At 38.5% G+C, this 141,799-nt stretch overlaps 13 protein-coding genes across 18 annotated transcripts; 6 read left to right on the top strand and 7 right to left on the bottom strand.

Annotated features, from left to right (window-relative positions):
* Positions 1-13,758: 13,758 nt before the first annotated feature.
* Positions 13,759-19,545, bottom strand: f2 (coagulation factor II (thrombin)). The gene is made up of 14 exons (XM_062989469.1): positions 19,442-19,545; positions 19,198-19,355; positions 18,964-18,988; positions 17,877-17,948; positions 17,571-17,676; positions 17,261-17,391; positions 16,442-16,753; positions 16,229-16,333; positions 15,576-15,699; positions 15,286-15,453; positions 14,985-15,158; positions 14,691-14,869; positions 14,088-14,158; positions 13,759-14,001 (listed from the first exon to the last, which is right to left on the bottom strand). The coding sequence occupies exons 1-14, from the start codon at positions 19,515-19,517 to the stop codon at positions 13,846-13,848; spliced, it is 1,857 nt and encodes a 618-aa protein (XP_062845539.1). The 5' UTR covers positions 19,518-19,545; the 3' UTR covers positions 13,759-13,845.
* A 2,578-nt stretch (positions 19,546-22,123) lies between these two features.
* Positions 22,124-30,749, bottom strand: syt13 (synaptotagmin XIII). The gene is made up of 8 exons (XM_062989481.1): positions 30,670-30,749; positions 27,758-27,940; positions 25,737-25,944; positions 25,524-25,652; positions 25,103-25,422; positions 23,789-23,915; positions 22,870-23,184; positions 22,124-22,639 (listed from the first exon to the last, which is right to left on the bottom strand). The coding sequence occupies exons 2-7, from the start codon at positions 27,929-27,931 to the stop codon at positions 22,880-22,882; spliced, it is 1,263 nt and encodes a 420-aa protein (XP_062845551.1). The 5' UTR covers positions 27,932-27,940; positions 30,670-30,749; the 3' UTR covers positions 22,124-22,639; positions 22,870-22,879.
* fbxo3 (F-box protein 3) lies at positions 30,633-37,459 on the top strand. Its single transcript, XM_062989480.1, has 11 exons — positions 30,633-30,724; positions 32,390-32,479; positions 32,577-32,740; positions 32,880-32,994; positions 33,091-33,295; positions 33,631-33,676; positions 33,795-33,879; positions 34,092-34,214; positions 34,636-34,751; positions 34,859-35,049; positions 35,643-37,459. The coding sequence occupies exons 1-11, from the start codon at positions 30,633-30,635 to the stop codon at positions 35,772-35,774; spliced, it is 1,359 nt and encodes a 452-aa protein (XP_062845550.1). The 3' UTR covers positions 35,775-37,459.
* Positions 37,460-38,355: 896 nt separating this feature from the next.
* LOC134303973 (CD59 glycoprotein-like) lies at positions 38,356-43,044 on the top strand. The gene is made up of 4 exons (XM_062989482.1): positions 38,356-38,455; positions 39,907-39,968; positions 40,767-40,868; positions 41,649-43,044. The coding sequence occupies exons 2-4, from the start codon at positions 39,914-39,916 to the stop codon at positions 41,840-41,842; spliced, it is 351 nt and encodes a 116-aa protein (XP_062845552.1). The 5' UTR covers positions 38,356-38,455; positions 39,907-39,913; the 3' UTR covers positions 41,843-43,044.
* Positions 43,045-44,024: 980 nt separating this feature from the next.
* Positions 44,025-47,076, top strand: LOC134304060 (CD59 glycoprotein-like). Of its 2 annotated transcripts, none has more exons than XM_062989605.1 (4): positions 44,025-44,125; positions 45,653-45,728; positions 46,083-46,181; positions 46,843-47,076. In XM_062989605.1, exons 2-4 carry the CDS (start codon positions 45,674-45,676, stop codon positions 47,040-47,042), a joined length of 354 nt encoding a protein of 117 aa, XP_062845675.1. In that variant the 5' UTR covers positions 44,025-44,125; positions 45,653-45,673; the 3' UTR covers positions 47,043-47,076. The 2 variants fall into 2 exon arrangements, with proteins under 2 accessions (XP_062845675.1, XP_062845676.1); XM_062989606.1 differs by having other exon boundaries at positions 44,104-44,125; positions 45,656-45,728.
* Positions 47,077-50,145: 3,069 nt separating this feature from the next.
* aplnr2 (apelin receptor 2) lies at positions 50,146-51,370 on the top strand. Its single transcript, XM_062989812.1, has one exon. It carries the CDS (start codon positions 50,149-50,151, stop codon positions 51,346-51,348), a length of 1,200 nt encoding a protein of 399 aa, XP_062845882.1. The 5' UTR covers positions 50,146-50,148; the 3' UTR covers positions 51,349-51,370.
* Positions 51,371-67,884: 16,514 nt separating this feature from the next.
* psmc3 (proteasome 26S subunit, ATPase 3) lies at positions 67,885-73,109 on the bottom strand. Its single transcript, XM_062989462.1, has 11 exons — positions 73,011-73,109; positions 71,273-71,353; positions 70,868-70,993; positions 70,617-70,721; positions 70,370-70,432; positions 70,070-70,207; positions 69,651-69,794; positions 69,194-69,439; positions 68,882-69,027; positions 68,388-68,469; positions 67,885-68,237 (listed from the first exon to the last, which is right to left on the bottom strand). The coding sequence occupies exons 1-11, from the start codon at positions 73,050-73,052 to the stop codon at positions 68,127-68,129; spliced, it is 1,284 nt and encodes a 427-aa protein (XP_062845532.1). The 5' UTR covers positions 73,053-73,109; the 3' UTR covers positions 67,885-68,126.
* A 1,037-nt stretch (positions 73,110-74,146) lies between these two features.
* mtch2 (mitochondrial carrier homolog 2) lies at positions 74,147-79,470 on the bottom strand. The gene is made up of 13 exons (XM_062989463.1): positions 79,348-79,470; positions 78,222-78,306; positions 77,627-77,733; positions 77,190-77,213; positions 77,026-77,082; positions 76,790-76,847; positions 76,638-76,689; positions 76,490-76,549; positions 76,085-76,178; positions 75,532-75,579; positions 75,367-75,434; positions 74,998-75,073; positions 74,147-74,888 (listed from the first exon to the last, which is right to left on the bottom strand). Exons 1-13 carry the CDS (start codon positions 79,432-79,434, stop codon positions 74,802-74,804), a joined length of 903 nt encoding a protein of 300 aa, XP_062845533.1. The 5' UTR covers positions 79,435-79,470; the 3' UTR covers positions 74,147-74,801.
* A 760-nt stretch (positions 79,471-80,230) lies between these two features.
* On the bottom strand, positions 80,231-82,338 carry s100b (S100 calcium binding protein, beta (neural)). Its single transcript, XM_062989508.1, has 3 exons — positions 82,275-82,338; positions 81,663-81,826; positions 80,231-81,127 (listed from the first exon to the last, which is right to left on the bottom strand). Exons 2-3 carry the CDS (start codon positions 81,798-81,800, stop codon positions 80,978-80,980), a joined length of 288 nt encoding a protein of 95 aa, XP_062845578.1. The 5' UTR covers positions 81,801-81,826; positions 82,275-82,338; the 3' UTR covers positions 80,231-80,977.
* A 4,051-nt stretch (positions 82,339-86,389) lies between these two features.
* arhgap1 (Rho GTPase activating protein 1) lies at positions 86,390-95,567 on the top strand. Of its 2 annotated transcripts, XM_062989323.1 has the most exons (14): positions 86,394-86,453; positions 86,944-87,010; positions 87,898-88,064; positions 89,038-89,130; positions 89,252-89,339; positions 89,652-89,783; positions 89,890-89,976; positions 90,315-90,413; positions 90,518-90,628; positions 92,575-92,651; positions 93,035-93,112; positions 93,194-93,322; positions 93,447-93,550; positions 93,869-95,567. In XM_062989323.1, the coding sequence occupies exons 3-14, from the start codon at positions 87,929-87,931 to the stop codon at positions 94,037-94,039; spliced, it is 1,305 nt and encodes a 434-aa protein (XP_062845393.1). In that variant the 5' UTR covers positions 86,394-86,453; positions 86,944-87,010; positions 87,898-87,928; the 3' UTR covers positions 94,040-95,567. The 2 variants fall into 2 exon arrangements, with proteins under 2 accessions (XP_062845391.1, XP_062845393.1); XM_062989321.1 differs by lacking the exon at positions 86,944-87,010 and having other exon boundaries at positions 86,390-86,453.
* A 470-nt stretch (positions 95,568-96,037) lies between these two features.
* atg13 (ATG13 autophagy related 13 homolog (S. cerevisiae)) lies at positions 96,038-103,386 on the bottom strand. 3 transcript variants are annotated; one of them, XM_062989320.1, is made up of 18 exons: positions 103,215-103,386; positions 101,917-101,997; positions 101,740-101,820; positions 101,524-101,643; positions 101,138-101,184; positions 100,924-101,064; positions 100,805-100,845; positions 100,584-100,680; positions 100,262-100,360; positions 100,056-100,143; positions 99,506-99,604; positions 98,886-98,984; positions 98,527-98,651; positions 98,315-98,432; positions 98,152-98,229; positions 97,111-97,224; positions 96,706-96,834; positions 96,038-96,579 (listed from the first exon to the last, which is right to left on the bottom strand). In XM_062989320.1, the coding sequence occupies exons 2-18, from the start codon at positions 101,983-101,985 to the stop codon at positions 96,502-96,504; spliced, it is 1,623 nt and encodes a 540-aa protein (XP_062845390.1). In that variant the 5' UTR covers positions 101,986-101,997; positions 103,215-103,386; the 3' UTR covers positions 96,038-96,501. The 3 variants fall into 3 exon arrangements, with proteins under 3 accessions (XP_062845390.1, XP_062845388.1, XP_062845389.1); XM_062989318.1 differs by lacking the exon at positions 99,506-99,604 and having other exon boundaries at positions 100,253-100,360; XM_062989319.1 differs by lacking the exon at positions 99,506-99,604.
* A 326-nt stretch (positions 103,387-103,712) lies between these two features.
* harbi1 (harbinger transposase derived 1) lies at positions 103,713-106,338 on the top strand. The gene is made up of 3 exons (XM_062989842.1): positions 103,713-103,780; positions 104,839-105,552; positions 105,767-106,338. The coding sequence occupies exons 2-3, from the start codon at positions 104,883-104,885 to the stop codon at positions 106,147-106,149; spliced, it is 1,053 nt and encodes a 350-aa protein (XP_062845912.1). The 5' UTR covers positions 103,713-103,780; positions 104,839-104,882; the 3' UTR covers positions 106,150-106,338.
* A 1,758-nt stretch (positions 106,339-108,096) lies between these two features.
* On the bottom strand, positions 108,097-133,748 carry phf21aa (PHD finger protein 21Aa). 2 transcript variants are annotated; one of them, XM_062989820.1, is made up of 17 exons: positions 133,576-133,748; positions 130,219-130,276; positions 129,860-129,952; positions 128,609-128,641; positions 128,445-128,510; positions 120,454-120,624; positions 120,037-120,282; positions 119,205-119,639; positions 118,594-118,773; positions 114,002-114,053; positions 113,800-113,879; positions 113,659-113,716; positions 112,778-112,947; positions 112,308-112,463; positions 111,974-112,049; positions 111,268-111,371; positions 108,097-111,171 (listed from the first exon to the last, which is right to left on the bottom strand). In XM_062989820.1, the coding sequence occupies exons 2-17, from the start codon at positions 130,246-130,248 to the stop codon at positions 110,608-110,610; spliced, it is 2,514 nt and encodes an 837-aa protein (XP_062845890.1). In that variant the 5' UTR covers positions 130,249-130,276; positions 133,576-133,748; the 3' UTR covers positions 108,097-110,607. The 2 variants fall into 2 exon arrangements, with proteins under 2 accessions (XP_062845890.1, XP_062845889.1); XM_062989819.1 differs by lacking the exon at positions 133,576-133,748 and adding an exon at positions 131,305-131,333.
* Between the last annotated feature and the right edge of the window lie 8,051 nt (positions 133,749-141,799).

Below are 141,799 nucleotides of genomic sequence, written 5' to 3'. Positions count from 1 at the left end.
TCCGAGTGCTCAGGTTTCCTCCTACAAATCAAGACATGCAGTCAGGCCAATTGGATCTACTAAACTACCCATAGCATGGAGTGTCTGTGATGGACTGGCGACCTGTCCCGGGTGTTTCCTGCCTTTTGCCCAATGTATCGGACCCACAACAACCCTGACCAGGAATCAGTGATGGTAAAACATGAACACAAAATGGAAAAAATTGTACTCCTACTTTACAGAACCACTTATAAACGGTACCTGGAACCAGCTGCATTTTAAATGTTACTTTTGATACTGCAGTGAGTGCCCTCAATGAGTAGTCAAAAGAAATAGGGCATTGACGTAATCACTATAGAAAGCACCTCAGCACAAAATGTTATTTTATACAAAAGCTAAAAGCAAAAGTAACATCTGCTATGTATACCAAAGAGCTGTGTGTGAAATAAATTTTTTTTTGTGTATTAACAGTTAGTGTAGCTACCAGTCATTAACAGATTTGAATGTATTTGCAGTAGTGTTCAAAGTAATTAGCATTTTGTGATCATTAAATGTGTTCCACCAAGTGGAATGAAGTAAACAAGTGGCCACAGCTGTCAAACTCACCATCTCTTGTAAACAAAGAACATTAAATACCAAGGGAAATGTTAAAAATAAAAAAATACAGGCAAAGTAAAGTTTTAGATATATACATACAGTCACGCAGATTATTCATATGTTGGTTTAAAACATATTAATATATTCTATGTTGGTCAACTGTAAATTCCTGGTAAACTGCCACACACAACTCCAGCCAGTACAACAATAAGCTGGCATTAAAACCACACACATTTGACATTTATGAACTGAATCCCTTTGCCAACAGACCGTTGTTGTATCCCACACCTATAAGGATTTACCTTATTGATCTTTGTTGAAACAGATTCTATCATTCAAGCATTCTTTAAATACTTAAAATCATCGCTGCATTATTGAATCCTAGCATTTGGATCAGAACTTTGGTCTCATATGAGTGTGACACGATTTATCTTTCCTCTCTGTAGTTTTCTCTCTCTGAAATGCTTTGAAAATGCAAGATGGAAGCATAGAAGATCACTTCAGAAATGTACACACACACACACACACACACACACACACACAAGCACACACTTAACAAGCAGATCAAGAGGACGCCTGGTAGGGTTGACATGGCAACAGTCATGTCCAAGTCACCATGTAATGTCCTGCACATCTCCATCTCTTCACGGTTTTAGCCATTAATTTACTTCTTTTCTTCTGTTATTTCGGCCTATTTGCCAAATGTAATTATTTTACATATTTATATTTATATTTGCTTTAGGGCGCTCAGGTGGCGCAGTGTTAAAATAGGCTAATCCACTCCTTTTGAGATCTGGGGTGTGAATGCTCTGCCAGTCGGATGGTAGCTTTAGCCATTGGAATGTGCAATTGTAAGTATGCTCTCAGTGCCCGTCCCAAGCCCTGATTAAAATTAAGGAAAGTTGGGCATCAGGTGTAAAAACTGAACCAAATTAGGTATGCGGACTAATTACGGGAGCAGTTTTAGACCTGTTTTAGGAAATGTAATAAAAGACAAAAGCAACTGGAATAAACACAAAATGTAGATGGCATGCTATCAGGTTGTGCCACCTCAGCCCATTGGTTTGAAATGCCTGAGGCTAACTGTGTTAGCTTAGTAAGTAAAAAACTGCGGTGACATAATCACTAATTAGTGCCTAGGTAGGCAGTAGGCAGCATGACAGCTCACTAGGTTTTCGAACAGACCCAGTGTGTTGTGCTGCCTCAGCCCATTGGTTTGACTGGCCTGAGGCTAACTTTGTTAGCTTATTAAGCTAAAGCTGCGGCAATGGGCGGGGACATTCGTAGACATGACGCAATCGCTGTCTAACTGGAGCGTCTTAATGATCAGCCTTCTAAAGTTCGTTGGAAGTTAGAACCCTCTCTACTTAGGCAGCTGACTCAGTAGGCAGTGGGCAGCAAAGGCAGCTCACTTGGTTTTGAGACTCCCACATGAAGGTCTTCTTATTCGCCTCAGATAAGGTCATGATGGTTTATGATTCCACCATTAGAAAGGTCATAGAACAAAGGCAGAAGTAGCATCCAACGATGATGGTAGTATGATGATTTGGGGTGCTTAGTCATTTCAAGGACTTAGCAATTAGCCATAATTAAAGAAACTGTGAATTCTGCTCACTAGCAGAAATGCGCTTAGCCCAGTTATATTCATGAGTCAAGTGACACCCAGAAAATGCTAAGGGAGTCAGCGAAAATGAATAAATGAGCTTTTCATGATGGTGCTTCTCATTACAGGGATAAAAGGTCTAGTAAATGTTAGGATTAATCTGAAGAGCAGATAATAAAGGCTTATTAAGAATGTGGCCTTTACTCTTGTAATGTCAACGCAAACCAGCTCTGAGTTTGCCTCTCGGATTCTTTAATTAGCGCCGCTCTCCGCGGAGGCTCTCAGAATCGGGGCCGGACAGGCGCGGCTTTGTTCGAACTTTTTTGGCAGATAAAATCACTCGCACTCGCTTTCGCTGGACTTCGGTGGGAAGTGAATCCATACAGCTTTTGGGTGATTCATTAGCCTTTAAAATTCATCTCACGCACTCTCGAGGTCACATCACGCCGGTTTCTATTGGGAACCGGGCGCAAAGAACGGCGCTCATTAGCCAGAGACGGCGACGCTGCTGCTTAATCAGCTCTTGACCTTTTGCTGTGTCAGTCTGAGACGTCGGATTTGCAAGGGGAGCGTTTCTGTACGGCTGGTTCTGCGTCCTAAAGTAAGTGTGTGTTATTTCTGCGCACAAGTAATTCCTAATCGGTTCCAGTAGCACCGTGATGTGTTTTTTAGTTTGCTGAATTAAATTGCTTCCCACACACACACACACACACACAGTCACTCACATACCTGCTTCATTGTGACTGACAGGCACGAAATATCTTCCTAACTGGGATTAACGGGCATTGAGGTCATACCTTGTTGATTATGACCTTCTTCACTATGAATGACTGATAAAAGCTCACATTTAATGAAACTTTCTCCCCCGCCTGAGGCTGAGGGCTTCAGGTTTGAGGTTGCCATGTCAAAACCGCCACTCCTGCTGGACAGCTGGACGTGACGGGAATCCCCCGTGACTGCACTCACTGAACTGAAGGATTATAAACTCTAATTAAATTCTTCTCAGGATAAAAGTCCCGGTTGAGTCTGGTTCCTCTATAGGTTTCATCCCTGTAATACATGTATTTGGGGAGTTTTTCCTCACCACTGTTGCCCTCGGCTTGCTCAGCAGGGTGTTCCTGGTCCTAGAATCTGTAAAGTTGCATTGAGTCAATGTCTAATGTAATAAAAACACCATGCAGACTTGACCTGACATGCCTTCTCTGCTGTGGCTTACAGACCAAGTGTCAGTGCCTCAGAGGCCACATCTGTGGTCCTTCCTTCTTACAGAACAGCACAAAGAAGACCTTTATATGAACAGTCAGGTACAGACAGGCTATATCCACAGGGACTGACAGGAAGATAACCCAGGCCTTATCCGCATGAACTTACATCTTTATATGTACACACCAGACCTGACAGTCTTAGGAACCATGCTTCATTTACCATGACTGATAGACAAGGCATTCCTACATTACATACAGTGACCATGCATTTTTGGCCCTACTTTTCTGAACGTTGTTCGCTCTGAATGTTGTTTGTCTCTGCTGTCTTTTTCTCCACCCGTGTCGCTTCCTGTCTCTCTGTGCAAGGCTCCATGGTGTCCAGCGTAGTAAATTCCTCTCCTATGATGTCTGCCCGGCTTCAAAGTGCAGGATAATTGAAGCAGTATGTCGCTATTATGTTGTTCGAGTGTGAATTTTTTTGTTTGAGCGTAGATCTAGAGGGGGGTTAATACAGAGGCAAGTTATTTAAGGACGTTCAATTGACTAATTTTACAAAAGCAGCTACATTGCACTTGCTTTACAAGTGACTAATTGGAAATTAAAAATGGAGATTACTGTTCCTTGTTATTTTAAATGAGGATGACTTAGTGGCATGGTGTTTTTGGCTTACCAAACCTCTAAATAGCTATCTAGCAAACGTTGTATTGAATTATCTAGGCTGAGACCATAGAACATATAAAGCAACACATCAAAAACACTGTATGGTATCAGTAGATCTGTCCAAAATAATGGAAACAACAGAAGAAAATGGCATTAAGGTGCAAAAGGTGACCCATATTAGTACAGGCAGCATCTGATTATATATCAACCCACAAATCTCTTGTTTAGAGAACAAGTGTAGCCTATTGTGCAACCCCTCTTTTCTAAAAAGTCAGGATCATAATGCCTTCAAAGATGCTGGCCCACTACTGCTGAGATCCGGGGTTACATCTCAGCAGTGCTATCGGCATGATCGGCTATGTCTAAATAGACTGGGGAATTAGCCTAAGCATTCAGTGCTGGTCCCAAGCCCGGAAAAAATAACAAGGGTTGCATCAGGAAAGGAATCCGGCGTAAAACTGCGCCAAAATGTATGTGAACCAGACTGATCTGTGGTGATCCCAAATACGGGAGCAGCCGAAATAATAATAAAAAAAGAACTTCAAAGGCAAGAGGCTGGAACTACTCTTCATTCATTTACTTTCACTTTAACTAACCACTATGGCAAAGCTGGACATGGTGCCAATCCATCACAGGACACACTGACACTTTTATCCACTTAATTACACATTTGTGTAACAAAGTGTTCCAGTTAAACCATCACTCCAATTATTCTACTTATCGTTATGAGCAAACCACGATGCATTAAATAGCTGGATGTTTTGACTTAACACTTTATTTAATTTAAACATTTTCAAGTCTATGAAGGTATTAAAAAAAGAGATTTGAAACCAAGGCTACTGAAAAATACAAGCAATCTTTCCTTTCAGCTCCATAGCTGCAGAAACAACAAAAGCTCAGCATCTGGCCTTTTCATCCTGATCATCAACAACTGACGAGCAGCGGCCGGCCTGCGGAGCAAATTTGCCCCGTGATGAAAGCCTGTGCTGCCATTTCCGTCACATTTCCAACACGTCAAAGACGTTTGTCTTGTTCACGACGATCAGCGTAAACAGATTTTTCATTTTGACTCAGAACCACAGATATATATATACACACACCTAGGGACAATCTACTGTAGAGCAGCCAATCAACCTTCTGCATGTTTTTAGGAGATAAAAGGAAATCCATGTGGACACCAAGAAGACAAACGCAATTTCTCACAAACAGTGACTAGATTGGGCAGAAAAATACAAAATTAGAATTACAAATAAGTACACTGTTGGCTATTTTTGATCAAAATAACTTGGTTTGTTCAGGCTTCTTAGAACCGTGGTGCTATTTAGAGAACCAGCCCACGCTTGCATTGTTTTTTATTGGAACCAAGGATGCATCATCAAAAAAAGATGTTGCACAACAGAAGTAAACAGTAGTAACAACCTGACAGAGCACTTAGATTACTTGAAAGCATTTGTGCTGTTGTTCCAGATGTTTCTTTTTTATCAAAAAGCAAGTATTGACCAATTATTGGTGGTTAGAAGACTTTCTTTTTCCTCTACAACTTGACAAGCCCACAGATGTCATCAAGGTTCATGCTAAAAATCCACTATGCTTTGGTTCCACTGGGGAACAAACATTCCCGTTTTGGAACCTAATAATTTTTGGTCAAAAGTAGGTGCTCAGACTGGAACGGAACCTGGTCCACATTGGTCGAAAAGGGCTATGTATAATATATCTGTTCACCAGACATCAAGCTTTTTGGACATCCTGTTCTAAACAGGCATTAATATAGAGTTGCCTTTCTTTGAGGGTGTAACATTCTGCACTGTTCTGTTAGACTTTGTGCCCAAAAAAGCATTTGTGAAGTCTGGTACTGACTATATTTTGCTGTTGCCACAAATTTCAAAGCATATAATTCATTTTGCATTAGGTGTCCGCTGTTCTGATAAAAAGATGTAGTTGGCTAAGCCGGTGTGACGTGAACAGCCGAGGTTCAGAATTCCACACTAATAACTAATAGACAGCCGTTATTTATCCTGACATATAAACCTTGACCAGTTCCTGTCACAGAGCCAGACACATCTCCGGTATGAGTGATTATTTCAGAGAGGTCGTTATAGCATATTGGAGTGAGCAGATTAATTACTAAGCTGAATTGCATATATGAGATTACTGGCAGAATTTCTGAGAGGCATTACAGTTTGAAACTTAAACGCTAACAAGATTTGATCCTCCCGAAACCAATATGGTTTCAGTTTGTTATGACCAGGAGGTATAGTTTTTGTAACTGAATGTGCGAGGATGGGAGGGATGTGTAACGAGAAATGCATTCTCGTTGTAACTGTCAGGTACTGAGGTGACACCTCCTTTGTAAAACTGTCAGATTTGGTGAAGGAGACTTGGCCCTTCCAGGAAAGGACGTGCAACCTTTAACTGCTGGTTCGAATTAAGAAAAAAGAAGACAACAAAGTGTTCCTATTTAACAGGAAGTAGCCTCTGTACCTGGCAGTCCAAATAAACAAGGTGTAGCTTCTGCCTACCAGTCCTATTTATCAGGCTATAGACTGTGCCTAAACTAAGTGTAAAGTATAAACTAAATCAAAGTTTATTAATTTTTTTATTGCCTTTAAAACATTAATATTATTGTTAATATTATTATTATTACTTTTATTATTATTTTAAAAATTAAATTATTATTATTACCATGACTGTTTTTATAATTTTTAAATGTCATTATTATTATCTTTAAATTTATTAATTATTATTATTACTGACATTATCTTTAAATGTAATTATTATTATTATTTTTAAGGTAATTTTTATTATTATTTTAAATGTATTTTTTATTATTATTACTGTTGTTTTTAAGTGTTATTATTATCATTATTATTATTATTACTAATAGATCTTTAAATGTAATTAATATTATTATCATTTTAATGTAATTATTATTATTTTAATACAATTATTATTATTATTACTGTTATTTTTATTTTATTATTATTATTATTATTATTATTATTATTATTATACATTTTTTTGCATGTGTTTAGCAAATGCTTTTATCCAAAGTACTGTGACAGCATATTGTCTAAGCAATTAAGGGTTAAGGGCCTTGCTCAAGGGCCCAACAGTGACAACCTGGCAGTGGTGGGGCTTGAACCAGCACCCTTTATTTACTAGCCCAGTACCTTTACCACCAGGCTACAACTGCTATGTAGCTGTACAATTACTGTTATTATTATTATTAATTGTAATTATTATTGTCATTATTATTATTTTTTAATGTATTGATGATTATTATTGTTATTACTATTGTGTTTTAAATGTTATAATTATTATTACTGTTATTTTTAAAACAGTATTATTATTATTATTATTATTATTAGTAGTAGTAGTAGTAGTAGTAGTAGTATCTTTAAATGTAATTTTTATTATTATTTTATTATCATTATTATTATTAAACAGGCAGAGTATTTTTCTAATTCCATCACTATTGCTTCTAGTAAAATAAACACGTACTGCAGCGAGACCTCCCGGGCTGATAGGACACCACCTTGCTGAGCATAAACCCCGCAGGAGGGGTGATAAAACAAAGCAGCAGGTTTGATCTCCCTGCACGCTTCTCATTAAATGCCTCGATAACCTGCCACTGTTTTTCTATCATTAACAACGAACCCCCACAGAGAAGCACAGCCATTCTCCAAATTAATAAATGCTGTTTTTATTAAAGTACGGAATGTTATAACTGCCCAGAGGGAGAGACCATAAACCATCAAGCTAGGACTTAGTACCTACTGAAATAATAGGCTGCAGAAAACTGTCAGAGGAAAACTGGTTAATGTGCAATTTTAATCCAATCTAGTGGATTTAGCAATTAATTTCTGCTAATGTGGCTGTAGTCAGATATTGCAAAAGGGAACAGAAACATTAATTGTCTGTTTTGCTACTGCTTTATCCTGGTCACGGTCACGGTGGGCCTGACTGCATATCTTGTGGGATACTTGTGAGAGGAAACCTGATTAAGAAAATGAATGAATAACTATTACACAATAATCCAACTCGGGCAGTTCTGTGCTTCTTTACCAGACTTCTCCAATAGGCCTTAAAGAAGGAGTTCAATAGGACTCGGTGAGAAAAAGGTATCCCCCCCCCCAACTGAATGATGATGTCAATTAAAAACATAATATTAAACAAAGAGACATTTGTTTTACCTTCTTTTGGGAAGAGATGGCAGCAGGGTGCATGGCAAAGGCAGTGTGGTGCTCCAGGCATTGATTGGCTGAAGAATTTGGGTCCTGGCATTCATCTAGATGAACTCAGCACATACATATGGATTGTTAAAGACCAGTAACACTTATGGTAAAAGGTATTTCATAATGGCAGTGACCTCTTTCAGTAAGATAATGCGCCCCTGCCAACTACTTTGCAAAAGTTGTTCAAGAATAGTTTGGGGAACATGGCAATGTTTAAGGTGCTGACTTGGCACCCAAGTTCTCCTAATTGGTGGGATGCAACTTATGCTGGATATCACGGACACCTTCAGCAGTCTTGTGGAGTCCATGTTTTAAAGGGTTACGGCTAGTTTGGTGTGTGTGAGTGTGTGTGTGCTCTCCAACTACTACTGTCTCATTAAATTACAGAATTTTGGTAAATGAGTTTCAGTAATGAATCTGGATTAGTGGATTATGAGGCATCATGAGCAAGTGTGTCTAATGGGGTTTGGCCCCAATTAGCACCAGTTCTCTCTCTCTCTCTCTCTCTCTCTCTCTCTCACACACACACACACACACACACACTGCGCTGGGATTACAGTAATTACAGCAACACATTCTGTGAGTATGTTTTAATGCCCTTTTCCCACTTTATGATTAGTACTACTATTATAATGATATTAGGAACAGGGAGAGCATCACACTCACACCAAGGGTGAATTTAGAGTACTTCAGAAGACCTAGAAAAACCCACAAAGACACCAAAAGAACATGCTAAACTCCACTCAGACAGACAGCAGAAGTGAGGTTTAAAATAATAAATAATAACTAATAAAGAAACGTTTGGTTTTACCTGTTGTTTACATAAATTAAGCTCTATGCTTGATTTCAAAACTGAGCTGCTAAGAACAATACAAGAGCCATTTGCACTTGATTCTTTAACGAATCAGTTATGAACCCATAAAATGTAAGTAATAATAATAATAATTAAATAAATAATAATAAATAAAAACTGCCATTTTACAAAAGATTTAGTTCCTTGTGAAACCAGGTAAATAACAGGTAAATGTCTTTTTTACCACAGCTTTATCATAATGATGGCATTATTTTAATGGAGCATTTATATTGTAACTTGTTACACTGTAGGAATATAACAAGTATAACTCTTCTCTTCCAGTAAGAGAAACACAAAACAGCTGATTGTTAAAACGTTAAAAAGTTCTTGGTGCCACCTTGTGGATAAAAGACGCAAGTACATCAGCACTCCAAATATTCTTATGACAATTAAGCGAATGAAATAACAGCAACTACAACACAATTTTATTATATAATAATATTAATATTAATAATAAATAAAAACAGCCTTTTTACTAATTATTCAGTACTTTGTGAAACCAAGTAAATAACAATACTACAGGAATATTTATTAATTTACTGTCTGTTTTACCACCGCTTTATCATAATGATGCCATTGTTTAGATTTTTGGCCTTTAATTTTAGAAACATTTATATTATAACTTGTTACACTGTAGGAATATAAGAAGTATAACTAAACGTCTTACAGTAAGAGAAACACAAAATAGCTGCATGTTGAAACGTAAGTTCTTGGTGCCACCTTGTGGATAAAACACGCAAGTACACCAGCACTCCAAATATTCTTAATTATTTAATTAATTAATTAAATAACTAATCATAAGTTAATTACAATAATTTAAAAATAATTTAATTAAATGATTACATTTAATAATGATATTTTAATATAATAAAAGTTGAAGTACCTAGTGGTTACATATAAAAAGTCCGACAGTATGTGTACAGTAATAAATATTATAATGTAAAAACATACAAATGTAAAATATATCATAATGAAGGCTGTAGTTGTTACTAGTTACTTGTATTACTTACTACAACTGAATCAAAAAAAGATGCAGTGAGTTTTTTTGTGGAACCAGGTAATTAACAATAATACAGAGTTTGTTGTTTTTAAAAAATTTCTTTTTTTTTTTTGTGTGTTTTTTTTACAATTTTCATTTTGGCCTTTAATTTTTTGAAGCACTTTAAAGGAACTAACTTAGTTTGTAATGAACTAAAAGTAAACACAGAGGAGACAAGAGGCCGAAATGTAACAGATGTAACTTTAAAACTTCCTAAAGTAAGAGAAATATAAAAACAGCTGATTGTTGAAACTTGAGTTCTTGGCTCCATCTTGTGGCTAAAAGACGAAAGTACACCAGCACTCCAAATATTCTCATGACAATGAAGCGAATCAAGTAACAGCAACTAAAACACAGATTTATTATACAATTATAATAATAATATTAATAATAATAATAAAATGTAATTTTAGGAGCATTTATATTATACCTTGTTACACTGTAGGAATATAAGAAGTATAACTAAACGTCTTACAGTAAGAGAAACACAAAATAGCTGCATGTTGAAACGTAAGTTCTTGGTGCCACCTTGTGGATAAAACACGCAAGTACACCAGCACTGCAAATATTCTTATAACAATGAGATACTGTATTAGCTACAACAAAATGTTCATTTTATGCAATAAATTAGAATAAAGTGTAAAATAAATACACGTAAATTTTAATATATTAAAGATGGTAGTAGTTACCTAGTGACTTGGACCACTTACTACATTTGTATTATACGAGTCCTACAGTAATAAATTATATAATGTTAAACTATTACATTCCCATAATTTAATTAAATAATTAATCATAAGTTAATTACAATAATTTAAAAATAATTTAATAATGATATTTTGATATAATAAAAGTTGTAGTACCTAGTGGTTACATACAAAAAGTCTGACAGTATGTGTGCAGTAATAAATGTTATAATGTAAAAATAGACAAATGTAAATTATATCATAATAAAGGCTGTAGTTGTTCCTAGTTACTAGTGACTTGTACTTCTTACTACAACTGATTTACAAAAAGACACAGTGATTTTTTTGTGGAACCAAGTAAATAACAATAATACAGAGGTAGTTGTTTTTTTAAAAATAATGTCATTATTTTAACAATTTTAGTTTTGGCCTTTAATTTTTGAATTAATTAAAGTAAATAAACACAGAGGAGACAAGTTAATTACAATAATTTAAAAATAATTTAATTAAATTTAAAAAAGACCAAAGAACTGGTGGTGGATTTCCGCAGGTGCAGACCCACGTTACCATCAGTGAACATCCAGGGAATGGACATTGAGAGAGTGGACTCTTATAAGTACCTGGGTGTTCATCTAAATAACAAACTGGACTGGTCAGTTAACACCACTGCACTTTATAAAAAAGGTCAGAGTAGACTCTACCTACTCAGGAGACTAAGGTCATTTGGAGTGCGGGGGGAACTCCTGAGGACTTTCTTTGATACAGTGGTGGCATCAGCCATCTTTTACGGAGTGGTATGCTGGGGCAGCAGCATCTCTACAGCGGACAGGAACAGACTAGATAAACTAATTAAGAGGGCCAGCTCTGTCCTGGGGAGCCCCTTAGACCCAGTGCAGGTGGTGGGAGACAGAAGGATGTTAGCCAAGCTGGCATCCATGCTGGAGAACGACTCCCACCCCATGCATGAGACTCTGGAAGCACTGGGTAGCTCCTTCAGTGACAGGCTGCTTCACCCCAAATGTGGGAAGGAGCGGTACCGCAGGTCCTTCCTTCCTGCTGCTGTAAGACTGTACAACCAGCACTGCTCCAGACAAATCACACACACACTTTAAATTACTCATAACAATGTTTGACTTTTTTTCCCCATGGGAAATTATTACACTGTGCAATATTTCTCCCAAGTGCAATCATTTGTAATTATTTGTAATTATTGTAAGTTTTTTTTTGCTGACTTATTATTATTATTATTAATACATTGTTCTTGCTATTGTCTATCTATCTATCTTTTTTTTTTGTACTGAGTGCTTTACTGTCCCTTTGCTGCTGCAACGAAGTGAATTTCCCCACTGTGGGACTAATAAAGGATTATCTTATCTTATCTTATCTTAAATGATTACATTTAATAATGATATTTTAATATAATAAAAGTTGAAGTACCTAGTGGTTACATACAAAAAGTCCTACATTATGTGTGCAGTAATAAATGTTATAATGTAAAAACAGACAAACGTAAATTATATCATAATGAAGGCTGTAGTTGTTCCTACAGTAGTTACTAGTGACTTACTACAACTGAATTACAAAAAGATGCTGTGAGTTTTTTGTGGTACCAAGTAAATAACAAATAAATAATTTGTAATAAAAAATAATGTCATTATTTTAACAATTGTAGTTTTGGCCTTTAATGTTTGAAGTACTTTAGTTTGTAAGGAACTAAAAGCAAACACAGAGGAGACAAGAAGCCGAAATGTAACAGATGTAACTTCACAACACCTTCCAGTAAGAGAAACACAAAATAGCTGCATGTTGAAACGTGAGTTCTTGGCTCCATCTTGTGGCTAAAAGACGGAAGTACACCAGCACTCCAAATATTCTCATGACAATGAAGCGAATCAAGTAACAGCAACTAAAACAAAATTTTATTACACAATTATAATAATAATATTATTAATAATAATAATAATAATAATATAATTTAATTTTAGGAGCATTTATATCATAACTTGTTACACTGTAGGAACATAAGAAGTATAACTAAACGTCTTCCAATAATAGAAACACAAAACAGCTGATTATTTAAACGTAAGTTCTTGGCTCCATCTTGTGGCTAAAAGACGAAAGTACACCAGCACTCCAAATATTCTCATGACAATAAAGCGAATCAAATAACAGCAACTAAAACACAGATTTATTATACAATTATAATAGTAATTAATAATATAAATTATAATAAAACCAAAAAAAAATTAACAAATTATAAATAAGGCCAAAGTTAGGCTAATAAAAGCTGCCCACCAATAGTAAACAAAGTAAAAGGAAACACTGCCAAAATGCATTATATATAATATAATAATATATATTATAGAAATAGAATAAATAATATAATAAAGGTTGTAGTAGTTACCTAGTGACATTAGCTACTTACCACGCATTTAACACCTGTATTACAGAATAAAGGTCCTACAGCATGAGTAGAGTGTGATAATAATCATTAAAATGAATAAATGTAAATTTTAATACAATTAAGGTTGTAGTAGTTACCTAGTGACATTAGTTACTTACCACCCTTAACACCTGTGTTACACAATAAAGGTCCTACAGTATGAGTACAGAATCATAATAATCGTAAGTACATTTAATATAATAAAGGTTTTGGTATTTACCTAGTGGGTTGTACTACATACGAAAAGTCCTACAGTATGTGTACACTAATAAATTATATAACGTAAAAATAGTCATTAGAAGGTTGTTCAAACAACCATCACTAACTTGGCACTGTTGGGCCCTTGAGCAAGCACTTAATTGCTTGCATTGTATTTGGTCACAATTGTAAGTTGCTTTGCATAGAAGTGTCTAAATGAAGTGGCTAAATACCCCAAATGCAAATACATCAACAAACACTTTAAAAATAATAATCTTTATTGGTTGTTGGATTTAACGCTAAACAGTGATTTAAACTTTATTATTATTATTTTTTTCATGAGAACATCAGTCATCATCACCACCGTCTGATTTCTCAATGATCTTCCTCATCCAGCGGCGCATGCGGAACAGATGGGTATAGAATCCGTACTTCCCATCCCGATCGCAGCCCTCGCCCCACGAGACAATGCCAATCTGATACCAGCGTTTATCGTCTGGGTTCTGCAAGGTTCAACACGGTTCACTTCAATTCACTAATTAGAGAAATTTAAGATTTTGATTTAAAAACATTTAAAAAAATAATTTACCTTCATGACAAAAGGTCCTCCACTGTCCCCTTCACATGCATCACCTCTCTTGTTATCCTCTGGGCTGTAACCTAATAAAAGCAACAAATTACGTACTGAACAATGACAGATCAGAGCTGACATCTCAAACTCATGAGTTTGAATCTCAGCTCTGCTACCGACAGGCTGGGCGCCTGCTGGACAATGACTGGCTTGTCAGTTGAGTTGGATGCCGGAGGGGATTCCTCATAACTAATGCTAATATGGCTGATTGATGGCACATGCACAAAGACGGGGGATAATGGATATCGGTGCGTGAGACCGAGCCCTATATAAACCTACCTCAGCTAGCTAGCTAATTGGAATGCAATTGAACATGACATGTCATTTACTCGATCCACCAGTGTGCCAGTGTTTCTCCTTCAGGCCCTAACTTGTACATGAATGCTCCTTGTGGAGGCTTTACATTACATCTTGTAAACTACAGTGGGACCAGATTTGCCACCATTTTCATCAATTAATTAAATTTAATTTTGTTTTGATGAATCTGATGTTTTGATGAATTTGATGTGTAAAAATTAATGGACAAAATGTAAGTCTTGCTCTAATTAATGCGTTTTTTACCTGCACAGAACATGTTATCAGTAATGCGGATAGAAGTGGATTTGCGGCAGTCATCCATGTTGACGATGGGCAGGTGGATCTGCTGCAGCACAGAAGGAAGGTTTTGAGGACTCGACGTCCATGATTCCTTCAGGTTCCCCCAGCCTGTCACCCGGCCCTTGTGGCCAACTGACAACAAACTACACATATAAGAAAAATACGTGAATTTGAATCAACTTAATGGTGCTTGTTAGAAACAAAGATTCAACATATTGAATGGTGTTGTGCTAATGCTAGTGCAACAGAACATCTCACATGTTTGCGATATTCTTGGTGGGCATGCAAATAGGGTGGATCTCATTGGTGAAGGTGACGGGTTTCTTCATGTGCAGCAGAGCGATGTCTCTGTTCAGATTTTCTTTCCAGTTATATTTAGGATGGACGATGATGTCGTCAATGGCTACAATCTTCTCCGTGCCCCTCTCATACCTTAAATCACAGAGGCATTTAGGAGCTTGATCCAAACAGTAGCCATATCAACCAGACAAACACAACCAGGCAACCAAGGTTATTGGCAATTGGTCACAAACTCATTCACTTTAAATATGAAGCTTACTTGGCACGAGAATGTTTCCCCAGGCGCACGAGAATATCATTACTGGTGAAATTCTTGCCCCACGGTGGGTAAAGGATGCAGTGGGCGGCAGTGAGGATCCACTCGTCACTGATCAAACTAGCTCCACACAGCAGCTCCTGTGGACTGCGCTTATACAGCATCACCTGCCTGCCAACAACACCATACAGCATACACATCATTAACACAATACTTTACATTATTACATTACATTACTTTCTCTATACTGATAAGTCTGAACGACACTTTTAGATGATAGTAAATATATGTACCATGGTGCACTTCCTACTTCAGCATTTTCTCCGTTCACGATTCTTTTTTCGTATGATTTGATGAGCTCCTCTTCTGTTCCGTCCGCTTTGTTTATTTTTTCGAACATCGGTCGTACACCACATTCTGTCAGCACATGGTAATATATTTAAAAAACATCATAGTGGCAATTTAAAATAAGCAAACGACGTATCAAAATCAAAGCCTGTTTATTTATAAACGATAAATGACTAAATCGTTAACCAAAATCAATTTACAAATGGGTTCTTTACTAGCCACACCCAGGCATGATTTCTGCCGGATCTATTGAATCTGAACATCACCCAAATAGAACCTGTCTGGCAATGTGAAAGAGACTGGGGCTGCTGCGAACCACAGTGAGAGCAGTCCCAGTGGAGAAAACTTGGGACAGTGCTGAACCTTTGGTGAAATTTTGGTGGCCCGGCTACCAGATAAACATCTAAAGAACTGCAGGCCTCATTGGCTTTAGCTAAGGTCTTATTTACTGCATACTGGGGAAAACCCTAACCAGGATAAGCAATAGTCACAAATTATATATGCCAATGAACATTAAAGAACATTAAATATTTTATTTCTTGTAGGTAGGAGTATAAATGAAGACACTGAGCATAAACCAAGTTATTAATATTCTTACCCAGTTCGCCCTGGCCAAAGCTCCTTGGGCTAAAGAAAGTGTCCTTTTTAATAACAGTTCTCTGTCGAACAGTCTCCTCATCTAAAACCCCATCCACAGGAGCATCTGTCAGACAAAAAAAATGAAAGTTTAATTACATTTTTTGTAAATGTTTGTTAGTAATCAAAGAATTGCATAGCATAATTCAAGTCATTACTGTAGGGTTGGACTCACCACACAGCTCTAAGTCACAGTAGTCAAAGGTAATGTTTCCAGACAGGCCCCTTACGTAGCACCATGGGCCCTCCAGATCTCCATCTGGGTTCCTGCAGTAGTTCTTCAATAGGTTCACCTCTGGCTTAAAGTCTTTGCCCACACTTAGAGCTTTTACCTTGGGCAGGTTCCAGTCCAGGCAGGTGTGTCCACCCAGAGTTACAGAGAGGGTTCCTGTGTAGCTCTCCCCATCGTCGTGTAGACAGTCAGTCTTATGGTAGGTCTCTTCCACACTCTTTGCAGGGACAGTGGGAACTGATGGCATTTTTTCACCTGTGGGGAAAGAAATACGATGCAGCTTAATGTGCAAACTACTGATTGCATTTTTGCAGTATTAAAACTAAATAAAATATTGGTGCTCACTGGTATTTCACCAAATCACTATTAGACATTAAAGGCTTTGTAATCCTAAAACTAATAACTATAACTAGCAAAAAATATGAATATCCTCAGGACACTAACTAAACAGCTAATGCCACGTACAAGACTTATTTCCTTTTAGAACACTTGTAATGCTTTAAATACTTAGGTCACACACATTTAACAATGTTTTCTGGCCTTGCCCTATACTAATTGAGGTTGAGAATCTTTCCACAATATTATGTACAGTAGATGGTAAAAGACCTCAATTATTTGCATAACTGTATGTCTAACAAAAAGCCTCATGTAATGTAGACAATATACAAAATATTCATCTTTTGTTTATTGTTATTAAACAGTTTTAGACTGCGGCACAAATTAATGTCAAGTTCTGAGTACTGCATGGATTAAGGTAAGTACCGCATTTCGGCACGGCGCATTTCTCTCTCCTGACAGTGGGGTCGCTGGTAAAGCACCACGGGCCACTGGGGCTCTTATCCGGGTTCCTGCAGAAATTCTCTGGCAGTTTCAACTCTGTTGTATTGAACTCACTGAAAAGAAAAAAAACAGCATTAAATGCTTTAAACATGCTTGGCACCAGTTTGGTGCTATGATGTTCTCCTTTTTTATTAATATGGTTCATCCAGTTGAGCAAATTATGTTAAATACTTTATACTATATTGTTATATTACACCATTTACTACAGGAATAGAATTGTAGAAATACGTACACTATTTTGTGGGGAAAGTTGCTCTTCCAAAATTGGCATGACCGTCCAGACATGGTGATACTGACATTACCATTGTAGCCTTCACCAACATTAATGTAGCAGAGATCTATAAATTACAAACAAATGACCTCAGACAAAAAAACCTCTGCTCTACCGACTGATTATTAACAATTACTACGTATGTATTTTAAAAGCTAATGGTACATTCCTAGCTTACCTTTTGTCAAGATTGTTTTTGACTTAAGTGTGAAAAAGCTAAAAATCATAAAAAATAATGTTCTAGTTATCTGTTATTATGGTTCCTACCTTTGTGATCTACACAGGTTCTTATTTGGTTGATATTTGGAGGATTCCTCTGCAATGTGGGGCCAGCACACGCTGTGGGATAAAATTCATGAAACTATTTAAAACAGTTTAATTCAGTTTGCTGAGCAGGCTACAGAGGTTTAAAAATCACCAACAATTTAATCAGTAGTTTTTGATTGATGCAATAAGCATATCTTTATCTTGTACTATTTAGTGTGTTTAGACCACCTGCATTATATGCTAAAACTGCTCTTATCCCCAAAAACCACCAGTCTGCAAGAACTCTAAAGGTTCCTGTAATATGATAATGACACATACAGGATTGTTGTTTTCAGGTCTGGGTTTATAAAGTTTGCCATTATTGACATAACCTTGAATTCAAAATCCTGAGGGAGAATATCCAGTCATCAGTCCATAATCTGACGCCCAAGTGCAACAGGTTAGGTAACAGAACAACAGTCCGGAATTAAGGTTTTGAAGTGGCCTAATTATAAATTTGAATTGAACCTGAGTGAGATGCTGAGGCATGACTTTAAATGTCTATTTAATGGTTTAAAGCCAATAAAAGTGGGCCTGAATTCCTTGACAGCAATGCAAAATCGGTGCTTTGTGAGTTCCTACATTTCCATTCTAACATTTGTACGGGAAACTAAAACCATTTGTTGTGACAAATGATTTATTATGTAGAGAACCTTTAAATTATAACCCTGACCAAGCATGAATGATTTTTTACAGTTAATTTTATTTGTGAAAGTGACTGAAAATCAATTAGTTCAATTATTATTCTGCAGATTGGTTGCTAACAAACTTTTTGTCTTCGATTATTTAATTTAATTCTCCAAGAAACCGAAATGTTTTTCTTTCTAGTTTTAAATACTTTGCTATAATATTACAAAAGCTTGATCCTGTATAAATAAACCTCCTACACGCTCCTGACCGTCAGAGTTTAGGACTGATTTGGTAATCGCTTTGAAAACAAAAAGCTATGGAACGTTTGCACTTTGCTCTTGGTTCAATATCACATATTTACCCAAAATGTGATCAGTGACTCTGCAAGCTTTAGGGTAAATTTTAGCTCAGGCCTTACCTAAGTATGCATCCCAAAATAAGGTCTGAAAGAAAAAAAAATTATTAAAATAATATAAACATACACAAGTTATAATTACTGATAGTAAATAACAATTATAATTATAATGATAGATGATAAATAAAGTTCTGTACACAGAAAAGATATTAGCTTCATTTGTAATGTCTAAATAAACCTAATTTAATGTTAGTTAATGCTTTTGGCTGGTTCTGCCACAAAATGTCTTGAGCCCACCGTTTTATCAGGGCTCTCAAACACCTCTCGAGCTTCCTCATGATTACAGATCTCCTCCACACACTCCCTTTCCAGATTTCCTTGCTTCAGCTCCTCGAAGGGCGAGTTTGCTCTCTTTGCTCTGATAACTTGAGACGCCGACTTATCATCGATAAAAACTGCCAAATGAAAAGATCACAATGAACAACCTGCTAACCTTAATCAACAGAATCCTAAATACAAAAAGCTCCAAAATGTACCTTACCATCATAACAGAGTATAAGGTGAAGGACCTGACTGAGGAGAAGCGTGACGAGAAGACGCTCTGGCGTTGCTCCCATTTCTCACCGTGTTGAAAGCTACGATCCTGAGAAGCCCTAAAACATCGTACAGAACGAAAGATCTGCTAACAAGCGCTGTCGGGTTAATATTGAACTACTGGAGGTTGAAAAGGACAGGCAGTGTCTGTGTGTGTGGGTGTGTGTAATTTTACATGTACACATTTTTTAATCAGTCCATGTACTGATTCAGCTGTAATGTTCAGTAACAGTCCTACGACACTTTGGACGTTTTTAATAAGATGTGAATCACATTTAGATACATAGTAGTTTTTGGGTGCTAATTTATTATTTGCACCAAACATTGAGGTCTGTGGAGTCTTACTGTTGGTGGTGCATTCCAAATAGTAATTTTATCTCTTTTAACATGAGCCCTACAAATGATTTATTCTTTAGTTCCACTGTTCATGTAACACAGTCAAGTACGGTACAGGTTGAAACCATCACTCCAGATGTTTCCAGTTCTACAGACGTTGTATGTCATTTCTTTGCCATGTTCCATGAGTAGATAAATTCTTGATAATATTTGGACCTCTTGATGCTGGGATGCCAAGGTCTTTGGAGATAATTTTGTATCCTTTGGACTGCTTGTGCTTAGTGATAATAGCCGTTCTGCTCTGCTAAGCTCTCTTGTCTTTGCTATAGTGAAAAATGGCTAGAAAATTAAACTAGACATTTAGGGATTAAAGCCACCATTTATAGGCTAATTAACGTCATGTGAGCATAACCACATGTAAAGTGGTACCTTTACCTCTAGAACACTCTGAAATTAATTCTGCTAATGATTAAAACATGACACGCACTCAAAAACTCTGCTGTCTGATGAGATACTTATGAGATATGAAATGTTTCATTCAGCTGTGGGTTAGCACTGAGCTCATTTCTCAGCAGAGGTTTGTTTTGTGCAGACTGTGCAGATCTGGTACAAACAATAAAGAGTCAGGGTTCAATGTACAGATGAGTCAATATTTACAAATGTTTTTTTTTTTCCCAACTCAAATGCAGCTGTTCCAGAATCTTCTAATCAAATAAGAAAACATGTCTGTAAACTTTGGGCTATGTTGATCAGGATACATTTAACATATACATGATTATTATTGCTATTACTATTATTAATACCATTTATTGTTATTATTGCTATTACTATCATTCATTTCATTATTACTTTTTATTATTGCTATTAATATTAATACCATTAATATTATTATTACTATTATTATAATTGCTATCACTGCTATTAGTATTATTATTTTTACTATTATTATTATTTTAATCTAGCGTTGAATCTTTGATTTATCATTAATAATTTATCATTCCCAGAACTGTTTTTTGTCTCATCCACAATCTGGTGTACACAATAAAAAATAAAAAAATGTACTATGATATACAGTACTTACCTGTTTATGTGATTCTTCTCTAGCTGGAGGTTTGCATATCTAAGCAAATCCATTAGCATTTGATGACATAATTATATCTGATTACACAAAACAGTACAGATTTCATAAATAAACATTTATTTCACATTAAATATTCTTTACGTGTAAAGCACAAACAAAGCATTAATAAAATAGATGTTCATGTTGTTGGGCTCTGTAGCATTCCATGTAAGTGAGGAGCTGATGCAGCAAATGGGAGTGATTGTGGGAGGACCTTGATGTCTGGTTATATATATTCAGCATAAATGCAGTGGACTGAGCTCAGGTCCTGTTTTTTTGCTAATATCAAATCTCCTATAAACACATAGGTCATGATTATTGTTCAAACAAGGTATATTTGGGAAAACTGGTCATTATTAATACATTATTGCATGTTGAAGCACAACCCAGTAGTGTATTTAATATATAACAATGCTGGTTATGCTAGTATTTTAATTAGAAATTTGAGCTCTAGACATTACTGACAGTAGCAGTATGATGGGGTCAACACTGGTACAACATTTAGGTCACGAAATAATGAAAGAGAATAAAGCATTTAGTTATATGTTAGTATTGATGTCGTAGTATGTGTATTATTACTCCCGCTAACTATGTGTTAGTTTGTTTTGAATGGTTGCTTCATCTCAGAATACTGGGTGGAAAAACGCCCTTCATGGAACACCATACTCATTTACACCCAGAGCCAATTATGAGTAGTTAGTCTATCTAGAGTCATGTTTTATTTGTTTGCCAAGACCCAGTCGAACAATTCAAAACATCTATTATTTTGAGGATGAGAACAAAAGAAGCTGCATTTTCTAATCAAATGTATTAATGTATTGATACTGCCTGTGTTAATTTAATACGTTAATATTTGTTGTCACATGAATCCTTTAGCCAATCAGAGATTCCAGCTTGATAAGTCAAACTACTTTTATAACTTAATGTATGTTTTTAGGAAGCAACTGAATCAAGGACACCCAAAAACCATTAAAATAAATGGGATCTATTGTGACCCACCGACCAGTTGTTGTAATACCTTTCCTTTGGTAATAATAATAATAATAGTAAATTACATTTAACACTGATTAAGATGGGTTCTACTGTACAATTGGCATGACATTGTTCTACACTATATTTTAATGTAATAACAGAACACAGTGGTAGAAATTTGGATAGATTACAGCACATTAATTCACATTCACGTCAGCACAGTGTTTTATTTTGTTTACCATTTTTTAAATTGACCTGATTTCTATTGTTGTTATTGCACTAGGTTAGTAGATTACGTAAATAAACCAGCTACAGCCACCCAGGTCTTTGCATATGGGCCATTCCGACGAATTGGTGCAATTTCTGTCCCCAGGACATTATATGTATAAATGTATATGAAAATGAACTTTAAAATGCATTTTTCATTGAGTAAAGTGTCCTGCACATTGATCTAACTGCAAATTTAGGATATATAATTTAAAACATTCATAAAAATAGTATTTTTTCAAGTCCCCACTCTCTAACACGACACTTTACAATGAAATATAACGAAAATAAATCAGTCAGGAAGTTTACTACACGGAAATGGCATCCATTCGCTGGAATGGCCCTTATCTACATCAGATCAGGTCTACCTCAGGTCTGTTGGTGATGTCTAATCTCTTGGCAGGAAATGAAGAAGGATGATGATGATCCATTCAGAGTGCATTCAGAGTTCTAGTGAGACATTTACCAGAGTTATATATGGTAGTGTACATCACAGTCATTTCATCACTATGTGATAATCTGTGCTATCATTAATCATTGGTTTATCATATGTTGCACAATAATAGCACGAATAAGCAAATAATATTTGAATGATTTGTAGTGGCACAGATTATCACAAAGGAATAAAAGCAGTGTTTAAAATCACGACCAAACAACACATAACTTTATATAATTCATACTAGCTATCATTCAGGCATGCAGAGGATGCCACATGGCGATCTGCTTGCGTGGATTATCCAGCATCTGTTGCCAGTGCTGAAGGCCGGTGCCGGAGACGTTGAGGCTGAGCTGGCATTGCCCGAGCGTGAGCAACGCGCCAGGATTGGCTTGGTTTAGCACCTCAAGGTATAAGCTGGACTTGGTCAGTAGCTCCCTTGGGAGCTCCAGCATCATCATCTCGTTCCACACCGGGTTGATCTTGTGTTTGACGCGCCGAGTCTGCTTTTTCTTCAGCTTGGTGTTCTGGTGCTTCAGCGTCAACTTTACAGACAGGTCTGAGAAACAAGAAATCTCTGTCAGTTCTGGAGTAGTGCACATAGGCTGTGATTTATTAATACAAAATTAAATGCAATAAGGATAACAATAAACCAATAAACCAATTTGCTTAGTCATTGTAACAGGTTGTGTGTTTTAGTATTGAGTGTTTTGTATAATTTAGTATAGTTTTGTATAATCCTGGCATTAGTGTGGATGTTACGTTGACGTGTACCGCATCCTATATATTGTGGCAAACTGTGTACATCTCTTGATGTGAGGCAGCGGTTTCAACATAATGGTTTGAGGAACATGGCAAAGAGTTCAAGGTTTCGACCTGTGGGATGTGCCAGACAAACAAATCCGATCCACAGAGGCCACACCTAATATCTAACCAGACCTAAAGATCTGCTGCTTACATCTTACTGTCTAAGGTCCAGTGTAGCCCATGCCTCGAAAGATGAGCTACTTACACAATATCAGGTTGGTAGCTATGATGTTATAGCCAATCAGTGTAAACCTTGTCTACAGACTTCACAAACCTGTTTTGAAGCTTTTATATTACATAACAACTTAAAGCACAAGATTGCAGTTCCTTCACTGAGCTGTAGTAACCAGTGTTACCTATGGTCTCTTTGAGTTTGTCTGATTGCAGTCCTCGAGCCTTCATTACCACCACTCCCAGTCTGTTTGCTGCCGGCAGATAGCTTAGTGACAGCAACAGTTCGCCTGTCGATGATGCCACTTCCACCTAGAATGTTAGAAATACAAACAAAAATGTTAATAAAAATACGTGTGTAGAATTATTGTCTATTATAAACTGACTACCTAATGAAATAACTAAAAAAATAACCTTACATGTACACAGTATTTGAATTACCTATAAGAAACAAGCCTTTATGTATCTCTAGATTTTTGTCTTGCATCTACCCAATAAATGCCATTTTTTATTTATAATGGTTGTTAATTGCTGACACTGTATAAATAAATGATGACAACATAAACTATTCACTTCAACCTCCAACAAACTAGTATATTTTTACCTATTGTAATTATTGATCAATTTATTTGTGTACAATTTGAGCTCATGATGAGATTGTTGTCAGTAAGCCGTTAAAAATGATCCAGCTCACTATTACTGTGTGTGTGAAAGTCTATGATTATTGCTGAGTGTATGAGACTGTGAATCTCTTGCGTCCAGTTTGCCATCTGTTGTGTCTGACTATGTGTGTGAGCCTTTTATAGTATGAATGAATTATCTGATAGTGCTAATACAGCCCGGTCCTAGCTGCGTCATATGTGGTGTCACACACCCAAACACGTTCTTTATTTATTTTTTTTATTTTTTGTGGTTTAAGTGGTTGCACCATATTTGTTTATTACATTAGTCTTTCGATGCTTATTTAAGGTCTTGTCTGAACATTTAGTGGATTATCTTATAGCTTTAAAAGGGATTGGCACTCTGGGTCCAGGGTGATGTTAAGTTAACCTTTATGGGGTTTTTTTCAATTATGTGTCATTCAGTGTGACAAATTAGCAACCGAATGCAATCACAAAGGGGGCAAATACTTTTTGACATCACTACGTTAAATTAAATTTAGGCATTAATCTAATAATCAGTAAATATTTCATGCACACTTGGGTTTGTTAGTGTTTATGCCTGCATGGCTGGAGCTCCTTTGAGATAAAGAGTGACGCAAATAGAGGTCTGTCCTGCCCAGCACCAGCCTATCAGACAGCAGCATTCGTGTGTGTGCGTGTGTGAGTGAGTGGGAATAAAAAACACAGCGTATACAGAGACCTACTCATTTAAAGGAAAATGTCCACAAAAAAGCTGAAGCCTTAAAACCCTCAGTTCCAAAATGATTAAAAAGAGGAATTAATAGGACAGGGGATGGAACACAGTGGTAAGCATGCCTCTGTCCCAAGATCTCTTACCTGCTTGGGTGGCTGCAGGTTGACCCAGCAGTCGGCGTCTGACATCATGCTCACGTCAGCTAGTTTGAACCTCACGGTTCCCAGGGTGACGTTCCTGGAGAATCGGTCGCAGACGTGTAAGGTCAGCGCCACCTCTCCCTCCGTGGTCTCTGTACTCTCTGTGTTACACCCGCTGGGCAGGGCGAACACAAGCTCCTCTCCCCACTGAACTCTCGATGCCAGCTTGCGTGCTGCGGTCTGGGCATGCTTTTGCTCCTCGGATACGCTCACACACCCTGAGACGTAGCCTTCGCAGCCAGCTTCTGTGCTCACATGTTCCGCTATGGAGAAATAAAATACGGGAGAATAAGAAGGGATTGGTGGACTGCGCACACGTCTGTGGATGCTGATGATGTTGGTTGTGTGTATGTGTGTGTATTACCTTCTATGATGGTGATGTGAAGCTCTCTGCTTTCTCTGTGCAGGTAGAGAGAGAAGTGCAGTTTTGGCTGTATACTAGAGCGGCTTTTTTTAAACTGCTCAGTCGTGCAGGGTGTCTCAGCTGCAGAATCTAAAACAAATAAGCACTCATTTCTGCACTGTTTTAAATAACTGACAAGACAAACATATAGACTAGCAACATACTAGTTTTTACCTTGCTGCGTGAGTGCATCGACCTCCTTGTTTTCCTCCTTCGCTTGATTACAGACTTGAGGTTCGGCGGGAGTCCGTTCGGTGGTCGGGCTCTGCTTACTGTAGTTTATAACCTCAGGTGATGTGATGGACGATTTAGGGTTGCAGATTTTGGGGAAGTTCTGCAGTGCCTGTGGTTGGATCGGCTCTGTGGATTTATGCACGCTGAACTGGATTATAAGACAAAAAGGATTATAAGAAAAAAACATTATTAAAAGCTGAAAAATACTCTGACTCTGCTGTTCCTTCTCGCTTTGTCAGCGAACACGAATCCATATTCAAAGACCGTCATTGAGAATATTCATTACAGCACACTGACAAACCTCAAGTGACTAAATAACATGATGTTCATGTCCAGATGTAGCACGTATGTGCCTGTGAGCATATGAGTCACGACTGCCGGTCTCAGAACTAAGCACGGGCACAGAAATAGCACCGAGCTACTCTTTATTGATGTGTGCTTAGGTGGCAAGGTGTATGATTACATTATTTATGATGTATGAGTAAGTGCTGAGCCAGAATGAATGTGGAGGACGGGTTATGGAATGGAGAGGTGTTAGAAATGGGATGGTTGCATTGATTGACTAATTCGAGGCCAACATCCTCCATAGCAGGTGGTCTAATCATAGACTGCTGTATTCTTTGATTCACCCACATATGTGCCAGATGCAATGGCTATGCTGTACTTGCAAATATTTGCAACAGAACTGCTTGTTTACAGGACTAATGACATGTTGGCTTAATAATTGGTTCTTAATGTTTCTCCAAAGTAGGCATTTACTTATGTAGACTGGGGACGTATACACAACACCAACTAACCCGGAGTGAAAAGTCACCACCTTGGTTACTTAATCAACCGTTAACCAAATGTCATTGACAAATGGGTTTAGTCTGGATAAACCCAGGCTTTAATAAAACTACAACAAAAGTACAGCAGGAATACATTATCTGTGTAACGACAGCCTTGGAGAATCAATATTGACTTAAATAATCAGAAATATTTAGCAGAGTGCTTAAAGAAAAGCATAGCCTCCTTATATTACTGATACATGATCTGTGTGATCTAATAAAACAGCCTGTTCCGTCTGCTGCCTTTATTGTGTAAAATTAATTTGCAAAAGGCACAGCTCTTTAATAAAGACGACGTCTGAATTTTATTACTGCAGGATGACGAGTAAATTACCACGGACGACCTTTCATTTTGACTGGCTGGTCTAAAATTTGTGCTGTCCTTTCCCGGGTCCGGCAGTAGAGAAAGCAGTTAATGCGTACTGAGTCACATAATGGTTCTACGAGAGCAAACCTAGATGGAATCAGTCAGTCTAATGTCTCATTATGTTCTATGTACAAGTGTATCAGATGGATTTAAACTGGTTAGGCAAAGCAGCATGGCGGCATGATAAAGTCTTGGTTCAAGGTTTAATTCCAAGCAGGCTGGCAGAGTTTGGCATGTTTTTTGTATGTGTATGAGGGAGTGTGTGATGCCCCGTAATACAGCTGTTTTTGTCAGGATAGGCTTAAGACTTTTGGTGAACTTAACCAGATTAAAGTGGCTGCTAAAAATAAATGAATTCGTTAATTAATTAATAATGAGGTGGAACCTTTATGTTTGTCCTGCATCCAGCTTACCAGGATTGGCTCAGGCCAAACTGTGACCTTGACTAGACTGAATCCTAAGGAATATATATGTAAATATATAAATGTATATTTCTATTGGTGTCTGTATAGTGTGGTTGTGTTGCTTTCCCTCTATGCTGATATATTTGCATCATTTAAAGATAGAATTTTTAAAATTTACCAAAAAATATATAAAAATAAGGTTTGAATGGCATGAAAATGTTGGATGGTAGAATCAAATAAACAAAAACAAAGTGAAAGAAATAATATTTGCATTGCTAAGCAGTGGTTTGCTTGATTTCTTAGTTAATATAAGCAACAATTTGAAATGTATACAAATTGTGTGTGTGTGTGTGTGCTCCTTACCTGTGTGATGGTGTGTAAGATGCTGGCTTTTGCTTTATCCGCCTCATCGCTGTCGGCTCTCTCAAGTTTGCCCTTTTGACAGTTTCTGCAGAGCAGCGAGAGCCCACAGAGCGTGAGCGCCCCAGACACCGTTCCCAGAGTCGCTCCCAGAACCGCCGCCACTGAAACGAACATCCTTCTGCCCTGATTCACCAAACCAAAAAAAATGTAGAAACAAAAGATACAGCACAGAGAGACCGACTGTGTTTAATCCAGTGCTTTCATAGTACAATACAGACACCGATGGAGAGAAGAAAGAGAGGGAAGGGGGACGGGATAAAGGAACACAGTGTACGTCTGGGCGTGTGATGCGCTGTCTGCTGGATGCTATGAGCTCAGTCAAGCAGATGGTACGAAAGAGCGGAGAGGAGAGAGAAAAGCTCAATGGAGGGAATGGGGGAGGTGGTAAAGAGGGAGGATGCGATGGGTAATACTCAATGAAAATGAGTCGGTTACTGACACCCCCCACCCTCCTGACATATGACCGTGTGCATGTGTGAGTGTGTGCGTGCACACTGACGTCAGAGCTGTGTGAATTCACCTTCACGAAGTTCCATCCCCACAACCTTTGGGACCACACATTGCATGATGATTTTCCAGCAATTGAATTAAGTACGATACAGTATTTATCAAATTTTGATTTCACTCATATAAATTTATATATATATACAGTATAAGGATAAGGTTCTCTTCACTAGGTTCTATGTATTATGCAGACACAACACGTTGCCATGGAAACCACCCCTTGCCCCATGCAGTTTCTACACGTTTTGTTTGATTCCAGACGAGAAACTCTAAGGTCAAGAAAAATCGAGACTCAGATCTGATCGGATAAAGGAATTGAATATGACAGAGATCAGACAGCAGCATTGAATATGACATTCAAATATGATGTAGGTTTAAAACAATTAACACAGTATTTAAGCCAGAGATCAAACAAATGCCATGAATTTCCAATCAAACGGCAGGACCATCTACGAAATCGGAGATCACAATCTGAGATAACAGAGCAGCAAGTGAGATAATGTGAGATAGAAGGAAGCAATCAATACAGCACTTAAAGCAGACAGATGCACTTTAATTAAAGACACTCAGACATGAGACCAGACAGCAGCGATACACTTGATTCCCAGATCTGACAGTAGAAATAAATGACCCAGATCTGATATCAGAATTCTCATATTTAAAATTAGAACTTAAATCAGATGGCATAACTGAATATGACATCTAAATATGAAATCAGACAGCAGCACTGAATATGACATTTAAATCTGAAAATTGAGTGCAGCATCTACAACAACCCTATAAAACAACAACGAATAAGCTGCACATCTTGAATCATGTAGCAGCACTAAATTCTGGCCAAAATAATAACATGAACCCGCCAACCTGTCCAATGGCACTGTGTCAAGCCCTGTGACAAAGTGATTATGTAAAATACTAAGTTTCATTTTCTTTATTGCTGTGTTTTTAAGCCTAATGAAATGCACCCCGACTCCATGCTTCATCTCATTCAACAGCAGCACTCACATCCATTTATATTATGAACCAGTGATGAATAGCATCCAACAGCCCAGTCATTAAAATAAAGACGATCACGACGGTAAATCAGAACGCCGTTTTTCCGCCCCCTTGTGGTCAATGTGATGAACTGTTTCTTTTGTGTTATCTCAGGGCATCATTCAGTTTTTATGAACTCATTGACACTCACATCCAGTCCACTGTCTAGAGATGTAGGTGTTATTATACCACAGGGAGAACATAGAAACACAGAAAGGACCCAGATCGCTCCACTTTGTTCAGAATGTTTACTGTGCACTTGGTGTGACCGTATCTGTCCTGTCTTCTCTTAAAAATCTTTACACTACTTGCTGCATAAACAGAGCAGCCAACATTTTGAAAGATGCTTCCCACCCTGGACATTAGCTCTTCGAACCAATTCAGGTAGGCAGGCGATTCAGGTCCATCACATTACGGACTAATAGATTGAGAAACAGCTTCTACCCCTGTGCCATAGGTGAGCTGAACAATGCCAGACTGATCTGGACTGAATGAACAGATACTTGTCAGGACCAACCTGTGCTCGACTCTTTCCCTTATAGTGTTAAAAAAAGTTCTTTCTTTAATTAAATGAAATGGAACACCACTCTAAGCCCCTGATTGGGAACCACTGTTCTGCTGCACCTTATACCAAATTTGTTATGTATAACTACAATATGTCCTCATTCTACTGCACCTTATTGTAACTCATGATGTACAATTGTGCTCTACCTGCACACTTGTCAACATCCTACCTACTGCCCTAATTGTACATCATAGTGCTTCACGAATCCAAAACAGGGTGGCACGGCGACTCTGTGTTTAACACTGTCTCCTTGCAGCAAGAAGGTCCTGGGCTCGGCTCCAAGATAAAGTGGTCTGAGACTTTCCTGTGTGGAGTTTGCATGTTCTCCCTGTGTGTGCGTGGGTTTCCTCTGGGAGCTCCGGTTTCCTCCCACAGTCCAAAGACATGCAGTCAGTTTAATTGGAGAAACTGAAAGTCTACCTAGGTATGAGAGTTTGTATGTTTGCACTGTGATGGACTGGCGACCAGTGAATCTGACCCTGAGTAGGATAAAGCGGTGGTAAACACAGATCGATCGGTAAACGATATCGGTTTGCCTGCCAGGCTGCGGACTGAACATGTGCGGACTATTTGATAACAAAATCGCGTCACGTAATCTGCGCTCTGATTGGCTAAAAGTTCGCACTGACAAACGATGCACCAATTGCATTGTAGAAGGCGGGACTTATCGCAATACGGAGCCGCTTCGCAGTTTCACTATTAGGTGGCAAGATGGCGACAGCCACGGTGCTCAGCTTGGATTGTTTACCTTCCGACCCGCTGTTACTGATCCTGTCGTTTCTCGATTTGAGAGATCTGGTCAGGTGAGCGGTTCCGGCAGAGCCGATGTTGTGCGTTTGTGCACGGAAACACATGCACGCCCATCACCCTGCAAAATACGTAGAGAAGTTTTCGGTTAGCTGGTTGTTCTAGCCACAGAGGCTACAAGTTAGCTTATTATATTGTTAATGCACTAAAGCTAATGCATTATTGTTTTTAATTAGTGTTTATTATTTTAAGTGTATTAATTTAAATACACTGTTGATGTTGTCAGGTGCATCAGATCGTGTATTATAAGTATTATATTAATCTAACGCACTGTCGCTTAGATCGTCAACTGTTTACTAAGTGGCCATTTAATCAAAACATGTTGATCCGGTGTGTGTTTATGTTCACTCACATATTATAACTGATGACACTGCATTAAACTCAAATTAATAAAATAACTTATTTATTACAGCGCATTAATAGGTTCAGTTGATTAACAAATCTTTCTAATAGATTATGTGAAAACACTTGCATAATAGTTCATGTTTTGTCCACATTACCATTTTCTTATTACAAATCCTCATTGCACACTTTGCCTGATGTTGCACTGTTCATGCTGCTGCTATATTGTTTATTGTTTATTATACATTTAGATATAGTGTCCCTTTTTATTATTTAACTTGTTGTACATCTGGTACTTGGCGAATAATAAAGATTCTGATTCTGATTTAAACATTCATAATGATAATGTTATTAATTTCATTCCATGATATTTCAATAGTACAAATAACATAAATTAAGTAAAAGCTAAATTGTATTAGATATGTCCATTATTCAGAAAATAAAAAAGGCCCAGGTGGAGCGGTTTGGGTCCTTTCTATGTGGAGTTTGCATGTTCTCCCCGTGTCTGCGTGGGTTTCCCCCAGGGACTCCGGTTTCCGCCCACTGTCCAAAGACATGCAGTCAGATTAATGTGAATGATGTGTGTATGTGTGTTGCCCTGTGATGGACTGGCGACCTGTCCGGGGTGTTTCCTGCCTTTCGCCCAGTGATTCAGACCCACCGTGACCCTAAATCTACATTTCCATTTTCATTTTCAGCATTTAGCAGACGCTTTTTTCAATGTGACAGTACATTGTTTAAGCAACTGAGGGTTGCTCAAGGGCCCAACAATGGCAACCTGGCAGTTGTGGGGCTTAAACCAGCAATCTTTCGATTACTAGTCCAGTACCTTAATCACTAGGCTACAATTGCCCTTAATAGGATAAAGCAGTGGTAAAACAGACAATGGGTGAATTAATGAGTGCCCAGTCTATTTAAAGGCCTTGTTTTTAACTTTGACTAAAAATACATCGTATTGGGCATTCAGTTTTGCTACTTCCAGGCTGCATGCCTGTACCGACAGCGATTGGCTTGTCCCGAGGGTAGGAATGTTCCTCATGACTTTTGCAATTACGACCTCTGCTGGCTGATCAATGGTGGCCGCACAATGAGATCAGGGATAATTAAAATTGGTGCGCGATACACATCTTTATACGAATCTGCCTTGTGCAGGTGAAAAGAAGCGGTCGGGTGCTGCACACGAGTCAGAGTCATAGCTCTTATCGGTCAGGAGTGGTGGTCTGCCGCAGTAGAGGAGGTGAAATGCGATTGGGTAATTGGACACACCTAGCTGAAAGTCTTAAAAACTGACAGTGTAATTTTGCTCTTTTCATTTTCAGCTGTAGCTATGTAAGTAGGCGTCTGAATGAGTTGACAGGTCATAATCCTTTATGGAAGAGGCATTGCCAAAAGCACTGGCTTCTCACAGAGTAAGTCTTAATTTTTTCCTTCCTGATAAACTGTTAGTTTTGTCATTTTTCAGCTGTGCTTTGTTGTTAATGGTTCTGTTCTGGTTTCCCTCGGTAGGTCAGATAAGGCTCAGAAAGGGCAGAGCTGGAAGGAATTGTTCTGTGAGTTTTACGCTGATCTGGGTCGCTACATACATCACTACAGCACACTGAAGAAGGCCTGGGACGATCTTAAGGGCTACCTGGGTCAGAAATGCCCGCGTATGATTGCCTCCCTCAAAGGTGGGTTTGGTCGTCCTATGCTAATAGTTTGAAGTGTGAAATGACCGCATTTATGAAACGGCTGCAAACGTCGATTGAGCGCCTGCTTGCTAGTTATAAAAATGAACAGTAACGTGTACATACCGTTTTCTTTCGTTAGAGGGTGCAAAGGAGGAGGAACTGGATGCCATCGAGGCTCAGATCGGCTGCAAGCTCCCCGACGACTACCGCTGCTCCTACAGGATACATAACGGCCAGAAGCTGGTGGTTCCTGGGTGAGAAATAATTAACAGTATTATTTATCATCTCATTTCTTCTTATGACCAACATATTTATTAACTTGCGTTATTGTTTCCATGTTGTTCTCTCAGGTTGATGGGCAGCATGGCCTTGTCCAATCACTATCGCTCTGAGGACCTGCTGGACATCGAGACAGCAGCAGGGGGCTTCCAGCAGAGGAAGGGCATGAAGCAGTGTCTCCCCCTCACCTTCTGCTTCCACACGGGTCTAAGCCAGTACATGGCCCTAGAAAGCATAGAGGGACGCGTGCGCGGTGAAATTTTCTACCACTGTCCGGTTAGACTTCGCTATTTCTCTCTCAGATTCACACACGGTAAAATATGCTGGCAGGGTCACATTCAAACACACTAACCGAATGCTCTAGATATACACAAACCCCAAATCTGCTGAAAATGCCAAGGACTATACAAGATACCTCTAAACATAAACATATCTAGAAAGTTCTGAACCAAACAGGACTGAACACACACATTTAATGATCCACACTATAGATTGACTAATACATTGACTAACCTTGAAATCTGATGAACTACCTTCCTGCCATGAACGTTACAAGTATGTAAACATGGCGTTAAACCTACAACCAATTATTTTGTCTGTATCTTTTACAGGACCAACTGGCACAAGATCCGTCGGCTATTGATATGTTCATTACAGGTAGGGAATCTGGAAGGAACAGGGAGACATCTGAAAATCTATTAACTTGTAATGTCTATATAGAAATCTATGTAGAAGCCTTACATTGTTATTAATGATGATTATCTTCCTCCTACAGGGTCCAGCTTTACTGAATGGTTTACCTCGTACGTCCAAAATGTAGTTACGGGAGAATATCCCATCATTCGGGACCAGATCTTCAGGTATCTGTGTGCATGTCTGCAAATATATATTAGTCATTGGCTGATATAGGTATGTTTTAAAAGTGCAGATGCCAATACCCATGTTTAGAAAGCCATGAGTGTAATAAACAGTGTAATGAAAGTTTTAGGGAAATAAGAATAAGGTGTCTAAATCTTGAATTACACTAACATATACTTAATTCAACATATACCTAACCAGTATTTTTTTTTAGGTACGTCCATGATAAAAAGTGTGTGGCCACTACTGGGGACATAACTGTCTCTGTCTCCACATCTTTTCTACCAGAGCTCAGTTCGGTCCATCCACCACACTTCTTCTTTACCTACAGAATCAGGTAATGCACAGAACACTAGCCATCCACCAAAGGGCATTACAACCATTGGTTTTTGCATGGTTGTAGTGAAATAATTGTTTTGTTTTTTTGTTGAATTGTTGAATCAATATATTTGAACTACAAACTATAAACTGCAGGGGGCAGCATATCACTTTTCATCTACACTACCATTCGTTCACTAAAAAAAGGCCATCAGATATTATTTGGCTAATGCGCCTGATAGTGACCTGCTGGTGTGTATGGGTACAAGTTTATTTATATTTAACCTAGTGTGCAAGGTGTTTAGCAAGGTAAGTGAGTTAAAAGTACAAAGAACTGTAAAAACCCAGCAGGACAGACTACATTTAAGTCTAGTTATGTAAAATTTTTTAAATCTGACTTTTATCTTTGTCTCTGTGGCCTTACTGGTCTAATACTTTAGGATTGAAATGGCCAAGTCCGCTTTGCCCGAGAGCGCATGTCAGTTGGACACCCGTTACTGGAAGATAACCAACGCCAACGGGAATGTAGAAGAGGTCAGAGGTCCAGGTGTTGTGGGTGAGTAAGACAATGCTAGTGTAACGGATACAGGCATGCAGTGAAAGGAAGTTTAGACCTGCACGTGGATGACTGATGGGTGTGTGTGTCTGTGTGTGTGTATGTAGGAGAGTTCCCGGTGATGACCCCGGGAAAAATTCACGAGTATGCCAGCTGCACCACGTTCTCCACTACGTCCGAGTACATGGAGGGCCACTACACCTTCCACAGGCTTAAAAACAAAGAGGAGGTGTTTGACGTTGCAATCCCACGGTTCCACATGGTGTGCCCACCCTTCCGTGAGTCCATGGTGCGCTCGGTACGTCTGGGACTGAACTTTTGATTGTCGTTTGCCTTCTAACTGTTAATCAAAACAATGTAAAATGAACGATCTGTGTGTGTTGTAACTGTTCTACTGCTGAACTGTCAGTTATATTGTTGCTAATATATCAACTGTGGGTGTTGCCTTGGCCTTTTAGATTGTAGTTAAGTGAATTGTTTTTGATTAAGTTTTAAAAGCAATTTAATACCAATCAGGGTGGCACGGTGGCTCAGTGGATAGCACTGTCGCCTCAAAGCAAGAAGGTCCTGGGTTCAATCACTGTGGTTTACAAGATGTAATGTAAAGCCTCCACAAGGGGGCGCTTGTGTACAGGTTAATTTCTTTTTTATGTGCCTGTTAAAATTTGATTATTTAATTATTATTATTATTGTGTGCGACCTATTTTTTGGCTCTGCCCAGGGTTTGAAAAACCCTGCTCTAAAGCATAATTTACACCACACTCAGATGACCAGGATGCTTTCTGGCAAGGCCAGTTCAATGATCCAAAATCCGAATACAACTAGTATTAAAAATGTCTAATAATGGTATTACTGCTGTGGATGTAAGCATGCTTTTGTTCATATTTACAGAACTCCGTGAGCGAGGTGCCTGGTTCTCTTTTCGACAACGACAACGCCTCGGACCCAGACGACTACGAGGAGGGAGATCTTCGGGGTATGAACATGGCCGACCTCGGGGGGCGCTGTCCTCGCCACGTCTGATGCGTGCACAAATTCTGTTGAAAACTCAAAACTGGCATGTGGCAGTGCGAGGGCAAATGAGAATAATGGATTTAGACTCCTATTGTTTTGTATACAAAGGCTGTGTGTCTGTCCTCTGGTGAACCTCCCGCCCACTTTCGGCCCCATTTTCTGTGGTTGAATTCTCGCATCCGCAGTAATAGTGTGAGAAGAGACGTGTGCATTCGCTCAGATCGTGCTTTCTGTAGGTTGTAATAGGGCTGGCTCTTTCTTAATACAATGTCCTGTTTGCTAAACGTTTGGAAACTTTTGTTTAGAGGAATATATTAGTGTTGGTGCATTTGTAATATTATTTGTTTAATCAGAGCATTTAAGAGGACAGGCACAGCTCGAGTGTTTATGTGATTATATTTTGAATAGACAGTACAAAAGAGCACACCAATCCAAACAATGAGCCAAAAAATGATGACTATTCACTATTATGAGTTTAATACACAGTTGTGACCTAGACTCTAACTTGCTGGTGTACACCACACATTTTGAAGCTCAATTTTGAGCCAAAGCCTCCCCTCGTCTGTTCTTAATCAGTCATTGAGGCTGCAGAATGTTTAGTCCAGTAATAATCAACAGCCAATCCAGTCCAGTAATAATCAACAGCCAATAAAATCATAATACTGGTATATTGTATACTTTCGGCCCATGTGAGACGACTGTGTTTTCAGAACCTCAAGTAATAGCAGGGAAACTCAGTGTAGTCTTTTGTTTTAGCTCAACAGCCATACATGTACAGTAGTATGGTGGGACATGTCCAGCTTATCATGTTTTGGCCATTCTCTGCTTTCCATGCATGTTAAGTATTAATTTTTGCCCACATTCAGTCACGCTATATTTTTTGGCCTAATTTGATGTTGCGCATGTTTATGATTTCATGCACAACATGCCACATATTTAATACCTGTATTATTGTAATATATTACTTTTTCATGCTCAGTGTTGAGGAATTATAAAGCACGTATTGCAAGACCCCTTATTCCTAATTGCGAGCAATTAATTACACCTAATGAGGTGCAAATGATTGAGTTTTGAAAAAGTATGAAGTGTACACCAGGCTTGACCAGCCAAATTGTGTTATAGGTGTGTCGTAGTTCATTGTATTCTATTGTATAATTTGAATAATGACATACAAAATATTAGCATTGTCATTTACGTTTTCAGATAATAATAGTTGGACTTTTTGTTCCAATCGAGATGTTTTGTAGGTCTATAAACAGCCGAATAACGACGTGTGATAACGACTCGGTTTAGAGGTCAACCTGCCATGCCAAAGCAGGCAGTGGTGTTCGATATTGCAGCGTAAAGCAGTACCACAAGCAGACGCACACAAAAATGGTAAAACTGGACTTAGATGCATTACTTTGCTTTACTACTTTTCTTTCATTTCTATTGGTTTGCACACGGTAAGTATCTGTGAAGCATCTCTGGGGGAAACAGTATAAGTAAATACTTTGCCTAAATGAATTTAAATCTATCTTTGTTAGTAATTACTAGCTCATTTACTCATTTGATTTTGGTGGTAAAATGATTGCAGTGCAATAGGTTTTTTTTAAGAAGTCTGCTATTCTGTCAAACGTATGTATGATCCGTTTTCTTTATTTGTAAATGTATGTTTTTTATGTTTGGATAAATAAACAGGAATTATATATGTATGTATTCTGTGACTATGCTTTTTTTTAATACACCAGATCTGAACATCTGCTTTTGACTGACAAACCCAAGAATTATTTGAACGGTTTTAAAAAAGCCAGGCAGAGTGCACTGCCGTGGAAAATGAACAAGTTTATTGTTCTCGAGGCCAGATTCAGTGCCGCGATCCGTCACCCGTCTTTCTCCTCTCTGTCTGTTTGTGCCAGTGTGTATGCTGTAATAGTAGCCGGATGAAGAGTGCTTTGTTAGCTGTTTGTCTGATGTTGCTTTGTGTTTGTTTTTTTGGGTTGAAGCCTGTCCCGTTATCATTCCTGAAGTCGCTTTTCGTAAGATATGTTACGGCCTGTCAGGCTGCACTTACATGGACCAGACACGTGCACAAAGTTTATTTCTATGTTTACATTCAGCATTTAGCAGAAAGCGACTTACAGTACTGTGACAGTGTTTTGTCTATGCAATTGAAGGTTAAGGGCCTTGCTCAAGGGCCAAACAGTGGCAACCTGGCAGTGGTGGGGCTTGAACAAGTGACCTTTCGATTACTAATTCAGTACATTAACTGCTAGACTACAACTTCCCCATATGACATATATGACATTAACCCTGGGGGCCAAAAAATGGGTTGGTTTCTTTGGGGGGGGGGTTATTTTGCTCGTGTTTATCAAATGTTTTTTTTACTTTGGTTGCTTGGGTTCTATTTCAAATCAAATTTTAAAGGTTTTAAAGGTACATGCTGCAAACTGATGTGACTTAAATTGCCGGATCCATTAGTTAAAAGGTCGACTACATACTTTTGCCTGTTACAAATCTACCGGGAGCTGCGAAATCTCTGGCATGGGGATTTCGCCTTACTTAACCCTGGTACTTCACCCTTAATGGGTGGAGTCGGGAAGAACTGTTAGCGTTCACATCAGCAGAACTGTGATTCCAGCCTCCAGTGAGAGACTGAGTGACAGACACCACTGACACTTACTGGATTGTTTAGACCTCTAACAAAAGAAGTAAGTAAATAATGATTTATAATGATGACCTAATTTCAACGACTAAATAGATATTTTTCCAGGTGTTTTGACAGCCTTATCTGGATAGTGTAGAGGATTGACACATGGTACAACGTGTTGAAATAGCTACAGGACTGATTAATGTATTGTGGTAGAGAGACAGAACTGACAATGCATGTCAGTATTTGTATTAATGATTACTACAAATTATCATGATCTCTGGTTAGATCTAATATTCAGGTTTTTAATTGTTAGAAACACTATTGTATAATAATGCAATAATATAAACTTTTTTTTATCTGATTAACATGTTTTTTTTATTTATTAATAAAATAATAGGCCTACTTACGGTTGTATCACTCTTTTCAACGCTCTTCTGTCTCCTTCCTTCCTTTTCCTCTTCTTCTTCACTTTTTCTTCTACCTATTAACATAACATGATCCTGTTATTATTTTTTTATATTATTATTTTAATATTATCAATAATCTTACTAAGAACAGTTCACGGATTGTGCTGCCAGAAGCTGCATTGAAAATGTTTACTTATTTCCTTACATGATGTAATTATTAAGAGTTGTTTTCAGCCCTATCCAGATTATCTAATAATACAAAACATAAAAAAAAAAATACAAATATAAATGTAAAGCTTACACTTATCTGACCACAGCACACACTTCCATGGTCTTTCGGCCCATGTGAGATGAGCTAGGGCTCAGAGAAATTTCCAGTGCTTCTGCCTAGGATTGGTGACTGGCTTTCTTTGCATAATAATTGATGCAGCAGCAGACTGTGTTAAGTGACAACAGCTCTCAGAAGTAATCCAGAGCCCATGTGACTATACCTCTCATAGATTGATGTTTTTTCATACAGTGCCATCTGAGAACTCACAGGTTACACTGGGAAGTTTTGCCCATTCTTGCTTAAAACACTTCAGCTGCTCAGCAGTTCGTGGTCGCCATTGTCTGATTCTCCTCTTCATGAGACAGATCTGGACTGCAGGCAGGCCGGTCCACCAGACGCACTCTGTGTATACAAAGTTGTAGAGCATGCAGAATAAGGCCTGACGTTTTCTTGCTGAATAATCACAGACATAGACTATCAGGAAAAGACATCACCTTGATGGCAGTGCATGTTTTCTATTACATTTTACTACATTTCCCAACTTTTTTTGAAAAAGGTTATAACAGCAAAGCAAGGAGCCATTATTAAGTTTGGAGCAACCAAAAAGCTGAAAGAGTTTTGCTTTTGCTATGTAAAGATTTAAAAGTGTGTGTGGACATGTGTAAGCAATTCAAAAACTGCAGTTTGAGCAGGATTAGTTTAATATTAAAATAATCCAACATTATAGCTTACAGTTTGGTTTGTATATTGGAATTAGCTTGATTTCAGTAAATACTACTGTAATCTGAACACATACACATACTAAAGATGTTTTTTCTCTCTCTTCACTAGCTGAAATATGAAAGTTTTTGTGCCAGTGGGTGTGGTCTTTGTTTTGGCCCTGCTCAGTCTCGGTAAGTTCAGCACATACACAAAGTCAAAAATGCCAGTCTTGTTGTTTCAATGATCGCACAAACTCATCTTTTTGTGACCGACATTGGACATTTAAGATGCTATAGAACATTAGCAAGTGCATGTTAGTTTCCAGGTTAAGTGCTTATAAATGTAATTTCTGCAACACATTTAAAAATGGAAAACCAATGGTAGTCAGTGATAGCTCAGTGGTTAAGGTACTGGACTGGTAAACAGAAGGTTGCCGGTTCAAGCCCCGCCACCACCTAGTTGCCACTGTTGGGTCCCTGAGCAAGGCCCTTAACCCTCAATTGGATAAAAGCGTCTGCTGAAAATGTAAATGTAGTCATTTTAAAAGTTGCCATTCATTATGCACAACACATTTTCAGTAGGAAACAAGTCTGAACTGCAGGCTGGTCAGACTAGCACCTGTCCTTTGTTACTATTAAGTTACTATTAATATTGAACATCTGCAGAATGTGTCGTAGCATTGTCATGCTTTTTTTTTAAAGACATCATCGATTTGCTTCGAAATATTGCTTCAAAAGGAGGATGTACCACATTTACAAATATGTATTAAAAAATGTTGCTTTAAACTGTTAGACTGTGTGTTTTGGCAAAGTGGGAAATCTTGACCTATACCTGCCTGAGCCCTTGTTAAAGTACTTTTTATACCCAATCCTGATAACATTACCTGTGAAAAAGGACTCTCTTAACTTCAGAAACAGGGATGCATACTTATTACATTGCAATAATTATTTAGCTTTATTCACTCATGTGTTACTTACTTTAAATGACAGGCTCTGCCATCAAGTGTTTCAGTTGCCAGGACTACACGGGCAACTGCGCTGAAACCAGTGAGTGCAGCAGGGATGATGCATGTCTGACCCTGAACGAGAGAGGTACTGTTAACTCGCTGCTGGACACCTTTTCATTATTAAACTTACTCTATACTTAGCTGTCATAACCCAGCTTTTACTCAGTTTGATTAATGGAGTTGTTGAAACAGCAACTGAAATTGTAAAGTTTCAGTTTTACAGTCAGTTTATCTTTTTAAAAATACCCTAAACTATTAAAAATACCCCTGCAACCTGTATACGTAGTAGTTAGGTGCTAGAAAAACTGGTTACACTGCATTTGTCATTAGTAGACAAAAGTAATAACATTATATATACCTTAAATTCTTTGTCATTTATTTTATATGAGCCAAAATATGTTTGCATGTATTGTGCTAGCCCACCACTGTTGAGATCCCAAGCTGTCAAGTTCAAATCTCAGCTGTTCTATTGACCGGCTGGGAAACCACACAAGACATGATTGGCTGTGTCTTTAGGGTGAGATTGTCATTGCTACTGCAATTGCAGCCTCTGGTGGCTGATTAATGCAACTGCATGGCAGATGGGTAATGTCACTTTTAATAATGCATGACAGTAAGTGCCATGAATATTTACCGAAGTTTTAGACACCAATTCTGCCTATAAAAAAGTCAATTGGCTAAAGTTTCCCAAGAGTGCAGTTTTTTTGTGTTAATACTGGGTGGCTTTAAAAGTGCAATAATAGTGCAATGAAAGCATGGCTGTTTTTATTTATTTAATAACAGCTGTACTGTGCTCTGTTTTAATATTACCTATGGTATTATATAGTCAGTCATCTAACATTTTGCCTCTCTATCTCTGCTCCAGGTGGAAAGACATATCGAAAGTGTATCAAGTATTCAGACTGTGAGGTGTCAATACTCAGTCCGATGTTTCCTAAAGTATCCAGCTACTCGTTTAGGTGCTGTAACCAAGACTTGTGTAACAGCGCTCCTGTCACTGCCGCCGGGAGCTCAGTGCTTGGCTTGCTGTTCTCTCTGCTCTTGTGGTTCGTCCTCTGAGCTAACACGCCTAATGTTTGCCTTCTGCTGATACTGTGTATAATGATACTAGGCCTGAGCATCTTTAAGACATAAAAAGACATTAAAACTGCAGTTTGTATAGTGACTACAAGGTAAGCTGAGTGTTTGTTGGAAAGAAAAATCAGCTTTTTGGATTCATCGAGCAACATCTTTTGAGCTATGGCGCTGAACTGTGAGATTTCACAAGTGGAAATGTCATGCATGATCGCCGTAAGAGATTAATGTAATATTAGATTACATTAAACATGCCAATCTCATCTGAAAACTGTATTTGGTCTGGGGCCCATTGGCCATTATTCTGGCATAATGGGAAATGGGTACTAAAAACCAGTTATGGGTACTAAATAGTACTGTAAAAGTGTAAACAATATTTAGATGATGGTTGATACTCCTACAGAATCTATGATTAATCGCTGAAGTAAAATACCCATTAGTGAACTACCCATAATTCCATAACCATGATCATTGTCCAGGCTAGATGTAGTCAGTCCTTCTCATAATGTGCTGATTGTTGGTTTAATTATCACTTACGGAGCTTGGGAGCAACAAAGATATTTTTGAAAGATTGATGGAAACGTAAGAAAGTACAAAGCTTTTTTGGTCATAGGCAGTGAGATGGGTGGTTTTGAGCACTAAGCCTTAAATGGCAAAAATTTTTTAATGTTATTTTATAAGTATACACAGAGATGCAATGTGTTGCCTAATTAGATTCCTCAGAGATCACTGAACAAATGGTTTTGTTAAGAAATACAATTTATATAATAAATAAAAAATAGCTTAGCTTCATTAAACAGCTAAATTATATTATAAACCCAAAGATGATCCAAGATTTGTTTTTCTTTAAAAAAAACAAAAAACAGTAACAATAGATTTACTTAAGGTTCTAAAACCAATTTAAAAAAAATGCTTTTTACATTGTTTGATGTTGGATCAAACATGGACTTTGGCACGATAACAGTGTTTTATATGGCATGTTATAAAATCATTTTGTTAGATTAGGTATGTAATTCTAGTACCGATAAGCGTGCGCTTTTTCATTTTTAAGTTTAAGTAACTAAAGTAACTGAAGTAAAGTATGTGTAATAATGCTATTTTCATTACACAATTTGTATGCTACCTAACTCTTGTAAAATCTTATAGCACATTTGTTAATGTAATAAAAGAGGACGGTTGGAAACAAATAGCTAGTGCTGTCATTTATTGCTTCTACTTACTCGTTTGTTGTATACGGGTAACAGAATGGATAGAATTTATACACTTTAAAAGATATATGATATTTGTTTCTTATTTTGGGTAACATTAGATTGATGCATTGATGAGAAAATATATGAAACCACTTTTTCTGATATTTAATATTCTTTCATATGTCTTTTTCCACATAAACGAATGTATAAACAAGCAATTGGTAAAATAAAAAGTATTCATTGAGGAAGAATTACAGGCAGGGAAGTCATTGTGGAAATGGAAAGCACCTACAGGCCTAAACTTTAAGCCTCACATATCATGTCCTCATTTACTTTAATTCTGTTTGTTGATTTCTAACTGCTTTCTAAATATGATGTTATTTTTGTGCAATTATGCTCTCGACCTTTGGCACAAAAATAACCCCATACTCCACATTTATTTCTTCTTGGGCGCAGAGAATAGAAATGATGTTACTTCTGGATGAGTTTAAGCGGCTGTGTTGAATTTCACAATTTCACTGATATTACCAATATGATAATAGACCTTTAAGCCCTGATTTGGTCTCATCAGTTTTTAAAAATTGTTCCAGATGTGAGGGTGCTGGGGGAGAACTATTACAGTGACCCCAGATGTTGCTCAAGCAACTGCCCTTTTTGCAGCATTGTTTAATTGTATATTTTAGTATTTACATTTGAGTGTGTTGAATATAAAAAATTTGCATAACTAAGTAAGTACTGCATATGTAAGTAATAATGTCCTGCTGTATGTATTTTTTGTATTTTGTTTATTTTCAAAATTACATTTATACCCCCACCCCGTTTATTGTTCGATGCAAACGTTAACATATCTATAAGTATACTTTTTAGTATTTTTAACATGACGTAAATATAATATAATAAAAGATGAATCAGAGATTAAATGTGGTGATTAAATGTGGTGTCTGTGTGGGTGAAGGTTCAGTCCGTTAACAGGACACCGGAAATTCCTTAGAAATCCTGCGGCCATTTTTAAGGGCGTCTCATTCTTCTAAAATAAAAGATACGACATTATCAGTATCTCTCACACTTCAGCTACCGGGTAAGTAAACAGACCCTGACCTGTCTTTCATTTCGTCCTTCGATTAAACAAAGCACATTAATAATAAAGAAATCGTTCACATGTTATTAACTTATATATATATATATATATATTATGTTATATATTTATCTAAATACTGTTTGTTGGCTGATCTAAAGAAGACGAAGAAACCGACTGACAGAAGAGCTACAAGTAAAACAAATCGACTGTTTAGACTCTTACTGAAAATAATAAGTAAATATTCATTTACAAAACTGTTTATTTCTAAGTAGCCGCATTTTTAAGTCAGTATTTTTGTAAACGTTTAGCTAACTAAACAGTAACAGCGCGGTGTGTGTGTACGTGACTGGTGTCTGTCCTAGCTACGGTTTACATGTTGTACTTTTATTTCGTTACATTACATTTAGTGGAATAGTAATCTATCTTTTTTTTTATACATTTTAACAATATGAATATACAAACTCGCTTATTAAAATGTTAAAAGTAACAGAACAATAAACAGTTTTACAGCGCAAACACACCCAGTATTGTGAAACCTGACCATCAACAGCGGTTTGGTGACTTTACATTGTGTTTAGCTAACATTAACATACTAACATTAACAGTAATTTACGGTTATAAATATATAGTTTTTTAACATAACAAAACGAGGTATACCAAGTTAAAATACTGTTTTCTTGGCTTTGGTCATTCCCATTCCTGTCAATACATGTATATAATGGTCTATTTTTATTTCAAATTAAGTAAAATTTAGTTTTACATTGTCATTTACATGTATGTGTGTATTTTTATCAATAATAACCAAATTAATTTATCATTACGAATTATTATCAATACTTCAATAATATATTAATGTATTTAATATATAAATGTATTGCACAAAGTACTATATTAAATAAACCATTGCAGACACAAAAAAAATTATAAAAAAATAATAAGAGTCGTGTATTGCAAAAAATAGCGATCAGAGTCGACTCTATGAGATGGCTCAAAACGGGCTATTAATTTACATGAGTGTGAAGTACCGAGATCAGAGTCGACTCTTTGAGATGCATTATAACAGGCAATTAATTCACAGGCGTTTAAAGAACCAAGATTCGAACCGAGTCGACTCTTTAAGACGGCTCTTGTGGTTAAGTGGTTAAGGTACTGGACTAATAATCATAAGGTTGCTGGTTCAAGCCCCACCACCAAGTTGCCACTATTGGGTCCCTGAGCAAGGCCCTTAATCCTTTGGATAAAAGCGTCTGCTAAATTATGTAAATGAGTTAATTTTGCACCCACAATGGATTGTAAAGCTAGAATAGAACAGAACCTATAGAATAGAACTACACTGACATTTTTTCTGCATAAACAAGCAAGTTTGGAAGCTGGGGTCAGCGCACAGGGTCAGCCATTTGAGTTGGGACTTGTGTCCCCATCAAACACCATCGGGTGCTGTGACTGAGACATATAACCATCATCATCATCCTCATCATTGTGACTTTTTTGTCTGTCTGTCTCTGCATCTCCCTTTTTTTCTCTCAGAAGTCTCTCACCAGCTGAAAAATGAAAGTTTCTGTGCAAGTGGGTGTGGTGTTTCTTCTGGCCTTATTTGGTCTGGGTAAGTTCCGCCTGTACACATACACTATATGGCCAAAAGAATGTACACACCCCTCCTAACTAAATTCAGATTCGGCAAGATATATTGTTAAAAGGTGTATAAAAATCAAACGTTTAAAATAAATTAATGGTTTGGCAACTGTGTGGGTGAAATGCCTTTTCCTGTTCCAGCATACTTAAAACAAGGTCTACTGGCATCCATTGATTTTTTGGTTTTTGGAATGGGCTGTTCGAAAAGCTCATAGTTAGATGTCCACATCCCATTTGGCCATATATTGTAGCTAATTAGTAAGAGAACGTGCAGTGTTTGGTATCCTTTTCCTACCTTTGACCATTTTCTTTCTCAATGCCACAGGCGCAGCTATTAAGTGTTACAGCTGCTTGGGCGTCACTGGCGACTGCCCTGCGACCCAGGATTGCAAGGAGGATTCCTGCCTAAAACTGGATGATAAAGGTTATTTCGTTACAAACAATCTTTATTTCGATATTACGCTATTCGATCTTTAAAACGATATCTTCTAAAAAGACAGATTCCAAAGAGACTGATTTTTGATATTCACCAGGGTTGGCTTGACATTTTTGGGACTGGTTAGGGTGTGGTTTGGGTTGTCAGTGTAGGGGGAATAAGTCAATCAAATAAATCAATGCAATGTAAGAATAAGATGTTTAAGTACTACATGGTTATGAGTATATAATAAAATTAGAATACAGTGATACATATTCCGTGTCTAACAATAGGGAAGAGGCTAAAGGTTCTCTACAAGCAGTACATCATGTCATTATTAAAAGAAAGACTAGAATCTGGTTAGAAATCCCTGGGTAAGCAATTGTCCTCATGCAAATAAAACTTGTAACTCTTTTCTGCAGTAGCCAGCCTACCTTTTTGATAATTTTTGTCTCCATCTTTTCTCCAACAGCTTTAATGTTTTGTACTTTGGGGTCAATATATATTAAGAGTGTGCTGATACTAAGTTACCTCAAAACAGTGTTCGTTGAGCAATGAAAAGGACAGGAGTTTGCTATTCTCATGTTCTTATTTGAAATATTGTGCTATAAATACAATGTTATTAGCAACACTCATGGTCATCTGACACCCCCCTTTATGTTTTCTGTAGGTGGACAGAAATACAGAGCATGCATCAACTATTCAAAGTGTGACAATGCCAATCTTGGTCTGCTGTATCCTTCGGTGTCCTCGTTCTCGTTCAAATGCTGTCAGACAGATTTGTGTAACGGCGCCCCTGAGAGCGCTGCCAAAAGCTCATTGATCGGCCTGATGTTCTCGCTGGCTCTGTTCTTCTGGTGTATCTTCTAAGCTGATGCACCTGATTAAACCAGAGTGCTGCTTTCTGCTGTTTCAGTAATTGATTCTACTGATTCTCTCTATAAGATGTAAGACCCACAGCTTCCAAACTGACAATCACTACAGTATTATTAGTTTAGATTAAAATCTTCCTATCTGTACTATACATGACACACAAGTTAATCCTTCACACTGCTCTTGTATTTTTGGTTTCAACATTAGGTACGAGAGGTAAATGTCTGTAAACAAAACAAAAAAAAACTTTATTGCATTATTGCTGCTTATTTTGGCATAAAGGCTAAATTTGTCTGTTGTGCCAAATTTGCTGGTTGGATAATGAAATGGCGGTATGAGCCAGACAGTCTGATTTAAGGCATGAAGGCTAATGTTTAATGTTGCACTAACTAGTCAGTGAAGTAAGCTTAAATAAAGGGTTTTGTGTATGAGAATGCTATAAATGATTGTCTATACTAATATATCATAAGGCTGCTTTTTTGCTTTGGCCTCCTGATGTAAAGTTTTAATTGCTAAATAAAATTAACTAACTAAAAAAGCTCTTGTTCTTTATTCATTGTGAAAATTTACATGAATGAATGTATGCATTAGAATTGTAAATCCTTATTTTTTTCTTTGGGGCAGGGGGTGTACAGTTCCATAACTACTGTATAACAAATTTTAAGTGTTAAATTTGTTTATACATCCTTGTATTCATTTTTTTTATTTACATTTCTAGGACATAAAGTTTCACAGAATAGATTGTTAAAATGCACAGTGGGCCAAAAACTGGCATGAATAACAGAATACAAAACCACTGGGCCACATCCATGGGGTGTGGAATCCACATCCCAGGTGGGGTTAATGATGTAAACTTTGTGTTGGATTTTGTTGTCTACACTTCCTGCAGACACCTGCATGAGTTTGGTCAGGAGTAGGGAGGGATAAAAACATCTGTTTGTGTGGGTGTAGGTCTCCTAACTGTGCTTGTTTAAACATTTGCAGTCTCGTAAACAGTGGTTCTATGGTGCATTTTGTTTTTATATTACGGAGACAACAAGCTTTTCTTTACATTCCTCTTACACCCGGAGAGGGATTCATTTACAATCCTTTTGTTTGAAAAATGTCCACAACTGAATCGTGTGTTTAACCCAGACATGACCACGGAAAAGGCATACACATCCTGGAATGGTGTTAATGCATATATTCTAGTTAAACAGCAGTGTTGTTCTTAGAATAGTATTTATTTAAAAGTAAACAACACATTTCCACACTTGTTTTCTTGTAAACATGAATGATTAAAAATATTACAAGGTAATAAACCAACCAATAGTACAATGTGCAAAAAGAATAAAAGCACAGACATCAAAACTTAAACCACTAAGATCGATAGGAGAATGTATCAGAGCATTCTGTGGCAGAGATCTATGATAACAGTAGTATAGTGGTGCACAAAACCAGGCCTGTAAGTGTAAGTGGTTCGTGTCATTTAGGCAATGCAGTAACACTAGCAATGAAACAGTTAATTTATCTGGTGTCCGACCTTACCAGAATTCACCCTACTTCAACATCCTGACAAACTTCAAACAATAAAATGCCACCATTTGTATTATGTAACAAAGCAACGACCAATGCTCTTTAGCAGTAAGTCATGAATGAGCAATGCTGCTTGTTGGTTACAAGCTGCAGGAAACAACAAACATGCATACTAATTTCGAATCCGAATGCGTTTAAGCTTCGTGTTGATGTGCTTCATCAGGCTGGAGTGGTACTGGAGGATGGTGATTGTGGGACAGTATTTGTCTCCAGCAGCGTTATGTACACACATTCCCTTTCACTGCAGAGGTGTACAAAGCTTTGCTTGGTTTACCTACTCTGTAAACCACAGCTCCTGTTTGGGGATCCCACAAAACCAGTGCAGGGGTGGTCCGCCAGCAAAGAAAAAGAAGGGTTAAAGAGAAAGGAAGGAGGGGATACTTATAGCTGAGAAGAAGACAGTTTCAAGCAGATGAGCAGTTGCGATAAACAGATGATGAGGAGGGTCAAGGGAGTATGGGAAAAAGTGAAGCCCTGTAGAAGAAGCCAATATTACTGCTTACAGAGTTGATGTTCTTAATTTGTGAGATAAAAAAGGTAGGAGCTGATACATTTTGCATCACTTCAGTATAAAGTATTTTTGAAGAACGTACAGTTAACATTTATTGGTATTTACTTTGTAAACAAACCCAATTTATGCTGTGACTACCTAAAACGCTAACAAAAACAGAAATCAGTAATTTGTCTTTAATGTGTATTTAATCAAATACAGTACCAAAAAGTACTTCTAAGTTTTATAATTTGATCCCTGCACCACATTCCAAAAAGGTTGGGACAAGAGGTCTAACGAGCACAATTGAAGTATGCGGAACTATCAAACTATTTTGGAATTTCACTGGGTAAACAGGTTTAAGGGTAGGTGATGCCATCACGACGGAGTGTAAAAGGAGCCAACAAAAGGCTCAATTGTTTACAAGTAAGGATTGGACAAATGAACTACATTCAGTTCTGTTCTTGCAATACATGATAGATGAACGTCCTTACAGAAAAAACACAACTCTGGCTATAATTTAGCTGTCATAAGGGCAACAATTTTGTATGTATGAAGTATGGTGGTGGGAGCATACTAAGCGGCTTCTCAGCCATAGTATTGGAGCATGATGTGTCATCAAAGTAAACATTAATGCAGCGCTGTATCTGAACATATTATAGGATAATTTAATCTTGTCTGACAAGTTACTAAATCTGCACATTTTAACAAGAAAACAAAACCCTAAACATAAAGTCAACACAGCAGCAGTGATTATTCTTGCATGTCCTAGAATTTATTAAAATTGCAATGTGGGTTAGTTGGTATGTGTTAATGTGTAACATTAAAAATACCACAGTAAAAAAACTCATATCTGACCCCCTGTTTTTCTCCTGCAGGAGGTTTCCGGAAATTTAACAGGAAATGGTTCACATGATAAGTATCTTGACTGTGTATCAGCAGTAAAGGACTAAGAAAGGACAAGACCATTCCCTTTATCAGACAGCTGACATTTACAGACAGAGGAAGAGGATCCAGTCTCTCAGCTCAGTTATCTCCATGTCTGAGTTGGACTGGTTTCTTCCTTCTCCTTCTCCCTCTCCCTTTCTCCAGTGCGACTATGAAGAATGGAGTGCAACTCGGGTGCTCATTCCAGCTATTTACCTCCTAGCCTTCATCATTGGCACGTTCGGTAATGCCTTTGTGCTCTGGGCCTACTTAAATTGCTGTAGGAATCTTGGGAGTCGCTCTAAATCGAAATCTTCCGTCAGTCCACCCTCCTCTTATTCGCGTTCTGTTACAGAATCTCTGATCACCAGTTTGGCTGTGGCTGACCTTGCCTTTGTTACTACTCTCCCACTGTGGGCGGCCTACACAGCCTTGGACTATCACTGGCCGTTCGGTAGACTGCTTTGCCAAGCAAGCAGCTACCTGGTGGCACTGAACATGTACGCCAGTGTGTTTTCTCTTGCTGGACTCAGTGTCGAGCGGTACTATGTCATAAGGCGGCGTAGTACCAGCAACAACCAAGCACCAGTTAGAGCCTGGTGCATAGTCGGGGCAGTATGGGGGGCAGCAATAGTCCTGGCACTTCCCGCCCTCCTTCTACGAACTGTCCGAGAAGTGGAGGCAGAGCCGAATTGGCAGGAGGACGAGGATAGCAAGAAAAGTGGCACACAGTGCTTATGCGACATGGACTACTCCGTTCTGGTCTCTCCAGACCTTGACCCTGAATCTCGAGAGCGAGCCGAGCTCATGTGGTCAGCGCTGCTTGGTTTGAAGTCCACTGTCCTGGGATTCCTTCTACCTCTTGTCGTGCTCCTGCTTTGCTACTGCTCCCTGGCACACTTCCTTTCCCACCACTTCAGTCTCGGGCCTCGTCCCGATAGACAGCGCCAGCGTAAGCTCCTGCGTATTGTCGTCGCCCTGGTGCTGGCTTTTTTTATCTGCTGGCTACCCTTCCACGCGAATAAAACCCTGTCAGCCTTGATTGAGCTTGACATTTTGCCTTATTCTTGCGCGTTCGACCGCTGGTTGGTGGCCGCACACCCTTACGTTATCTGCCTGGCCTATGTGAACAGCTGCCTGAACCCGCTGCTTTATGCCTGCTGTGACCCTACTTTCCGACGGCGCTGCAGACGTGTGGTCAGACTCGTTTGGAGAAGATGTGAAAAAGAAACAGGTGAAGAGAAGGAGAAGGACACCGGTACCAGAGATGAAATGGAAGTGGATGACGATGGTGAGGGGGCGAAGACTTGAGGAATTAAGCACAAAGATATTCTGTTACAAAATTGCGATGATTGTTTTCAATATTATATTTTATCTCATATGAAGCAGCTTCACTTTCATCTATAATGTAATAAAGCTGTTCAGGAGAAATTATATACATATATATATATATATAGTTTGTCTACATTGTTGTCATGTTTACAGCACTGTTATACTGACTTATATGATACAGCCATAGTGAACCGTGGTAAAGTTAGTTTTATATTGGACATTCGCCTGACATTCGACTTTCTTTCGGCTCGTTCTCGGCTAATAAACATCCAAAAACTAATTAATTGCACGACCTGATACCTCAGTAAACAAGGAACAAACTACAATTAATTTTGTTTAAAAAGGTTTTTCTGTTAATTTTTATTTAACGTTATTTGGTAAATGTGAGGTGCATCCGCGCTGAAATGCTAAGGAAGTGCTAAGGGAGCGTCTATAAAGTTCCGAGGTGTAGTAATTACCCAGTGGCGTGTACCATCTAATACACCTGTATTAAATCCTACAGTATGCTTACAGTAAACAGCGAGAAACGCACATTTTGAGGTTGAAATACTTAACTAGTCTCCTGTACTAGTTAATACAGCCACAATAATAATTAAAAGTCCCCCAGTTTGGGTGCATTACAAAAGTTTAAAAAAATTTTTAAACTAAATCAAGAAACACACATTTAAAAAAGACAAAGGTTGTAGTAGTTAACTAGTCACCTGTACTAGTTACTACAACCACAATATTAATTAAAAGTCCCCCAGTTTGGGTGCATTACAAAAGTTTTTAAAAAATTTAAAAAAAAATCAAGAAACACACATTTAAAAAAGACAAAGGTTGTAGTAGTTAACTAGTCACCTGTACTAGTTACTACAACCACAATATTAATTAAAAGTCCCACAGCATAATACGTAATCAAAAAATATTTTTTTTTAACAATAATCGAGAAACGCACATCTGTGAAAAGACAAAGGTTTTAGTAGTTAACTAGTCCCCTGTACTAGTTACTACAACCACAATACAAGTTAAAAGCTCCACAGTATAGGTACAGTAATGAATCAAAATATTAAAAAATGAACAAAAATTGAGGAACGCAAATTTTTATATGATGAGGATTGTAGTAGTTAACTAGTCACCTGTACTAGTTACTACAACCACATTAAAAATTATAAGTCCCACAGCATGAGTACAGTAACGAATCAAAAATGTAAAAAAAAAATTACAAAAATCGTAAAACGCAAATTTTGATAAGACAAAGGTTGTAGTAGTTAACTAGTTACCTGTGCTAGTTACTACAACCAGGTTTCAAATTAAAAGTCGCCCAGCAAAGGTACGGTAATGAATCAAAGTTTTATAAAAATTAACAAAAATCGTGAAACGCAAATTTTGATAAGACAAAGATTGTAGTAGTTAACTAGTTACCTGTGCTAGTTACTACAACCAGGTTTTAAATTAAAAGTCCCTCAGCAAGGGTACAGTAATGAATCAAAGTTTCATAAAAATTTACAAAAATCGTGAAACGCAAATTTTGATAAGACAAAGGTTGTAGTAGTTAACTAGTCACCTGTGCTAGTTACTACAACCACGTTTCAAATTAAAAGTCGCCCAGCAATGGTACAGAAATGAATCAAAGTTTTATAAAAATTAACAAAAATCGTGAAACGCAAATTTTGATAAGACAAAGGTTGTAGTAGTTAACTAGTGACCTGCACTACTTACTACAACCACGTTTCAAATTAAAAGTCGCCCAGCAAGGGTACAGAAATGAATCAAAGTTTCATAAAAATTTACAAAAATCGTGAAACGCAAATTTTGATAAGACAAAGGTTGTAGTAGTTAACTAGTCACCTGTGCTAGTTACTACAACCACGTTTCAAATTAAAAGTCGCCCAGCAATGGTACAGTAATGAATCAAAGTTTTATAAAAATTAACAAAAATCGTGAAACGCAAATTTTGATAAGACAAAGATTGTAGTAGTTAACTAGTTACCTGTGCTAGTTACTACAACCAGGTTTTAAATTAAAAGTCCCTCAGCAAGGGTACAGTAATGAATCAAAGTTTCATAAAAATTTACAAAAATCGTGAAACGCAAATTTTGATAAGACAAAGATTGTAGTAGTTAACTAGTCACCTGTGCTAGTTACTACAACCACGTTTCAAATTAAAAGTCCCTCAGCAAGGGTACAGTAATGAATCAAAGTTTTATAAAAATTAACAAAAATCGTGAAACGCAAATTTTGATAAGACAAAGGTTGTAGTAGTTAACTAGTGACCTGCACTACTTACTACAACCACGTTTCAAATTAAAAGTCCCTCAGCAAGGGTACCGTAATGAATCAAAGTTTTAAAAAAATTAACAAAAATCGTGAAACGCAAATTTTGATAAGACAAAGATTGTAGTAGTTAACTAGTCACCTGTGCTAGTTACTACAACCACGTTTCAAATTAAAAGTCCCTCAGCAAGGGTACAGTAATGAATCAAAGTTTTATAAAAATTAACAAAAATCGTGAAACGCAAATTTTGATAAGACAAAGGTTGTAGTAGTTAACTAGTTACCTGTGCTAGTTACTACAACCACAATACAAAATAAAAGTCCCCCATCAAGGGTACAGTAATGAATCAAAGTTTTATAAAAATTAACAAAAATCGTGAAACGCAAATTTTGATAAGACAAAGGTTGTAGTAGTTAACTAGTTACCTGTGCTAGTTACTACAACCACAATACAAAATAAAAGTCCCCCATCAAGGGTACAGAAATGAATCAAAGTTTTATAAAAATTAACAAAAATCGTGAAACGCAAATTTTGATAAGACAAAGGTTGTAGTAGTTAACTAGTCACCTGTACTACTAACTACAACCACAATACAAATTAAAAGTCCCACTGCATGGATACAGTAACAAATCAAAATATTTGGAAAATTAACAAAAATCGAGAAATGCAAATTTTTAAAAGACGAATATTGTAGTAAGTTGTAGTACTTAACTAGGCCAGCTGTAGCCTAGTGGTTAAAGTACTGGACCAGTGATCAGAGGGTTGCTTGTTTAAGCCCCACCACTGCCAGGTGGCTGATGTTTGACCATTGAGCAAGGCCCTTAACCTTAAATTGTTCAAACTGTGTAGTGTAACAGTTCGGTAAGTCGCTTTTGATAAAGTGTCTGCTAAAGGCTGAAAATGTAGTCACTTTTACTACTTATAATAAATGCAATAAATAAATTTTTTCATTTTATGAGTATAGTATGAGGTCATAAAATTGTTTTTCATATTATGATATATAAAATGTATTAGGTTCCACTAGTTACCTACTGGGATGAACTACATACTACTTACAATACACCTTTAAATCTCAGTGTTTTTTGCTAATAATACACTCACACAAATGCCAGAACGTTTAGTGTGTTTTAAATAGAATTTATTACATAAAAAAAAAAAAATTATCAAAAAAATTTTGTGCTTTAATTGTTTAGCAAGTTTGCAATTCTAAGAAGAATTGAAAAAAAAAATACTAATAAATTATAAGTAATAACAATAAATGTTGCACATTACAGTCATTACAAATTAACAACAGATTAAAATAACAGCATTCCAATCACAAAAAGAATAAATAAGAAAATTAAATATATACAAGGTTACAGTAACATTTCTGTACAAATGCCACACAAGTTTTTATTTTTTACAAAGGTCACAGAGCCAGGATGTGTCCTTGTCAGGAAGATCTTCGCCATGCACCCTGCATGATACCACCTCATGCATTTTTCACATTGCACCTAAGGTGTCACAAATGTAATTTTATTTAATAAAACAGATGTCACTTCTTTAAAAACAACATACTTATTCATTTATTTAAATAAGATTGTAATGGTAAATTACAGTCATAACATTTTTATGAGGTACTGCTTACCCAGACAATGTCTTTACTTCTTTGTTCCATAGTAGAAAGAGTCCATAAACCACAGAAAGAACAGTAATTGTCTTTGGAGTCTGATAAAAAAATTTTTTACAATCACTTACTAAATCTCAGCGTTTAGGCATAAATTTCTTTTTAAATAAGACTTACCAGATGAAACAATAATTTCTTGTGCCATTTCCTTTCTGAGACGTGCAATGTTGCTTCTTTTAGGGTCAATGTTGAATTGCTCTGGAATATCTGGAAATTTCTCAATCGTTTCTTTAGCCATCTGTATTAAAAAAATTAATAAATATGTATGTATATATATATATGTGTGTGTGTGTGTGTGTGTGTGTGTGTGTGTGTGTGCGTGCATAAACATATCAAAAATTACTTCTTTTACATACATACATTTATCTTGTCTTTACATACTTTTGAATTTATTTTGTGAATAATTTTAACATATGGCACACAACCAGAGTTGTGGCCTATTGAAATCTATAATTTTGTAGATACATTTTTGGCCAACTGTTTATTCTGTTTCAGTCAATGATCATACATATACAGATGATGAGTATTCACTTTTGTTAATTGACAAAAATTTACCATTAACACTTCTGTTTTGAAAGCATTCTTACTTTGCAACATTTAAAACTTCGGCTTGAACATTGCTGTGCAGTAGCCTCAAGGCCTTGATCTTGTATTTAATAGATATTTTTACCAACCAAAATGTTATGTCTCACCTGCATGACAAAAACTCCACAACTTGTGCTGTCTTTCTGAACTGTGTGGTGGATTCTGCTGGGTTTCCATTTTATGTTCAGCCAGTCTTTTTTCCCAAGCTTGTTAAAGCGAGTTCTGAAATATGTCCTGAGTGGTAAAAAAAATATATATTACTTTATTTTTATTTAACTACTTTTTAAGGTTTAACTATTTATTATACTTCTTTTTTTTCTTTTTTTTTTTTTACAAAAATGAAACTACCTGAATTTCTGTGCTGCATCCATGGAGTCCTCCATATCAGGTTGGTTGTTGGCAGGGTCAACTACAAATATCTGAGTAGTTAGGGCATGAAGATACTGCCAATCCAGATCAGCCCATGAGACAATACAAAAATAGAATACATATGTATCATAAAGTGTACACAGTCCCACACATCACAACAATAACATAAAAATCTAAAATATTTTAAGCACAGCAAATAATAATTTAATGGGTAAGGTTTTTCTAAGTTATTCTGTAATATGTATGTGAAATATACTTGTATTTTCTGTTTTCCACTGTGAAGTATTGACATATTTGCACTCTGCATGTTCTTTCATTTTCTTTAGTATCAATAAAGTATCTATCTATCTATCTATCTATCTATCTATCTATCTATCTATCTATCTATCTATCTATCTATCTATCTATCTATCTATCTATCTATCTATCTATCTATCTATCTATCTATCTATCTATCTATCTGTCTATCTATCTATCTATATTATAAGTTAATTGGTTAGCACTTTAAATACAATACTAATGTATAATTACCCACCACAAACTTCCAGTGACTGTTATTTACATTGACAAAGCCAACTGCTCCATCAAATGCATCAAAGTTGACCTGTTAAAAGAAATAATCAAAAAGCAAAACAATTAGTACATTTACACTCATACTCAAACCCCCCTTCCCTTCCCGACCCCCAAACACACACACACACACACTCAGCCCCATCCCCCCCCCCCCCAACACAAACACACTGTACTTAAATTTTTTAAACCCTGACGTGCCATTTGTTCTCTTTGACCAAAGAGAATCACGCCCATGATGTAATGGTTAAACTGGTAGATTCGGCCAGCAGTGACATTGGCATTCATCGTTGCACGTATAAAACATTCAATTGTCTGAAATGTAATATTTTTATTAATTATCATAATATTTTGATGTACAATTATTTAAATACTATTTAAACAAAATATAATTTATATTTTATTAAAACATCAGAAAGGTGGTGTGTAAAAAATTATTCAGCTGTGTATAAAAAAAAAAATCAAAGAACACAACAAGATTACTTTTAACTATTTGTATTTACTTACCTCGCCATTTAGTAAATTGTGGGGCTTTAAACTCAGGAAGTCCAAATGGACCAGGTACAGCTTTTGGCAGACTGTAAAATTTTGACTGAGAAACCTCTGTCCTGTTTGTCTCCTGACGTTTGGCCCACATTTCCTGAGACAGGCTGATGTCTTGTAATTTAAGTGGTTTTACAAGAAGGCCATCAGGGAAACTGTGGTTGACAATGTGCTCAGTGTACCTGCCCTGAAGAGAACTGTGCATTTTTCTCACAAACTGTCCTGGATGCAATCCTTTCTTTTTGTTTAGGATGTTATGTTTGACTATACCAAACCATGCCTCAACATGGCAATTAGTCTCTCTTGTTTTTTTGGAAAAAATGTCGTCAGTGTTTTCTGTTGTGTCAGAAGCGTATCTCCTAAGATTCCCCAACATAATTCCACTCCATAGAGGAAATATTGAAAGATAATTTTCGAAGAGTACCTTGATGACGCCTGGACAGTAGTATGGATTGTTATCTGGTGACTCTTCCTCTGTATTCATCTTTAACTTAACAGAATCAGAAATACGCCTGAAACAAGCAGAGAAGGGTGAACTTCCCACAATGGTTTTCGAAAATCTCTGCAATCCTTCATCCTGGTCGATTTCAGCTGCTCTGTCATCTGAAATCCTCTCAAGGTCACATATTTTGGCTGTGGCAATAAGATCTTCAAGTCTTGCAGTGTTTCTGAGAACATCATCATTCTTGTTCTTGTGTAACAGCACAGTACACAACGATTGAAAAATGTCACATGCATCATCCATACAGTGAGTGTTCTGTAGTCTTGCCAGAGCGTACGTACAAAAGTCTTTCAATCCTTTGTCACTGGTTTGTTTGCCAACGCCTTGTGCCAGAGCTTTGATTATATGTGCTGAGCAGAGATGTAACACTGTAAAGTTTTTAATGTGAGCCCAAGTCTTTCGTCTCTGACAGACTGTGTAACACCTTTCAAGGTATGCAGTGACATTTTCTTTATTAAATGCCAAAAGCACCCCTTGCATCAATGCCCAACTAAAGTCAGTCTCCACTTGTTGGACCCTCAATTTGCTAAATGTAGACAGTTTCAAAAGGAACTGCATTAACCAGAAGGTAATTGGTGGAACAGAATGCTCATTGGTGAGCATTTCACAAATCGGTAGTGGTGGAAAGTTTCGTCCTTGGCCTGGCAAAGTCAGCGAATAGTACAATACACGTCGCTTTTGAGCAGGGATTTTGGAAACAACACCTCCGGTTGCATCCAAAAACAAGGTCACTGGTGAATTCTTTCGCAGATGTTGTACCAGTATTCCGATCCCTTTTTCAGTATACAGGTGCACACCAAAAGGATCAACCTGAAAGTGTTGTACATATCCTGGTATACTGTAAAAGTGTAAGTCACACTCTCGTAGGATAGTTTGTGTAAGATGCATTTCAAGAAAAATATTGTCATGTAGTGTAGTAGATTTCTTGACCTCAGAAGAAATACATTTCAAGATATTTCTGTTTAGGCTTCTGGTAAAGTTTCCTGCCAGGATTTCTTCAACAGGTGTTGTGCTTAATCTTTTGTAGAACACTTGACTGATTCCTTGACTTAGTGATTTTGCAATTTTCCCTCGTCTTTGATTGGAGGCTGGTCTGAGTCTTTTTTCTTTTTTTAGATGAGAGATCTCCCCAATTCGACATACAGTTATTTTGACAGGATTTTTGCAGATCATTGGTTTCCTTTGTATTTTAAAAATGTACTTGGCTTTGCAAGATGGAAATGTGCAAACAGCTTTGATGTGCAGGTATGCACACTTCTTTTTTCTGCTGTACACAGTCCTTACATGCTGGTACTTGAATGAGAGTACACAACACGGGTTTTTTAATTTAAAGCTATCATACAAGTAGTGGGTCCATGGCATTCTGAGTTTCGTAGAACCTTGCAAAGGTGCAATGCTTTTCCACTTGTGAAAGTCAAGTTTTATTTTAAATTGTTTTGGTACAAAAGAGGTTTTTCTCCATTTGCTGTGTGCTTTGTGTGGCAACTTTTTATGTGATTGTGATGCTTTCTTTGGATGAACTGTTCCATGGTATCCCTCATTATGCAATGGTCTTTTTGCAGAATCTTCATCCCCATCAGTGTCATTCTCGGAAGATGTGACCTTTTTTTTGATGGTATCTTCTGCCTCACTCTCTAATACCTGCTCCTCTTTTGCCTCATATAAGAAGTACCTTCCTTCGGCAATGTCTCTTGCATCACTTTCAGATGAAGTGGGTTTTTTAGCTGTGACATCTGCTCCGTCTGACTCTGACACACTCTTTCTTGCTTCAGCCCCAACCTCAGATTCAGATGAGTTATAGTCTATTTCTTTGACGTCTTCTGTCTTATCATCTGATAAAGTGGTTTTACTGTCAAATCCAATTGTTTTTGTAGCTTCTTTTTCATCCGATGTGGGGAAACAACAATGTGCAAGCACTTTGTCCCTGAGTCTTCTGCGATTATAATTCCACATTACCCACAGCCAGTGTTTTTTTCTTTCTGAGTCCTCTTGAAAAATTGACAGAGATAATGTGGACCAGATTTCAGATTTGTATCCTCTGTCTTTTTTAAGAGTATCTGCTTTTAGGAATTCCCTCCACCAGCCTCTTTCCAAATATCTTGTCTTCGTGCTTTCCTTTGCTTGAATTTTCTCATCTGGTAAATAAGTAATACATAATTAGTAAAAAGTATTTCAACTGTTTTATTATTTCAATTTACAAATAAATAATTATAATTAATGGCTGAAATAACTATTTGCAAACCCTAGCAACAAATTTTAACCATAAATATTTCATAAACTACATAAAATTAGCCTAGCTGTTGTTTTGACCCTGATAATTGTTCATATTTTACACACAAATACCAACTTCAAACACTATTCCCACTTTAGAAAACTTATGTTGTGAAAGAGAAAAGGTAAACAAAATGAAAAAAATTAAAAAGATAGTTTACTTTAACAAATAATGTTTGATTATAAATGAGTACATGTACTAGTCATTACACAGTTATTTAACCAACAGTTTACAAGATTCAAGTTGAGAGATGTGTGAGGGAGCAAACAAAGCTGTAAATGTGTCAATCATGGGAGGCCATAGGCCATCACCGTGGTGATGGGGTCAGGGAGAGGCTGTGGTGTTCAGGTGCACGAACTGAGAAATTAAAATGTTTGTATTATCAAAACTTACAAAAACTTCATCATGTAAAATAATTAAAAACTTGAAAGTCTTGCATTTCCAAAAACTATTAATGGAATAGGACTAAGTTCCATCAGAATATTAAGCTACAATGTGGATTTGACCAAACTTTATAAATAAAATGCAGCTGTATTGTAAGTGTAGTTAAAATATTCATGATTATATGTTAATATGCTAACTTAATGTTACATTAACATAATAATATAGAAATATCTATCTTCGATAATTATGCTTCACTGTTTTAACCATTTTAAATACTTTAACTTCAATCATAAATGAAATTAATTTAATCTAGGAATACATTTCAACTTTAAAATGGCAGCATGTAATGTAAAGTGCCCAAAATAACACATGTATTTCCAGGTCAATGTTTAATTAGATTTCATTACGAATACAATTAATATATGTTAATTACTGTTCTATATCACTAAAAGACAGCATAAAATTATTACATATAATCAGATTATTTGCCTTAAATTGACTGTAATTGAAAAAAAATTTCACAATTGAGGCTAATATGCCAGGAAAATGTTTATAACATTTATTACATGGTAATTACTATATAATTAAGAAACATTTAACAGATATACAAATATTATGTAAATAACAAATATTAATAATAACTCAATATTACAAAATGTCTACTAGAACCTACCTTATCCATTGAGAAAAATGCCAATATCCAGATTTTCCTTAATGATCGATTGTTGGCTCTGTGTCAGTTTGCCTGCCTGACAGCTACTAATGCTAATGACCTTAAGGTGTAGGGGTGTTTACAGTGGTAGCTGCGAGTTGATTGGTTAAATCTTGACAGGTCAGTCTTTCCTCTGTGATATATGGCTTGGTTTAGTGTCACCTTTTGGTTTGCTGCAACCTCTTTCTATGTATGTTATCTTGTCCATATAAAGTGTTTATGCTACTAAGGCAAACAGCATACACAATACATTTTGCAACAAATTTTCTTGGACTAATTAACTGATTTAAATTCTTCCAAACTTACTTTTTCTTAGCCCAATGCTGTAAATCAGAAACGTAAGATCCACTTTCCAATTGGTTAACAGCAAGGGCCTTACCAATTATGATGCCCTGGCACGTTGTGATTTTATCTTAAATATGCATTTAGTTTGTGAATGGTCAATAGCTTTATCGCAACTGTTTTATGCCTTTAGCGCCCAATATAATTTATGTTTATGCTGAAACATTACATTGTATTATAGGAAACATTCAATTAATTAAAATTAAAATTGACATTAACAAAGACTGGTAAAATTGTGAAAAGTTGTTTTTATTAAAGAGGATCTAATAAATAACACGGTATTGTTTAAGAGAGAGAGAAAAAAAGGTAATTATTAAGCAATACACCAGCAAATACATTTTGAAGAAATTAATACATGTACATTAATAAAAAAACTATCAGAAATATAAACTATAAAAACTATAAACTATAAAAATTCTGTAAAATCCATGCAAATAACAGCTAAATATCATATAAAATTTATTAACAGCGATATAACTTAAAATACTTAAACTCGGTAGCAGGCTTAAAAGAGCTCTTAAAAGTAATTCTGTCCACCACTTTGATATCGTCTCTATAAATTGTAAAGTTAGTGGTCTTTCCTGTTGTCATGACATTTGTGTACTTCATATCAAGTCCCATTGATTTACTCTGTTCTTTATCTTTCCTTACGAGAGCCTTCCAGATTTTGGTTATTGGTGTGTTTTCCACAAGTTTGACTCCTTGAGCAGTGTCCTTACATCTTGCTTCTCCTTTGTATGTTCAGCATACAGGTCATACTGCAATACATAAAAAAAAAAAAGTTGGACACATGTTTAACACTATTAAAACAACTTTTGGAATATTAAAAATTGTAGATCATTATGTAACTAAGAATAGTAAATATTGCAATTTCTCAAGTGCAATTTTTAGTTCTAGTAAGTAGTTCACCACTTGGGTAGTCACCAAAATCTTAATTATATGAAAATATATTTTGACACCTTGACTTAATACTGTACTGTAGTAGGTAGTACAAGTGACTAAGTGACTACTATGACCTTTATCATAACAAAATTTTTGTTTAATAATTTGTAATTTTTTAATTTTTGGATCAACTACTACACCCATGATGTGGGACTTTTAATTTGTACTGTGGTTGTAGTAAGTAGTACAGGTGACTAGTTAACTACTACAACCTTTGTCTTATCAAAATTTGCGTTTCACGATTTTTGTTAATTTTTATAAAACTTTGATTCATTACTGTACCTTTGCTGTAAAACTTTTAATTTGTTCTGTGGTTGTAGTAACTAGCACAGGTGACTAGTTAACTACTACAACCTTTGTCTTATCAAAATTTGCGTTTTACGATTTTTGTTAATTTTTATGAAACTTTGATTCATTACTGTACCCTTGCTGAGGGACTTTTAATTTAAAACCTGGTTGTAGTAACTAGCACAGGTAACTAGTTAACTACTACAATCTTTGTCTTAATGAAATTTGCGTTTTACGATTTTTGTTAATTTTTATAAAACTTTGACTCATTACTGTACCTTTGCTGGGGGACTTTTAATTTGAAACGTGGTTGTAGTAAGTAGTGCAGGTGACTAGTTAACTACTACAACCTTTGTCTTTTCTAAATTTGCGTTTTACGATTTTTGTTAATTTTTTAAAACATTTGATTCATTACTGCACCTATGCTGTAAAACTTTTAATTTGTTCTGTGGTTGTAGTAACTAGCACAGGTGACTAGTTAACTACTACAACCTTTGTCTTATCAAAATTTGCGTTTCACGATTTTTGTTAATTTTTTAAAACATTTGATTCATTACTGCACCTATGCTGTAAAACTTTTAATTTGTTCTGTGGTTGTAGTAACTAGCACAGGTGACTAGTTAACTACTACAACCTTTGTCTTATCAAAATTTGCGTTTCACGATTTTTGTTAATTTTTATAAAACTTTGACTCATTACTGTACCCTTGCTGGGCGACTTTTAATTTGAAACCTGGTTGTAGTAACTAGCACAGGTAACTAGTTAACTACTACAACCATTGTGTTATCAAAATTTGCGTTTCACGATTTTTGTTAATTTTTTAAAACATTTGATTCATTACTGCACCTATGCTGTAAAACTTTTAATTTGTTCTGTGGTTGTAGTAACTAGCACAGGTGACTAGTTAACTACTACAACCTTTGTCTTATCAAAATTTGCGTTTTACGATTTTTGTTAATTTTTATAAAACTTTGACTCATTACTGTACCTTTGCTGGGGGACTTTTAATTTGAAACGTGGTTGTAGTAAGTAGTGCAGGTGACTAGTTAACTACTACAACCTTTGTCTTATCAAAATTTGCGTTTCACGATTTTTGTTAATTTTTATAAAACTTTGATTCATTACTGTACCTTTGCTGGGGGACTTTTAATTTGAAACGTGGTTGTAGTAACTAGCACAGGTGACTAGTTAACTACTACAACCTTTGTCTTATCAAAATTTGCGTTTCACGATTTTTGTTATTTTTATGAAACTTTGATTCATTACTGTACCCTTGCTGAGGGACTTTTAATTTAAAACCTGGTTGTAGTAACTAGCACAGGTAACTAGTTAACTACTACAATCTTTGTCTTATCAAAATTTGCGTTTCACGATTTTTGTTAATTTTTATGAAACTTTGATTCATTACTGTACCCTTGCTGAGGGACTTTTAATTTAAAACCTGGTTGTAGTAACTAGCACAGGTAACTAGTTAACTACTACAATCTTTGTCTTATCAAAATTTGCGTTTCACGATTTTTGTTAATTTTTATAAAACTTTGACTCATTACTGTACCTTTGCTGGGGGACTTTTAATTTGAAACGTGGTTGTAGTAAGTAGTGCAGGTGACTAGTTAACTACTACAACCTTTGTCTTATCAAAATTTGCGTTTTACGATTTTTGTTAATTTTTATAAAACATTTGATTCATTACTGCACCTATGCTGTAAAACTTTTAATTTGTTCTGTGGTTGTAGTAACTAGCACAGGTGACTAGTTAACTACTACAACCTTTGTCTTATCAAAATTTGCGTTTCACGATTTTTGTTAATTTTTATGAAACTTTGATTCATTACTGTACCCTTGCTGGGCGACTTTTAATTTGAAACCTGGTTGTAGTAACTAGCACAGGTAACTAGTTAACTACTACAACCATTGTGTTATCAAAATTTGCGTTTCACGATTTTTGTTAATTTTTTAAAACATTTGATTCATTACTGCACCTATGCTGTAAAACTTTTAATTTGTTCTGTGGTTGTAGTAACTAGCACAGGTGACTAGTTAACTACTACAACCTTTGTCTTATCAAAATTTGCGTTTTACGATTTTTGTTAATTTTTATAAAACTTTGACTCATTACTGTACCTTTGCTGGGGGACTTTTAATTTGAAACGTGGTTGTAGTAAGTAGTGCAGGTGACTAGTTAACTACTACAACCTTTGTCTTATCAAAATTTGCGTTTTACAATTTTTGTTAATTTTTATAAAACTTTGACTCATTACTGTACCTTTGCTGGGGGACTTTTAATTTGAAACGTGGTTGTAGTAAGTAGTGCAGGTGACTAGTTAACTACTACAACCTTTGTCTTATCAAAATTTGCGTTTTACGATTTTTGTTAATTTTTATAAAACTTTGACTCATTACTGTACCTTTGCTGGGGGACTTTTAATTTGAAACGTGGTTGTAGTAAGTAGTGCAGGTGACTAGTTAACTACTACAACCTTTGTCTTATCAAAATTTGCGTTTCACGATTTTTGTTAATTTTTTAAAACATTTGATTCATTACTGCACCTATGCTGTAAAACTTTTAATTTGTTCTGTGGTTGTAGTAACTAGCACAGGTAACTAGTTAACTACTACAACCTTTGTCTTATCAAAATTTGCGTTTCACGATTTTTGTTAATTTTTTTTACATTTTTAAATCGTTACTGTACTCATGCTGTGGGACTTATAATTTTTTTATGTGGTTGTAGTAACTAGTACAGGTGACTAGTTAACTACTACAATCCTCATCATATCAAAATTTGCGTTCCTCAATTTTTGTTCATTTTTTAAATATTTTGATTCATTACTGTACCTATACTGTGGAGCTTTTAACTTGTATTGTGGTTGTACTAACTAGTACATGGGACTAGTTAACTACTACAACCTTTGTCTTTTTGAAATGTGTGTTTCTTGATTTTTGTTAATTTTTTAAAAACTTTTGTAATGCACCCAAACTGGGGGACTTTTAATTATTATTGTGGTTTTATTAACTAGTACAGGAGACTAGTTAAGTATTTCAACCTCAAAATGTGCGTTTCTCGCTGTTTACTGTAAGCATACTGTAGGATTTAATACAGGTGTATTAGATGGTACACGCCACTGGGTAATTACTACACCTCGGAACTTTATAGACGCTCCCTTAGCACTTCCTTAGCATTTCAGCGCGGATGCACCTCACATTTACCAAATAACGTTAAATAAAAATTAACAGAAAAACCTTTTTAAACAAAATTAATTGTAGTTTGTTCCTTGTTTACTGAGGTATCAGTTCGTGCAATTTAATTAATTTTTGGATGTTTATTAGCTGAGAACGAGCCGAAAGAAAGTCGAATGTCAGGCGAATGTCCAATATAAAACTAACTTTACCACGGTCCATAGTGATAGCTCAGTGGGTGGAGCTTTGGGCTGTCAGTCGAAAGGTTGTGGGTTTGAATCCCAGCTTTGCCCACCCTCTCTGCTCCAGGGGCGACGTACCAAACAATAGCTGGGTCATGCTGAAAACACATTTCGTTGTACTGTACTATATATGACGAATAAAGGCATTTTATTCTAGTCTAAAGCGTCAAATCAGATTTACTAATGAACAAATCATGTGACCTACTACAGTATTACTATACGACAGATGAAGTATTTATTTATAACATTACCTTGGTCTTTAGCCGTATTTCGTCCTCTTCTGTAAGTTGTTTTTTTTCTCACCAGGGCATCAGAAAGCTTTGCTTTTTTGACATTTTGACAGGCGGCTGCTATGTTGTTTGCTAATTGTTGTTTACCGTTAAACGTCATTCACTCGCGCGAAGGTGAGTCCAATTAGCGCGTGGGTGGGGCGATGTGCAAGGGGGGTCCGGACGGGCGACGCATATATATGACGAAAAATATATGAAAATCTAACTGAGCTACTAAGCTAACTGTTCACGTCACAAACATAGTGTGAAAGATAATAGATTTATGTTCCCTACATAGTGCACTATATTGTATATTAGAAAATAATTTATGTTCCTTACTTAGTGCACTAGATAGTGTACTAGATAATAGACTTATGTTTCTTACATAATGCTTTAGGTAGCGTATTAGTTAACAGATTTAGGTTCCCTACATAGTGCACTAGATAGTATTTTAGATATGAATTTATGTTCCCTACATAGTGCACTAGATAGCATTTTAGATATGAATTTATGTTCCCTACATAGTGCACTAGATAGTGTATTAGATAACGCATTCATGTTCACTACATAGTGCACTAGAAGGTATAACTAGATGATGATTTGTGTTCCTTACATAGTGCACTAGATAGTGTATTACATAATTAATTATGTTTCCTACATAGTGCACTAAATTGTATATCAGATAATGGATTTATGTTCCCTACACAGTGCGCTAGATTGTATATTAGACAACTGATTTATGTTCCCTACACAGTGCGCTAGATTGTATATCAGATAATGGATTTAATACGCGATCGGGGGAAAAAGTCTGTGTCGCCTGCGTGCTCAAACCATTTTATATTCATTCATCGTCCGTCTTACCACCGTTTTACCCTATTAAGGGTCGCGGTCTAAGCGATTCACTGGGCGAAAGCCAGGAAACACCCCGGACAAACCACAGCAAGCAATACCTAGGGGTACTTTAGTATCTCCAATTAACCTGACTGTGTGTCTTTGGACTGCGGGAGGAACCCGGAGCTCCCAGAGACACTGGGAGAACATGCAAACTCCACACAGAAAGGACCAGGACCGCTCCACCTAGAAATCAAACCCTGGTACACTAGTGCTATTTCGTAAATATACTCAATTTAGCATTCCTCCACCGCTGACAAACTGTAATTAAACAAAGAATTGACGTCTTATAAACTACTGAAGTTATATTCCAAGACAAAAGTGGTATGTTTTGGAAAAGGGTTTCTAAAAGGCCCTGAAAGTCAATCTGGGAACATTATAGACATTCAGGGCAGCAACACTGACCAAACCTTTACTACTGAAGGTTATCACGCATGAACCTCACATTACACAATTAAGACGTCTATTTCTGCTGCCTTTAAAAACAGAGGACAAAACCAAAATTACATTAATGAAAAATGTTTTAATGTGTTTTTTTCCTCAAGGAACATTGACAAAAAAACAGTACACAGAAAAATGCTCTCTACGATCGGGATGTGACACAGGCAGCCAAGTTCAAGATGTAAAATGAAAGGCTGCAGCGATCGTTTTCCACTCCGTTTCACATTTCAGATTCCACACATTGCCCCGACACATCAGCACCTCTTACACTCCCTCACTCGACACACACAGTCATTCCCCAGACTTAAGCGTAGTACTGCAGGTTGGCTTTCTTCTTGGCCTGGACCTCCAGAATACCCTCCATGTAGTCTTCGTGGTTGAGCTCGGTGGCCCCGCGGCGCAGTGCTATCATACCCTGGGGGACACAGCACAGCACTGTTATTTTTAACACATCTTTAACACAGAGACTGAAGGCTGATTCTATTTTCCATTTGGCCTTTTGGTAGCATTTTTCTGCTGCTCAGAGCAAGAATACAAATAATGCAAATACAAAAGCTGCACTTACCGCCTCTACGCACACAGCTTTACACTGAGCTCCGTTGAAGTCATCGGTGCAGCGGGCCAGCTCCTCATAGTTCACATCCGGACTGAAAAGAGTAAACAGGAAAAAGTATTTGGACACCTGACCGTGAGCTTGTTGGACGTCCCATTTCAAAAACAAATGTCATTAGAATACAGTGACCTCTGTGTGACTGGCACGGAAATTGCACCAACAAGTGTACCTCCTAATAACTAAAGCTATTTTGACTGATTGGCCGATAGTACCGCTGAGGTTCAAACCTCGGAACTCAGCAGGAGTGGGCCTGAGTGCCCTTGGCTACTTTAATCTAGCAACCTCTGACAGTTGCTCTGCCCTTACATAAGGTAACCCCTGACCACTTCTTTACACTGACCAAAGGTGGATGTATATAAAGAACCACATGGACAACCTTAAAAAAAATAAAAAATAAATAACAGAAAACGGACGTGTCCTACAAGACATGAAGAGGTGGTTTGTACCTGACGTTCATCTTGCGTGAATGGATCTGCATAATACGGGCACGAGCCTCCTCGTTGGGCATGGGAAACTCGATCTTCCGGTCCAGTCGGCCTGAGCGCAGCAGCGCAGGGTCCAAAATGTCCACTCTGTTAGTGGCTGCGATAACCTGAAACACAGAGTTTAAACATGACCTATTGTGTAGGGGAACGATTACAACCATCACAAAAAAGGTAAAAATGGTAATATGTGAAAATTGGGGGGGGGGGGGTCTTTCAATCATTATAAATTAACTTTAAGACAACATTTGCCTCAAAAAACCCAATTTGACATACCTTAACTTGCATATTGGGCTGAAAGCCATCGAGTTGGTTCAGCAGCTCCAGCATGGTCCTCTGCACCTCTCGGTCTCCGGCCTTCTCGCTGTCGAAACGCTTGGTGCCGATGGCATCCAGCTCGTCGATGAAGATGATCGAGGGGGCTTTCTCTTTGGCCAGGGCAAAGGCGTCACGCACCAGCTTGGCACCATCTCCGATGAACATTTGCACCAGCTGAGGGCCGGCGAGCTTCAGGAACGTTGCCTGAGACACACAGCGAGATGGGAAAAGTGGAATTGTTACTGATTATTGAATGGATACGTATTTGATAATAAAATACTCTGAAAGCATCATGGATAGGAAAATGTATCAGAATGTATCAAATGGTCATAACATAGGCTTAAAATATATTACTATTTCTTATAGTACAGTATATAGTATAGTATATTCTTGGATGTATTCAAACGAGTGTTACCTTGGTTTGTGCGGCGCAGGCTCGCGCCAACAGGGTTTTTCCAGTTCCTGGAGGTCCATACATCAGAACACCTTTTGGAGGCTGGATGCCCAAATTCTCAAACTTTTCCTTATGGTTCATCGGGAGGACAATTGCCTCCACCAGCTAAACAAAAACACACATGTATCATTATTACAAATATTTACATGTTAAAAATATTTTCAGCCTGGCTTTGCTTCTTTCATTTTGTATTATATTATTTACACTGTTCTGTGGACAAAAAGTGCTTAGACGGACCACTCCTAATGTGTTAATGGACAGACAGAGTCCCATCGCCAAGCTTCAGCCGATCAGGTCGTACCTAAAGCACCCTGAGGCCAAAAATAAACCAGTGTTAAGAGGATCTAAATTTAATCATAGCTAGTTACAGCACCACGTACCTCCTGGATCTGCTTGTCGAGACCTCCGATGTCACTGTACTGCTCAGTGGGCCTCTCATCCACCTCCATGGCTTTTACCCTGGAGTCATATTCAGTGGGCAGAGTCTCCAAAATCAGATACGAGTCCTTATTGACACCCTGCACACACACAAACAGCATTACAAGCTAGTACATTTGAAGGGAAACACGTACATAATCAGCGCTTGGGTGCCACGGTGGTCTATTATGCTAGCCAACAAGGATGAGATCCGGGATCGAAACCGAGACGTGCAACAAGAAGTAATATAAAAGCAAACTTACCACAAGATCGCCAGGTTTCAATTTTTCAGCGTCAACCAAGCCAATTACTGGCAGGAAATAGGTCTGTACGAATTGTGAAAAGTACATGTTAGAACATTATGACACTAACAGAAGGTAAAAACAGCAACTCTGGGTCTGTCTGAAAACCTACTGAGACTAACTATGTAGCTTACTTACACTAACTAACTTAGGCAGCTCACTAGGTTCAGACAGACCCTCTGTCTTAGTAAGTAAAAGACGAACCCACCTGTCGTGTGGACGTTTTGATGACGGCACATTTGCCCTTCCTCTGAGAGTCCAAATCAATGTTGGCCCCATCCTCTTCCTGGTCATTCGGGTCAACATCCAAAAGCTGGAAATCACACAGATAAGCGTTCATATGCATGCTTAAACTTAAACTTTTGAGCAGTGATAGCCTAAGGTGTAAAACACTGGACCCACCACTACCATGTTGCCACTGTTGTACAGATTGTAATTGGTTACAACACATTTGCTTACCTCGATGACATTGGAGACGAGGTACGGCAGAGTCTTATTCACTTTGATCTTCTCCGTGTTCTCTTTGATTTTGTCTTTCATAGCCTGCAGCTCATGAGTGACACGCAGCACTTCACTCTTCATGATCTGTAACAGAAACAGGTAGAAAGACGTTTAACAACAAGTTACGAACACATGTACCCCCTTTTATTTCCCTGTCCTGAACATCCTCCTCTGTCACCCAAACCACCTGCAAGGAACCCATGTCACTTTCCCACCCTCAGACTTGGCCAATACTGTCTGTACAGTTGATATTCAAACTCGAGTGCTTCACACCAGTCATCTGTAGTGCCCTAGTGCATCAGACCACTGTGCCACCCGAGCTCCCACATTGCTTTTCTTTAAAGAAACATTGGGATCACCTACTTTAATCTCGCTGTCCAGAAGTCGCGTTCGCTGCACGATTTCCTCTGTGGACATCTTGAGGACTTCCTCACCAATTCCATCCTGTAAAGGACAACACAGGCCTGCATGAGTTTTCCACAGCAACAGAAAACACACTGGTTCCATACTGGTTTAACATTAATGAAGTTCAAAGTCAGGGGCAATCAGAGCTTTTTCTTTAAAAATTTGAATGTGAATTTTTCGAGAAGAGGAAAAATGAGATTGTAAACCACTTCAAAAAGTCCTGTATGCATTATCATGTAAGACCACATTATGAGGTGGCTGAATAAATGCATTAGCTTAGATGTAACGTCAACAAAATCAAGATCAAAGTCAGTAGAACAAGAGAAATGCCTGCAAAGTCGAGAGAGTCTGTGATTAGCTGTTACCAATCCCTGGCTGTGTCCCAAACCGCATACTTAAACAGTACGTACTAAATTCGAGGCACACTGCTCGGCCGGTAAAGCAGTACGCTTTTTCAGTACACAAGTGTGCAGTATGCACACAACCTCGTACGTATTACGTCTGCCAGCTTTACCAACATCACGTGATGCATGACGTCACATCGACACAGTTTTAACAAAATTAATTCTGTCGTTCTGAATTTCAGAAATTTTTTTCCCCCCAAATTCAGTTGTGCGATTGGTCAGCTGGGCGTCTAGACAGACATGATTGGCTTTGTCTTGGTGGTGGTGGTGGGGGGGTAATGGCATTGAGAGGTGCACTTGTCAGTACGCTCTCAGTGCCGGTCCCAAGCCCGGATCCCAACATGGAAGCGTTGCGTCAGGAAGGGCATCAGACATAAAAACTGTGCCAAATCAGGTATGTTTACCAAAATAATCTGTGTTAACATATAAAATGTGGTTTGGTGAGATGAAATAATCATGTTTCAAATCTCATAATTCCTAATACACAATATTTCAAAGTGGTTTGCATCAAAGCACTAATTAATTTAGGTTTAAAAAGAGATCAGTTTAGTGTGAACTTAAAACAGATGTGCACAGATGTTATATATCCCAGTTATAAAAGAATAAATAGGCAAAGTGAACTAATAATGCGAATAAATGGATGGAAATGTATGGATTTTAGCAATAAATTGATTCTATTAGTGCTCTAATGAAATAAAAAAAATATATTTGCAATACAGCTGAATGCTTTTTTTATTCAAACTTCATACATTTTACAGCTAGCGTACACGGCTATTAATGTAAACACTTCACCCAAGGTTAGCTAACACTGCTGCTACTTAATAATGCTACTGTAGACGTATTTATTAAACCTCTAGCTAATAATTCTGTATATTTTATGTTAATTTTATATACATTAAAAACTTCTGTAGCTAGTTTAGCTAACGCGTATTTCTCCAGCTATTAACGGGAAGCTCATTTCCAAATGCTAACCACTTAGCTGTTAGCATGCTAAGTGTGTTTACATTGTTGTTTTTTTTCTATAAACAATTAAAAGTAAGTACTCAGACTCTGTCGAACTTAAATGTAAACCATATAATTATAAATATTTCATTTATTAAATTCGAAATTGTTCCGTTGTTGAGGTTGGAGACAAAATTCCCTGCGTCATGCTGCAGACCTGAACACACCGGCAACCCTCAAACAGGCCAATGTTTTACCCTCATTATACATAAAAGCAACGAACTTTTATCTTTAATTATGTTTACAATTATATTAAACACGGTGAATTATTATAATAATAAAAAACAAACCTCCACCTCATCCCAAACTGATCTGTCATTCAGAGACGCCATCTTACGCCGCTTGTTTCTTCTGTTTCTCTATTATATTAAACAGCGCCGCTAGGCGCCCCCATCAGGGCCAGCAGATCAACTACATTCATTGTCTTTTATACAACCGCTTTATCCTGTTCAAGGTCGCGGTGGGTACGATTCAACTGGGCGAAAGGTAGGAAACACCCCAGACAGATCACCAGTTCATAACAGGGCAAACACACACACACATATGCATACAAATCTAGGGCCATTTTTAGTAGCTCCAATTGTGAGGAAGACTGAACTCCCAGAGAAAACCCACACAGACATGTGGAGAACATGCAAACTCCACAAAGAAATGACCCATACAGCTCCACCTGGGAATCAAACCCAGGACCTTCTTGCTGTGAGGCGACAGTGCTACCCACTGAGCCACTCTTCCAAAGGTCAGTCTATAACCCTCCCACTGTGACTAAGAAAACCTCAACAGCCAACAAGCAAAACCTGGTAACCACCTGGCAACACATTTGCATCTGCTTCCACACAGTCATGTCACATGAGCAAGTCTTCACACCACCAACAAATTCATGATCGTGCACACATCTATCCTAGCAAAAGATCATCTATCCCACCACATATTCTGCCATTGCTGAGCTGCACTCTGTAGTTTTTATAATAATAATAATACTATTTTATTCATTCATGTTCACAGCTTTATTATGATCAGGGTTCACACAGGGTCCAGTTTTCCTGGAATCAATGGGTGCAATGTGTCCATAATAGATCCTCAGCTACTCAAACCCACTCCCTTGCCTCGCTTAGACATAGCCAAATAAGTCTGTATGTAGATGCCCGACCAGAATCACTTTATTTAACTTCATTTCATTTTCATGTTTTACTGCAACTTTATTCTGATCAGGGTCACCATCCCTCAGGGCCCAATCCCTCTGCCTCTGACATAGCCAATCATGTCTGTGTGTAGACACCCAACCATCTTATTATTATTTATATTATTAATACAATGATCATTGCTTTTATACTACATTTTTAACTCTTTATCTTTTAAAAAATGACATTTTCCAAAAAAAGCTGGCACACACACACACACAAAAGAAAAAGGCATTACAAGCAAAGAAAAGGCATTTCTTCATTTATTCAGATCAATTATATGTTCATTCACATTTACAACCAAAATGCATCTGAGCAGGCAGTGGCACTTATCCTTAATCTGTCCAAACCATTCCGACTAAACTAGCAGGTGTGTAACCCCCACCCCACCCCAAACATGAGTCCCCCTATTTAGCAGGACAGATGAATCTCGCCGTCTCACAAGCCACATGATCAGCTTTCGCACAAGAGGAACTTCTTTTCGATGAATCAGTCGGTCGGTTTAATTAAACCGCCAAGGTGGTGACAGTGTGATTGATGATCGAAATCCAATCAGATACATAAAACACAAGGGAAAGTTTGTTTTGGAAAGATTAAGATCAGAAATCGATAATCAAGCTATGGCTTCTATATTGCCGTACTGGAAAATGGAGATGGAGCGACGTATTCTTTTAATTATCTCTCATATAATTAGAAAACGTTACTACTGATTTTCTATGCTGTATGTTTTGTATCTCATGACATCTTACAATACAGTTTCAATCTGAGGTTGTTGAGAAAAACTGACAGACTGATTACCCAAAAACGAAAGCTTTACTTTAAACAAGTGCATACAAAAGATTAGCAGTTCCTCCACACAGGTCATCTCAAATCTCTAGGTTACGCCTTAATTCACCCTATTCAAAAGAATCGCTTCTGTTCGATGGCGTACGTCTTCCCCACCGGTGCCTTCCTGAAGAATAAACTGTTTCCTCTGCTCATATTGCCCTGAAATAGATCAAAAAGAGAGCAAAAACAGTCTAAACAGTGTTGAACAAAGGTCGTCTTGAAGTATATTTTAAATTTAGGAACAGGCTGAATATGAATATTTACAGACCTCTCGGCTGAGATGCTTCCAGCAGTCCAACCAGGTGGGATAGATTTCGGCATAAGGTCGAGAACCACCTACTAACCTAGAACGAGAGAACAGAAAAGGGAATTAAAGAAAACATTGTAAACACTACACAGATTAAAGCAAGCGTCTGTAGGTGGACTGTCCACTGTTTGTGAACTGTGTGTCTTTTTCTCCTCTATTTTCAACATATTTAGCACATTTATTTTAGATTTTCAAATGAAATTTCATATGACAAAGAGAACCGGAGTAGAAACACAAAATGATCATTTCAGTTAATAAAGAAAAAGTCACGTCTTATGTATGCAGACCTACAGCACAGATCGGCGTCATGATTGTAGCTCCATCACTTACCCACAGTTATTGACTGCCATCAAGTTGGAGACCAAGACAAAGGGGTATGTCAGGATACCAGCAAAAAACTGAATGAGAAATAGTGAGAGAGAAATGTATAATCAAACACTGGTAGACAATCACAGTGCGTGACTTTTTTCCAATAGTTCCAGTAACGATACTCACCCCAGTGGCTGCCTGAGAACAGTTCTTCATTTCGCTCGTGTGACTCATCTAGAACCATGAAAAATGAGATTGCTTTAAAATACCACATTAGGGATGCAATTAAGGATTACTTTGATAATAGGTTATTATTGTTAATTAATGAGAGGCAGGAATGGATATTTCCAATTGCAATTGTATCAATAATCAGTGGATGTTAGTATAAAAAAAAATTGGGATTTGATTTATGCTAGCATGGCCATCAGCAGTCTGATCCTTCTTTTAGCCCCTTGTTCTAGCCCCCTTTCCATTACATTACCCTTTTAAATAAGTGATTCAACACTAATAACTAACACTAACTAATATCTAACTAATTCACATAGAATTCAATACACAGGGTAGCAGAGGTCAGTACAGCAGTACCATGGAAAAATAAAGAGGTTTACAGTCTTGTACCGTATTTACTGGCTTTGGATCTGTGCTGGTTATGTTTGTAAGGTTCCATGCAATAGAAAAGGGGCAAACAATTCTATAAGACAGTTTGATCAGTTTACACACTAGTTCCAGTCATACTTACGGACTCATCTAAGATGTGTGTGTTGATAAAGTGAGCAAGCATGTTGCAGATCCATAGTGAAAAGATGTCGGCCAGAAGCCGGGGAACTAGGCCACTGTGACACACACAAATACATAAAGTTATGAACATGAGCAAACATGGCTTAACTTAATAATGTCTTAGATTAATTCAAACATGTTATGATGTGTAACAAGCCTAACGAGTACTAAAAAATAATCTTCGTATTTAGGAGTCGCCACAGCGGATCTGATCCGCATTCCAGCACAGTTCTTATGCCGGATGCCTTTTCCTGACACAACCCACCTATTTGTATTCGTGTTTGGGACCGGCACTGACAAGTGCCAGTGGCGGCTTAGCAAGGAATTGAGTTGGACATAGAATGAGACTCAGAAGGCAAGTACTTACGTGAAGAACCCGAGGATTCCTTCTTCTTTGTAAATCGTGACGACGGAGTCAAAGATGCCACTAAAACAAGCAACAGAGAACGTGAGCAGAAAAATATGACAACATACAATTAAAAGCGTAAGAGTGGGAACATGTGAGAGAGACTGACCTGTACTTGGTCTCTCTTCCGATAAACTGGACCATGCATCTGAGGGTTATTACTGTAACAGAATAATAAAAATGTTTAGCAAAAAAATTAAAAAAACAAAGCAGTCACATTTTTAATAAAAATAAAAGCAAACAAAAATCAAGGGGCAATACCGTGAAATGGATGTGTGACGACTGTGGCACAAGAGCGTGCGATCATCTCTCTTGTTGTCTGTGATGATAAATATATCATATTGTATGTGTAATTATTGTAGATCAATAATGACCTGCATTTAGAATAAATACAGAAATATCTAATAACGGTAACATATGCTGAAAGGAGCACCTGTATAATGTGCAGGGCAGGCAAAAGTAAAAGCACCTCCTATTTAATCTAATGCTAGGCTTACCTCATTGACAACATGCTGCAACGAGCCCTCCTCTGACTTCTGACCAACACCCATGACCTGCAACAAAAACACATAAGACAGAAAAACAACCAATTACAGATCTTCATTCAAGAACACAAAACTACAGAAGAATACTACAAACGCACATTGTATGTTGGCCTTACCTCAAGTTTGCTCTCTTGGCATTTCTTAAAAAGAAAAGACAAAGTTCGGCATTAATGAAAGCTGTGTATGGATAACCTACCTAATCCAACAGCAAAACAACTAGTACACAACCAGTGTTTAGAAACTGCATTCATAATTAATCTGGCAAATAATGCACCATATGGATGTGTGTCCAATGAGGTGTGTGGGAATCCAGCTATCCTTGGTCAGATTAGAGCAAGTGGCAGTGGATTGACAATTGGGAATAGGGAATGTCTAAATTAGAAGATAAAGGGCAGCAAATCCAGAAAAATAAAAAATAAAAAAAGCAGCATTTTAACCTTGATGTTTGTTGTATGTGTGTTCCAGCGAAAAAAACATGTATGTGTGCACTAGACAGGAGACAGAACTACGGCCCATCAGAACTTACCAAAGAGCAACACGCATTTGTGCTTACCTGCAGGACTTTACTATGAACAACCGTGCCGATGGTCCCTGCGAACAGTCTGGGGGTAAGACCCTTGAACAGACCCTTCTTTCCATCAATCTTTATTATGTGTTTAGCTGTAAAACAAATAAAAAAACATTACAGCCTGAACATTTTGCTGACGTCAACCAGCACTTATGTATGGTGTCATAAGCCACACTTGATGCCATAATGTGTGTAAAGTACGAAGGCTGCTTATCAACTATCCATCTATGTAAAGATAAGATAATTCATTCAAGCAATAATAATAATATATGTGGTGTAATTATAGCTGTCCCATATACTTCTGCTCCTACAACCAATGTCCCACTGATACAGTTGCCTTGGCAGTGCAGTGATGGTCCGGTGCTATTCATGAAACATAAGTGTTGTAAATAACTAAAAGGTCATTCATGCTACACAGATTGTTTCCAGCTGGAAATCTAGGTTACAACAATTCAGGATCACTATAATGTCATCAGTTTTTTGTTAAAGGCAAAGCAAAATATCTTTTTTCTAAAATAGGAGATTTAAAAGACTATCCTTTGGGACACATTGATAGATTTGGACTGCACAAGGTTCTTACCGTACGCAAAGAGTCCAGGAAGCTGGTAGACCTGTCTGCCAAACAAGTTTCTGCCAAGTGTAGGTGGATGAGGTTCATGTCCAACCTTAAGACAAGAATAAAACATTTTAGCCTGTGTACATTTCAGTTTGATGGAAGAACACTGGTGTCCTGCACAATTTACATTTTAAAGCTGTTGGACGTGGTCAGAAGCCCTTACTTATCTTCACCTGATTTAGTTTACCAACATGAGCTCGAGTGGCATAATAATGAAAAACACAGTGCCCGAGTTCCAGGTACACAAAAACAAAAAGCAAATGACGACACGTGAAACTAACCCATGAGAACACACATCAGTGCACCCTCAGCGCAGGTCCCAAGCCCAGATAAATAGGAAAAAGTAGCTTATACATACATATAAGCTTGCCAACATTGCCTTTCTTGTACTGTAAACTGCTGGATTCGATTTTTGCTTGAATTTTAGCATCTTCCATAATATATCAATATATTTGTAAGATTAAGTAAAACCAAAATGATAGGGATCACCTTCAACTACTTCAGCCATAGTAAAGGACATGGTCAAAATCAGCTATAGGCTAATTTTCTACTGCTTTTAAAAACCTGTCTGCTTAGATGTAAACACAATGACATTAACTGACCAGATTATAGAGCTAAAAACATTTTCTAGACTCGCTAATTCTGTCGGCCGGTTGGCCCGTAACCTTTCTATTTCTGCGTACTACTACAGGGCAGCGTTTCAAATGGCGAGTTATGTATACCGTAGTGCACTATGCGGGTGTACAAGCCATTCATTCACCACATATGTAGTTCGCCTACGTACGGAACAGATAACCATTTGATACTCAGCCCTAACCCAATGTTAGCATCGGTGACAGGTTAATTAGGAGATTGCTGACAGGGACGTCATGCAGAGGATAAAACATAAATGAAGAATAAAATCAGCATTTATAAAAAAATTAGATGCAGACGCGTAACACTGTCTGTCTGTAAGACTTGTCACGTTTATCGTTATTAAATGTCAAGCTAGCAAGTAGCTACCTGACAGCGGCTTCCATGAATGAAATATTGCAGGAAAGGTAAACATTTAGCCTGGTGACTTTCGTAAAGAAAGAACAAGCACTCTTACCTGAACTAGAACCTTGATGTACATAAGAGGATGAGAAAGGACAGTTAGTCCAGACCCTAAAACTATTTGGCTATATGTGTCCGCCATTATTGAACGTCTATCCAATGCAATGCGGCTAATCGAGTAGCACATACGGGTATTTTTTCCTCACTCAGGAAAAACCGGTACGTCCAAAACCATCCTAGCTCACTATTTAGGGCACTACTTAGGGCACTACTTAGGGCACTAATATGTATGTTTGTTTTTACCAATATTATGTCAATGTTAATACTTTTCTTTAAATTAATGAATAGGTTTATAGATGTAACTCTGGTGGTTCAGCAAACAGGCCGCTGCACTAAGTGTAATGTTGCATTTATTTTCATGTTTTACTGCCACTTTATCTGGTCAGGGTCTCGGTGGGTCCGTTTTCCCAAACTCACTGAGAGCAATGTAGTAACACACCATACTACAAGTTTGGTATTATACCGTACTATAAGTTTGATGTATACTAATTTTCTCATGTAAAAATGAGACTGGTAAGTTACACAAAGTGTTTAAAATTTCATTAGCATCAGAAATAATTACTAAAAATATTTATATGGGGATTTTGATGGTGATCAGTCAAAACACAGATCAGTCAAAAGATCGAATCTCATCCCACTTCATCAGGTTCACTTTCATCAGGACCTACCGGTCCTAAAGTTTTGGCTCATCAGTATAGACATTCTTACAAGAAATAAAAATAATAATAATTAAACAATAGAAATCAGCACCTATACCACCAAGGGAAGTTTACCAATATGTCAATAAAACAAAACCAAAGATCTAAAAACAAAATTTATACATATAGGCAAATGTATTTTTCTCACATGTGTGATACTTATAGAGCTAAAACAGAGAATGTAATTTGAAATAATTTTATTATTGGTTACAAGCTTGAAAGTACAATAATTCCCCACTTACATTTCCAATGATGGTAAATAACGACAAGGTGAACAGTAACTTGGTGAATACGTAGACACATAAACAATTTCTTGTTACACAAATTTAGAAATACAGTAACACAACTCCACAATGCCTTGATTGGCCCATCAAAATGAAGTATTCTACTTTGGTTGCTCTAAATAAATGGTTGATTTGTCAAAGGCTTTAAATTTACTTTTAGCAGCTATCATTGAAGTCTTTACTGATTTACATTTCAAACTAAAACACAGCATATAACCAGTAACACAATAAAGTTGGGACCCAGTAAATCCTAATCAATATATATTGTGATTACAGCCTTGATTAAAAACAAGTCAGTCAAAACCACTTAGTAAAGTTCGGTTAAAACCTGTCCAACTAAACAGACACAGTCAAGAGAAACCCAGTTAACAAGCCAACATGAGTCAAAATCAGTTAGATTTTTTTAGATTAATTAAATCAGATAAACCAGATAAAGTGAGTCAAAACCAGTTAGTCTGTAAAATATAGTCTGGTAAGATAAACCAGCCACATTCTATCAATCATTTACCACTACAAATAATATTAATTGTAATAAAGAGAAGTTATAAATGCACATCTACAAGACTACATTTACATTTAATCTTACATCCATATAGACTAAACCAGTGAAATCCTTTGATTCTTTATCATCTCCTGTTTCATCTCATTCATCCTCGTGATGTTCGAAGAACTCATTGCAGCATATGGTCACCATGGCGACAAAGGTCATAAACTCCTGAAAGTCGACCTCGGCGTCTCCATCAGCATCGAGGCTCTCCATCAGAGAATCAAACGAGGACGGGTCTTTTATATTCTGCTCAGAGAAAGCAAGAGAGACAAGGAGAGAGCGAGAACATTAATGTAAAGAAAGGAAAATGATGGGACTTGTGCAGTCAATCCACCTTTTGCATGGTTTTGTAAAGTAAGAGTAACTAAGTAAAAACCCTCAAGAACACACAAAGACTATAAGAAGCCCAGTGACGAGGGGCAAGGTGCTGGGTGGAATATACATTTAAAATATACAGTATCTTTTGTGCCAGAAGTTTCTGTCATGAAACACTGTATACTCGGCAGGTCCAGTTTCTCCAGGAAACACTGGGCACAAGCCATGACTGCAGGGCTTTGGCCATCCTCCAATTCTCAGATATAGCCAATTATGTCTGTGCAGATGCCCAGCCAGCCAAAACTCGGATCAGGCAAGGTGGGCTGGCATACCAGACCTCTACACCACCCGAGCGCCCTGTTTGTGTTTTTTCAATATGTTAAATGTATTACCTTTTAAATATAAAGTTCAATGAATAAACAGGTTTATATCTGTCTAATAACAAATGAGTAATAGTGAAGAGTACCTGGGTGAGTGATGGCAGTTCATGTGTAAGCAGTTCCCTCAGCTCACTTTTCTTCAGTGTGTGTTTATCTCCTTCTTTCTCAGAGTATTTCTGGAAGACATGGATGATGGTGTCGAGGCAGTGCTCTAAATCCGACATGTTTACACACACTCGTGTAGACGAACCTTTAGAACCGAAACATAACAACAGACAAAATATGATTATATGAACCTCATATGATTGAAGCATAATAAAGCACATATTCACTACAAATACAGTGGGTCTCAAGTGGTGGGCTCAGGCTCTCGATCACGCTGGTAAATATTTATTTACATATTTAGTAACATACTTATTAACAGACCAATATAATCAAATGTATTAATTTATTTTAATATTTGAATGTATTAAAAATGTATTTGTGTATTATTTCTCAATCTAGATTAATTCTGTCTGTCTATAAATCAATACATTTTGTACTTTACAACTGTATTTCAACATCTACAAAGTGGACAAATACATTTATAATTTATTTGTAACAACAATAATACGCAGATTAATACACTAGACTTGTATTTGTTCCAAAATGCATGTAATTTGAATAATTAAGAAAGAAACATTAATAAAAAGACTTACCAAGCAGGAATAGAAAAGAACAAAGTGATATGTGGTGGTCAGATGAGGAATAAAGAAAGGACAGAGCGAGGAAGGGAGGGATTTGAGAAAGAAGCTTTTATAGGTTCAGACTAGACCACTCCATAATTAATTACTGCCATTCAACTGTATAAACCAATGAGGGTGCAAGATTTTCTTCTGATTGTGTATTTCATGTTATGTGACATGTTTGTGATCTGATGTACCAACCAATTCCAGAACAGTTAGGACGGTCTGTAAAATGCAAATAAAAACAGAAATAAATTCTTTGTAAATTCAATTTGACCAGCATTGAAACCTAAACTGCAAACTCAAGATGTTGGTAAGATGATTGATGGTGTTTTTGTTAATACAAACAAATTCTGGAACTGATGCCTGAAAGATGTTACAAAAAAAACTGGAATGAAGGCAATTTGAGATGAAAGTGGTTATAAATTATTGAACCAACATCCCAACCACTGTCAGGCTTCCACTATTAGACCCTTGAGGGTTAATTCCCTTAACCTTGAACTGCATGGATTGTATTTCGTCACAATTGTAAGTCCAAAACAGCCTTGATGTCTTTTATCAGTGTAAGTAAACTTTTGTCCTCAACTGTATAAGTGTACATAAACTTTGTCTGTGTCGTGTAGCAAAAAATTCAGCAACTCCTTTCCAGGCGCCCACACACACATACCCAAATGTCTCCTGTTGCCATGGCTCTCAGCGGACAACAAAAGCGAGTGTGATGGGAAGTGTGTGATGGAGAATGTTAATTAAAGTTTCTTTTGTTTTACCAGAAGTGTGTTGTGAACAGAGAGTGAATGCATATTGTGTGTTTGTGTGTGTGTTTACATGAGCTGTTCTGAAAAAGAATGACGTGATGCCACCATTAAGCAAATGCCAGTCATGCTGCGTCATTTATTGTAAACATTCTCTTCTTCCCCTTTTTTTATTTATGGACAGTGTCCTAAACCCCACCATAGAGAACTAAATAGCTGTATAGTGTGTGTTCAGTCATGCTGTTTAGCAACATTTTTTAGCTTACTACACCACATGGCCAGTCATGCAGACTGCATAGGTAAACACTGGAACTGAACATCATATTAAATCAAGAAGTAATGTTACTCATTCACTTATTTATTAATCTTTACTATACACTTCATCCTGGCTAAGGTTGTAATACCACAATGCCATTTACACAGCTTCCACTATTTGTTCACTATGTGTTCACAATTCGGGGACTCAAGTTTAAGGTTTATTGTACAGAATGGTGTTAAGCAGTAGATCTCAACCCCAGGGAACAGAGGACCTTCTTGCTGTGAGGTGACAGTGCAAAACGAGTGGACAAATGACTTATTTAATCACCTCTCTAAATGAATAACTTACATTCATGACAGAACAGGTAGTTACTGGTTACACAAGATTAATCAGTTCAAGTCCAATTACCTCACTTGCACATCTTTGGACTGTGGGAGGAAACCAGAGCTCTTGGAGGCAACCCACACAGACATGGGAGATCATGCAAACTCCACACAGAAAGGACCCTGACTGCTCCACCTGGCAATCGAACCCAGGATCTTCTTGCTGTGAGGCAATAGTGCTACCCACCGAGCCATGATGCTGCCCCAGAAATTGTTAAACATTATGACATAGCATAAGATTCCTTTATTGATCCCCATGGGAGAAATTCGAGTGTTACAGGAGCTCAGAGCAAAAACAATATATAATAATAATATGGACTATATGAGGGCAATTAATGAGGGCAACTATTATACAGTAGTATGGCAAATTCTAACTACAGTGTATCACAAAAGTGAGTACACAACTCACATTTCTGCAGATATTTAAGTATATCTTTTCATGGGACAACACTGACAAAATGACACTTTGACACAATGAAAAGTAGTCTGTGTGCAGCTTATATAACAGTGTAAATTTATTCTTCCCTCAAAATAACTCAATATACAGCCATTAATGTCTAAACCACCGGCAACAAAAGTGAGTACACCCCTTAGTGAAAGTTCCTGAAGTGTCAATATTTTGTGTGGCCACCATTATTTCCCAGAACTGCCTTAACTCTCCTGGGCATGGAGTTTACCAGAGCTTCACAGGTTGCCACTGGAATGCTTTTCCACTCCTCCATGACGACATCACAGAGCTGGCGGATATTCGAGACTTTGCACTCCTCCACCTTCCGCTTGAGGATGCCCCAAAGATGTTCTATCGGGTTTAGGTCTGGAGACATGCTTGGCCAGTCCATCACCTTTACCCTCAGCCTCTTCAATAAAGCAGTGGTCGTCTTAGAGGTGTGTTTGGGGTCATTATCATGCTGGAACACTGCCCTGCGACCCAGTTTCCGGAGGGAAACTCATGCTTGAGACCATCTGAACCAAACAAATTAATCTTGGTCTCATCAGACCATAGGACATGGTTCCAGTAATCCATGTCCTTTGTTGACATGTCTTCAGCAAACTGTTTGCGGGCTTTCTTGTGTAGAGACTTCAGAAGAGGCTTCCTTCTGGGGTGACAGCCATGCAGACCAATTTGATGTAGTGTGCGGCGTATGGTCTGAGCACTGACAGGCTGACCCCCCACCTTTTCAATCTCTGCAGCAATGCTGACAGCACTCCTGCGCCTATCTTTCGAAGACAGCAGTTGGATGTGACGCTGAGCACGTGCACTCGGCTTCTTTGGACGACCAACGCGAGGTCTGTTCTGAGTGGACCCTGCTTTTTTAAAACGCTGGATGATCTTGGCCACTGTGCTGCAGCTCAGTTTCAGGGTGTTGGCAATCTTCTTGTAGCCTTAGCCATCTTCATGTAGCGCAACAATTCGTCTTTTAAGATCCTCAGAGAGTTCTTTGCCATGAGGTGCCATGTTGGAACTTTCAGTGACCAGTATGAGAGAGTGTGAGAGCTGTACTACTAAATTGAACACACCTGCTCCCTATGCACACCTGAGACCTAGTAACACTAACGAGTCACATGACATTTTGCAGGGAAAATGACAAGCAGTGCTCAATTTGGACATTTAGGGGTGTAGTCTCTTAGGGGTGTACTCACTTTTGTTGCCGGTGGTTTAGACATTAATGGCTGTATATTGAGTTATTTTGAGGGAAGAATAAATTTACACTGTTATATAAGCTGCGCACAGACTACTTTTCATTGTGTCAAAGTGTCATTTTGTCAGTGTTGTCCCATGAAAAGATATACTTAAATATCTGCAGAAATGTGAGGGGTGTACTCACTTTTGTGATACACTGTATATAGGATCAATACAGTAGTATGCCTAATTCTAACTATACAGGATCAATACAGTAGTATGCCTAATTCTAACTATATAGGATCAGTACAGTAGTATGCCTAATTCTAACTATATAGGATCAGTACAGTAGTATGCCTAATTCTAACTATATAGAACCAATACAGTAGTATGCCTAATTCTAACTATATAGGATCAGTACAGTAGTATGCCTAATTCTAACTATATAGAACCAATACAGTAGTATGCCTAATTCTAACTATATAGGATCAATACAGTAGTATGCCTAATTCTAACTATATAGAACCAATACAGTAGTATGCCTAATTCTAACTATATAGGATCAGTACAGTAGTATGCCTAATTCTAACTATATAGAACCAATACAGTAGTATGCCTAGTTCTAACTATATAGGATCAGTACAGTAGTATGCCTAATTCTAACTATATAGGATCAATACAGTAGTATGCCTAATTCTAACTATATAGGACACGTATAAAACAGGAAAGTAAAACTCCCAACAATTTGCTTTCAATTCGTAGTCAAGCTATCAAATAAGGTAGAAATAAATAAATATATGAACTATATAAGGTAATTACTATTATAGTAGTATGGCAAATTCCTACTATATAGGACCTGTATAAAACAGGAAAGTAACACTTCCAACAATTAGTTTTCAATTTGTAACCATGAGCTATCAAGTTTTTATAACACTTATGCATTGTATTAATACACCAACGTTTTTAAATACGATTTATAATAATAAATAAAAGAACTGTAAGGTAAGAGGAAATCATTATTGAAGGTAAACATCTCTCAGGCACTCGGGCTTTTACGGTGAAAGAACCGGAAATACTGAGGAAACACAGCAGTACTGGAACAGCTGTGAATCTTCTGTACGGAGCTCTGAGTGTCAGGTAAAGCTTTTATTCTGTTTTTTTTTTTTAATATCGTTAATATATATTTGTGCATTATTTGCTATTTTAGTTTACATGTAATATTTGCATTATATGGAACATTGACATACCCGAACAGAAACGGTTGCTGGCTAACCTGTGTAGCATAGCAGGCGGAAAGCTGGCTAATAGAAAAGTGAACATAAAAAACAGCGATCTCTCATGTTATATGTCTTTTTTATATCGTTTTATTTAATCCGAGTAATTGATGTGGATTTAAATTTATATTAAACAGTAAATTATAGAAAGTGTTTACTGTCGATAGAAACGTCTGACTTGTGTGTGACAAACACACCCAGTAATTATTGCGGTGTTTCTAAATCGGGTTATATTTATAAAAATAATATACAAATACAGCGTGTAAAACATACATAAAACATTATTACAGTGTTAAAAGTATTAGCAGGATTTTTTATAAATTGAAACTCAATGAAGTGTTTTTTTTTTCCAGATCTGTCAAAACACGTAGTAGCATTTGCTGAAGTTTTCCGGATTGTTTATTAGAGAGTATAAACAGGGTGAATACTATTTCTTTAATGTCTATTTTTCTCTTTTAATTAATTCCTTTTTTGAATCCTAAATCATTCATTTTAGGACGTGATATTTGTCCTAATCCGTTTACTACACCTTTATTTTAAAGTGACGTCACACTTTGTTGAACGCCACTGACGCCAACTAGTGACGTCATGCGAACTATTATATGGATATGAAATCAAGTGTTACATAAAATGCTTACAGACCTCTAAGCACTTCATTTTGTCCCACCATCGTATGCAAATTGTTCTGGATGTGAGGGCGGAGGCCTCATAGTTCACCCATAGTGTGGACCACCACCATCAACTGTTTTAGGAACACCCCTATGATGCAGTCTGAAGAAAGATCAAAGTGTCATGGAATTCTGTCAAGAGCCTGTGTTGGTACACACAAGGGATGCAAACTTATTTGCCAAATTTTTTAAACTTATAACCGAACATCAGTCAACGGTTCTGATAACCGACAAGCCTATAGCGTCCTATCAAAATATTTAGACAAGTCACACATGTTTTATTGATTTATTAACAGTGTAACGTAGTGTTCATGACAGTGATATAACAGTAAGAAACATAAACGTTCATGATCAGCATCATAAATGTAGATTAATTGCACAACCCAGGGCTGTCTGTGCCAGGGATAGTTTGATATTAATCAGATGTGACTAAATACTGAGCCTGTTCGGGCATGCATGTCTGCCAGTGCATATGTGTATCTTAGACCTCATATAAATGTAGGACTTAAGGTTAATCTGGAATCAAATGTTTTGAGGTACAGAAGTCCTTCGTCTGGTGGTATTTTAAGCCTGTGCAAAACGATGTTCAAAAATCCTACATTCCTGAAGTATCATACATTCCATGTGTTTGTTTGTCAGGTCCTTGTGTGCAGTATTATAGAGGACAATCATGTCCTCAGATCTGCTGGTGGATCTGCATGATGAACTGGGTGGAGACGATTCCCCCAGCGCAGCGCTCGACCAGCTTAAGCTAGTCACTGATAAGCAGTGGTCACAGGACAACCCTGTTACCATTAGCAAGTCTGGTAAGTCCTGTTAGTGCTTATCAAATTCTTTTTGTCTCATTTTTATTACAGTAGGCCCTTTGGTTACACTATTTTGTTTTATGGCACCTGGCCCCTTAGCACCATAAAGACATGGTTTGACAAATTTGATATGGCACAACTCCAGCGGCTTGCACAGAGCCATAAACCCAACTGCATTAAACTCCTTTGTGATAAATGGAAATTTGATTGCAGTTCACACCTTCTTGTTCAACATCAGTACTTGACCTCACAAATGCTCTATTAACTTTTTCCACAGTGGAGCACAATGTCCCACAGGCACTTTAAATCTTGTTAAACGTCATCCTACATGAGTAAATATTATTTTAATAGCAAAGGGGATGCCAACTCCATATAACTGCCGATGGATTTATAAAGGGAGTTGGTTTTCCTGGATTCACTAGTCACAATGTTGGATGCCAATCCATCATTGGGCCTCAGCTCCCCCCCAAATATAGCAACTCATGTCTGTATGTAGCCACCCTACAGGCCGACAGCACTGCTATGGACTAAATAGTTGTTGGTGTAGCAGTCTGTTGGGACTACTGGTGCAGCCAATGTATTCAGAGTGGGTAAAATTACAGTATATGGAACACCGTGATATTATGTTAACGATAATTGTTTATTTCACTTAAAAATAATAAAAATATTTTATTATGTATGTATAATGGTTGGATCTTTGGTAAGGAAGAAATTCACAGTTTGGTTGTTCAGAATTCTATTTATACACCAGTTTTGTTATTTACTGCACCAAGAACAGAGTTACATACCCTAGTAACAGTAAGCTAAAACATATGATGTAATAAAATTATTACACAGCTTGTATGGATTATTGCACAGAAAGTATTTTTGCTTCAATGTTTTTCCTGCAGATTTTGGCTCGTGTAATAATGATCATAATGCAAATTGCTTTTATATTAATTACATAATATTAATCAGATTTTCTTCTGTGTAGCTACAGACATTAAGAGTCTAAGTGCAGGCACCCATCTGGCGTGGGATGACCCGTTCTACGACATCGCAAGACATCAAATAGTGGAGGTGGCAGGTGAGTGAACTAGTCTTGAATGCTTATAAAAGGTACCAGACTGCACTTAACTTTAGCAATATATGAATTAATTGAACATTTCTCCCCAATTCCTTCTCTTTCTTCAACCCTTTTTCTGCAGGTGATGATAATTTTGGCCGAAAAGTGATCATTTTCAGCGCGTGCCGCATGCCACCCAGCCACCAGCTAGACCACCACAAGTTGCTGCTGTAAGCATCTGTACACGTCACTACCGAGTCGCATTCTAAGTAAAGGCAGGAAGTTCTGTTCTTCGAGGTTATTTTAAAGTGACTGTGTTGTGGAAACTAAACTTCCTCAAAAGTGCTGACTTGAGCTGCACTTACACTGCTGAAACTTTCTCTAAAAAAGGAACGAACAGTGTACTTTAAGCATGTAACTCTGTAGAGTATTGAGTATTGAATTAAATGTGTGTATTTAAGTGGCACAAACATTAATATTGTCTGCTCACAGATCTGGCATCATGACTGGCTGTTGTAAACATTAACTGTGACAAATTGCAGGTATCTAAAACAAACCCTGGATACGTATGTTGAGAGTGATTACACCCTGATTTACTTCCACCATGGCATGACCAGTGAAAACAAGCTGTCCCTCAGCTGGCTACGGGATGCCTACCGTGAGTTCGAAAGAAAGTAAGTCTTTGTGTTATTTTATAATCTTAGCAACTAAAATTTTCCTGGGTCATTTATAGATGTCTGTGTTGCACACGGTGATGTTAATTTTGTCTGTCTTTATCAGGTATAAGAAGAACATCAAGGCATTTTACATTGTCCATCCCACATTGTTGATCAGAACCGTCCTCATCTTCTTCAAGCCGTTTATCAGGTTAATACTTTGCGTTCTTGGATATACAAGGCATACAAAGTTGCATGGTGGTAAATACGCTCACCCGCCACTTTATTTGGAACACTTGTACCGCTGTATGTCATTATTAAATCAGCCAGTCATGTAGTAGCAGCAGCACGGTACATATAATAGACACAGGACTAGAATGGCATGGTTGTTGGTGCAAATGTGAATGTAAATCATCCTTGGCTTCTACATAATGCAGAAAAGCACTTTTGTGCAGGCATTGTGAGGTGTAAGCCTTGGCAGTGCCATGCACATTAAGTTGCATAAATAATAATGTGTGTGTCTTACATGTGTGTGTGTTTGCTCCACAGTTTTAAATTCGGGCGTAAATTACACTACGTGAACTACCTAAGCGAACTGGAGGAGATAGTGAAGTGTGACCAGTTAGTCATCCCCAGCCGAGTCAGAGCGTAAGACTCATTTTATACACTAGACTGTACATATATTTAACAGTAATTAAAGTTCAGTTTGTACCCTAATGGTAAAGCATACACTTGACATTTTATGTGTGTAGGTATGATGATAAAATCCTTCAAAATTTAAAGCCATCTGTGGTGCCTGGTCCGATATCACCTTCCCACAGCCCTCCTCTCCCTTTTCAGCAGTTTGGGGTGCCACTCTCTGTGTGAGTAAACACAATTATTGATTATTCTATTAGCTACACCTACTGTATAGAATAAAGTTGGAGGGTATGCAGTGACTGACTGCTTTGTACGCTACCCTATACACTCTACCCTTTGAGTCGAAATGGACCCCTGGGATTCCACTGACCAGATGATGTTTGGGTGGTGGCCCATTCTCAGCACTGCAATAACACTAAACCTAGTGAGCTGCCTTGCTGCCGCCGCCTACCTGGCGAACAAACTTTAAAAAGCAGATTATTATTAAGTTTTTTTTAAATTTTATTTTATCTTAAATGAACATTAAACAAAAGAAGAAAAATGTATACACAGTATTGGTCAGGATGCAGTAATAGCACAACAAGCAACATAGACATCACAACTCACCGTACCATTATTATACAAACTATCAAAATATGGGGCAGCACAAAAAAATAACACACACTAATAAATGTCTGTTTCTTTAACATCTCCACAGAAGTTACAGGAGCTCTCAATAATAAGAAATGTTGAAATAACTGAATTAACTGGATATATCTTAATATATAAAATTTGTAAATGAGTATCTTTAGCTTTATTAGGCAACAGGCAGGCTCTCCTCCAATGTATATCCTCAAAATAGGCTAGTAAGGCAGATTATTATTATTATTATTATTATTATTATATGAAGGTATATTATTATTATTATTATATGAAGGTAAATTATTATTATTATTATTATTATTATTATATGAAGGTAAATTATTATTATTATTATTATTATATGAAGGTAGATTATTATTATTATTATTATATGAAGGTAAATTATTATTATTATTATTATTATTATTATTATTATTATTATTATATGAAGGTAGATTATTATTATTATTATTATTATTTGAAGGTAAATTATTATAATAATAATAATTATTATTATTATATGAAGGTAAATTATTATTATTATTATTATATGAAGGTAGATTATTATTATTATTATTATTATATGAAGGTAAATTATTATTATTATTATTATTATTATTATATGAAGGTAAATTATTATTATTATTATTATTATTATATGAAGGTAGATTATTATTATTATTATTATTATATGAAGGTAGATTATTATTATTATTATTATTTTAGGAAGCCAGATTTAAACACTACTTAGACAACGTCATCGATTTACGTCATCGACTTACGTCACCGACTGTCCCCGCCCACCGCCGCAGTTTTAGCTTACCAAGCTAACACAGTTAGCTTCACGCCATTCAAACCAAAGGGCTGAGGCGACACAACCGGCTAACACCTCCCTCCGTGTGACGAAAAGTGTTCATTTGTCACCGACAAACCCAAAATTGCAAATAAATTACACATAAATTACACTTGTACACCTTTATAAAATTGATAATTAACGAGAATGACTTACATTTTGAAAATAACCGCTGGCCGGACAGTTTGCTGCTCCGCTGTATTAGTGAGAAAAGTTGTGCCGCACGGAATGATGGGATATTTTACCCAAAAATATAAATATCAAATATTGTCCACTGTTTGAATACTAGCAAAATAGCTCTTGCTTTTACTTGTACAGCTACATTAAGTGCTAATATGGTACGTGTTCCTAATAAAGAATATCATAAGTGTAAACAGTATTTCAAAATCCCACCAACACTGCTGCACCTGATACACTTAGATCAGAATAACACACTACCATGTCATTACTAAATAAGTGCCATTACAGTGTTAAGAACAGTCCACAAAACGGGCATTATCTGGTTAATATGAAGAAAACAAAATAAGTTTGCCTGCTTACGCCTTACAAACTCAGCTGTTATGTACTCAGTTAAAACATGATTTAAATTTTCACTCCTGATTTTATTCAACATAAAAAAACAAGCGGGGTAAAGGTATATGTATGGCTCAGGGGTTAAGTATGCAGTACGCTGAGGCCAAATGTGTTTGTGTTTAGTCTGAGAGATAGAGGTGCAGATGCTGACGGCATTCCGCTAGTGATGCAAGACACCATAAACTTCCTGAAGGAACACGGTGAGCAACGTACCATCTTACATGTATACCTCTGTGTTAAGCAAAGAAGAATTACTGTAGCTATAAAGAGCTATAAAAGTTTTAAAAACAAGCTTACCTGTTTGTTGTGGGTATTTGGGTTCTCCCAAAGTTCCTTCCCAAGTTTCTTTCCAAATTAATTACTAGAAAATCAGTATCAATCAAGAAATGCTAAGAGTATAACATAGTGTCTATAACCTAGTAAAGAAGCACAGCTGTCAAGCTACCTAAATGTAAATAATGACATAAGTATGTGGTAACGGGACATCTGTAGTTCAGTGATGAAATTTAAGGAGAATCTTACACCACTGTCCCAATGTAGGATATTATATGCAATCATGCAGCGTCCTTGTTGTTGTTCTCAGGCCTGCAGACAGAGGGAATATTCCGGCGCTCTGCTAACGTCGGTCAGGTGAAGGACATCCAGATCAAATACAACTCCGGTAGCGTTGTCATTATCAAAAATCTTTAATAAATGTTGTTGTGTTGATTGTAATTAACACATTTAATGTTTCTGTGTGCAGGTGAGCCGGTGAATTTCTTTGAGATCGGTGACGTGCACTTGGCTGCGGTAATCTTAAAGAAATTCCTCAGAGAGCTGCCCGAACCGTTGCTTACATTCAAGCTCTACAATGATGTTGTCAACTTTCAAAGTGAGCACATAAAAATACATACAAATACGGACTATTTTATAACGGAATATATGTGTCTTCCTATCTTCCTTATGCTAAAATAAATAAATGAAAATAATAAACAATTACTGTTTGTCTTTTCCAGGTGGAGATGGCACATCTTCAGCTGTTACAATCCGAAACATGCTGATGTCACTTCCTTCACAAAACTACGCTGCGCTTCGTTTCCTCATCCAGTTTCTGGCTCAGGTTGGCAAATTTTGGATTAGTCTTAACACACAAGCAACTGTGTTAATTTATGTAACACTTAAACACCCTGCATTAACGTAATACTAATGTGACATGTAGTGAATAGACTATATGGCAAAAGTTACAAGTACTTTGTAAGTCGTTGTTTTAAAAATACTGTGTGCAATGTCATTATTTCATTTTATCCAATGATATATTTAGATTTGTATGTATGTGGTCTATAGATCAAGGTTGCCAGTTTTGTGCCTCAACTGTCATTTTCTAACTGGGCAGGCATTCATTTTAGAAGTAACTTTCTTATGTAACGTACTGCTATAGGTGTCCGCTGAGAGTGAGATAAACAAGATGACAAACCCAAACCTGGCGGTAGTGTTCGGCCCTAACCTCCTGTGGGCGCAGGACGCTGCCATGACGCTCAGTTCCATCGGACCGATCAACAACTTCACCCGAGTCCTGCTCGACCTGAATGGCGAAATGTTTCCCCAGTGAGATTCCGAGGCCAGACAGCGGACTTCCAACGTGCATTTGATTGACCTTTTCTCTCTCCGTTAGTGTTGCCAAATTCCTAAGTGTTGTAAATAAACGAGTTTTTGGTGGATAATGGGCGAGAACAAGAGCGATATATTACATACAATTCAGACAATCAGTGATTTCTGCTCATCTTGTTTGAGATCATGTAGCTGTTATTATAAAGGTACTGGTAACACAGGTGAATTTACATAGTTTCTTAGCTTTCAGCCCCAAATTAATTTCATATGCATGTGCATAGCTTATCTTTTTTAAAAGTTCTGTTGTTTGTTTAAATGATTTTGACTTTTTTGAATGGACATAAGCTTTATAGTACAGGACAAACATCCTCTCCTGTACGATATAGTCACGTCTATAAACCTACAGTATATATAGGTATAAAGCACTACACAAACTTGAAATACTTATTTTAAACCCAATGCTCTTTAAGGCCTTACTATATCGTTTGCTTAATTTGTATGATTTTTTTTTCTACTTTATTATTGTCATATTATGTTTATTTGTTATGCTGTAAATAGTTGTGGTCTGAATAATGGAAGAGGGGTCTCCTGATTGTTTAAATACTAAATTTTCACATCTTATAAATCCTGATTCGGAATTAGGGCTTGATTTTGAATCATTGTTACGTTTATACATTTCAACCCCGAGCACGAGCAGCAGTGTTTGACAGACAGACAGTTATGACGTTCTTCTAGATGGACCTTATGTGTTGATCTTAAAAATGTTGATAGATTGGAGTGCTTGTATTGATTCTAAGGAGCTGAGCACTTCTAATTCTGCTGGCAGAATGGGCATAGAATTTAGATGGTCTGTAAATATAGTATGATGGTACTTATATATAGTCCTTGCTTTCCTGACAGCAAAAAGGCAAGTAAGTAAGGTTCATTTCAGTTCAGTCGATTATATTTAGTTTAAGTCCTTACAGTTCTTCCCAAAGAAATGGTTTAAAGATTCTAGTATAGACCAATTTTCAGACCTGTTAGAAAATGCAAGTGGTTAGTCCAGATCTTTGAAGGCACTGTCCACTTATTGGCCCTACATATTTGATTTCCTTATTCCCCCTTTTGTGTTATCATTACATAAAGCTGAAGAGTCTGGTGCTCAGAGGGGCAGGACATATTGGCAGCTTTAACAGTTGGCATTTTTACATATAAACAGAGTACCGGTTCTGCATGGTTGTTTAAGGAACCGCACTAAAACTAATCTAAATTTGAGGTCATGATAGAGCGAAGCATCATCATACATCATGCCTCTATATTTAAATGTTAAATGTACATGTAGCTCAGCTTCCACAATTTTATTGTGTAGTCCAGGGTTTTTCATATTGTAATAATTAAAATAAACTTGTACGCTTATGTTACATCTAGTAAACCACAGTGGGACCAGATTGCTCAGAGCAGATCAGAGAGAGTAAGATGCATTGTTTGTGTTGCCTGGGTCACGTTAGAAAAAAAAAAAAAAAGTTAACAAAAACCCTGGTGTAGTGACTCCATCCCATTTGATGTTGTGCCTTATTGAGGTTTAACTGGCCAATTTGATTAGAATACATTTAGATGTTTCATGCTTCTTCTGACTGAATCTGTGATTGTCGTGCCTTTCTGTGGTAACGTAATTCACTGCCGACCAGGTTATCAGTGCTTTCCAAGTGAAAAACAGGCTTTTGTCTTCATTCTGTATGTCTTTTGTGAATTGAGAAGTGTACTTTTGTAAAAGTGGTAATAAATGGTAAATGAGTAATGAAATATAAAGGCTTAAGTTTTTTTTATGTACAAACTCCCTCCCCACTAACATCTACTAGAATCTACATCTACATTTGCAAATATGTGTACATCATATACATGCAGACTTCGACGTGCATATACAGTATGTACTTTATGCATATAAACAGTATATTGCTAAGTGAATGTGCCAATATATGCTCTTAATCTCTGGCAATTTCTACTAAAAAAAGACATTAAGGGGGATTTAAGCTTTTAATGCTCTATAATATAAAGGGTGCATTATATACAATTGTCATATTGCAATTTGGGCCTGCCAAGTACAATCCATAACAAACCAGCCATTTCGACCTACCGTAACCCGTCCCATTCTCACGTAATACACGACTCACGAAGTCCACCGGTCTAATCTTGCAAGTACTACGCATGCCACAAGTAGTCTGTGTCAGACAGAACAGCAGGCATCCAAAATAATCATTTTCAACCTATTAAAACACAATTACTGTTATACATGTAATCACAACCATGTCTCGTACACCAGGGCTGACTCGGAAATTCTACAATGAAGTGGCTTCAGCGAGAAGAACCTAAAAATGACAGTATGTGGCATACACACAGAGAAAGAGGGCAGACGAGCGGAAAACGCCAAGAAATTAGTCACATTTTTGGCAGGTGTTTCTCAGAATAGTCCGATTTCGGCGTGATCTACTGTAGTGTGTCCACAAACGCATCGAACTCTTCGATATCCTTTTCATAGATGGCCAGTTTCTCTGGCAATGAGTCCTGCAAAGCAAAATAAAACTGCTGTTTTATTTTCATCTGTAATAATACTTCTTGGGCTTGTGCTTCCATGTTTAACTGAAATGTTTTAACATTAGTCTAGTCGTATCCACTTCTATTTTTTCTTACCAGGTCTTCAGCCATGGACTGAGCACTGACATCAATGGAGAGGCTGGCGAGTTGTGGTGGGTTTTGAAACTCTCTGTAAAAAGTACCCAGGTCCATTGGCAACAAGTCATCCTTAGAGAATGCTGGTTTCTGCAGAGCGAACACAAAATATAAAAACACTTAATATTTATACTATCAGTGTATACAGTACTATCTGTAACAACTGACTCTGCAACTTGAATGCTACAGTAAATACAGTTATGTTAGCATTTTCATTAGTGGTCTCAGACTGCATATTCCAGAAGCTACACACATAAATTGTGTAACGTCAGGTATGGGACGATGTCAGTGTTAAGAATTCTACTAAAAATACAACAGGAATTTCACTTCATCCTAATCATAAGAGTCATTTGGTGCGTTACGTACAAAATCGACCATGACAAAGTCGTCTTGTGCTTGACCACCGCTCTGGCTGGAGCTCTGTGAGTGCAGGCTGTCTTGCAATGGAGAGGAGGGAGTGGGCGATGGTGGCGGCTGGACCTAAGGATGCATCGAAATCACAAACATTAGGATGTTAGGGTTAAACCTAACATACGTAGTTCCTATGATGCTGCAATACAGTCTCTTTGTTCCAGGTGATTGTTTGTTTTATAGTATTATCTTAAAATTGTGTGTATATGCCCTAAATAAAAAAATTACCCCCAAAAAATGCGGTTTTCCATGATTTATGTAATGCCTTGGAAATGTTATATCTTGATTGATACCCTTCAACAGTGAGATCCCTTTGATCTTTGTGAGCTCTTTACAGCTTGTGGCTGAATGTGATTGGTCCATTCTGACCACAGTCACATTTCAAATTATAAAAGGGTGTGCACACTTGTGCAACTGCATTATTTATTTTTAGGATTTTAAAGTATCTCCAATTCATCTTACTTGCACATCTTTGGACTGTGGGAAGAAAACTGGAGCTCCAGGAGAAAACCCACACAGAAAGGACCTGGACCGTGCCACTTGGAAATCGAATCCAGGACCTTCTTGCTGTGAGGCGACAGTGCTACCCACCGAGCCACCGTGCAATTAAAAAAAAAAGTTTTATTTCCTTGCCTGGTTATCTTGACCCGGCAAGGAGAAACCCTCACCCTGTCCTTGACGCTTCAGTTCTCTCAGTATCAGCTAAAAAATGTTGGGGAGGTTTTAAGCTCATTATTTCACAGAATCAAAACCTCTTTTATCTTCAAAAGATAAATCAAAAGAGTTTTTGTCATCTGTGCAGCTGCAAGCCTTTAAATTAAATTTATATTCCCTAATAATCACAAACCATACAACTTTATTTAAAAACGTATTATTCCATAAACTTTTTTCCTACAATTAACCCCATCAGCTGTGTGGATGTTTTTATATCCACTGTACCTAGTTGTTTTAACATGGTCATGGTTGTGTGTGTTTTTGCTGAGGTGGAATTTGTACCATGGGGTCGTTTTCCTCTAGGTCGTAAGTCCTCTGAGCAAACGCAGCGAACGGCAGATCGAGACTGGCAGTGGTCACCTGAACATAAAAAACACAGTTTATGATCTCTCGCTCTGCATTCGTTTGAATGTTTTGGTGCATATTGGTGCATGTGTGGTCTCACCTGTGTAGAGGGTTTGTTGACAAAAGCTCCTACTTTCCTGGTGAATGTTGTCTCGATGGCGTGTGAGGAGGACGCGCGCTTCGCTTCACTGCTCCTTATTAACACGTCCGTATCGCCACTAATCACACACACACACATACATGATGAATAAGTCGACCGAAAAGCTATTACACTGGTATTTATAATAAATTAAAAAACTGCCATATCCTTACCTGCTATAGCTTGAGGGAGGGGGCTGGTGGGGTGTCTCTGGGACACGACCGTGGTCCGCCTGTGTTCCAGGACTGGGCTGAACCAAAACCTGTGGGACACCTCCCTCTTTTCCAGGAACAACTATCTGTTAAGAGATCATCATCAAATATTACGTTCTTCATCACCCTTACTTACTCACTATCATTTTTCAGGGTCGGTCAGGGTTGCGGAGGGTCCGGCTTTCCCCCACCTCGGACAGGACGTCAATTCATGCCGTCTTGCCCCTTTTGGACATAGCCAATCGTGTCAGTATGTAGACACCCAACCAGGTGATAGCAGCTGGGGATTCAATGTGTAGGTGTGTCCATGAGTGTGGTACCTGGTGGGGGTGGGCGACGGTAGCAGCGATGCCGGCTGCAGGATGACACAAGTCACCACCCAAAAGTGCCGTCTGATATGAAAGTCGGGAAGCGCAAAGCTGAGAAAAAGCAAAAGCAAGACACAGTGGGACAAAAGTCTGTGATTACTAGCGAAAAAAGCATTTTAATATTATTATTATTGATTATATTACAAAACACAATCAGCATAACAATATGAGTAAAAAAATAGGACTTCTTAATATTTGGTATGTTATTAGTAATTAAATTAGTAACATGCAAGAAGAGATCTGTCACTGAGCAAAGGCCTTAGCCCTCTAGGCTCCAGGGGCACTGTACGATGGCTGACCCTGTGCTCTTACACGAAAAAAGCATTTCATTGTACTGTACACGTGTATATTTACTGTATATATGACAAATGCATTCTGTCTGCCATAGATTATTATTATTATTTGCATGGTATGTGAAAAAATGCATATTACAAACACCTGGCAACATTGGTAGACTGGTTACAAGTGTGTAAGTGACCAGCTCATTTATTAGGCTAGAAGCTTACACTAACATTTATATAAACATTCACAAATCGTTCTGCTCACACACACTCATGCTGAACGGGACTCACTTGCGGTGAAAAGCCCAGCCCCATTACAGGGACCTTCACAGTGGTCATCAGGGATGGATTAGGACTCTTACTATGGGCATGACTTACGGTACATGGACACTACAAACACGTACGTCCGCACAAAACAGGAAGACAGAAGAGGGGCAACAGAAATGAAAACAAGACCACGATATGAAGTAAGAATGCAAACAAGAACAGCGTGATGCTTTCCAGAAGTGGCGCTGCCTCTCGGGTTTTATCATCTACCACTGACCTTTCATATTAGTTAGTTAAGACTAGAGTCACATGATTTATTAGATGTTTTACTTTGATTGGATGTAATTTCATAAATTATCGGTTGTCACTGAGCCCTTCAATCAAATTTTGACAGGTAGATTCACCACCACATTCTATATTTGAAGCCCATTGGTGCTCCTCACTTACAACATAGTGATGCAGAAAGCAATGAGCTAACCTAAATACAAAAGTCTCATTTCCCCTAGATTAAGCAGTTTCAACTTTTAAAAAAAGATTTGTGTATAAAGGGACAACGCTTTGAATAGTTTTCTACCTGAGAAGGTGGGGAGGTGGAAAACGAGGTGGTACACACTTCCTGTGAGTCTTCCACCCCAGCATAAATATCTTCCTCACCTGGAGCTCTGGAAGCAATAATGAAAGAAAAAGAAGAGTGTTAAACAGGTCAATCCTTAAAAGTTTTAAAACTAAACAGTAAAACACTACAAAATCTATAATAAAAAATAATATAACCTGAAGCACCTGTAGTTGCAGGGGTGCATAAGGGCGGTGTTGCCGAACGGGCGCTCCACAAAGTGGTCTATGATGATGCCCATGATGGGGCCGGTCCTCTCAAACTGCCTGCAAGTTCAACAAATCAAAACATCCACTTCATATATAGAGGACACAACATTCAAGACAATATAGACTGTACAACAAGCTCCATGATAGTATAATAATGCAGCGAGTGTAAGACAAAAGAGAATACACACAGGACAGCATGGTCACCCACAGGACACTTTCTAAACACACAAAAAAATGCTTTTTGAGATGCTCTAGCTGCCATTAAAAATTGTCAATTTACCTGGAGGACACCAGAGCGAGATTGGTGCGGTATGCACAGGACAGGGTGAGTGTACCTATAGGAGTACCCACAATTCCTACACGTACTGTCTGGAAACCTGTATAGCGGGATAGAGGAGTAACAGAAATGGAGAAATAAGAAAGAAAACCAGATCAACAAACAAACACAAGAGCAATGATTTGGAATTAAAAAGCAATGATCAAAACCATCCTGTTATTTACCTTCACCGAGCCCTGTTAGCTGCACATCTCCAAAATATATCCTGCCAATGAATGAATGAAAAGGTCAGTGAACGTTAAGGATGCTTTATTCATGTGAAGTAATCCAGTAGAATTAGTACCTGTACAGAATGACATAGTCGTGTCCTTGCTTGCGTGACAGTTTGTAGGCAGGAGTGACTCTCGTGATTGCCAGAAGAGATTTGAGCAGCAGGGACAGGCGTGTATAAACCGTGTAGGACACTTTAATGTCTTTTTCACACCTGAAATAAGGTCAAATGTTAATGTACAGTGTTTACTTTATCAGTGCTAATTGAATGAAATGATGTGACTTACTTCTCGTTCATCTCCAAACACCATGTTTCCAGTTCCATCGAATCCCCCTGTGCAATTCAGAATTATGTAAGAAAGACATACAAGTGAGATGAATTGGAGACACAAAATTGTCCATGACTGTGTTTGATAAGAAAAACTTGAACTGATGAATCTTGTGTAACCAGTAAACTACCTGTCCTGTCATGAATGTAACCAAAGTGTAAAACATGACGTTAAAATCCTTATAAATAAATAAATAAATAAATAACATCTCAAGACATCAGCCAGTAAACTAAAGCTTGGTCGCAAATTAGTCTTCCGAATGGACAAAGATTGGAATCTTTGTATGGAAACAGACAGCAAAGAATGAAACAAATGTTACAGTATAATTAAAAATGTTTATTTACCTCTGAGGTTTTCAGGGAGATCTCGACACACATAGAGCGTCCGACACTGGGCAGCTGCCCAGCCAGAGCTTTTTTAGCTTCATGGGTCACCTCTGGAATGTCTTTAATAGCCAAAGTGAACTAAAAAGAAGTAAACAAAACACACACACCACAGTCAGAAGAGCTGAGCTTCAACTTTTAGATGCAAAATAATATTCATAGTGCTTATAAACATACCCAGTCTGAGCCTGTAGGGGATGAAGAAGAGCGAGTGCAGATCTTCTCGCCCAGCCGTGCCTGCACGATCACTTGCACTGTCTATTGATGCACAATTAATACAACAGCTCTTAATACAATGGCAAAGTAGAAGCATATAAACAACAATGTTGCCAGGTAAATGAAGCAAAGCGATACCTTTAGGACAAAAAATTTGATGAATTTGTCCAAGTCTTTCTTGTCCTGTGGGCTCAGATCGCTGTCCATCGTGTTTCAAGCCTGAGAGGTACGACACACAGGTGTAAGAGATGGACAGAGAAAAGAAATAGAGAAAGCTATGGCAACGATTGTGTTTTGGCACATCAGCGTACACATGCACTAGAAAGTCAGTCTCTATGCTGCTAAAGTGTTTGTGTTATCTGCATTTAAATCAACTTTTCATTGTTGGAAATTATTTTAAATAACAAAAACACTTACCAATTGATTGATCAATAATCTTATACCTGAATACAGTCTGGATGGGCAACATGACAGCACAATGCTTCAGTATATACAATGTCTTGGTATTTAGTTCCATGAAGCCAGTGGGGGCCCAGTTTACATTTACAAAGCTTATGAAACAATAAATAAAAGCTTGTTTGTTATAGCTGTGCTGTTACACTCTGGACAGGTCGCCAGTCCGTCACAGGAAGAACACACACACACAGTCAGAGTCCCACCTAGGGCAATTTTGTATTTCCAGTTAGCCTGACTGCATGTTTTTGGACTGTGGGAGGAAACAGGAGCTCCTGGAGGAAACCCAAACGGACACAGGGAGAACATGCAAACTCCACACAGAAAGGACCAGATTGCTCCACCTGGGAATCAAACACAGGACCTTATCTTTCTTGCTGTGAGGTGACAGAGCTACCCACCGAGCCACTGTGCCAAACATAGTGAAACTAACATGTTAGATAGAGCAAATGGAAAATATTATAAGTTATGCACAAACACATTTAAGGTATGGAAAATTACCTCAACATGAAAAGTGACCATGGGTGTTTAAACTTTGGCATAACCACACAGTGCACCAGGAGTCAAATACAATGATTTTATAGAGTTTCAATATAAACCAAGCAAAGTATAGTTGCTTAGGCAAAATAGTGTATCTGCTTTCTCTCTTATGTGGAATTCTTAAAGCTCTAGAGCTTCAGAGTCCAGTGTTTACAATGCTGCCTCTCCATGACACTAAAACGGTATCGTGACGTCATTTTTATAGCTATTATGTCATATCATCATATTAAGCCATACATGTCAAAAAAACTGTGGTTAACACATTACATACAATCTACAATCGCACACTAGCACGATTTACATTCAAATAAACACGTCAGCTTCTCCAATAACAAAAGAAATGATAAATAAGCTGAACAAACATGTTTGTAAATATTCACTATGTAGCCTTAGCAAAAGGAGCTAACGTTGTCGCGAATGCTAACAAACACGCACATACTTACAGCGCATTACAGACTTCACACCCGCTCTCTAATCCTTAAATATTGTTTTAAATGTAATCCAGACAGCGTGTACTTGTGTATGGTGTTTATTTGCAGTCTGAAACCAGCTAAATAAAGGACATAGTCAATACAACACCGACGCATGCTAAATTCTCAGCTGTGTTTTGTTATGAAGCTGTTCGGGCACTGAAATGACGTGTCAAGTTGTCGAAATGCGCACATTCGTCATACTGTTTAGAATTTAAAATAAATAAAATTTGCCATAGAATTACGAAATAACAAAAATATCACAATATTGTTCTTCTCTGTGTCATTTATTACAGTGTTGAGTTAAATCAATATGTTTATATCATATTTACCAAATAGCGAAAGTTGTACAAAGAATCACAGGATATGGAATCAGTACAGGTTCACTGATCTATAGATCATCTACAGCACGGTTTAGAGAAAAGGGATTAGTTGAAGATCGTCGAATTCTGTATCGCTGTGTGGAGAAAGTGTGGCAATATGGAGGTGTAAACAGACTCAGCGCTACTGGTAAATAAATAAATATAAAGAAAGTGAAGGTAAGATTATTAATGTACTTAATTATTAATTTAGTACTTATTTAGACCCCGGTAAGGCTTTTTAATTGATCGTGTAGAGTAGACAATGTAATCTGTAACGTTTTGATCCATCGATTGCTAAAATAACGCGACTATCACAATTGTTTAACCAGTTGTGGAACAACGTGCACTCACTGGCCACTTTATTAGGAACAATACTTGGCAGACCTTCCTATTCAATTTGCTGCAATAACAGTCTAAACTCTTGTGGTCTTAATTTCACAAGGTGATGTTAGATTAATGAGAACCTCTTGTTCTGCTGGTGCACAGTTGGGTTTAAATTTGATGAATGAAAGCATTGTTACGGTCAAGTAACTATAACGTTCATTTATTTAAATTAGACGAATGTGATTGGTAGAGGTATTTTTTCAGTTTATTAACTCATAAGTGAAATAAAACTACAAATCCTAGTCAACTGTATGTAACAACGTGATCCATGCAGCCCAGTATTATACAGTAATCAATTAATATTATTTTTGTTATTATTAGTGGTTGTCACAGGAGTAGATCAAGCTATCATTTACACTGAATCACACTTTATATTGATTTGCATTTGATTCTGATTGGATATAATTACTATTTTTACCCATGGATTGAGGCATTTTACCCCATTCTTCATGGCAGATATTTTCAAGAGCCATCAGATTGGACTACACTTATCTTTGAATTGCTGTTAAGAATTGGCTTTGGCTGGTCAACTGAAAAACACTCAATTGACCCAAATTGTCACCCCAGTCTCAGTATATGTGTGCATGGGTGAAGACTGCATTCATCCGTCTCTAAATTCTTATCGGTCTCTTTGTTCCTGCTTATGAGATGCACCATCAAGGCATGACCTTGCCACTCCCATGTTTCACTGTACAGATGGTATTAGCCAGGTGATGAGCAGTGCCTATTTTTCACCATTGTATTTAAGAGGATTTATATTAAGGTTATAATTCCCCCTTTCTTAATAAAACCTAAATGATAAGGCATGATATTCCAGAAGTACTAACAGATATGTTTGTTCTTGCTCACAGGTTTAACACTTGCACTGGTGCTTTCCCCCTTCATATTTATAACGATGGCAATCCCCATTGCAATCCTGGACTGTGACCTGCTGCTGCATGGTCGTGGGAACAAAACTCTGGATCGATTCGACATTGAAACGGTATCAGACGAGTTTCTCTTGACGACTTTTGGTTTCCCGCGTGAATTCATCTACTACTTGGTGGAGCTGCTCAACGATAGCCTGTTAAGACGCACCCAGAGGTCACGAGCGATCAGCCCGTACGTCCAAATCCTCGCAGCTCTAGGATTCTACACGTCGGGCTCCTTCCAGAGCAAGATGGGCGACGCCATCGGGATTAGCCAGGCCTCTATGAGTCGCTGCGTTTCAAATGTCACCAAGGCGCTGATTGAGAAGGCAACAGAGTTCATCGGATTTAACCGAGATGAGGCCACCACACAGCAGTCTAAGGAGGAGTTCTACAGGGTGGCAGGGATTCCTAATGTCATAGGGGTTGTGGACTGCGCTCACATAGCTATTAAAGCTCCGAACGCTGAGGACACGTCGTATGTCAACAGGAAAGGTTTTCACTCCATTAACTGCCAGCTGGTTTGTGATGCTAGAGGACTGCTGCTGAGCGCTGAAACTCACTGGCCTGGCAGTCTAACGGACCGAGCCGTTTTTAACCAGTCGAAAGTGTTTAAGTTGTTCAAGGAGCAGGTGAACCACGATGGTTGGCTTCTAGGTAAGTTCAAGAGAGTCTCTCTGTGAGAAAATGACACATTTCTAAATATTACAGCGTAATTTAATTAATCCAGAAGTTTACTCTATTATTTTATTTATTCCACCACCAATAACCTTACATGGGTAAAAGTATGTGGACATCCACGTGCTTGTTGGGCATCTCAATCTAAAATCCTGGGGCAGGACTTTGTTTTAACCAGGGTTTTGTTTTCCAGGCGATAATCGCTACCCCCTGCAAAAATGGCTGATGACTCCAGTTGGCAATCCTGAGACTACGGCAGAGTATCGCTACAACCTGGCCCTCATAGCTACCCACGAGATCGTGGACCGCACCTTCCGTGCTCTTCAGACCAAGTTCCGATGCTTGGACGGGGCGAAAGGCTACCTGCAGTACTCGCCCGAGAAGTGCGCACGGATCATCCAGGCGTGCTGTGTGCTTCATAACATCTCGCTGCAGTCCGGGCTGGATGCCTGGACGGTCGAAAGGACAGAGCCTACAGACCAAACGGATGAGGACGGCAATCCGGAGGAGAAATTGGATTTGGAGGCTTTGGAAGTACAACGGGAACTGATCCGGAATCATTTTAGCTACGGTTAATCTAGGACTGATAGATGTTTCAAACTTTTTTTTCTGGTATTTGTAGATGTCAAGACATCATGTCAACATTCTGTTGTTGGTAAGCCGACTGTGATCTGTATGAATGTTACAATTTTTTTTGTTTTTAATTTTCAACCCATTATTTCCTTGAAATACTTTGAATACCACGTTTATAAAGGTTGAATAAAACCACCCTACCTATTTGTGTCTGTGAATTATTGTTATCTTATTATCATGCGGCTATAATTATCATTGTACTACGATTTATCATACAGTGCTGTCTGAGTGCTCAACGTTCACACACTTTTCCAGACTTGCCTTACATGGACTGAGCTTTCTCTAGACTCCCTACACACACGTGTGAGGGAGCACCCACATACAAGAAAATGCTTCTCCTTATCCTAAAGCTTTATTTATACTCACCACAGGGCATCTCGGTGTGTAGCACTGTCGCCTCAGGGGTTCGATTCCCAGCTGGAGCGGTTCGCTCACGTTCTCTTCGTGTGGGTGTAGGTTTCCTCCCAGAGCTCTGGTTTCTTCCCACAGTCCAAAGACACGCAAGTTAGATGAACTGGAGATACAAAGTTGCTGTGATGGTGTTTGACACTAAACTTGAACTGATGAATCTTGTGTGGTCTGGCTACCTGTCCTGTCCTGGATGTAACTAAAGTGTAAAACATGATGTTAAAATTGTAATAAGCAAAATATATTAACTGCAGAATCTCAGTTCTATGTCAGACCATGTGCTTCTATCCAAACTGCGGTTCTAGTCACAATACTTTCTATTGATTTGACTTCTTTGATTAGTCTCAACAGCTGGGCTGAAGCTCCATCCACGCTCACCATCACATCACAGGTGAGGAGTTTAAAGCAGCCGAGACTGTGATAGATCGAGTGATGAAAATGCAAACACGAGGCAGTGATTTTATGGTTTTAATTAGCAAAAATGGTAAAAATTAATAAATACAATTTGATCAAATTCTGCTAAAATAACCACCCCTTGAACATGAAGAAAGACACGTCGCTGTGCATTTAAATAAGTTACAAGAAGAAACAAAAGTCTATGAATGAAGCGAAGCACCAGTGCCTAGCAACAGAGAATCCAAAACATCATGTACAAAGTGTAAAAAAAGAAACCAAAAACTAAATAAAGTAAATAAATCAAATTTATCACATTATCTTGAAAAGAATTATGAAAAAATACTCAATACTTTTGTTAGACACTTAAAATAAACACCTTATACGTCGTTTAGCACATAGAACGTACCACTAGAAATGTTTTGGGTTTGTGCACTATGTCTTGCTCGATTGCCTTCCTGTATCTGTACACGAGAAGCATTTGAAAAGATGTGAAACAGTTTGTCTCAGGTAAAACCATGCAGACGGCGACCTGAACACAGCGCCGTTTCAGCAAGGGTTCTTTGTTCTTTAACACATCAGGGAGCAATAAAAATCCACAAACACTTAATCTCTAGTGTAAGTAAAATGAGTAAAAAAAAACTTCAACAGACTTCATACACTTTTGCACGCTACAAATTCGAAACACCCAGACACAAACGGGCGGTCCCTAAACGAGGGGGTGAACGTGACGCTTGCAGATATCAGATTTAGATATCGGAGCTGGGCAAACCCTCACTCAGACCCGCCGAGATACGATTTCTTTTGTAGTTACGGTGAGATTAAACAGCCTTTATTTATTTATTTATTTATTTAATTATTTTGGGAACGATACCTCCCAGCACCTCTCCCACCAAGTCACCAAGTTTTTCTCCTGATAGGTCCTACTCTGGCAAAGGAACGTCCTAAAATAGTCTTAAATAAAATACGATATATATTTACTTACAGAAATAAATGGAACATTTAACCAGAGCTGCTCTGAACCAAATGATATGAACCATCAGACAAAACGTTAATAATGAATAATAATAATAAAAAAAAACAACTCAGAACTTGTTTCAACTTAAAGTGCAGCGATAATGATAATAAATATAATAAGCAGAGCTTTAACTCAACTCAAAACTTATATCAGGCACTGGATAATAATCCCGGTGCATAAAATATCGAACCAAAAGATATGATCCTAGTGCAACAGAAACGAACACGCAACCAAGAAACCAGAGCATCTTAAGGCAAGCGCTTACCACAGACCGGACCTGGCGACGCCCTGAGTAAGCCACCCGAAAATCACGTTACTGGAACTACTTCTACACCTACAGACCTGCGTCACGGTCACGTTTATTAGTTGCATCTCTGTGTGATTTATTGTGCTTTATCGTCAAAACGTTTCGTGTTCGACGCGGAAGGCTGCGACGCCCTACTTCCATGATTCTGAGAGATACGTTCGAAACACAGCACATAACTTGATTCGTTTTCTGTGCTGTTGGATTCTTAACTAAAGCTTGCTCTGATGTGCTTTTGTTTTCTGTCTCCTTAACAGTGCTGCCATGTGGAAGGCTAACACACTAGCTAATAGGACGATGTGAATAGAAAAGCCCTTTAAATGCTACAGTACATACGCAAATTTTCGATCAAATATGCATAAACCAAGAGAGCAAAGTAGAGAAACACAGGGCCAAGGGCATCTAACAATGCATATGTGTGTGTATAAGCACACACACACACACACACATTGTTAAGAGGTGTAACGATACACTTATAGTCTTTTTTCATTTGTTTACATTTACATTTTCAGCATTTAGCAAATGCTGTTATCCAAAGCGACCTACAGTACTGTGACAGTATACTGTCTAAGAAATTGAGGGTTAAGGGCCCAACAGTGACAACCTGGCAGTGGTGAGTCATTTTGGCCAACCCTCCCAACCCATCTCCCAATGTAGTCATTTCCAATTCACAAATACAAATCCGCTGCCTATTGCACAACTTCTGATCTGAATGACCACACGCCCCCTCTGACATGTGTTCAATCTACGTCCACTTATCACCTGCCAGTGTTGGGTTCCTACACAGAGCCGGTGTGAAGAGACCCCGTCCGACCTTCCTTCGCTCAGACACGGCCCGGTGTTTTTGTGTGGCTCTGCTGAGATTCCACTTGTCCCCTTCAAGAAATTAGCCACTGCTGTTTAATTCAAAGATGTTCTAAAATATTTCGTCACTAAAATGATGGAACGTTTTTATGTCAATAGGCTGTGATGGTATGATGCCCTCAACCATATGCCCAAACTATTGATATTTAATTGCCAGCGTATCGTATGGCAACCCCTGTACTGGAAAAATGAATGCAAACATTAATACTGTGTATCCTTACACACCTACATGAAGCATCTTCAGCCCTTTCACCACTCCCATCGTACTCTACAAAGGCCAGCTAAGCATAATGTATTTTGGTTTGGTCTTTTGAAGTAATTGCTTGAATATTATAAAAGCTAATCTTACACTAACCCATCGATTCAAGTTATTATAGCCTAATTAAAAACGTCACGGCGATCGATATCGAATACCAAACGCATTTCTTTTTCTCAACACTTGATCGCTAGTTAAGGCTGTGTCAGAGTTCACGCTAAGGGTCTTTAATACTGATGCTACACGAATACAACACTATCATTTAAATACCGAACCGTCATCAAGAAAAATACATGTACATGTGGCAAACATTTGGCAAAAACAGAACAGACAATTAATCATCATATTTACAAAACTGCTGCACACTGACAACGTAAACAGGACGAATGCATCTTATCTTATAGGTGGAAGACCTGCGAATTCATTATCTTTCTTTATTTCCTTTAAAGCCCAACATAAACAAAGGTCAAATGTCTCAACTGGACCAATATTATTACTGATTACTTTCCTGTTCCTACAGGACATGTGCCAGCAGACGTGCCAATATTAAAATCTCATTTCACTATTTTAAAATGAGTTTCTGTTTGTTAGTTTTTTTTTTTACATCGTTCACCTGTACCTGCATTGTGTGGCAGCATATAAACCAAAAAATCTAAATACAAAAATAAATAAATAAAAAAACACAACTTTGTTCCTTTGGAAACCACTAACAGTAAAACTAGGGTGCTGTGCATTTTACTAGCATTCACCTCACAAAACAGACATCTAATAATCTTTTAATACAGGGTTCGCCGTTGACGTTCGCAAACTGGTGATTAAGACGGCACGGAAAACGTTGGCGAGGAGATTTCTCGACGCCGACATCCAACGAGCTGGCTGGATAATTGACGTTTTTTGACTTTCCGGCAAACGGCGAGTATGGCAGGCACACGTCGGTGTGATATCTCGGTCTAAACTCTTTCTTTATTACTGTTATGATGAAACGCTCAGGTGCTGGGACCTCAGATGCTTTAATCCTGCTCGTCTGAAACGGCACTGTGAATTCTTAACACACGAGACGACACGGTACCAAACACACTGAGTGGCGAATTAGGACACTTTTGAATCAGAGGTCTACGGGGGTTTAGAGGGAAACGATGTAGGGCTTTGATGTCGATACTATTCCACACCTTGGACCACAATAGGAAGGGGCTCTGCTGTTCCTCTGAGGTTTCGGATGCTGTTTTTGTTTGTTTCTCCGATGCCGACCTGGTTTTTGGTTTCCTCGTGTCCGTCTTCTCGCTCCAGGGTCCTATTCGAGCCGGCGTAGGTGGTGCTCTGGGTGTGTGTATTGCTCAGAACCGGGGAGGTGCTTCTCCCGAATGAATGAACCGTGGAAGAGTTCTTTGTGTCGGTGGCGTCTTCGTTGTTTACAAGGTCTGACACGTTGCTGTGGGTGTTTTTAAGGATGGAGGTATCTCTGTGATCGAAGTTTGTTTTGTCCTTTTGTCCTGTGATGTTATTCCTACAAGGCTGTTGGTTCTCCTCGGAGCTGGGAACGGTGTGAGGTTGCTGGGTCGAGACGGCACCCGGATTTACGAATACGGTGCCTACGGGTGTGAACTGGGAGAGCGGGGGCAACTGGATGCCCCTGATAAGGCGCACTAGACCTTTTACCTTTTCTATTGAAGCCTCCATGTCTCTCTGCCGGGCCAGAACACCCTTCCTGCTTTCTGAACATACCTGAAGTAGCCAAAGAGACACAGAACACTTATGATGAGAGATATTATCGCGGTCAGACGCTTCTTGCCTTGAGAAATGGACGGAACGTTATCTCACCGTGATCGAGTTACTGAGCTGTTTTGCTCGGATCTCTAGCTCCTCTCTTTCCTGCTGCAGATCCGAACTCCATTTCTCCAGCTTAAGTTTCTCCTGCTCTTTTTCTGTGGGGAAAGAGAAGAAAGCCAAGTCACCTGAGTGTGGCATTTTTTTATGCATTTCCCCCTTTTTCTCCCAATTTAGCGTAGCCAATCTGCTGCTGGGGACCCCGACAGCATTCAAGGAGGGTGTATGTTCGCCTGACACACACACCAATCCCTTCTTATTGTCACATACTTTGATAGATTTGAGTGTGAGGTCGATCTCCCCAACCTTCTCCACTTTCTGTACAGGCGCCTTTTAAAAATATATTTTTTAAAACTAATATGTTCCTGTGGACACGTCCTTGGGACAAAATACAGCACAGAGAATCGTCATAAACAAGACAAACAGAAACGTACTTTGAAAAGAGGATCTAATAAACTACATCTGATTTAAATAAACATCAGTAAAGCACAAAATATAACCGTACATAAACCATTGCTGTTTGCATTCGCCCTTATCTTTGAGCTCTTGAAAAAATCTATGAAATACCCAACATAATGACATTTCCGTTAACATTTTTTGACATTTAGCAGACGCTCTTATTCTCAGTGACTTACAGCGGTGCTTCCACAGTAAACATTTCCTTACTTTAGTTCAAATAAACACCAGTCAGGTTCCTTACCTGCTTTGTAAGAAATGTAGGAATGGACGATAGCGAGGGCTCCGGGCCACTCTATCGCCTCATCCGTTTTCATAATCTGAAGAAAAAAAGTACTGTCAATCAAAGCACAAAAGCATCACGCAATCACAGTCCTGACACAGAAGACAATGCAAGACATTAATGGAAGAGGAGCGAATGGAGATAATGAGACACTGAAAATGCAAATGCAAATGCAAGAACATCCAACTTCCAGGAGTGACAAAAAAATCCTTAATGCTACAACTTACAAGTTTTGAATGATTGGTTAGCATAGGGCAGTAGGCTTCCTTGCTTGGGAGGGTCTGAAAGCATTTACCTGATGCTGGCACGCAGGGCAAATCCACATGCCCCTGGGCACAGTGAGGAGGGGAGGCGCCAGGCAGTCGTGGTGATAGGTACCTGAGCAGGCGTCACACATGAGTAACTGCCCGCCGCGCCTACACACCACACAGAAATCATCGTGGATGGCTCCCTGTCACACAGAATCCACCCGTCACAACACAACCACATGACGGTCCAATCATACAAGGTGAGGTGGGGTGTGTTTAATCACTTTTGCATTATAATAATGTTTAAAATAATACCTAGTGCTTTACATAAAGACCTGCCTATTATGGCTCTATTTTTTTGTTGTTGGAAGGGTACAGACTAAGGTACAAAATAATCCTTAATAATGGGGCCTGAATTAGCACCACTGACAGTCAGCTAGGGAGCACTGGTAACCCTGACAAGACCTGGAAGATGGGAGTCTATGGGTGGGTGCGGTGGTCTCCCACGGCTACTTACATCCCCCACTGAGCTCGGGCCGAGACGAGGACTGTTGGATGGGGATGAGTGTGATGAAAAGGATTGTGAGGAGGCGGGGGAGCGAGGGCCCACACAAGCCGGGTGGAGGCCAGTGGGGGTCAAACGGCTGATGCCCTGCTCCGCCACACTTCTGGGTTTGGGTGGGCGACCTGAGTGAGATGAGATAGACGACAAAAGGAAAAAAAAAAAAAAAGAAAAGACAGATAAGAGGAAACGTTGGCGGGACGTACCTCGGATGAGCCTTCCTCGTCGGCTAGCGTGGGAAGAGAGGCGGGGGTGGGAAAAAAATATTGTCAGACAGAGGACGCAGCGCATGAAGAAATACAACCACTAAATATACATCAGCAACATGGCTGGGTCACTTTTTAACCATCTTGTATTCTTATTCACTCACTGAGGTCTGTGTTCAATAAAAGTGCCAATTCAGCAAAACACAAAAGTGCAGCTAAAGGAAAGAGTTCATCAGGTAAAGACTGGGTAACACAGAAGATGTTACTGCTGCAGAGGGAGTTTTTGCATTTTGCCCTGGTATAAAGTATCTCTACATGCTTACTTTTATTTAAAAAAAACAAAACAATTTGGATAAAGCCTCATGTCCGCATTACATAATAGCATAACTGCTGCATATTCGACTGCTAAAATACTACTTTTACTCTGATTATTGGCAAAGACACCTCTTACTGTTTACCTGCATCAAAAAATGCTTTATATAGTCTGCTTTTGCTATTCATGTGTTTGTATCTTGCCTGTTATTAATCAAATGCAATAACCAGTTTTGCTGTGTGTCTTTATTTCTGATAACCCCCACAAAAAACTAACACACACACACACACACACTGTTATTGCACAGATATAGTCACCTCTCTTTCTGCACCCCTGGTTTGCAGAACTCAGGTATGAAACTGTGCTTTTCTTGCGCTGAAACACATTTAAACTGTGATCATGACATATTCGTTATATAACGTACTCTCTGTAGGTGTAGCGCCGTGTACCGGTATTACCTCTGGCTCGAAGAACGCCCCGCTGTACACTGGGTTCGCTGTTGTTCGTCTCTTCCGTTCCTGCCTTTTACTTTGAATCTCTGTGTATAAAGAACAGATGAAAATAAGTGTGTTGAGTGAAACACTGACACAGATGCAACGTTATGCAACGATAAGAGCTTCCAGATTTTTACAGCAAACTGAGACACTTTTTTACACTCACCATCAAGGTAGTCTTGTGTAACCAGCCCCAACGAGAGCATGAAGGCCAGTTTCTGTAAAGTAAACAACACAGAAGTGAATGTAAACCATGATGTGGTTTATTCAACATACAGTGTATCACAAAAGTGAGTACACCCCTCACATTTCTGCAGATATTTAAGTATATCTTTTCATGGGACAGCACTGACAAAATGACACTTTGACACAATGAAAAGTAGTCTGTGTGCAGCTTATATAACAGTGTAAATTTATTCTTCCCTCAAAATAACTCAATATACAGCCATTAATGTCTAAACCACCGGCAACAAAAGTGAGTACACCCCTTAGTGAAAGTTCCTGAAGTGTCAATATTTTGTGTGGCCACCATTATTTCCCAGAACTGCCTTAACTCTCCTGGGCATGGAGTTTACCAGAGCTTCACAGATTGCCACTGGAATGCTTTTCCACTCCTCCATGACGACATCACGGAGCTGGTGGATATTCGAGACTTTGCGCTCCTGCACCTTCCGCTTGAGGATGCCCCAAAGATGTTCTATTGGGTTTAGGTCTGGAGACATGCTTGGCCAGTCCATCACCTTTACCCTCAGCCTCTTCAATAAAGCAGTGGTCGTCTTAGAGGTGTGTTTGGGGTCATTATCATGCTGGAACACTGCCCGAGACCCAGTTTCCGGAGGGAGGGGATCATGCTCTTCTTCAGTATTTCACAGTACATATTGGAGTTCATGTGTCCCTCAATGAAATGTAACTCCCCAACACCTGCTGCACTCATGCAGCCCCAGACCATGGCATTCCCACCACCAGGCTTGACTGTAGGCATGACACACTTATCTTTGTACTCCTCACCTGATTGCCGCCACACATGCTTGAGACCATCTGAACCAAACAAATTAATCTTGGTCTCATCAGACCATAGGACATGGTTCCAGTAATCCATGTCCTTTGTTGACATGTCTTCAGCAAACTGTTTGCGGGCTTTCTTGTGTAGAGACTTCAGAAGAGGCTTCCTTCTGGGGTGACAGCCATGCAGACCAATTTGATGTAGTGTGCGGCGTATGGTCTGAGCACTGACAGGCTGACACCCCACCTTTTCAATCTCTGCAGCAATGCTGACAGCACTCCTGCGCCTATCTTTCAAAGACAGCAGTTGGATGTGACGCTGAGCACGTGCACTCAGCTTCTTTGGACGACCAACGCGAGGTCTGTTCTGAGTGGACCCTGCTCTTTTAAAACGCTGGATGATCTTGGCCACTGTGCTGCAGCTCAGTTTCAGGGTGTTGGCAATCTTCTTGTAGCCTTGGCCATCTTCATGTAGCGCAACAATTCGTCTTTTAAGATCCTCAGAGAGTTCTTTGCCATGAGGTGCCATGTTGAAACTTTCAGTGACCAGTATGAGAGAGTGTGAGAGCTGTACTACTAAATTGAACACACCTGCTCCCTATGCACACCTGAGACCTAGTAACACTAACAAATCACATGACATTTTGGAGGGAAAATGACAAGCAGTGCTCAATTTGGACATTTAGGGGTGTAGTCTCTTAGGGGTGTACTCACTTTTGTTGCCGGTGGTTTAGACATTAATGGCTGTATATTGAGTTATTTTGAGGGAAGAATAAATTTACACTGTTATATAAGCTGCACACAGACTACTTTTCATCGTGTCAAAGTGTCATTTTGTCAGTGTTGTCCCATGAAAAGATATACTTAAATATCTGCAGAAATGTGAGGGGTGTACTCACTTTTGTGATACACTGTAGATCAAGGGTGTTAAACTCATTTTCACAAAGGGCCACAACAGTGGTTAAGGTACTGGACTAGTAAACAGAAGGTTGCCGGTTCAAGCCCCGCCGCCACCAAGTTGCCACTGTTGGGTCCCTGAGCAAGGCCCTTAACCCTCAACTGCTCATCGTGTTCAAATCATTGTGTAAGTCGCTTTGGATAAAAGCGTCTGCTAAATGCTGAAAATGTAAAATGTAAATAATAGGCGCCCAGGTGGCGCAGCGGGATATTCCGCTGACGCACCAGCACCGAGTTTCTGAACCTCCCGGTTCGAGGCTCGGTGTTGCCACCGGTCGGCTGGGCGCCATCTGGTGGGCATAATTGGCAGTGCCTGCAGGGTGGGGGACCGGACTATATGTGGGTGGGTGGGTCTTCATGCGCTGTGTAAGGACCCTGATTTGCAGAAGAGACGCCCGTGCAGAATGCACGGACGAGAAGAGAAGGGCTGTACACGTGTAAAGAAGGCGTGGGGCAGCGGCGTGCTCTCCTTGGATGCAGGTCTGGTGTGCCTGTTAGCAGCGGAAGACAGATTGGAAGCGCTAAAAATTGGGAGAAAAATTGGGGAGAAAATTCGGAGAAAAATAATTAAAAAAAAAAAAAAAAATGTAAATAATGAAGTAACAGGCACGTGGAAATTATAGTATTAAAAATGGTACATAAAAATAAGATAAAAATAAGATACATAAAATAATAATAATAAGATTAAACACACAGATTAAATGAATAAACATATGAAATCAACTTTGGTCATTATTTTTATAGCTTTTATATAAACTGAGTAAAAGAGGCCTGTTGTGAGAAAGAAACCTTGAGAAAGATAAAAATGAACCTTAAAATTAAGCACATTTTCTGGATCTGCTTAGATTTGGTTGTTAGAATGAATCTGCAGTGAGTGGAGCTGTATCCTCACAGCAGGAAGGGCCTGGGTTCGATTCCATTCTGTGTGGAGTTTGCATGTTCTCCCTGTGTCATGCAGTCACGCTAATTGGAGCTACAGAAATTGCTGTGAGTGTGTGTGTGTGTGTGCACTGTGATGGACTGGCGACCTGTCCGGGGTGTTTCCTGCCTGTTGCCCATGAATCGGTAAGTGGTGGTAAAATAGACACTGACTGAATGAATGACTGAATTGCGAAATACAGTGTATCACAAAAGTGAGTACACCCCTCACATTTCTGCAGATATTTAAGTATATCTTTTCATGGGACAACACTGACAAAATGACACTTTGACACAATGAAAAGTAGTCTGTGTGCAGCTTATATAACAGTGTAAATTTATTCTTCCCTCAAAATAACTCAATATACAGCCATTAATGTCTAAACCACCGGCAACAAAAGTGAGTACACCCCTAAGAGACTACACCCCTAAATGTCCAAATTGAGCACTGCTTGTCATTTTCCCTCCAAAATGTCATGTGACTCGTTAGTGTTACTAGGTCTCAGGTGTGCATAGGGAGCAGGTGTGTTCAATTTAGTAGTACAGCTCTCACACTCTCTCATACTGGTCACTGAAAGTTCCAACATGGCACCTCATGGCAAATAACTCTCTGAGGATCTTAAAAGACGAATTGTTGCGCTACATGAAGATGGCCAAGGCTACAAGAAGATTGCCAACACCCTGAAACTGAGCTGCAGCACAGTGGCCAAGATCATCCAGCGTTTTAAAAGAGCAGGGTCCACTCAGAACAGAACTCGCGTTGGTCGTCCAAAGAAGCTGAGTGCACGTGCTCAGCGTCACATCCAACTGCTGTCTTTGAAAGATAGGCGCAGGAGTGCTGTCAGCATTGCTGCAGAGATTGAAAAGGTGGGGGGTCAGCCTGTCAGTGCTCAGACCATACGCCGCACACTACATCAAATTGGTCTGCATGGCTGTCACCCCAGAAGGAAGCCTCTTCTGAAGTCTCTACACAAGAAAGCCCGCAAACAGTTTGCTGAAGACATGTCAACAAAGGACATGGATTACTGGAACCATGTCCTATGGTCTGATGAGACCAAGATTAATTTGTTTGGTTCAGATGGTCTCAAGCATGTGTGGCGGCAATCAGGTGAGGAGTACAAAGATAAGTGTGTCATGCCTACAGTCAAGCATGGTGGTGGGAATGCCATGGTCTGGGGCTGCATGAGTGCAGCAGGTGTTGGGGAGTTACATTTAATTGAGGGACACATGAACTCCAATATGTACTGTGAAATACTGAAGCAGAGCATGATCCCCTCCCTCCGGAAACTGGGTCGCAGGGCAGTGTTCCAGCATGATAATGACCCCAAACACACCTCTAAGACGACCACTGCTTTATTGAAGAGGCTGAGGGTAAAGGTGATGGACTGGCCAAGCATGTCTCCAGACCTAAACCCAATAGAACATCTTTGGGGCATCCTCAAGCGGAAGGTGGAGGAGCGCAAAGTCTCGAATATCCGCCAGCTCCGTGATGTCGTCATGGAGGAGTGGAAAAGCATTCCAGTGGCAACCTGTGAAGCTCTGGTTAAGTCCATGCCCAGGAGAGTTAAGGCAGTTCTGGGAAATAATGGTGGCCACACAAAATATTGACACTTCAGGAACTTTCACTAAGGGGTGTACTCACTTTTGTTGCCGGTGGTTTAGACATTAATGGCTGTATATTGAGTTATTTTGAGGGAAGAATAAATTTACACTGTTATATAAGCTGCACACAGACTACTTTTCATTGTGTCAAAGTGTCATTTTGTCAGTGTTGTCCCATGAAAAGATATACTTAAATATCTGCAGAAATGTGAGGGGTGTACTCACTTTTGTGATACACTGTACATTGTGCGATACTGGCAATTCTTAATAGCAACTTACCAATGGGTTGTCCGGACATTTGGGTTTCGTGGGTTGTGAGGCTGCAGCGGAGGGTGTGTTTGCTTGGATGTGTGTCTTAGAGGTCGTTAAAAAAGGGACTTGTGTTTGTGGTGGAGCTGGGCAAGTTGTTGGGCTGCTTGCTGATGTCTTTGGTACCACTCTGTCCACTGTGCCGGGTGTCTGAAGGTAAAAAATACACACTGACTGAATATTTATGTATAGGCTTTCTTTCACTTGTTTATTTTCACTAGATCTTTGTGGCAAATGAAGCAGACAGTCTCTAGAAATATACAAATAAAAAATCAATGAGAATTTATTAGCAAATTCAGGCTCGTCAGTGACAATTTAACTGTTTTCAGTACACAGAGGGAGATGTCAGCTGGCATGCTAGCGGGTTGTGTCACCTCGGCCCATTGGTTTGAATGGCCTGAGGCTAACTGTGTTAGATTAGTAAGCAAAACTGTGGTCGCCATCTAAGCAGTGCGTCCAAATAATCTGCCTTATAAGTTGATGTCTTATTAGGATCCTCTCTACTTAGGCAGCTGCCTAGGTAGGTAGTAGGCAGCAAGGCAGCTCACTAGGTTTATTAAAAGATCTTTTGATATACTCACCTGCGTGTCAGGGCAGGGCAGGTCACTCCTGGTTGCGTGAGTCACGTCCGTTATCTTAGCCGGCGGGTCAGCATGAGCTTGAGCGGGGGGAACAGCGTAGGGTTTGTTGGCTTGGGCTGAGATGAGAATACTGGGCAGCTGTGTGGTGTGCTGCGTGCTGCTAGTGCTGAACTGGGCTAGGTTGGTGCTGAGTGTCATTGTGATGCTGGGGCAGGGCTGGATGATGTTAAAGCCAGGCTGGGCGTTGCCAGGGCAGGACTGGATACTGTTGGTTCCAGGCTGGGTGTTGGCAGGTTGGGGGTGTAATATGTGGAGCTGGTGTACCGGTCCTGTCGAGGGCAGCAGAGCAGAGCTGAGCTTGGCGGTGAGAAGTACAGGCTGCTGGGCCAGGATTGGCGGCAATGCTGCTGAAGCTACAGATGTTTTAGGCATTACCTGTTTACGTCGTTTAGTAAAAAGAAAGAGGAAAAAAACAAAGATTTGAGTCAAGACTTGCACATACAGAGAGGAGGGAGCGACTGAGGGGCTTATTATCTGTACCTATACATTCTAATACGTCCTGGGTTTGGTCTGGGGTTGTGACTCTGGCCTATATTTGCCGTAAACACCTTGGTGAGCCCCAAAACTCAGTGATTCAGAAGCAAAACTATCAGAAGACGTGGGTCCTGATACATATAAAGTTGCCAAAAGATTCTACAATAAAAACATGCGAGACAGTGATTCTTTGGCGCTTCAGTGTCTGGGTGACTTGACATAATTGATGTAAAATCACGTCTATAAGAAATATTGACTTTTGAACACACCACAATTTGCGAATCTAATGTTGACTTACAACAATGGTGTTCTTAGGAACAATCCGCACAGGCTCTAATCCGTGATGGGCCGGCTTCCCGGTCGCCTGTAGACTTAAACTCTGGGGGTCCGAGTTCGGAAGGCTGGGGCGGGGCGTATTAGTGAGGGTCGTGACCATGGCGATGGTGGGTGTAGGCATCATGGCAATGGGAGTGGTGGGTGTGGCAGCTCTCAGCATCAGAGGTAGAGTCTTGGTTGTGATGACTGGAGTCACACTGACTGAGTTCTGGCGAAAGAGAAAGCAAACACATTGAAACCATTGAATTGGCAGCTTCAGGGCTCTTTTTTGGGCCCTCTTTCATTTTCATTACACATTGTTTTTACTATATGCGAAAAAACATTCATATTATGACATTACATTATAACCGTCTATGTCATTTTGAATTGAAGTGGTTACCTGTGACGTGTTGAGGTGATTTGGGGGCAGGGAGCTCTGGGTCTGGTTGGAAATCAGCGTGGTAGTTTTGCCATCAGCCTGTAGAGGGTGCTGTGTTTGCGTCTGCAGCCCTATGTCTGCCGAGTCCTGCTTCACCAGCAGATCTCTTCTCAGCTGTTCCACCACTTTTTTCTGGGAAAAGAAACAGAATCCAGTCTGACTGAAGCCATAATACACAAGGTGCCCTGTTTTGTAGGGGTGAAAAGTGCAGCGCTGTCTCTGCTGGCGTGGAGGACAAACGCGAACTTAAACCTAAGCTGCGTCCGGAATCGCATACTTAGAGAGTATGTACTAGATTGGAGGAAGTATGCACTACTCTGCCGGTAAAAAAGTACATACTTCCAGTACAGAAGTATGCAGTATGCACACAACACTGCTACGTACTACATCCGCCATCTTTCCAACGTCAAGTGATGACGTGGGACGTCATGACGTCATATCACCATGGTTACAGACTCATTACAAACCCCACTCGCCAAACTTTTGGATATTTATCGAGTTTTTGTTATTAATTCGTCTTTAAAATGTTGTAAACAGAGGACCGCTATCTTTCTTGTTTCTTATTACGCTTCGAACGCCTACGCAGCTCCAGTTGCATTATGGGATACATTAACGGACCGCAAGTGTGCATCGCTTGCATACTCAAACATGGCTGCCCAATAAGTAGGTCATCCGGGTACTTCTCGCGTACCTCTTTGTGTATACTGTGTATTCGGACATACTAACCGCTCCCGCGTCCTCATTTCGCGTACTATTGAGTATGGAAGTATGCGATTCCGGACGCAGCCCAAGTCTTTAGTCCATCTGCTTTGGGGATTTCATCACTAGCTACAGTGTATCACAAAAGTGAGTACACCCCTCACATTTCTGCAGATATTTAAGTATATCTTTTCATGGGACAACACTGACAAAATGACACTTTGACACAATGAAAAGTAGTCTGTGTGCAGCTTATATAACAGTGTAAATTTATTCTTCCCTCAAAATAACTCAATATACAGCCATTAATGTCTAAACCACCGGCAACAAAAGTGAGTACACCCCTAAGAGAATACACCCCTAAATGTCCAAATTGAGCACTGCTTGTCATTTTCCCTCCAAAATGTCATGTGATTTGTTAGTGTTACTAGGTCTCAGGTGTGCATAGGGAGCAGGTGTGTTCAATTTAGTAGTACAGCTCTCACACTCTCTCATACTGGTCACTGAAAGTTCCAACATGGCACCTCATGGCAAAGAACTCTCTGAGGATCTTAAAAGACGAATTGTTGCGCTACATGAAGATGGCCAAGGCTACAAGAAGATTGCCAACACCCTGAAACTGAGCTGCAGCACAGTGGCCAAGATCATCCAGCGTTTTAAAAGAGCAGGGTCCACTCAGAACAGACCTCGCGTCGGTCGTCCAAAGAAGCTGAGTGCACGTGCTCAGCGTCACATCCAACTGCTGTCTTTGAAAGATAGGCGCAGGAGTGCTGTCAGCATTGCTGCAGAGATTGAAAAGGTGGGGGGTCAGCCTGTCAGTGTTCAGACCATACGCCGCACACTACATCAAATTGGTCTGCATGGCTGTCACCCCAGAAGGAAGCCTCTTCTGAAGTCTCTACACAAGAAAGCCCGCAAACAGTTTGCTGAAGACATGTCAACAAAGGACATGGATTACTGGAACCATGTCCTATGGTCTGATGAGACCAAGATTAATTTGTTTGGTTCAGATGGTCTCAAGCATGTGTGGCGGCAATCAGGTGAGGAGTACAAAGATAAGTGTGTCATGCCTACAGTCAAGCATGGTGGTGGGAATGCCATGGTCTGGGGCTGCATGAGTGCAGCAGGTGTTGGGGAGTTACCTTTCATTGAGGGACACATGAACTCCAATATGTACTGTGAAATACTGAAGCAGAGCATGATCCCCTCCCTCCGGAAACTGGGTCGCAGGGCAGTGTTCCAGCATGATAATGACCCCAAACACACCTCTAAGACGACCACTGCTTTATTGAAGAGGCTGAGGGTAAAGGTGATGGACTGGCCAAGCATGTCTCCAGACCTAAACCCAATAGAACATCTTTAGGGCATCCTCAAGCGGAAGGTGAAGGAGCGCAAAGTCTCGAATATCCGCCGGCTCCGTGATGTCGTCATGGAGGAGTGGAAAAGCATTCCAGTGGCAACCTGTGAAGCTCTGGTAAACTCCATGCCCAGGAGAGTTAAGGCAGTTCTGGGAAATAATGGTGGCCACACAAAATATTGACACTTCAGGAACTTTCACTAAGGGGTGTACTCACTTTTGTTGCCGGTGGTTTAGACATTAATGGCTGTATATTGAGTTATTTTGAGGGAAGAATAAATTTACACTGTTATATAAGCTGCACACAGACTACTTTTCATTGTGTCAAAGTGTCATTTTGTCAGTGTTGTCCCATGAAAAGATATACTTAAATATCTGCAGAAATGTGAGGGGTGTACTCACTTTTGTGATACACTGTATGTTAAAAATCCTATTAATAGCTCAATCGGAAAAGAATATGTCGGAATCGACTAGTCAAATTGAGGCCATTCCGAATACTATTTCTATCTGATTAAACACAAGTAACCTGTTAAACACTTATGTATGTTCTAAGCATGTGCATTTGCGTCATGTTCTCCAAGGGTGAGATAATCTTTCATTTTTCTCCCTCGTTATTCAGTCAGATTATCGCTTAGAATTAAGGCACCTTAATAGGGATCATTTTAAGGTATCTAAGAATTCAGACAGCCTTATTCTCAGGGGTGTGTAGGAGTGTAGAATGATGTAAAATGCCATCTATGTAGAGAGATCACAAGGTTTTCAGACAAACCCTTAATCTATAATCAGAATGCATCGGAATTCAATGGGATTGGAGGAAATATTTGCATTTAAACATAGCCATCTTGGAAATGGTGTTTGTTATGGTCACTGTAGGGCTCTGGTAAACCTATAAAACTCAAAGAGCTGCTTAGTTTAATATATTACGTATATAATCAACAACAAATTGCAAGGTATAAGACAGCCTATATACTGGAAACATTAACTATGGGAATTGGAAATATACACTTTCATTTAAAGTAATGCGAGAAACTAGAGAAAACTACTAGACACTACTATAATATATGTTTTCTTTATACACATCTTAGGAGACGTGTTTCCCTCTTCATATCTACATGACCTGCAGCCAACTACACAGACTGAGATGATGTCGCTCCTGCAGGCATCTGTGTAATCTCCTGCATCAAATCAAACCTGATCAGGCATGTGAGTGAGTAAGAGCGAGAGAGCGAGTGAAAGAAAGTGCAAACCTGTGCAAGCGATTTATGCACTCGGTACAGTGATGTTCTCTTCCCTACTGCAGTCTCTGACTGATGGTACGAGAGCTTGTTCCTGCTCTGGTGAATGTGCTGTTCTGCAATTAACTGAGCCTTACAAATACAAAATGTTCTTTTAGTATTGAATGGATCAGCCTTATTAAGAGAGAAATAAAGAACACACACACACACACACACACACACACACACACAGTTCCATCAACTCAGGTATGAATACTACAGGCGAGACGGCTCTTTTTTCTTTTAGCTAAGTACATGCCGCCTGTTTTTGTCTTATTTTTTCTTATCTTAATGTTTTTGCTCCTCGATTTCATTTACTTGGTCCAAAGTCACTGTACACACACACACACACACATACACACACACAGTCTACGCGAGAAGCAGGGATTACTATGGTTGCTGTCACTCTGCGCTGGTATTTAACCAGCTGAGCCTGCGATTAAAATTCCACTCACATTCCCTTCTTCCTCAAATACACACACACACACACCACATTTCTCTCTGGGCGCTAGTGCACATCCAGGCACGAGGAACAGTATGGAAGTGCTCATCTGGCTGATCTAAAAAGCATTTCATCTTTTGTTTTAATGAATCAGAATCTGGATTCAGGATTCAGAATCAGAATCGTTTACATTCGAAAAGAAGCGGAAGCTTTTACTCAAAGTGACTCACAATTATGTCTGAATACAACTTGGCAATTGAGGAGTAAAGGCCTTGCTCAGAGGCTTTAACCGGCAACCTTCTGACTACTAGTCCGGTACCTTAACCGATGAGCTACTGGGTACAAAACAAGCTCTAGAAAGACATGGCTTGACAGGTAAAGTGTGCAGGACAGGTAATTAGTGGTTACACAAGATTCATCAGTTCAAAAGTTTAACGTCGCTGGACTGTGGGAGGAAACCAAAGCTCCTGGAGGAAACCCACACAGACACGGGAAGAGCAAACTCTACACAGAAAGGACCCGGACTGCCCCACCTGGGGATCGAACTGAGGACCTTCTTGCTGTAGGGCACCAGTGCTACCCACTGAGCCACCGTGCCGCCCCATGAGACATTTAAAACACGCTATCAATTCACCTTAAGAAGCTGGAATGAGCGCCACACATCTGGATCTATCTGAGCTAATCATTGAGATTTGTAGCTGAACTGTGTCAGTTCTTGTCATTTGCATAAACTTCATAAATCTCGATGTAATGCCGCGCGCCGCTGTCTCTTTGTCGTTTGCCGCTGTCACATTAACGCAGGTTCTGCGTTGAGCTTCTTTGTAGAAAATGTCGCTGGCTTGTGTGAGTGCGGGGTGAAAGATCTATTAAAAACAACACCTCTGCTCATCAGATCATGTCATATTAGCACAGCTACTGCAGCGTTACGTATTTATACTCCCGTATTTAGGGGCGGCAACAATTTAGGGAGGGCCCTATCCTGTTCCAGCATGACTTTGCCCCTGTGCACTAAGCAAGCTCTATGTGAAGAAAATGAAGAAAACTTGCTTTAAAGAAATTTATCAGCACCCAGCCATACACATGCTGTCATCTTTTGACTGAATGGGCACAAATTCCCACAGACATACTTCAAAGTCTTGTGAGAAGCCTTATCAAAAGAGCGTCCGCTGCTATAACTGAAAAGATCACATGCAAGTCACTCTATTTTACTACCATTTCATTTTGAAATGGGATGTCAGGTGTCCAAATACTTTAGGCCATATAGTGTGTAATGAGCACAAAAACACTAGACTAACTCGCTTGTCTCTACGGCGACTACTGAGGCGAAAATTGAGCTGGCCGTCTGCTTTCTAAGCCTCACACACACACACACACACACACTCGAACACACACACACACTCAATTCGGACTAGTTCTTACTGTGAGAAAGTCATTTATTTCACCTGTTGCTAAGAAACAAAGCCTCCGACTCCGTCTCACAATGAAACCAAACAGTCTAATAACTATTTTGCTTTCATGTTTTCCTCTCACTTTTGTATAAATTATTTCTACGGAAGGATGAAGGACTGTTTTTTTTTACGTAATCAAAAACCCGATAGGCTTTTACATTCAAGTCACAAACACATTTATCCTAGACTCCTTTTATAAAGGAGAGTTTTAGAGTCAAATTGTAGAGAAAGACTAATAAAATATAAATACGCACTCAAAATTTCTGACTCTCTGCAGCAGAAACATCCGCCCGTGATGCTGTAGTGCTGTAGTGACATACAACTACAAACCAGATAAAATTGGAACAGCATGGAAAATGCAAATTAGAATTTTTTCCATTTACTTTGATTTATTTCATTGCGGACAGAATGAACCCAAAATATTTTATGTATTTTCTGGTCAACTTCATTTGTTAATATACTGTACATCCATTCCTGCATTTCAGGCCTGCAACACATTCCAAAAAAAGTTGGGACAGGGGTATTTAGGGCTAGTAATGGCGGGATCGTAACCATGTTTGGTACAAGCGCAGTATCCACGAAGTCCACGAGTCTTTGAGAAGCAAAGATGAGCAGAGGATCTCCAGTTTGTCAACAAACAACGTTTCTCAAGGAAAGACTGGAAGGGATTTGCATATTTCTCCCTCTACAGTGCATAATATCATTAAACGATTCGATGAACCTGGAGGAATATCAGTGCTTAAGGGCTAGGACGGCACGGCACTGCAAGACGGCACTGCATCAAGAACCGCCATTCAACAATAGCTGATATAATCACATGGGCAAGGGAATAGTTTGGCGAACCTCTCTGTTGACATTTATGCTGACATTTATAATTCTTAGAAAGAAAGAAAATCGAAATCGGCTACATGTTTAAAAAATCAGCAATCGGAATCATCCAAGAAAATTGCATTCGGTGCATCTCTACTTATCAGCCATGAAATAATGTAATAAAAGTCAAACATATAGAAAATAGATACAGCAAAGCCACCACCTCGTTTTCACCTCCAACACTTGTCACCCGCTAACTGTGTGAGCTCTCAGCATGACCGTACAGAATTACAGGTGAAGGGAAAGGCAGGTTGGAGTAAGAGGCAGTAAGAATGCCAGAGAGGCATCAGAGTGGCAGGTGGAGAGTTTTCTCAAAGGGATTTTACACTGTGTGACTACACAGCTTGCCAGAACCACTGCAAAGACTCTCGATCTCTCTCCCCCACCCCCACCATATCTCTATCTCTCTCTGCTTTTTTGCTCTCTGCTGCTACATAATAAAACAGCAGCACATCTGTTGAGTTTGATTGTGGCTCTACAACAGCAGCTATCTACTGCAATTATTGGTTGAGATTGAGTAAGGCTGTCTTCACATGAGAGTGTGTTGCATCAGTGTAGGAAAGAAAATCTCGAATTGCAATACTGGTACTGAAAAAACTACATTATTACATATTGAAATGATCAGATTTAAAATAGTAACTGTTTAAAATGAATAGCCTCTTTGTTTTTACAATTATATTTTTCCCCTGGAAAGGGGGACGTGATTTCCGCCCCTGTTTTGATGGTGTTTCGTGTGCATTACATCATGACAGAACATGTGCTTTGTCTTTCTACCACTAATGGTACATTTTTATAGTGAGATTTTAATTTAGATGGTAGCTTCTGAAAACGAAACAAAATAAAACAGCGATTAAACAATGTCGGTAATTAAATCGATGGTCAATCATAAAAGTTCTTGAAGCTGACACTTTTTTTTTGACAGCTAACGGTTCTTTTAAATTAAGAATGGAAACTGGCTGGAGCACCGACGCACTTTACCACATGCCGTTATAAATTCGGTGTCTCATTTAAATAATCAATATCGTAAATTAAAAAGCTGTGGCATTATTTATTAAAGCTTTATTGTGAATATTAAATCAGGACTCGGCTGATCTTGTTTCTATGAACTGATGTTGGAAAGCTTTGAAATAACCGCTGCATCTCTAGTTTTTAGTTGTAATAAACTGCTAGCTAATAGGCCTAGTTGTCAGTGATTTGCATGAACACTTCCCACCCATGTTTAGTCTCTGGAGATTTAGCTTTTGCACCCATTTTCAGTTATGTTGATTACCTTGCTTTGATGCACCTGTTTTTGCGCTTGTTATTGCCTTGTTTGTCCCTACTCAAGCCCTCTTGTGTTTGCAGACTAGAGCGAGGAATCAAAGCACTACGCAGGCCTGTTCTGAGCGATATTCCACGTTCTACTGCTTTGTGCCTCGACGAGAGTTTTGTAAATACGTTGCCTTGATTCACAGCCATGTCTACAATAACCTGATTGTGATTTTGAGCTGTTTGTCTCAGTAAACACACCTGCACTCGCATCCCAACTCGCTGAGTTTTCATTACAACAGTTTTGTATTGAACTCTTTTCTTAATCTGTGTATATGTGATCATGTGACTGTTGACATTATTATGTTTTAATAAAGCCTATAGCATTGTGGACATGAGGTGATTTGTCATGTGATTGATATATCAGCTGGTTATCTTTTAAATTTGACTCTCTGCATTCTTATTAAAATTAATAATAATAATGTTGTTTCTCCTTTAGTTGTGTATAACAGCAGAATAAAACCCTGCTCAAGATCTTGTGCGTTAAATCTTTACTCTCTTTCACCATCCTGAAAATTGAACTGTTTCTCTTTCTCACTATTTCTGTCTCTTACCTGTCGCTCACTCAGCCCTGTGATCTTGGCCTGAAGGTCATGCAGCTGGAGCTTCAGCTCTGCATTCTACACACACACATCACGCATCAGTAACACACTCTTTAAGAAACTCTATTTTGTATTATTCATATTAATGTAGCTACATGAGATTTTTTTTACTTTACCTGTGGATCTTGCTTCATCTGAGCAACCAGCTTCTGCAAAAACAATAACAGTAAGAAAGAATGAGTATTTTAAAAAACAAACTAAATCCATTTTGTACATGAACTTAGTGAAGAAATCTGCAGTACTGGCTGATCACACAGTGCCACTCAGAGACAAATGCTGGTACTGCAATAATCAGCAACATCCCATGTAAAAGGAAGGACTGTGCGAAAGTAATAAATGTTAATAAAGCTAAAGTAGAAGAATATTGAATATAAAGTGCTATATAAAGTGCTGGGGTATGGGGTTTTCTGTTTCTACAGATTTAAGTGGCTTCTCTACTAGGGAGCTTTGACCAACTCTGTGGCATATCAATCAGCGTCTATTGTTTTCTTCCGCCATGTTCAATTCAGAAAGCATTTTTTTTTTTTTTTAACCCGAACAAGCAATCTACAGTTCGGTATAGACCTAGCGTTTAAATAGTCTGCATCCATATTATATCGATACTTCACAAGTGTGCAGATACATGCGGAAAGCCTTCCTGTAAGAGTGGACAGCAACTATATAGACTGCCATGATTTTGGAACGGGATGTCTATTAGGCTAAAGGTCAGGTGTCCAAATACTATAAGCGATATAGAGTATCTGTCTTACTAATGTGAAGGAATAAAGTTGCCAGAGATTTTTTACTTCCCCTATTTCACTTCCTCTTGGTCAGGGTTGTGGTGGGTCAGATTTTCCCTTAATCACTAGGCGCAATCTAGTGATACACCCCAGACAGGACGGCGATCCAATGTGGGGCCTTGGCCACCCCCTAATACACAGCCTGTATCATGTCTGTATGTATGTAAATGCCCACTACACGATAGTACCAGGGAATTGAACCCTGGATCCCAGCAGCAGTGTGCTAGTGAATACCTGCATTATTAACTGTATTAAACCTTTTTTTTTGCTGCTACTGTATATAAGATCTGGTCCGCTTACCAGTTTTTAAGCTGGATGCCCTTCCTTGAATTTCTTGCATGTACATTTCAAGAACCACCAAATATCGAGTCTGACAAAACAGAAGCTGCTGAAACAGTCGGGCAAGCTTAACATCACCATGGGCTTAGAAACTGTTGTTAAAGAAAGCGGCCCTTGAAGCCAAACTATTGGACTAAGGAACTTACGCAACTGTGAGTGTTTGTACTGTTTAACACAGTTTCCTGATTGTGTTTATCCTTTAATGAACGTACAGCGAGTGCTAGGATTCATGGCCCCAGAGAGCGTTACCTGATGAATCTGTATCTCCACTTTGAGAGCCTCTTGTAGACTCTGGAGCTCCATCATCAAGCCCTTCTGGCCGAACCTCACACCTCCCTCAGCCTAGGGGACCGGAGAGATTGTTATTAATGCTAATCAAGGCAAATAAAGGTTATCCACTTGTGCTAGAAAATTATAATTAACAATGCACATGTCTGATGTGTGTGAATTGTTTGCGTAGTGAAAGAGGACACAATGTAATATATGTAATTAGGAGGTTATTATTAATAATAATAATATTTAAGGATAATCTTATGAGTTTTGAATGTTTTATTAACGTTACACACATGCTGGATTACACGTGTGCCCTAAATTACTTTATTACATACCTTCACAACGTCTGCTGTCTTGAACACCATCCAACTGGCAGTGTGGGGGCGCCTGGAACTGATAAACAAAAAGAAGCAGATGTGACTCATACACACACAAGCCTAAACTAAAGACGTGCACAAACTTTGTGTGCGGAAATCTGACACATTTATGTCATCTTAAGTGTCTTACGTAGTTATTACTACATTTAAAAAAGGATTTTCCTGAGTAACAGTATTAGACTTGATAATAGAATTAATTATTGGTATACCAGACGTAGTGCTCTTTCTATAAACTTTATTATTTTGAGACATCTGCTGTCTGGTTGTGGTGACTGCATAGTGTGCCTCTCCATACGTGTTTCGGGTCTCTGTGAGACTTCACCAGTGGCAGGTGAAAAGACGAGGCCGACGACTGCACGGATGTCAGAATGGGAGTTACAGTGTCAGAGCAAACAAAGAGCTAATTATCTATCTACTCTATTTATGTATTACTTGTTTATTTATTTATTACCTGTCTAAAAAGTGCATCCTTATTTCAATAGCATCCCCATTTTATCTGCATTTACCAATAATCAAACCAAACTAACATTTTGTGCAGCAAAGAACACATTTGACAGTTTACTGTCCATTCACAGCCGCTAAAAACAGGCTTATTACCCATCATTAAAGTGTTCATGTCGTTCCCTGAATGCTGTATGTGCCTCAGATGAGCTAAACAACCCATTAGCTACAGGGATCACAATAATATGTGCTTTTAAAGCCTGCTTGGTAAATGTGTATCTTATTCCAATGTACTGAGACATAAAAAGAAAGTATTTGACCCCTCCTGCTTGTATCTTTTTTAGTATCGTTTGTCACCCTGATTTTACATCCTCATACAAAATATAATATAAAAACAAGCAGACCATGAAGAAACATCATGATAAAAAATTCACATCACCCAAGTGAAAATTATTGCCCCCTAAACTTAATAACTGCTTGTGCAGCAACAACTGCAATAAAACTGAAAAAGAAAAAAAAGAAAAATAGTAATTGCTGTGTAATAAACCAAAAATATTTCAACCACTACAGTCACACTGTGCAAAGTGCTAAGTTAGGACAAACCTGACTCCAGAACAAGTTTAGACTGTAGGTTTTTCTTTCATCTCATTCTCTGATTGAACTGATTGACCCAGGTCAGGGACGCAGCAGGTCCGGTTCTGGGTGCAGGGCGGAAATACCCTTGACAGGGCACATTATCTGTAGGGTTTCAAATCTCGATGGCGGTGGACTAGTGTAATAGACTGCTGCAACCCTAAGTCTCTGGGCCTAAGACATAGCCAAACATGTCTGTGTAGACGCCCGCTGTGATTTGAACCCAGATCTCAGTGATGGTAGCCACGTAAACGCCAACTGGACTGTAGGTTAAAACCCAAATATACAAAAAGAAACAGTGATTTGTAACCAATATTTTACTGTTTTTTTATATTAAAAAAAGCATAAAGAATAGATATTTAATTCTTTATCATATCAATTTTTGTTAATACACACCACCAATTCCGTACATTATGCTGGCAACACCTTCCAAAAAAGTAGGGAAAGGCAGTGTAAGGGAAGCAATTACAAAATTGTTCTTTTTTTAACTAATTGACAAATGGGCCATATCTCCTTGCAAAGGCTGAGCCTTTGGTAGACTCTACCTTTTACCAATTCACCTGCTTATAGTGGAATGTTTCAAAATAGTCTAAGTTAATTGTGGTGTAATTTTTTACTCCTATTCTGCTCCTGTCCCAACTTTTTTGCAGGCATCAGCTGATGCAGACCTCAAATTCAATTCTTTCTATTGGAGTCTTCAGGAAAGCTGAACTGGATTTGTGTTTTTAGTGACATGCCCACATAAACATCTGTCTGCGATGCCAGCTTTTTCCCCTCGCTGCAGTGTGAAAGTTGACCATTTAGGTGCTGTCACTATAGCAGTTCCTCATGCTGGCAGAAAATACCCTAGAGCTAAAATCCAGCTCCACTGGTTCCCATTTGGGACGGCTGCTGTTTTGATTGTGCTGTGAACAAAATGCACACACACACACACACACACACACACACACACACACACACACACACACACACACACATACACAACTGGAGGGCTGGCATGCTATGGTTCCTCTGGTCTAAGTAACAATGTGGAGTTCTTTAATTTGTGCTACCAAAAAAGCAACACCACAACTTCCCAACTTCCTCCTCCAAACAAGAGAAATATGTGACATACACCTTGCATTAAATATGAAGTAAACATAAAACATCTGGAAGTGTTAAATTAAATGGCCTTTTTACAAGATATACATGTTAGGCAAAGTTGCCAAATCCATCTGATGTAAACATACTTCTATGAACAGACCCAGTTCAGATCACATTTTCAACAGCTTCTGTACAATGTCATTAACATGTCATACTCACACTGAGCAAAGGGTCAAATTTAAAACTTCTTGACAAGAATATGTGATGAAATGCAGCTATAATTAAAATGTAAGGGCTGGAATAAAGGACATAAAACCAATAATAAAGCTCATGAAAAGAAAATAATATGCATCAGCGTACACGTGCATTAAAAACAAAACAGATCGTAAACCTGCATGGTTACCAGAGTTATTTACACTTTCCTTCCCTGTTTTTAAAACAGTCAAAAGTCAACAAAATTGCAGTTTTTTAAACGTAATTCAAACAGTCCATGTGGAAGGATATTACACAATCTGGCAACACGGACCACCTCCGATTACTTTACGCTACCCTCCAATCCAACATCACCAGGCCTTCTGTACAGCCAGACCACAAAAATAATCAAAGTAACATCTTACACTTCGTTAAACTAAGTACACGCACTAATAAAGTTGTTCTAAATGTATTTGTAAAAGTTAAGCTTAGCGTTCACGGCCCGGTTAGCATGACTGTAGCTGAATCTGAATAGGATGCTCGTACTGACAGCGCTTATGACAATTCTACAGTTGGTGACTGGAATGAAAAACGACAAGTGCACTCGAGTATTTACACACGGCCCGGCGAATTCGCGTAAATATTAAACCTGAACAGCTCGTCGAAACGTTTGACTCGACGTGGGACGTTAGTTATAAGGTTTAGTTGTTTACTTTGGTGTTAAAAAGCGTTTTATTTTGTAAGAAGAGCGTCAAGTTGCTGTGCACCCTCCTCGCGCTCTCCTCGCGCCCCCACTCTATTTCTTTTCTCGGTAGCTGTCCAATAGCTCGCCACTCTTAGCCAACTCCTAGTATAAGCAGAAACGAACAAAAAACGGCTTTTCCTCGAAATAATTTATAAAAATTCTATCTTTATTTACATTAAAAACCATGACAGTAATAATAAAGAATATGTTGGTGCACTCACCCTTTTACTCACTCCGCCAGCTATCAGTCCTCGTTCTCCTCACACACGCAAATTATTTAAATAAATATCCACTCTCGGATCCTGTCCCGTGAAAGAATGTATTCCATTTAACTCATTCGCGTTTCCTTAGCGTATCCTTGCGCATTCCTAGTAAATGTGTGTAAATGTATTTTTATTATAAGAATGTATATTAGAGTAACTGACATACAAAACAAGAACTCTTCTTCAATCTCATTCAGCCGGGCCTGCGCACACCACGTATCAATGCGCGCAGGAAGCCAAAGCGAGAACGGGACAGCGAAACTATATTATATACAGCACAAAATACGCCTTATTGCTCGCCTGTTTATTCGTTATCGCGTTGATAATAGTTCTATTGGTAAAAATAGAAGTAAAAGTGTCTACGCAGCGAACGGAATATTAGTTTTAAAAATAGGACTATTTTATGTGACAGTGCGGCGAATTTATTTCACTTTGCCTAAGGAACGTCGGTAGTGCGCCCTCCATTGCCTAGGGAAAAGAACCCGGATGTAAACTCAGTAAAACTGAAGTTAGTGGGTGCACCGTGAACGCGCCGAACGGCCAATCACGTTCGCGCGCATAACACAGACACGCGCGCGCGCGCACACACACATTGTTCATCCATCAAGTAGCATTAGCAAACAATTGACCTGAACAATTCTAGTACAATACGAAAATAAAACGTAACGTAAGTATTATTCTCAACCACTGCTATATAACTTTGACATATTTATTTTTAAACAACACAGCTTTAACTTAATGTTACCACCAAACCACAAACCTTCTTAAAACTATTTTATTAAAACAGCAAGAGTTTCTTTTTGCTACAATATTTTGTCAGTAAGAGCACATTTTGGTGTGTTGTGTATTAGAGTTATATAGTATTGTTCATATTATATTTACAGTAGAATTTTTAGCTTGCCAATAAAGCTTAAATTAAATTAAATGAACCTACATAAATAATTAAAGGTTTTAAAGGTAGTTCATTGAGTAAAAACGCCAGCCATGAATCATATCAAGATTGGACCTACATTGTAGTCAGAAAGTGTTCAGACCACTTGACGTTTTGCACTTCATTGTGCTGTGGATTTGGTTTTTGGTGGATATAATTACCATTATTACCCATTAATCTGCACCCCATCATGACAAAGTTGAGAAGAAATCAAAAAGAGTGCTGGGTTGTACCTGTGCCAGCTACTCAATCCACCAGTAAGCTACAACCTAAATAAACCAACACAGGAAAACTCACTAAACCAGCAGTAACAAAAACACAAGAAAGCCACTGGACAGAACCCTAGAAGTCCAGTGATGGAACTCTCATTTTACTCACTTTACTCGGTGGCCTCTATGTATATATACACTAGGAGTCAAAAGTTTAAGCACACACGAATTAACCTGCCTGCGCCAGCAAGTGTTTATCTTATGAGGGAACTCCAAGAATAAAAAGCTAACCAAATGAGGGCCCTATAAAGCTGTCACACTTTTTTGGTTCAATGTAAATACAGTGGATAATTACATAATAATTACACATGATTTATATCTGCATTGCCCTTACTGTAGTAGCCATCAAACTGGAAATGTAGAAAGTATTTTGAGTAGACTTTAGACTTCTTTTCATGGCATGCAATAGCAGAGTTATTAAACTGCCTTTCTAATACATTATCTTGCTCCTCAACTTAGATGGTTGGCAAAACTTCAACACTCACTGACCTTGTGTTGCTACCTCTAATTATAAAAACTGGACCTGTTTATCTTATGTATGTATCCAACCATCTTGTAATTAATTAATGAATCTTTAGGTGTTGCTTTGTCCTGATCATACTCACTTACACCAAGGGGCAGTTCAGAGCCACTGTTCCCTAAAATAGGGTTCCTATGTTCAAGTGTTCAATAAATCTCATAAAGCCTGAATGTAGGTTTAGTGCAGTAATCATATGTAACCTGTAGATGGAGCCAGAATGTAGATGGAGTGTAGTTCTCCAACCTTTTCCGTATTGCTAGCGTTTTAGCATTTTTAAAATATTAATAAAAATTAAAGCTAAATTAAAGTGTTATAATTTAAATAGTAAGGAATTACACTGAAAGCTCTACAAATAACAGAAAAATTTAAACCAATGTATGTAAACAGACGGTATGCAGATGCTAGCCATCTGGCTCATGTTTCAGAACACTTTGTTGATTAACTTAAAGAAGGAACTGTTCACAAACTATGATTTTTATTAAGTTAAAACATTATTTAATAACAGAACTATTCAATGTATGTTGTGTACAACAAATAACACCACACTAGCTGATGTATCAGCCGAAATTACAGGGCATCAAATCTAACCGTGCTAATAAAGCACATAAATCTATCCAGAATGTTTACTGGGCACTTAACATTAACATGGCTGTGTCTGAGGGGGGCATGGCTGAACAGCCTAGCCATTGGGAGGTGCACTTGTCAGTGCGCTCTCAATGCTGGTCCCAATCTCGGATAAAATAAGGAGGGTTGCGTCAGAAAGGGTGTCTAGCGTAGAATTGTGCAGAACCATCTGTTGTGGCAACCCCTGAAAATACGGTAGCAGCTGAAAGAAAGATACATTTTTATTCACATCATTAACTTTCTAATTGACATTTTTTCAACATATACTTCTCTAAGATAAATGTCATATTAAATCTAATTAAAAAAATTAAAAAGTCTTGGTAATTCAACTACTTTCAAAACTGAGTCTACACTAAGCCATTGCAAACAATGAGGACTCATCCATCCTCAGATCTCTGCCAGTCAGTTATTATGGTCTGCCATTCCAAAACATCAGTCAAACACTATATTCTCTGGTGAGGTGACTCATGTGTCCTAGACTGAGATTGGATCTGTTTCGGTCTATTTCTTTTCTTGTCTGTATGTTTGGTCAGGCTGCTTTTCTGTGAGTGAATAATTACAGAATCTTACCTGAGGGAACAAATGTACAACTCAGTATAGTCTGATATAAAGCTGTGATGACTATTTTCCTTTCTTGATGACATCTTTAGTTTGGGGCAGAAGAGAACGCAGGGCGTGGTGAACTTCTTTACATCGTGACCTTGATCTAAACCCTTTCATTAGAGCAACCACAGCTCAATCTACACTACAGAATTCACTCTCTGAAGCAAGCACATATACTTGAAACTTTTCTACACTGCCCACAGCACACACATAATCATGTACAACCACAAAGTGTGTGTGTGTGTGTTTAGACAATAAAAACAAAGGCAGCCTTTTTCGAGTCTAGGGTCATAGGTTGGTCGTAGGGGGTTGGGGCTTGGACAAATAGAAAGGAGGGGGGTTTAAAATATGTTAATTGTGGCGTTGGTATCTGCTGCTTAAATATAAGTCAGAAGAAAAACGCCTACTTTGTATAAAAAGTAACTGCCTTCTCAGTTACTGAACTCATCCAATTACTTACATTTAATTAATAATTGGGCTAAATTATACCAGCCCCACCCAGGCTTGATTACTACCAGCCCTGCTGTATAAGGTCTCAACAAGGATCACACTATCATGCCACCAAAAGAAATTTCAAGAAATATATAAATCAGAAAAGGGTCATAAAGGCTTTTATAAGGCTCTGACTCTCGAAATTAAGAGCCATTATCTCCTAACAGGGAAAAAATTCGAACATTGAACAGTGATGAATCCTCCCAGAGGAGTACAACCTACATAAATTCCTCTAATTGTGTATCAACGATTTATCCAGGATGTCACAACAGAACCAAAACAAACATTTAAGTAACTGCAGGCCTTGATTACTTCAGATGACTTCAATATTAAAAAAGAATGGACAAAAGTGGCATTCATGGGAAAGCTGTGTAAATAAATTATGTTCTTTACATAAATGCCACAAGTAGGCTCAAGTTTTTATTCCAAATTGCTTATAAGAGCTAACTTAGTAACCTAGCTGTCTGTTATATTAGAAGATAATTTGATTGGTAAATACACATCGACTGCACATGCTTTCCATCAATGTTTGCAATATATATATTTCACTGGGCTGTGGGTAACATGACAAACTGGATAATGTGCAGTGATGTATGAGGTAGTATGATTATAATTCGGGTAACTTAATGTAACCAGCTTATTCTACGCTTGAAAAAATAGCCTTTGAAACACTTACAATCAATTGCAAATTCTGATTATTATGATTTGAATTTGTAATATACTTGGTCTTTCTGAGTCTTAAAAGTAATGCTATTCTGTGTGTTATCTGTATGCTTGCAGCTTAGTCAGTTAGATGGATCAAAAGCAGAACTGATTCTCTTAGCAGGTCTGCAGGAATTCCCAGTGGACTGTGTAACAATGTTTTCCCAGCCTAAGCTGACAAGTAACAGTGTTCCCAGGTCAGCTCTGGATCAGCGGGGTGAAATCATTGAGATTTCACACCGGCTGGTTGACACATGCGAAAACACTTCAGTGTGTGTGTTTCGATTCAAAGTACTCTTCAAAAACCCTACACACAGATTGTCCAAGTTAAGTGGGTAATGATAGATAAGGTTTTAGGTTCTTATAGAGTTAATGAAACCCAAAGGCACCATTGGTAGAAATGCTAAGTGTCACAGATAAAGCTGATTTATGATTTACGTCATGATTATGATAACCACCCTGGCAATAGTAACACTGCCGCCGCTTGAATGAGATGCATTAATAAGACGACATTAGGAATAATTAAAGCTAATGAGAACAATCGAGATATGAATTGCTGTCTGCAGTGCTTCCTCACACTCCAATATAAGCTCTGATCTAAAGCTCCAACAGGTTTGGTCTGTTCTTGTAGTTTAAAAACTTCATTCAAAGTTAAGACACGACCAAATTGTGCTTTGTACGTTTGCTTAGAATAGTGTGCAGAAACACCTCCAGCTGAACAACTGTCCCACACCATGAGATCTAATCCAGCCCTGGCAGCACACACATATTAGCTCCATTATTCTCTGAATTAAGGCATAAGTATGTAGAAAATGTAAGCAGTACAGGCTGTACACATTAAACTACTATCAACTATCAACTGTGTACACATAGTTTGTATATCTATTATATCATTTTACTGTATTGTCAGTTTGATTTTATAGGCTTCACAGAATAAAGATACATACTGTAAATGAAGGGCTAGTTATCAGAACTGCTTCAGATCAGATTCACTGTTAGTTTTGTTTCCCACCACAGCATTTACACTGGGTTCATGTCATGAACTTCCAGTTGTGGTCCTTCTGCCCTTCCGATGTAAACTTGCTTTTGTATTTTGGATCAATTTTCCTGGATGGACAATTATTTTCTCAATACCAGCCATGTTAGGACTGTTGGTTTAATTTCTTTTGTTTTTAACAGGCATATTGGCAATTGTTATAATCTATCCAAGTAATATTCCCCAAAGGTTCGGAGATCATCCAGGTGTGTTTCCACAAATGTCAGTCAAGCGCTTATTATCTTCATGGTTTTTAAAAGTGGTTTCCTGCTTGCTACCCCTCCATTATTCCCATTTTGCCTGGTCTTTGAGTTCTATAGTGAACCCTGTAATTAAGACGTTAGCTCTAGCCATTTCCATTACTTTACTTTTGGTCACAAAGCTGTCGAGGAATAATTCTGTTAGTCAGTGACAACTCAGTGGATGGAGTAATTTAATCTGGTTATTTGTTGCTCCCATACAGATATTGTCTTAGGTTTTATCCCAACTTTGGTTACTTTATGTGAAGTTTCTCTGAGTACTTATCTAAGGTTTTCTTGCATTTCCAACAAGTAGAACAGTAGGTGCATTGGCTACTTAAAATCCCCCCTAGGTGCGAATGATTAAGTGGTGGTATGATGCCCTGTGTTGCCAAAACAGGGTGTGTACATACACAGCTCTCAGTATTGGTTACTGAACATACAGTTAATGAAGAATGTAAATCTAAATGTTTCCACACAGATGCACAGTCTGGAAAAAATACTGACATAGCAGATATACGGACTGAAATCATAAAGATGCTACAGAAATAATTACATCAATATTTACATCATACCTGTCAGCCTCTTTGAGACATTGACACAGCCAAAATCAAAGCCTTTCCAGTGATGCCAAACCTCATATAAGAGGACGGGGGGGAAAAATCTCTCACCTGCAGTCCCGCAAAAACACATCCCTTACATTCCACGCATTCTATACCAGGACTCGCTTTGCCTTTAGGTGCTTTAGGTATTCAGGCATTTTTATTTTAACCTTATATACAAGCCACTACGACCTCTTTGGTATTTTAGCGCATGTAAATGGAATAGATGCAATTTTAGATTTACACCACTACACTACACTAATGACACATGATCTATTAGATAATAAAAGCTTTAAATGATTCGTTTATGTATTTAATATCTCTTTTTTAATATCTGTTTTCTTACTATGCTGGCTAAGAGAACAGGCATTCTCATCTGATGTGTGTGTGTGTGTGTGTTTATCAGAATATTCAGATCAAGCAGGTGTCATAAACAGGAAAAGGTCAGGATCAGATACGCAATCAGAAAATAAAAAGGTCACGTTCACCGTTCACGCAGAGCATCTCATAACCTGATTGTGAAGTCTGAACTCGACTCATTCTTGCTGATAGACAGTCAGATTCATCACACTGACACTCACATGCACACATAAAATGCCTGACAAAAGTAGACAGGATTTACTTTCTGTTTATCCTCATCCAAGTCTTTAATGCTTTATATCCATCATCTGTAGGGACGTGGATATATATGTGGATGTTTTTGATTAGTTTTGCATAGAAAAAGGGATTTAACAGCACATACTCACTTCAAACTTCGACATGATGACTAATACAGTGACTCATTGCAGCAGCAGCTCACACACACACATTGAGATTGAAAATCTGCTACCAAAGCATGCTTCTTTATGATGCACATGCTCGTCTAATCAATCCAAAATTTTTCATAATTTTATTAATGTCCCTATTAAATCATTTATTACAAACGTACCCCCTCACCCTTTATCTGTTTCCCAATCTATTTGGGTTGTCATGGATGCTGGGTGCATCATGACCTCGAGTGTGACTGCTACTAGCCACCGCAACAGGAATCAGGTATAATCAGTGCGGCCCCTGATGCTTAACGACGTCATGGAAAACAACATCTCCAGGACGCATCTCTAGAAATGAGCTAACTCGATTCTTTCCACATACTTATTATAATCCTTTTCATACCCATTTGTTCTTTATTTTTGATTATAATTCACTTTGTACCATGTACCTCCATTCTGTTTATCATTATTAAGTCACTTTTTTATTGGTATAGCACTTTTTAAAATCGTTATTGTCACCAAGCATACATTGATCCAAGCCACGGCTCAAGGAAAATCAAGGCTATGGCATCGGAAAGAAACCTTATACAACTTAGCTGTATTTTTCAATGTTCCAGCATTACTGTCCCCCTGTACACAAAGTAAGCTCTTCAAAGACATAAAGAAAGGCTTAGTTTAAAGAAACTCCAGTAACCTGCACAAAACCCTGACCTCAGCCCCACTGAACAGCCTTTGGAATGAACTGGACGTCAATTAAGACTTTCTTGACCAACATCAGTCGACTGAATGGACACAATTTCCCACAAACATAATTCAATGACTGTTGTTATAGCTGAAAAGATCATACAAAGTTCAGTTTATTTTAATAGACAGTAGCTTTACGTGGACTGCAATAGCTAACAGCTACGACATTATACTTATTAAATTATAAAAACAATACTATGAACCTAAAGATAACATGTCTGTAGTGGCTCTGACAAATTACATATCTTTCTTTACACTGCCCTGAAGCATCCCTGTAACAAAAGCATGGAAGCCTGTTGCTTAGATACCCAGCTTCAGCGAATTTGTGTCGTCCGTGACTGCTTTTGTTAATTTTTTTTCCACTTCTGCTCAAAAGCATCCCATCATCTTCACGGCAGGGATAATAAAGAAATGTGGAGACTGGGGCTGTGTTTCATTGTGCCCTTCAGCATCTTGTGATTGGGTAGCTTGCTCAAGAGCATGATGGCAGCAGACAGATAATGGACATGGATATTGGAAGTGGCAGTGTGAGTCTGGGACTATGTTAACATGCTTCTAATGCTCGGTGGAGAAGTCAATATTGAAAGATCTATACTGGTATTGCTTTAGTATAAAAGAGTTGGAACATTATTATGTAGTAATGTACTTAATCCAGTCAGTTCATTGGCTAC

Source organism: Trichomycterus rosablanca, chromosome 27 (genome assembly GCF_030014385.1).
Source record: "Trichomycterus rosablanca isolate fTriRos1 chromosome 27, fTriRos1.hap1, whole genome shotgun sequence".
Classification (NCBI taxonomy): Eukaryota; Metazoa; Chordata; class Actinopteri; order Siluriformes; family Trichomycteridae; genus Trichomycterus; species Trichomycterus rosablanca.
The sequence above is the reverse complement of the archived record's forward strand: the minus strand, read 5'-3'. Positions and strand labels throughout refer to the sequence as shown.

What these genes read in the sequence shown, in the direction of transcription:
- phf21aa (XM_062989820.1), bottom strand. Translation starts at nt 130,248, where the DNA reads ATGGTGTTCAAGACAGCAGACGTTGTGAAG. An exon ending in TGGAGATACAGATTCATCAG is followed by an intron (nt 128,642 to 129,859) that starts GTAACGCTCTCT and finishes TTGTTTTTGCAG; the next exon opens with AAGCTGGTTGCTCAGATGAA. An exon ending in AGATGAAGCAAGATCCACAG is followed by an intron (nt 128,511 to 128,608) that starts GTAAAGTAAAAA and finishes GTGTGTGTGTAG; the next exon opens with AATGCAGAGCTGAAGCTCCA.
- arhgap1 (XM_062989321.1), top strand. Translation starts at nt 87,929, where the DNA reads ATGTCCTCAGATCTGCTGGTGGATCTGCATGATGAACTGGGTGGAGAC. An exon ending in TGATGTTGTCAACTTTCAAA is followed by an intron (nt 93,323 to 93,446) that starts GTGAGCACATAA and finishes TGTCTTTTCCAG; the next exon opens with GTGGAGATGGCACATCTTCA. An exon ending in TCATCCAGTTTCTGGCTCAG is followed by an intron (nt 93,551 to 93,868) that starts GTTGGCAAATTT and finishes GTACTGCTATAG; the next exon opens with GTGTCCGCTGAGAGTGAGAT.
- aplnr2 (XM_062989812.1), top strand. Translation starts at nt 50,149, where the DNA reads ATGTCTGAGTTGGACTGGTTTCTTCCTTCTCCTTCTCCCTCTCCCTTT.
- mtch2 (XM_062989463.1), bottom strand. Translation starts at nt 79,434, where the DNA reads ATGGCGGACACATATAGCCAAATAGTTTTAGGGTCTGGACTAACTGTC. An exon ending in ACATCAAGGTTCTAGTTCAG is followed by an intron (nt 78,307 to 79,347) that starts GTAAGAGTGCTT and finishes TCTTGTCTTAAG; the next exon opens with GTTGGACATGAACCTCATCC. An exon ending in CGTCACACATCCATTTCACG is followed by an intron (nt 76,690 to 76,789) that starts GTATTGCCCCTT and finishes ATTCTGTTACAG; the next exon opens with TAATAACCCTCAGATGCATG.
- f2 (XM_062989469.1), bottom strand. Translation starts at nt 19,517, where the DNA reads ATGGGAGCAACGCCAGAGCGTCTTCTCGTCACGCTTCTCCTCAGTCAG. An exon ending in CTTTGGCCAGGGCGAACTGG is followed by an intron (nt 15,700 to 16,228) that starts GTAAGAATATTA and finishes ATGTGCTGACAG; the next exon opens with AATGTGGTGTACGACCGATG. An exon ending in GGGAAACATTCTCGTGCCAA is followed by an intron (nt 15,159 to 15,285) that starts GTAAGCTTCATA and finishes CTGTGATTTAAG; the next exon opens with GTATGAGAGGGGCACGGAGA.
- LOC134303973 (XM_062989482.1), top strand. Translation starts at nt 39,914, where the DNA reads ATGAAAGTTTTTGTGCCAGTGGGTGTGGTCTTTGTTTTGGCCCTGCTC. An exon ending in TTTGGCCCTGCTCAGTCTCG is followed by an intron (nt 39,969 to 40,766) that starts GTAAGTTCAGCA and finishes TTTAAATGACAG; the next exon opens with GCTCTGCCATCAAGTGTTTC. An exon ending in TCTGACCCTGAACGAGAGAG is followed by an intron (nt 40,869 to 41,648) that starts GTACTGTTAACT and finishes TCTCTGCTCCAG; the next exon opens with GTGGAAAGACATATCGAAAG.
- LOC134304060 (XM_062989605.1), top strand. Translation starts at nt 45,674, where the DNA reads ATGAAAGTTTCTGTGCAAGTGGGTGTGGTGTTTCTTCTGGCCTTATTT. An exon ending in TCTGGCCTTATTTGGTCTGG is followed by an intron (nt 45,729 to 46,082) that starts GTAAGTTCCGCC and finishes TCAATGCCACAG; the next exon opens with GCGCAGCTATTAAGTGTTAC. An exon ending in CCTAAAACTGGATGATAAAG is followed by an intron (nt 46,182 to 46,842) that starts GTTATTTCGTTA and finishes TGTTTTCTGTAG; the next exon opens with GTGGACAGAAATACAGAGCA.
- fbxo3 (XM_062989480.1), top strand. Translation starts at nt 30,633, where the DNA reads ATGGCGACAGCCACGGTGCTCAGCTTGGATTGTTTACCTTCCGACCCG. An exon ending in AAGCACTGGCTTCTCACAGA is followed by an intron (nt 32,480 to 32,576) that starts GTAAGTCTTAAT and finishes TTCCCTCGGTAG; the next exon opens with GTCAGATAAGGCTCAGAAAG. An exon ending in TTCTTTACCTACAGAATCAG is followed by an intron (nt 34,215 to 34,635) that starts GTAATGCACAGA and finishes CTAATACTTTAG; the next exon opens with GATTGAAATGGCCAAGTCCG.
- psmc3 (XM_062989462.1), bottom strand. Translation starts at nt 73,052, where the DNA reads ATGGCGTCTCTGAATGACAGATCAGTTTGGGATGAGGTGGAG. An exon ending in TTCTGGACAGCGAGATTAAA is followed by an intron (nt 70,994 to 71,272) that starts GTAGGTGATCCC and finishes TTTCTGTTACAG; the next exon opens with ATCATGAAGAGTGAAGTGCT. An exon ending in AAGCTGTGTGCGTAGAGGCG is followed by an intron (nt 68,238 to 68,387) that starts GTAAGTGCAGCT and finishes TGTGTCCCCCAG; the next exon opens with GGTATGATAGCACTGCGCCG.
- atg13 (XM_062989320.1), bottom strand. Translation starts at nt 101,985, where the DNA reads ATGGACAGCGATCTGAGCCCACAGGACAAGAAAGACTTGGACAAATTC. An exon ending in CCCCTACAGGCTCAGACTGG is followed by an intron (nt 101,644 to 101,739) that starts GTATGTTTATAA and finishes ACTTCTTTTTAG; the next exon opens with TTCACTTTGGCTATTAAAGA. An exon ending in TCAACAAACCCTCTACACAG is followed by an intron (nt 98,230 to 98,314) that starts GTGAGACCACAC and finishes TTTTATGTTCAG; the next exon opens with GTGACCACTGCCAGTCTCGA.
- harbi1 (XM_062989842.1), top strand. Translation starts at nt 104,883, where the DNA reads ATGGCAATCCCCATTGCAATCCTGGACTGTGACCTGCTGCTGCATGGT. An exon ending in CCACGATGGTTGGCTTCTAG is followed by an intron (nt 105,553 to 105,766) that starts GTAAGTTCAAGA and finishes TTTGTTTTCCAG; the next exon opens with GCGATAATCGCTACCCCCTG.
- syt13 (XM_062989481.1), bottom strand. Translation starts at nt 27,931, where the DNA reads ATGTTCGTTTCAGTGGCGGCGGTTCTGGGAGCGACTCTGGGAACGGTG. An exon ending in TCTTACACACCATCACACAG is followed by an intron (nt 25,945 to 27,757) that starts GTAAGGAGCACA and finishes CTTATAATCCAG; the next exon opens with TTCAGCGTGCATAAATCCAC. An exon ending in CAAACTCAAAGAGACCATAG is followed by an intron (nt 23,185 to 23,788) that starts GTAACACTGGTT and finishes CTTGTTTCTCAG; the next exon opens with ACCTGTCTGTAAAGTTGACG.
- s100b (XM_062989508.1), bottom strand. Translation starts at nt 81,800, where the DNA reads ATGTCGGATTTAGAGCACTGCCTCGACACCATCATCCATGTCTTCCAG. An exon ending in AACTGCCATCACTCACCCAG is followed by an intron (nt 81,128 to 81,662) that starts GTACTCTTCACT and finishes TTCTCTGAGCAG; the next exon opens with AATATAAAAGACCCGTCCTC.